Here is a 144,179-nt window from a genome sequence, read left to right as displayed (position 1 = left end):
GCATTGGGTACAATTTGCTCTTGAGACACCAGGTGTTGCCTCACCGAGGTCACGCTGGCTCCTGTATCTCTAAGAGCCTCAACCTTCTTTCCATTGATGGTCACCACTTGCCCATATTTCTTAGTGTTAGAGGGCAGGTAGGTTACAGGGACCATCTCACTGTCTCCTAGCGAGACTAGGGTCATCTGCCCGGGACCCCCACCCTCCTGGACTGCTACTTCCTCCCCAAAGTTAACACTAGCTACTTGCCGGGGTGGAGCACCAGTGGGTGCGGTCTTACCAAACAGGCGACACTTCGGATCAGAGGCAATGTGACCCGGGTCACCACACTTATAACAATTGAAGGGCCCCTTTGGAACAGGTCTACCTGTCGGGGCCCCGTTCTGCTGCGGGGGTGGGGGAGGCTGAGAACCCTTCTGCTGGTTCCCTTGGGAATTACTTTGGGGGCCTTTTTGGAACCCCTTCTGTTTACCCTTGTCCCCCCCACTCTTCTGCTGGGGACCCTGCCCACCTTTGGCGGAGTCTCCCACTTGACCCTTGTGGACCCTGGTGCTGAGCCAGCGGTCCGCCTCCTCAGCAAGCTTCCTCGGGTTGGACAGCTTGCTATCAATCAGGTGCTGGCGTAGCTCAGGAAAACATTGACTGGACAAGTGCTCCCATGCAATTAAATCAAGCAGCCCTTGATAATCATTCACTTTGCTACCCTTCACCCAACCATCCAGCGCTCTGCAGAAAAAGGTCACATATTCCACATACGTACTCTCAGGGATCTTCTTGGTCTCCCTGAACCTCTGTCTATATAGCTCCGGAGTTAACCCATACCTGGTCATTAAAGCTTCCTTCATATGGGGGTATGAGGTTTGGAGATCTAAGGGTAAATCTAACAGTGTGTCACGCCCTTCAGCAAGGAACCTTCCCCACAGCCCTGCTCCCCAGTCTTTCTCAGGGACCCGGTGTGAGGACATGGCCACCTCGTAGGCTCTAAACCACTGCCCTATGTCATCCTTTCTAAAATACTCCTTTACTACGTCTTTGGGGATGTACACCTTGGACTCTACCTGCGCTGGTGGAGTGCTGCCACCAGAAGGAGCGGTGTCCAAACTTTTCGCCTTCAGCTCCAACTCCTTCAATCTGATATCATGATCCATTTGGCGTTGTTGTGCCTCCAGGGCCAACTTCTGCTTTTCCATTTCCATTTGTCCTGCCAACTTTGCCATCTCCATTGCATGCGCCCTGTCGGCTGCCCTGTCTGCCAGCTCCTCTGGCGACCGGACTCTGCTGGGTTCCTCAAGGTTGTCGGGTGGAACGATGTCCCCCGCATTCCGTAGGTCTCGTGACTCCTTCCAGGCTCTCAACGCCTTGGTGTACTGGGGCTTCCTCTTGCATCCAGCATGGGGGACTCTGAATTGTACACTGTAGCCTTTCAATTGCTCCATCGTGTAGCCTTCCAGTCTCTCCCAATCCACCTCATCTATTCCAGAAATCACAGAGAGTGCTCTTCCAGCGGAGTGCGAGCCAGGCATGGTTGCAGTAATGGCAGATGTCTCAACAAAGTTCAACAATTACAAACCTGTGGCTGCGTTATTTGGTCTGCTCTCACTATCTGGCGATTAATAATTCACTGTATGCAAATTACAAGTGCAAATCCGAAATCCCAACCGCTGCCAACAATGTTAGAGTCGGGGATCTCTGGTTGGCGCAAGGTTGCCCTTGAGTCAAGCAGGAACCCTCTCCTCCACGTCAGGGCGCAGGATAACCCCTCGCGAATGACCCTTGCTCACCCTCTAGGTGCGTGGCGTGAGCAGCCAAGGCGATTCCTCAGGCGTTGTTGGTTAAGCACTTACAATCATACACACAGTAAATACATCAATCCCCCCAGAAACGGACACCAGACTTGGATATATATAAAAATACGTTTCTTTATGTAAAAATAAGGTATATATCTCTCAGCAGACTTATCACAAGACCAATAACGTTTTCGCTAGGCCACCAGGTTATACAGCAGGTAAATGTTCTTGGTTCGTAGTTTCAAATGGATAGTTCGTAGTCTCTTTACTTGTAGTTCCAGTACTCACAGAGATCGGTTCCTGCGAACGGGGAAATAAGGCGTTGCGGGCCCCGAGCCCGATACTGGAACTTCTTTCGTGATGTGGAGAGTCGGCACAGGTCGGGGCGACTCTCAGCTTGGGAAGTGTTCTTGGGTCCTCAATCAGCAGGTGTGGGCACGTAGGCAGGCGCGGCCAGCGACCCTTTAGCACGGCGGTGCAGGAGGGTCTCCACAGCGGGGGCGGCGCGGCCTGAGATGTCCGGGGATAGCGAAGCGGGGTCACAGGGCACGGTCAGTGCAGCTGGATGACCCGGCGTGGATCACAGTCGTCGGACGGCTTCCGGCAGGAGGGGTGATAGCGCGTTCAGCGCACTCCAATGGCAGGCGGTGACAGGGGTGCAGGCGGCCTGGCCCGGGGACAGAGAGCGGCTCCGGACGGAGCGGGGCTCTCACGGGATTGCGGCAGGCGAGCTCCTGAGTGTCACGGCCCTAGGAGGGGCGATGAGGGGCGCAGTCTCTTTTCCAGCGGGATGCCCACACGGCTCGAATTGGAGGATGAGCAAGAAGCACAGAGAACCCACTGTTCCTGGGGTTCAGTTCAGGGGGCAAGCTCAGATCAAGCCCTTGGAGAATGTTCAAGCACAAAGTAGCAAAGTCTTTTCAGTAAGTCTCTTCCTCTCCTTTCTCAGCAAGGCAGGCAGCAGGCCAGCTCCTCCAGCGTCTCCTTCTCCTTCTAGTCGGGCAGAGGTTCTTTGTGGTAAACAGGATTCTGATTTCTTAGGAGCCAGGCTCCTACTTTTATACCATGATTCTTTTGTTCTTTAGCGCCAGGGGGCCTAGGCCTGGCTCAGTCCAGTTCTGGAGCACTTTGTTATGGTGACTCTGCTCTTTCCTTTCAGCAGCAGGGCAGAGACATCAGCCGCCCCACAGGGGGTGGCGCCGGCTTTGTGGTGGCAGAGCACAGGTCTATTCAAGAGTCAAGGTGTACTCCTCCCACCCATCCAGGTGTCACCTCTCTACCCACCACCTGGCAGCCAACCTGTCTCTGGGGATTCCCCAACCCTGCTCCTTACTGTTGCCAGGCAGAACACATACACACAGCAGAGGCGGACTGAGATGGTCAGGTCAGTAAATACTAACTTTCTAAAAGTAGTATTTACAAACCCAGGATATTAAAATAAACTTGACTACAAGAAGTATTTTATTATTCTGAGTTCAGGCATACTAAACTTGACACTTCTACCATGCTCTCTGAGTCCACTGAGGTCACAGCGTTGGCGTGATCCCGGCAGCCCATTCTGGCCTATGGAGAGCAGGTAGCCTTCAATAGTGAAAAACGACAAGGGCTGTAATTCACTACTAAGACATGCCACACACACAGGGCATGTCCTACCTTATGCCTACAATGCACCCTGCCCTTGGGCCTACCAGAGGGGTGGCTAATATGTAGGTAAGGGAAGGTTTAGGGACTGGCAAGTGGGGGCACTTGCGCAGTCAGCGCGACGGTCCCGGACCGCGCACAGGGTCTGCGGTGGCAGGCCCTAGACACACTTTACAAGGCCGCTTCCGTGGGTGGCGCAACCAGCGCTGCAAGCCCACCAGCAGCATTGGCATTCACAAGCCCTGGCACCCTCGGTGCACTTTACTGGGGACTGACAGTGAATCCAATAAACCAATCATGGACATCAATTACAGGTACATTTTACTTTGGGAGCACTTGCACTGCGGCACGGATTAGCCGTGGCGCAGTGCCCTGAGCGGACAACACCAGCAAAACAGTCGAGGCACACCATCAAAAAGTGGAAGGGAAACTCACGCCAAGGTGCCAGGTCTAACACCAACTTATGGCGAACAAAGCGGCACAAAAGGGGGTGGTGATGGAGGGAGCATCAGAACCAATCAAACACTCACACCCAGTCAACAGATCCGAGTTTGATCCATCACCGTTCTTTAGCCCACTCTGCCACCCCAGTTCAGACATGGCCATATGCAATTCAGTCTGACCCTGTGCCTCATGGGGACAGTCCAGCCCAAACTGCCAAACCATGCCTTCCCTGGACCGGAAACAAGCTTCCTAGGACCGGTTTCTGGCATTTCAGCCGTCTTCAGCAAGGCTTGCTTGAATCCAGTGGCAAAGTGAGCAAGGGACTCACGTCTGAGCATACCCTGCCAACTTATGGCGAACAAAGCGGTACAAAAGGGGGTGGTGATGGAGGGAGCGTCAGAACCAATCAAACACTCACACCAAGTCAACAGATCCGAGTTTGATCCATCACCGTTCTTTAGCCCACTCTGCCACCCTAGTTCAGACATGGCCATATGCAAATCAGTCTGACCCTGTGCCTCATGGGAACAGTCGAGCCCGAACTGTCAAGCCATGCCTTCCCTGGACCGGAAACAAGTATCCTAGGACCGGTTTCTGGCATTTCAGACGTGTTCAGCCAGGCTTGGTTGAACCCAGTGGCAAAGTGAGCAAGGGACTCACGTCTGAGCATACCCTGCCAACTTATGGTGAACAAAGCGGTACAAAAGGGGTGGTGATGGACGGAGCATCAGAACCAATCAACCACTCACACCCAGTCAACAGATCCGAGTTTGATCCATCACCGTTCTTTAGCCCACTCTGCCACCCCAGTTAGGACATGGCCATATGCAATTCAGTCTGACCCTGTGCCTCATGGGGACAGTCCAGCCCGAACTGCCAAGCCATGCCTTCCCTGGACTGGAAACAAGCTTCCTAGGACCGGTTTCTGGCATTTCAGATTTCTTCAGCCAGGCTTGCTTGAATCCAGTGGCAAAGTCAGCAAGGGACTCACGTCTGAGCATACCCTGCCAACTTATGGCGAACAAAGCGGTACAAAAGGGGGTGGTGATGGACGGAGCATCAGAACCAATCAAACACTCATACCCAGTCAACAGATCCGAGTTTGATCCATCACCGTTCTTTAACCCACTCTGCCACCCCAGTTCAGACATGGCCATATGCAAATCAGTCTGACCCTGTGCCTCACGGGAACAGTCCAGCCCGAACTGCCAAGCCATGCCTTCCCTGGACCGGAAACAAGCTTCCTAGGACCGGTTTCTGGCATTTCAGCCGTCTTCAGCCAGGCTTGCTTGAATCCAGTGGCAAAGTGAGCAAGGGACTCACGTCTGAGCACACCCTGCCAACTTATGGCGAACAAAGCGGTACAAAAGGGGGTGGTGATGGACGGAACATCAGAACCAATCAACCACTCACACCCAGTCAACAGATCCGAGTTTGATCCATCACCGTTCTTTAGCCCACTCTGCCACCCCAGTTCAGACATGGCCATATGCAATTCAGTCTGACCCTGTCCCTCATGGGGACAGTCCAGCCCGAACTGCCAAGCCATGCCTTCCCTGGACCGGAAACAAGCTTCCTAGGACCGGTTTCTGGCATTTCAGATGTCTTCAGCCAGGCTTGGTTGAACCCAGTGGCAAAGTGAGCAAGGGACTCACGTCTGAGCATACCGTGCCAACTTATGGCGAACAAAGCGGTACAAAAGGGGGTGGTGATGGACGGAGCATCAGAAACAATCAAACACTCACACCTAGTCAACAGATCCGAGTTTGATCCATCACCGTTCTTTAGCCCACTCCGCCACCCCAGTTCAGACATGGCCATATGCAATTCAGTCTGACCCTGTGCCTCATGGGGACAGTCCAGCCCGAACTGACAAGCCATGCATTCCCTGGACCGGAAACAAGCTTCCTAGGACCGGTTTCTGGCATGTCAGCCATCTTCAGCCAGGCTTGCTTGAATCCAGTGGCAAAGTGAGCAAGGGACTCACGTCTGAGCATACCCTGCCAACTTATCGCGAACAAAGCGGTACAAAAGGGGGTGGTGATGGACGGAGCATCAGAACCAATCAAAAGCTCACACCCAGTCAACAGATCTGAGTTTGATCCATCACCGTTCTTTGGCCCACTCAGCCACCCCAGATCAGACATGGCCATATGCAAATCAGTCTGAGCGTGTGCCTCATGGGAACAGTCCAGCCCGAACTGCCAAGCCATGACTTCCCTGGACCGGAAACAAGCGTCCTAGGACCGGTTTCTGGCATTTCAGCTGTCTTCAGCCAGGCTTGCTTGAATCCAGTGGCAAAGTGAGCAAGGGACTCATGTCTGAGCATACGCTGCCAACTTATGGCGAACAAAGCGGTACAAAAGGGGGTGGTGATGGACGGAGCATCAGAACCAATCAACCACTCACACCCAGTCAACAGATCCGAGTTTGATCCATCACCGTTCTTTAGCCCACTCTGCCACCCCAGTTCAGACATGGCCATATGCAATTCAGTCTGACCCTGTGCCTCATGGGGACAGTCCAGCCCAAACTGCCAAACCATGCCTTCCCTGGACCGGAAACAAGCTTCCTAGGACAGGTTTCTGGCATTTAAGCCGTCTTCAGCCTGGCTTGCTTGAATCCAGTGGCAAAGTGAGCAAGGGACTCACGTCTGAGCATACCCTGCCAACTTATGGCGAACAAAGCGGCACAAAAGGGGGTGGTGATGGAGGGAGCATCAGAACCAATCAAACACTCACACCCAGTCAACAGATCCGAGTTTGATCCATCACCGTCTTTAGCCCACTCTGCCACCCTAGTTCAGACATGGCCATATGCAAATCAGTCTGACCCTGTGCCTCATGGGAACAGTCCAGCCCGAACTGTCAAGCCATGCCTTCCCTGGACCGGAAACAAGTATCCTAGGACCGGTTTCTGGCATTTCAGACGTGTTCAGCCAGGCTTGGTTGAACCCAGTGGCAAAGTGAGCAAGGGACTCACGTCTGAGCATACCCTGCCAACTTATGGTGAACAAAGCGGTACAAAAGGGGTGGTGATGGACGGAGCATCAGAACCAATCAACCACTCACACCCAGTCAACAGATCCGAGTTTGATCCATCACCGTTCTTTAGCCCACTCTGCCACCCCAGTTAGGACATGGCCATATGCAATTCAGTCTGACCCTGTGCCTCATGGGGACAGTCCAGCCCGAACTGCCAAGCCATGCCTTCCCTGGACTGGAAACAAGCTTCCTAGGACCGGTTTCTGGCATTTCAGATTTCTTCAGCCAGGCTTGCTTGAATCCAGTGGCAAAGTCAGCAAGGGACTCACGTCTGAGCATACCCTGCCAACTTATGGCGAACAAAGCGGTACAAAAGGGGGTGGTGATGGACGGAGCATCAGAACCAATCAAACACTCACACCCAGTCAACAGATCCGAGTTTGATCCATCACCATTCTTTAGCCCACTCTGCCACCCCAGTTCAGACATGGCCATATGAAAATCAGTCGGACCCTGTGCCTCATGGGAACAGTCCAGCCCGAATTGCCAAGCCATGCCTTCCCTGGACAGGAAACAAGTTTCCTAGGATGGATTTCTGGCATTTCAGCCGTCTTCAGCCAGGCTTGTTTGAATCCAGTGGCAAAGTGAGCAAGGGACTCACGTCTGAGCACACCCTGCCAACTTATGGCGAACAAAGCGGTACAAAAGGGGGTGGTGATGGATGGAGCATCAGAACCAATCAACCACTCACACCCAGTCAACAGATCCGAGTTTGATCCATCACCGTTCTTTAGCCCACTCTGCCACCCCAGTTCAGACATGGCCATATGCAATTCAGTCTGACCCTGTGCCTCATGGGGACAGTCCAGCCCGAACTGCCAAGCCATGCCTTCCCTGGACCGGAAACAAGCTTCCTAGGACCGGTTTCTGGCATTTCAGCCGTCTTCAGCCAGGCTTGCTTGAATCCAGTGGCAAAGTGAGCAAGGGACTCACGTCTGAGCATACCCTGCCAACTTATGGCGAACAAAGCGGTACAAAAGGGGGTGGTGATGGACGGAGCATCAGAACCAATCAAACACTCACACCCAGTCAATAGATCCGAGTTTGATCCATCACCGTTCTTTGGCCCACTCTGCCACCCCAGTTCAGACATGGCCATATGCAAATCAGTCTGACCCTGTGCCTCATGGGAACAGTCCAGCCCGAACTGTCAAGCCATGCCTTCCCTGGACCGGAAACAAGCGTCCTAGGACCGGTTTCTGGCATTTCAGACGCCTTCAGCCAGGCTTGGTTGAACCCAGTGGCAAAGTGAGCAAGGGACTCACCTCTGAGCATACCCTGCCAACTTATGGTGAACAAAGCGGTACAAAAGGGGGTGGTGATGGACGGAGCATCAGAACCAATCAAACACTCACACCCAGTCAACAGATCCGAGTTTGATCCATCACCATTCTTTAGCCCACTCTGCCACCCCAGTTCAGACATGGCCATATGAAAATCAGTCTGACCCTGTGCCTCATGGGAACAGTCCAGCCCGAATTGCCAAGCCATGCCTTCCCTGGACAGGAAACAAGTTTCGTAAGACGGGTTTATGGCATTTCAGCCGTCTTCAGCCAGGTTTGCTTGAATCCAGTGGCAAAGTGAGCAAGGGACTCACGTCTGAGCATACCCTGCCAACTTATGGCGAACAAAGCGGTACAAAAGGGGGTGGCGATGGACGGAGCATCAGAACCAATCAACCACTCACACCCAGTCAACAGATCCGAGTTTGATCCATCACCGTTCTTTAGCCCACTCTGCCACCCCAGTTCAGACATGGCCATATGCAATTCAGTCTGACCCTGTGCCTCATGGGAACAGTCCAGCCCGAACTGTGAAGCCATGCCTTCCCTGGACCGGAAACAAGTGTCCTAGGACAGGTTTCTGGCATTTCAGACGTCTTCAGCCAGGCTTGGTTGAACCCAGTGGCAAAGTGAGCAAGGGACTCACGTCTGAGAATACCCTGCCAACTTATGGTGAACAAAGCGGTACAAAAGGGGGTGGTGATGGACGGAGCATCAGAACCAATCAAACACTCATACCCAGTCAACAGATCCGAGTTTGATCCATCACCGTTCTTTAACCCACTCTGCCACCCCAGTTCAGACATGGCCATATGCAAATCAGTCTGACCCTGTGCCTCACGGGAACAGTCCAGCCTGAACTGCCAAGCCATGCCTTCCCTGGACCGGAAACAAGCTTCCTAGGACCGGTTTCTGGCATTTCAGCCGTCTTCAGCCAGGCTTGCTTGAATCCAGTGGCAAAGTGAGCAAGGGACTCACGTCTGAGCATATCCTGCCAACTTATGGCGAACAAAGCGGTACAAAAGGGGGTGGTGAGGGACGGAGCATCAGAACCAATCAAACACTCACACCCAGTCAACAGATCCGACTTTGATCCATCACCGTTCTTTAGCCCACTCTGCCACCCCAATTCAGACATGGCCGTATGCAAATCAGTCTGAACCTGTGCCTCATGGGAACAGTCCAACCCGAACTGCCAAGCCATGCCTTCCCTGGACCGGAAACAAGCTTCCTAGGAACGGTTTCTGGCATTTCAGCCATCTTCAGCCAGGCTTGCTTGAATCCAGTGGCAAAGTGAGCAAGGGACTCACGTCTGAGAGTACCCTGCCAACATATGGTGAACAAAGCGGTACAAAAGGGGGTGGTGATGGACGGAGCATCAGAACCAATCAAACACTCATACCCAGTCAACAGATCCGAGTTTGATCCATCACCGTTCTTTAACCCACTCTGCCACCCCAGTTCAGACATGGCCATATGAAAATCAGTCTGACCCTATGCCTCATGGGAACAGTCCAGCCCGAATTGCCAAGCCATGCCTTCCCTGGACAGGAAACAAGTTTCCTAAGACGGGTTTATGGCATTTCAGCCGTCTTCAGCCAGGTTTGCTTGAATCCAGTGGCAAAGTGAGCAAGGGACTCACGTCTGAGCATACCCTGCCAACTTATGGCGAACAAAGCGGTACAAAAGGGGGTGGTGATGGACGGAGCATCAGAACCAATCAACCACTCACACCCAGTCAACAGATCCGAGTTTGATCCATAACCGTTCTTTAGCCCACTCTGCCACCCCAGTTCAGACATGGCCATATGCAATTCAGTCTGACCCTGTGCCTCATGGGGACAGTCCTGCCCGAACTGCCAAGCCATGCCTTCCCTGGACCGGAAACAAGCTTCCTAGGACCGTTTTCTGGCATTTCAGCCGTCTTCAGCCAGGCTTGCTTGAATCCAGTGGCAAAGTGAGCAAGGGACTCACGTCTGAGCATACCCTGCCAACTTATGGCGAACAAAGCGGTACAAAAGGGGGTGGTGATGGACGGAGCATCAGAACCAATCAAACACTCAGACCCAGTCAACAGATCCGAGTTTGATCCATCACCATTCTTTGGCCCACTCTGCCACCCCAGTTCAGACATGGCCATGTGCAAATCAGTCTGACCCTGTGCCTCATGGGAACAGTCCAGCCCGAACTGTCAAGCCATGCCTTCCCTGGACCGGAAACAAGCGTCCTAGGACCGGTTTCTGGCATTTCAGACGTCTTCAGCCAGGCTTGGTTGAACCCAGTGGCAAAGTGAGCAAGGGACTCACGTCTGAGCATACCCTGCCAACTTATGGTGAACAAAGCGGTACAAAAGGGGGTGGTGATGGACGGAGCATCAGAACCAATCAAACACTCATACCCAGTCAACAGATCCGAGTTTGATCTATCACCGTTCTTTAACCCACTCTGCCACCCCAGTTCAGACATGGCCATATGCAAATCAGTCTGACCCTGTGCCTCATGGGAACATTCCAGCCCGAATTGCCAAGCCATGCCTTCCCTGGACAGGAAACAAGTTTCCTAAGACGGGTTTATGGCATTTCAGCCGTCTTCAGCCAGGTTTGCTTGAATCCAGTGGCAAAGTGAGCAAGGGACTCACGTCTGAGCATACCCTGCTAACTTATGGCAAACAAAGCGGTACAAAAGGGGGTGGTGATGGACGGAGCATCAGAACCAATCAACCACTCACACCCAGTCAACAGATCCGAGTTTGATCCATCACCGTTCTTTAGCCCATTCTGCCACCCCAGTTCAGACATGGCCATATGCAATTCAGTCTGACCCTGTGCCTCATGGGGACAGTCCAGCCCGAACTGCCAAGCCATGCCTTCCCTGGACTGGAAACAAGCTTCCTAGGACCGGTTTCTGGCATTTCAGCCGTCTTCAGCCAGGCTTGCTTGAATCCAGTGGCAAAGTGAGCAAGGGACTCACGTCTGAGCATACCCTGCCAACTTATGGCGAACAAAGCGGTACAAAAGGGGGTGGTGATGGAGGGAGCATCAGAACCAATCAAACACTCACACCCAGTCAACAGATCCGAGTTTGATCCATCACCGTTCTTTAGCCCACTCTGCCACCCTAGTTCAGACATGGCCATATGCAAATCAGTCTGACCCTGTGCCTCACGGGAACAGTCCAGCCCGAACTGCCAAGCCATGCCTTCCCTGGACCGGAAACAAGCTTCCTAGGACCGGATTCTGGCATTTCAGCCGTCTTCAGCCAGGCTTGCTTGAATCCAGTGGCAAAGTGAGTAAGGGACTCACGTCTGAGCATATCCTGCCAACTTATGGCGAACAAAGCGGTACAAAAGGGGGTGGTGATGGACGGAGCATCAGAACCAATCAAACACTCACACACAGTCAACAGATCTGACTTTGATCCATCAGCGTTCTTTAGCCCACTCTGCAACCCCAATTCAGACATGGCCATATGCAAATCAGTCTGAAGCTGTGCCTCATGGGAACAGTCCAACCCGAACTGCCAAGCCATGCCTTCCCTGGACCGGAAACAAGCTTCCTAGGAACGGTTTCTGGCATTTCAGCCATCTTCAGCCAGGCTTGCTTGAATCCAGTGGCAAAGTGAGCAAGGGACTCACGTCTGAGAGTACCCTGCCAACTTATGGTGAACAAAGCGGTACAAAAGGGGGTGGTGATGGACGGAGCATCAGAACCAATCAAACACTCATACCCAGTCAACAGATCCGAGTTTGATCCATCACCGTTCTTTAACCCACTCTGCCACCCCAGTTCTGACATGGCCATATGCAAATCAGTCTGACCCTGTGCCTCACGGGAACAGTCCAGCCCGAACTGCCAAGCCATGCCTTCCCTGGACCGGAAACAAGCTTCCTATGACCGGTTTCTGGCATTTCAGCCGTCTTCAGCCAGGCTTGCTTAAATCCAGTGAAAAAGTGAGCAAGGGACTCACGTCTGAGCATACCCTGCCAACTTATGGTGAACAAAGCGGTACAAAAGGGGGTGGTGATGGACGGAGCATCAGAACCAATCAAACACTCACACCCAGTCAACAGATCCGAGTTTGATCCATCACCGTTCTTTAACCCACTCTGCCACCCCAGTTCAGACATGGCCATATGCAAATCAGTCTGACCCTGTGCCTCACGGGAACAGTCCAGCCTGAACTGCCAAGCCATGCCTTCCCTGGACCGGAAACAAGCTTCCTAGGACCGGTTTCTGGCATTTCAGCCGTCTTCAGCCAGGCTTGCTTGAATCCAGTGGCAAAGTGAGCAAGGGACTCACGTCTGAGCATATCCTGCCAACTTATGGCGAACAAAGCGGTACAAAAGGGGGTGGTGAGGGACGGAGCATCAGAACCAATCAAACACTCACACCCAGTCAACAGATCCGACTTTGATCCATCACCGTTCTTTAGCCCACTCTGCCACCCCAATTCAGACATGGCCGTATGCAAATCAGTCTGAACCTGTGCCTCATGGGAACAGTCCAACCCGAACTGCCAAGCCATGCCTTCCCTGGACCGGAAACAAGCTTCCTAGGAACGGTTTCTGGCATTTCAGCCATCTTCAGCCAGGCTTGCTTGAATCCAGTGGCAAAGTGAGCAAGGGACTCACGTCTGAGAGTACCCTGCCAACATATGGTGAACAAAGCGGTACAAAAGGGGGTGGTGATGGACGGAGCATCAGAACCAATCAAACACTCATACCCAGTCAACAGATCCGAGTTTGATCCATCACCGTTCTTTAACCCACTCTGCCACCCCAGTTCAAACATGGCCATATGCAAATCAGTCTGACCCTGTGCCTCACGGGAACAGTTCAGCCCGAACTGCCAAGCCATGCCTTCCCTGGACCGGAAACAAGCTTCCTAGGACCGGTTTCTGGCATTTCAGCCGTCTTCAGCCAGGCTTGCTTGAATCCAGTGAAAAAGTGAGCAAGGGACTCACGTCTGAGCATACCCTGCCAACTTATGGTGAACAAAGCGGTACAAAAGGGGGTGGTGATGGACGGAGCATCAGAACCAATCAAACACTCACACCCATTCAACAGATCCGAGTTTGATCCATCACCATTCTTTAGCCCACTCTGCCACCCCAGTTCAGACATGGCCATATGAAAATCAGTCTGACCCTATGCCTCATGGGAACAGTCCAGCCCGAATTGCCAAGCCATGCCTTCCCTGGACAGGAAACAAGTTTCCTAAGACGGGTTTATGGCATTTCAGCCGTCTTCAGCCAGGTTTGCTTGAATCCAGTGGCAAAGTGAGCAAGGGACTCACGTCTGAGCATACCCTGCCAACTTATGGCGAACAAAGCGGTACAAAAGGGGGTGGTGATGGACGGAGCATCAGAACCAATCAACCACTCACACCCAGTCAACAGATCCGAGTTTGATCCATCACGGTTCTTTAGCCCACTCTGCCACCCCAGTTCAGACATGGCCATATACAATTCAGTCTGACCCTGTGCCTCATGGGGACAGTCCTGCCCGAACTGCCAAGCCATGCCTTCCCTGGACCGGAAACAAGCTTCCTAGGACCGTTTTCTGGCATTTCAGCCGTCTTCAGCCAGGCTTGCTTGAATCCAGTGGCAAAGTGAGCAAGGGACTCACGTCTGAGCATACCCTGCCAACTTATGGCGAACAAAGCGGTACAAAAGGGGGTGGTGATGGACGGAGCATCAGAACCAATCAAACACTCAGACCCAGTCAACAGATCCGAGTTTGATCCATCACCATTCTTTGGCCCACTCTGCCACCCCAGTTCAGACATGGCCATGTGCAAATCAGTCTGACCCTGTGCCTCATGGGAACAGTCCAGCCCGAACTGTCAAGCCATGCCTTCCCTGGACCGGAAACAAGCGTCCTAGGACCGGTTTCTGGCATTTCAGACGTCTTCAGCCAGGCTTGGTTGAACCCAGTGGCAAAGTGAGCAAGGGACTCACGTCTGAGCATACCCTGCCAACTTATGGTGAACAAAGCGGTACAAAAGGGGGTGGTGATGGACGGAGCATCAGAACCAATCAACCACTCACACCCAGTCAACAGATCCGAGTTTGATCCATCACCGTTCTTTAGCCCATTCTGCCACCCCAGTTCAGACATGGCCATATGCAATTCAGTCTGACCCTGTGCCTCATGGGGACAGTCCAGCCCGAACTGCCAAGCCATGCCTTCCCTGGACCGGAAACAAGCTTCCTAGGACCGGTTTCTGGCATTTCAGCCGTCTTCAGCCAGGCTTGCTTGAATCCAGTGGCAAAGTGAGCAAGGGACTCACGTCTGAGCATACCCTGCCAACTTATGGCGAACAAAGCGGTACAAAAGGGGGTGGTGATGGAGGGAGCATCAGAACCAATCAAACACTCACACCCAGTCAACAGATCCGAGTTTGATCCATCACCGTTCTTTAGCCCACTCTGCCACCCTAGTTCAGACATGGCCATATGCAAATCAGTCTGACCCTGTGCCTCACGGGAACAGTCCAGCCCGAACTGCCAAGCCATGCCTTCCCTGGACCGGAAACAAGCTTCCTAGGACCGGATTCTGGCATTTCAGCCGTCTTCAGCCAGGCTTGCTTGAATCCAGTGGCAAAGTGAGCAAGGGACTCACGTCTGAGCATATCCTGCCAACTTATGGCGAACAAAGCGGTACAAAAGGGGGTGGTGATGGACGGAGCATCAGAACCAATCAAACACTCACACCCAGTCAACAGATCCGACTTTGATCCATCAGCGTTCTTTAGCCCACTCTGCCACCCCAATTCAGACATGGCCATATGCAAATCAGTCTGAAGCTGTGCCTCATGGGAACAGTCCAACCCGAACTGCCAAGCCATGCCTTCCCTGGACCGGAAACAAGCTTCCTAGGAACGGTTTCTGGCATTTCAGCCATCTTCAGCCAGGCTTGCTTGAATCCAGTGGCAAAGTGAGCAAGGGACTCACGTCTGAGAGTACCCTGCCAACTTATGGTGAACAAAGCGGTACAAAAGGGGGTGGTGATGGACGGAGCATCAGAACCAATCAAACACTCACACCCAGTCAACAGATCCGAGTTTGATCCATCACCATTCTTTAGCCCACTCTGCCACCCCAGTTCAGACATGGCCATATGAAAATCAGTCTGACCCTGTGCCTCCTGGGAACAGTCCAGCCCGAATTGCCGAACCATGCCTTCCCTGGACAGGAAACAAGTTTCCTAAGACAGTTTCTGGCATTTCAGCCGTCTTCAGCCAGGCTTGCTTGAATCCAGTGGCAAAGTGAGCAAGGGACTCACGTCTGAGCATACCCTGCCAACTTATGGCGAACAAAGCTGTACAAAAGGGGGTGGTGATGGACGGAGCATCAGAAACAATCAAACACTCACACCCAGTCAACAGATCCGAGTTTGATCCATCACCGTTCTTTAGCCCACTCTGCCACCCCAGTTCAGACATGGCCATATGCAAATCAGTCTGAACCTGTGCCTCATGGGAACAGTCCAACCCGAACTGCCAAGCCATGCCTTCCCTGGACCGGAAACAAGCTTCCTAGGAACGGTTTCTGGCATTTCAGGTGTCTTCAGCCAGGCTTGCTTGAATCCAGTGGCAAAGTGAGCAAGGGACTCAAGTCTGAGAGTACCCTGCCAACTTATGGCGAACAAAGCTGTACAAAAGGGGGTGGTGATGGACGGAGCATCAGAAACAATCAAACACTCACACCCAGTCAACAGATCCGAGTTTGATCCATCACCGTTCTTTAGCCCACTCTGCCACCCCAGTTCAGACATGGCCATATGCAAATCAGTCTGACCCTGTGCCTCATGGGAACAGTCCAGCCTGAACTGCCAAGCCATGCCTTCCCTGGACCGGAAACAAGCTTCCTAGGACCGGTTTCTGGCATTTCAGCCGTCTTCAGCCAGGCTTGATTGAATCCAGTGGCAAAGTGAGCAAGGGACTCACGTCTGAGCATACCCTGCCAACTTATGGCGAACAAAGCGGTACAAAAGGGGGTGGTGATGGACGGAGCATCAGAAACAATCAAACACTCACACCCAGTCAACAGATCCGAGTTTTATCCATCACCGTGCTTTGGCCCACTCTGCCACCCCAGTTCAGACATGGCCATATGCAAATCAGTCTGACCCTGTGCCTCATGGGAACAGTCCAGCCCGAACTGCCAAGCCATGCCTTCCCTGGACCGGAAACAAGCTTCCTAGGACCGGTTTCTGGCATTTCAGCCGTCTTCAGCCAGACTTGCTTGAGTCCAGTGGCAAAGTGAGCAAGGGACTCACATTTGAGCATACCCTGTCAACTTATGGCGAACAAAGCGGTACAAAAGGGGGTGGTGATGGACGGAGCATCAGAACCAATCAAACACTCACACCCAGTCAACAGATCTGAGTTTGATCCATCTCCGTTCTTTAGCCCACTGTGCCACCTCAGTTCTAACATGGCCATGTGCAAATCAGTCTGACCCTGTGCCTCATGGGAACAGTCCAGCTCGAACTGCCAAGCCATGCCTTCCCTGGACTGGAAACAAGCTTCCTAGGTCCGGTTTCTGGCATTTCAGCCGTCTTCAGCCAGGCTTGCTTGAATCCAGTGGCAAAGTGAGCAAGGGTCTCACGTCTGAGCATACCCTGCCAACTTATGGCGAACAAAGCGGTACAAAAGGGGGTGGTGATGGACGGAGCATCAGAAACAATCAAACACTCACACCCAGTCAACAGATCCGAGTTTGATCCATCACCGTTCTTTAGCCCACTCTGCCACCCCAGTTCAGACATGGCCATATGCAATTCAGTCTGAACTTGTGCCTCATGGGGACAGTCTAGCCCGAACTGACAAGCCATGCCTTCCCTGGACCGGAAACAAGCTTCCTAGGACCGGTTTCTGGCATTTCAGCCGTCTTCAGCCAGGCTTGCTTGAATCCAGTGGCAAAGTGAGCAAGGGACTCATGTCTGAGCATACCCTGCCAGCTTATGGCGAACAAAGCGGTAGAAAAGGGGGTGGTGATGGACAGAGCATCCAAACCAATAAAACACTCATACCCAGTCAACAGATCCGAGTTTGATCCTTCACCGTTCTTTAACCCACTCTGCCACCCCAGTTCAGACATGGCCATATGCTAATCAGTCTGACCCTGTGCCTCATGGGAACAGTCCATCCCGAACTGCCAAGCCATGCCTTCTCTGGACCGGAAACAAGCTTCCTAGGACCGGTTTCTGGAAGTTCAGCCGTCTTCAGCCAGGCTTGCTTGAATCCAGTGGCAAAGTGAGTGAGCGACTCACGTCTGAGCATGCCCTGCCAACTTATGGCGAACAAAGCGGTTCAAAAGGGGGTGGTGATGGACGGAGCATCAGAACCAATCAAACACTCACACCCAGTCAACAGATCCGAGTTTGATCCATCACTGTTCTTTAGCCCACTCTGCCACCCCAGTTCAGACATGGCCATATGCAAATCCGTCTGACCCTGTGCCTCATGGGAACCGTCCAGCCCGAACTGCCAAGCCATGCCTTCCCTGGACCGGAAACAAGCTTCCTAGGACCGGTTTCTGGCATTTCAGCCGTCTTCATCCAGGCTTGCTTGAATCCAGTGGCAAAGTGAGCAAGGGACTCACATTTGAGCATACCCTGCCAACTTATGGCGAACAAAACGGTACAAAAGGGGGTGGTGATGGACGGAGCATCAGAACCAATCAAACACTCACACCCAGTCAACAGATCTGAGTTTGATCCATCACCGTTCTTTAGCCCACTCTGCCACCTCAGTTCAGACATGGCCATATGCAAATGAGTCTGACCCTGTGCCTCTTGGGAACAGTCCAGCTCGAACTGCCAAGCCATGCCTTCCCTGGACCGGAAACAAGCTTCCTAGGACCGGTTTCTGGCATTTCAGCCGTCTCCAGCCAGGCTTGCTTGAGTCCAGTGGCAAAGTGAGCAAGGGACTCACATTTGAGCATACCCTGCCAACTTATGGCGAACAAAGCGGTACAAAAGGGGGTGGTGATGGACGGAGCATCAGAACCAATCAAACACTCACACCCAGTCAACAGATCTGAGTTTGATCCATCACCGTTCTTTAGCCCACTCTGCCACCTCAGTTCAGACATGGCCATGTGCAAATCAGTCTGACCCTGTGCCTCATGGGAACAGTCCAGTTCGAACTGCCAAGCCATGCCTTCCCTGGACTGGAAACAAGCTTCCTAGGACCGGTTTCTGGCATTTCAGCATTCCTTCAGCCAGGCTTGCTTGAATCCAGTGGCAAAGTGAGCAAGGGTCTCACGTCTGAGCATACCCTGCCAACTTATGGCGAACAAAGCAGTACAAAAGGGGGTGGTGATGGACGGAGCATCAGAAACAATCAAACACTCACACCTAGTCAACAGATCCGAGTTTGATCCATCACGGTTCTTTAGCCCACTCCGCCACCCCAGTTCAGACATGGCCATATGCAATTCAGTCTGACCCTGTGCCTCATGGGGACAGTCCAGCCCGAACTGACAAGCCATGCATTCCCTGGACCGGAAACAAGCTTCCTAGGACCGGTTTCTGGCATGTCAGCCATCTTCAGCCAGGCTTGCTTGAATCCAGTGGCAAAGTGAGCAAGGGACTCACGTCTGAGCATACCCTGCCAACTTATCGCGAACAAAGCAGTACAAAAGGGGGTGGTGATGGACATAGCATCAGAACCAATCAAACACTCACACCCAGTCAACAGATCTGAGTTTGATCCATCACCGTTCTTTGGCCCACTCAGCCACCCCAGATCAGACATGGCCATATGCAAATCAGTCTGAGCGTGTGCCTCATGGGAACAGTCCAGCCCGAACTGCCAAGCCATGACTTCCCTGGACAGGAAACAAGCGTCCTAGGACCGGTTTCTGGCATTTCAGCTGTCTTCAGCCAGGCTTGCTTGAATCCAGTGGCAAAGTGAGCAAGGGACTCATGTCTGAGCATACCCTGCCAACTTATGGCGAACAAAGCGGTACAAAAGGGGGTGGTGATGGACGGAGCATCCGAACCAATAAAACACTCATACCAGTCAACAGATCCGAGTTTGATCCATCACCGTTCTTTAACCCACTCTGCCACCCCAGTTCAGACATGGCCATATGCAAATCAGTCTGACCCTGTGCCTCATGGGAACAGTCCATCCCGAACTGCCAAGCCATGCCTTCTCTGGACCGGAAACAAGATTCCTAGGACCGGTTTCTGGAAGGTCAGCCTTCTTCAGCCAGGCTTGCTTGAATCCAGTGGCAAAGTGAGTGAGGGACTCACGTCTTAGCATGCCCTGCCAACTTATGGCGAACAAAGCGGTTCAAAAGGGGGTGGTGATGTACGGAGCATCAGAACAAATCAAACACTCACACCCAGTCAACAGATCCGAGTTTGATCCATCACTGTTCTTTAGCCCACTCTGCCACCCCAGTTCAGACATGGCCATATGCAAATCAGTCTGACCCTGTGCCTCAAGGGAACAGTCCAGCCCGAACTGCCAAGCCATGCCTTCCCTGGACCGGAAACAAGCTTCCTAGGACCGGTTTCTGGCATTTCAGCCGTCCTCATCCAGGCTTGCTTGAATCCAGTGGCAAAGTGAGCAAGGGACTCACATTTGAGCATACCCTGCCAAGTTATGGCGAACAAAGCGGTACAAAAGGGGGTGGTGATGGACGGAGCATCAGAACCAATCAAACACTCACACCCAGTCAACAGATCCGAGTTTGATCCATCACCGTTCTTTAGCCCACTCTGCCACCTCAGTTCAGACATGGCCATGTGCAAATCAGTCTGACCCTGTGCCTCATGGGAACAGTCCAGTTCGAACTGCCAAGCCATGCCTTCCCTGGACTGGAAACAAGCTTCCTAGGACCGGTTTCTGGCATTTCAGCATTCCTTCAGCCAGGCTTGCTTGAAGCCAGTGGCAAAGTGAGCAAGGGTCTCACGTCTGAGCATACCCTGCCAACTTATGGCGAACAAAGCGGTACAAAAGGGGGTGGTGATGGACGGAGCATCAGAAACAATCAAACACTCACACCTAGTCAACAGATCCGAGTTTGATCCATCACCGTTCTTTAGCCCACTCTGCCACCCCAGTTCAGACATGGCCATATGCAATTCAGTCTGACCCTGTGCCTCATGGGGACAGTCCAGCCCGAACTGACAAGCCATGCCTTCCCTGGACCGGAAACAAGTTAACTAGGACCGGTTTCTGGCATGTCAGCCATCTTCAGCCAGGCTTGCTTGAATCCAGTGGCAAAGTGAGCAAGGGACTCACGTCTGAGCATACCCTGCCAACTTATCGCGGACAAAGCGGTACAAAAGGGGGTGGTGATGGACGGAGCATCAGAACCAATCAAACACCCACACGCAGTCAACAGATCTGAGTTTGATCCATCACCGTTCTTTGGCCCACTCAGCCACCCCAGATCAGACATGGCCATATGCAAATCAGTCTGAGCGTGTGCCTCATGGGAACAGTCGAGCCCGAACTGCCAAGCCATGACTTCCCTGGACCGGAAACAAGCGTCCTAGGACCGGTTTCTGGCATTTCAGCTGTCTTCAGCCAGGCTTGCTTGAATCCATTGGCAAAGTGAGCAAGGGACTCATGTCTGAGCATACCCTGCCAACTTATGGCGAACAAAGCGGTACAAAAGGGGGTGGTGATGGACGGAGCATCCGAACCAATAAAACACTCATACCCAGTCAACAGATCCGAGTTTGATCCATCACCGTTCTTTAACCCACTCTGCCACCCCAGTTCAGACATGGCCATATGCAAATCAGTCTGACCCTGTGCCTCATGGGAACAGTCCATCCCGAACTGCCAATCCATGCCTACTCTGGACCGGAAACAAGATTCCTAGGACCGGTTTCTGGAAGGCCAGCCTTCTTCAGCCAGGCTTGCTTGAATCCAGTGGCAAAGTGAGTGAGGGACTCACGTCTGAGTATGCCCTGCCAACTTATGGCGAACAAAGCGGTTCAAAAGGGGGTGGTGATGGACGGAGCATCAGAACCAATCAAACATTCACACCCAGTCAACAGATCCGAGTTTGATCCATCACCGTTCTTTGGCCCACTCTGCCACGCCAGTTCAGACATGGCCATATGCAAATCAGTCTGACCGTGTGCCTCATGGGAACAGTCCAGCCCGAACTGCCAAGCCATGACTTCCCTGGACTGGAAACAAGCGTCCTAGGACCGGTTTCTGGCATTTCAGCCGTCTTCAGCCAGGCTTGCTTGAATCCAGTGGCAAAGTGAGCAAGGGTCTCACGTCTGAGCATACCCTGCCAACTTATGGCGAACAAAGCGGTACAAAACGGGTTGGTGATGGACGGAGCATCAGAAACAATCAAACACTCACACCCAGTCAACAGATCCGAGTTTGATCCATCACCGTTCTTTAGCCCACTCTGCCACCCCAGTTCAGACATGGCCATATGCAAATCAGTCTGACCCTGTGCCTCATGGGAACAGTCCAGCCCGAACTGCCAAGCCATGCCTTCCCTGGACCGGAAACAAGCTTCCTAGGACCGGTTTCTGGCATTTCAGCCATCTTAAGCCAGGCTTGGTTGAATCCAGTGGCAAAGTGAGCAAGGGACTCACGTGTGAGCATACCCTGCCAACTTATGGCGAACAAAGCGGTCCAAAAGGGGGTGGTGATGGACGGAGCATCAGAAACAATCAAACACTCACACCCAGTCAACAGATCCGAGTTTGATCCATCACCGTTCTTTAGCCCACTCTGCCACCCCAGTTCACACATGGCCATATGCAATTCAGTCTGACCCTGTGCCTCATGGGGACAGTCCAGCCCGAACTGATAAGCCATGCCTTCCCTGGACCGGAAACAAGCTTCCTAGGACCGGTTTCTGGATTTCAGCCGTCTTCAGCCAGGCTTGCTTGAATCCAGTGGCAAAGTGAGCAAGGGACTCACGTCTGAGCATACCCTGCCAACTTATGGCGAACAAAGCGGTACAAAAGGGTGTGGTGATGGACGGAGCATCAGAACCAATCAAACACTCACACCCAGTCAACAGATCCGAGTTTGATCCATCACCGTGCTTTGGCCCACTCTGCCACCCCAGTTCAGACATGGCCATATGCAAATCAGTCTGACCCTGTGCCTCATGGGAACAGTCCAGCCCGAACTGCCAAGCCATGCCTTCCCTGGACCGGAAACAAGCTTCCTAGGACCGGTTTCTGGCATTTCAGCCGTCTTCAGCCAGACTTGCTTGAGTCCAGTGGCAAAGTGAGCAAGGGACTCACATTTGAGCATACCCTGTCAACTTATGGCGAACAAAGCGGTACAAAAGGGGGTGGTGATGGACGGAGCATCAGAACCAATCAAACACTCACACCCAGTCAACAGATCTGAGTTTGATCCATCTCCGTTCTTTAGCCCACTGTGCCACCTCAGTTCTAACATGGCCATGTGCAAATCAGTCTGACCCTGTGCCTCATGGGAACAGTCCAGCTCGAACTGCCAAGCCATGCCTTCCCTGGACTGGAAACAAGCTTCCTAGGTCCGGTTTCTGGCATTTCAGCCGTCTTCAGCCAGGCTTGCTTGAATCCAGTGGCAAAGTGAGCAAGGGTCTCACGTCTGAGCATACCCTGCCAACTTATGGCGAACAAAGCGGTACAAAAGGGGGTGGTGATGGACGGAGCATCAGAAACAATCAAACACTCACACCCAGTCAACAGATCCGAGTTTGATCCATCACCGTTCTTTAGCCCACTCTGCCACCCCAGTTCAGACATGGCCATATGCAATTCAGTCTGAACTTGTGCCTCATGGGGACAGTCTAGCCCGAACTGACAAGCCATGCCTTCCCTGGACCGGAAACAAGCTTCCTAGGACCGGTTTCTGGCATTTCAGCCGTCTTCAGCCAGGCTTGCTTGAATCCAGTGGCAAAGTGAGCAAGGGACTCATGTCTGAGCATACCCTGCCAGCTTATGGCGAACAAAGCGGTAGAAAAGGGGGTGGTGATGGACAGAGCATCCAAACCAATAAAACACTCATACCCAGTCAACAGATCCGAGTTTGATCCTTCACCGTTCTTTAACCCACTCTGCCACCCCAGTTCAGACATGGCCATATGCTAATCAGTCTGACCCTGTGCCTCATGGGAACAGTCCATCCCGAACTGCCAAGCCATGCCTTCTCTGGACCGGAAACAAGCTTCCTAGGACCGGTTTCTGGAAGTTCAGCCGTCTTCAGCCAGGCTTGCTTGAATCCAGTGGCAAAGTGAGTGAGCGACTCACGTCTGAGCATGCCCTGCCAACTTATGGCGAACAAAGCGGTTCAAAAGGGGGTGGTGATGGACGGAGCATCAGAACCAATCAAACACTCACACCCAGTCAACAGATCCGAGTTTGATCCATCACTGTTCTTTAGCCCACTCTGCCACCCCAGTTCAGACATGGCCATATGCAAATCCGTCTGACCCTGTGCCTCATGGGAACCGTCCAGCCCGAACTGCCAAGCCATGCCTTCCCTGGACCGGAAACAAGCTTCCTAGGACCGGTTTCTGGCATTTCAGCCGTCTTCATCCAGGCTTGCTTGAATCCAGTGGCAAAGTGAGCAAGGGACTCACATTTGAGCATACCCTGCCAACTTATGGCGAACAAAACGGTACAAAAGGGGGTGGTGATGGACGGAGCATCAGAACCAATCAAACACTCACACCCAGTCAACAGATCTGAGTTTGATCCATCACCGTTCTTTAGCCCACTCTGCCACCTCAGTTCAGACATGGCCATATGCAAATGAGTCTGACCCTGTGCCTCTTGGGAACAGTCCAGCTCGAACTGCCAAGCCATGCCTTCCCTGGACCGGAAACAAGCTTCCTAGGACCGGTTTCTGGCATTTCAGCCGTCTCCAGCCAGGCTTGCTTGAGTCCAGTGGCAAAGTGAGCAAGGGACTCACATTTGAGCATACCCTGCCAACTTATGGCGAACAAAGCGGTACAAAAGGGGGTGGTGATGGACGGAGCATCAGAACCAATCAAACACTCACACCCAGTCAACAGATCTGAGTTTGATCCATCACCGTTCTTTAGCCCACTCTGCCACCTCAGTTCAGACATGGCCATGTGCAAATCAGTCTGACCCTGTGCCTCATGGGAACAGTCCAGTTCGAACTGCCAAGCCATGCCTTCCCTGGACTGGAAACAAGCTTCCTAGGACCGGTTTCTGGCATTTCAGCATTCCTTCAGCCAGGCTTGCTTGAATCCAGTGGCAAAGTGAGCAAGGGTCTCACGTCTGAGCATACCCTGCCAACTTATGGCGAACAAAGCAGTACAAAAGGGGGTGGTGATGGACGGAGCATCAGAAACAATCAAACACTCACACCTAGTCAACAGATCCGAGTTTGATCCATCACGGTTCTTTAGCCCACTCCGCCACCCCAGTTCAGACATGGCCATATGCAATTCAGTCTGACCCTGTGCCTCATGGGGACAGTCCAGCCCGAACTGACAAGCCATGCATTCCCTGGACCGGAAACAAGCTTCCTAGGACCGGTTTCTGGCATGTCAGCCATCTTCAGCCAGGCTTGCTTGAATCCAGTGGCAAAGTGAGCAAGGGACTCACGTCTGAGCATACCCTGCCAACTTATCGCGAACAAAGCAGTACAAAAGGGGGTGGTGATGGACATAGCATCAGAACCAATCAAACACTCACACCCAGTCAACAGATCTGAGTTTGATCCATCACCGTTCTTTGGCCCACTCAGCCACCCCAGATCAGACATGGCCATATGCAAATCAGTCTGAGCGTGTGCCTCATGGGAACAGTCCAGCCCGAACTGCCAAGCCATGACTTCCCTGGACCGGAAACAAGCGTCCTAGGACCGGTTTCTGGCATTTCAGCTGTCTTCAGCCAGGCTTGCTTGAATCCAGTGGCAAAGTGAGCAAGGGACTCATGTCTGAGCATACCCTGCCAACTTATGGCGAACAAAGCGGTACAAAAGGGGGTGGTGATGGACGGAGCATCCGAACCAATAAAACACTCATACCAGTCAACAGATCCGAGTTTGATCCATCACCGTTCTTTAACCCACTCTGCCACCCCAGTTCAGACATGGCCATATGCAAATCAGTCTGACCCTGTGCCTCATGGGAACAGTCCATCCCGAACTGCCAAGCCATGCCTTCTCTGGACCGGAAACAAGATTCCTAGGACCGGTTTCTGGAAGGTCAGCCTTCTTCAGCCAGGCTTGCTTGAATCCAGTGGCAAAGTGAGTGAGGGACTCACGTCTTAGCATGCCCTGCCAACTTATGGCGAACAAAGCGGTTCAAAAGGGGGTGGTGATGTACGGAGCATCAGAACAAATCAAACACTCACACCCAGTCAACAGATCCGAGTTTGATCCATCACTGTTCTTTAGCCCACTCTGCCACCCCAGTTCAGACATGGCCATATGCAAATCAGTCTGACCCTGTGCCTCAAGGGAACAGTCCAGCCCGAACTGCCAAGCCATGCCTTCCCTGGACCGGAAACAAGCTTCCTAGGACCGGTTTCTGGCATTTCAGCCGTCCTCATCCAGGCTTGCTTGAATCCAGTGGCAAAGTGAGCAAGGGACTCACGTCTTAGCATACCCTGCCAAGTTATGGCGAACAAAGCGGTACAAAAGGGGGTGGTGATGGACGGAGCATCAGAACCAATCAAACACTCACACCCAGTCAACAGATCCGAGTTTGATCCATCACCGTTCTTTAGCCCACTCTGCCACCTCAGTTCAGACATGGCCATGTGCAAATCAGTCTGACCCTGTGCCTCATGGGAACAGTCCAGTTCGAACTGCCAAGCCATGCCTTCCCTGGACTGGAAACAAGCTTCCTAGGACCGGTTGCTGGCATTTCAGCATTCCTTCAGCCAGGCTTGCTTGAAGCCAGTGGCAAAGTGAGCAAGGGTCTCACGTCTGAGCATACCCTGCCAACTTATGGCGAACAAAGCGGTACAAAAGGGGGTGGTGATGGACGGAGCATCAGAAACAATCAAACACTCACACCTAGTCAACCGATCCGAGTTTGATCCATCACCGTTCTTTAGCCCACTCTGCCACCCCAGTTCAGACATGGCCATATGCAATTCAGTCTGACCCTGTGCCTCATGGGGACAGTCCAGCCCGAACTGACAAGCCATGCCTTCCCTGGACCGGAAACAAGTTAACTAGGACCGGTTTCTGGCATGTCAGCCATCTTCAGCCAGGCTTGCTTGAATCCAGTGGCAAAGTGAGCAAGGGACTCACGTCTGAGCATACCCTGCCAACTTATCGCGAACAAAGCGGTACAAAAGGGGGTGGTGATGGACGGAGCATCAGAACCAATCAAACACCCACACGCAGTCAACAGATCTGAGTTTGATCCATCACCGTTCTTTGGCCCACTCAGCCACCCCAGATCAGACATGGCCATATGCAAATCAGTCTGAGCGTGTGCCTCATGGGAACAGTCGAGCCCGAACTGCCAAGCCATGACTTCCCTGGACCGGAAACAAGCGTCCTAGGACCGGTTTCTGGCATTTCAGCTGTCTTCAGCCAGGCTTGCTTGAATCCATTGGCAAAGTGAGCAAGGGACTCATGTCTGAGCATACCCTGCCAACTTATGGCGAACAAAGCGGTACAAAAGGGGGTGGTGATGGACGGAGCATCCGAACCAATAAAACACTCATACCCAGTCAACAGATCCGAGTTTGATCCATCACCGTTCTTTAACCCACTCTGCCACCCCAGTTCAGACATGGCCATATGCAAATCAGTCTGACCCTGTGCCTCATGGGAACAGTCCATCCCGAACTGCCAATCCATGCCTACTCTGGACCGGAAACAAGATTCCTAGGACCGGTTTCTGGAAGGCCAGCCTTCTTCAGCCAGGCTTGCTTGAATCCAGTGGCAAAGTGAGTGAGGGACTCACGTCTGAGTATGCCCTGCCAACTTATGGCGAACAAAGCGGTTCAAAAGGGGGTGGTGATGGACGGAGCATCAGAACCAATCAAACATTCACACCCAGTCAACAGATCCGAGTTTGATCCATCACCGTTCTTTGGCCCACTCTGCCACGCCAGTTCAGACATGGCCATATGCAAATCAGTCTGACCGTGTGCCTCATGGGAACAGTCCAGCCCGAACTGCCAAGCCATGACTTCCCTGGACTGGAAACAAGCGTCCTAGGACCGGTTTCTGGCATTTCAGCCGTCTTCAGCCTGGCTTGCTTGAATCCAGTGGCAAAGTGAGTAAGGGACTCACGTCTGAGCATACCCTGCCAACTTATGGCGAACAAAGCAGTAGAAAAGGGGGTGGTGATGGACGGAGCATCGGAACCAATAAAACACTCATACCCAGTCAACAGATCAGAGTTTGATCCATCGCCGTTCTTTAACCCACTCTGCCACCCCAGTTCAGACATGGCCATATGCAAATCAGTCTGACCCTGTACCTCATGGGAACAGTCCAGCCCGAACTGCCAAGCCATGCCTTCCCTGGACCGTAAACAAGCTTCCTAGGACCGGTTTCTGGCATTTCAGCCGTCTTCAGCCAGGCTTGCTTGAATCCAGTGGCAAAGTGAGCAAGGGACTCACGTCTGAGCATACCCTGCAACCTTATGGCGAACAAAGCGGTACAAAAGGGGGTGGTGATGGAAGGAGCATCAGAACCAATCAAACACTCACACCCAGTCAACAGATCAGAGTTTGATCCATCACTGTTCTTTAGCCCACTCTGCCACCCCAGTTCAGACATGGCCATATGCAAATCCGTCTGACCCTGTTTCTCATGGGAACAGTCCAGCCCGAACTGCCAAGCCATGCCTTCCCTGGACCGTAAACAAGCTTCCTAGGACCGGTTTCTGGCATTTCAGCCGTCTTCAGCCAGGCTTGCTTGAATCCAGTGGCAAAGTGAGCAAGGGATTCACGTCTGAGCATACCCTGCAAACTTATGGCGAACAAAGCGGTACAAAAGGGGGTGGTGATGGAAGGAGCATCAGAACCAATCAAAAACTCACACCCAGTCAACAGATCCGAGTTTGATCCATCACTGTTCTTTAGCCCACTCTGCCACCCCAGTTCAGACATGGCCATATGCAAATCAGTCTGACCCTGTGCCTCATGGGAACAGTCCATCCCGAACTGCCAATCCATGCCTTCTCTGGACCGGAAACAAGATTCCTAGGACCGGTTTCTGGAAGGTCAGCCTTCTTCAGCCAGGCTTGCTTGAATCCAGTGGCAAAGTGAGTGAGGGACTCACGTCTGAGCATGCCCTGCCAACTTATGGCGAACAAAGCGGTTCAAAAGGGGGTGGTGATAGACGGAGCATCAGAACCAATCAAACACTCACACCCAGTCAACAGATCTGAGTTTGATCCATCACCGTTCTTTAGCCCACTCTGCCACCTCAGTTCAGACATGGCCATTTGCAAATCGGGCTGACCCTGTGCCTCATGGGAACAGTCCAGCCCGAACTGCCAAACCATGCCTTCCCTGGACCGGAAACAAGCTTCCTAGGACCAGTTTCTGGCATTTCAGCCGTCTTCGGCCAGGCTTGTTTGAATCCGGTGGCAAAGTGAGCAAGGGACTCACGTCTGAGCATATCCTGCCAACTTATGGCGAACAAAGCGGTACAAAAGGGGGTGGTGATGGACGGAGCATCAGAACCAATAAAACACTCATACCCAGTCAACAGATCAGAGTTTGATCCATTGCCGTTCTTTAACCCACTCTGCCACCCCAGTTCAGACATGGCCATATGCAAATCAGTCTAACCCTGTACCTCCTGGGAACAGTCCAGCCCGAACTGCCAAGCCATGCCTTCCCTGGACCGTAAACAAGCTTCCTAGGACCGGTTTCTGGCATTTCAGCCGTCTTCAGCCAGGCTTGCTTGAATCCAGTGGCAAAGTGAGCAAGGGACTCACGTCTGAGCATACCCTGCAAACTTATGGCGAACAAAGCGGTACAAAAGGGGGTGGTGATGGAAGGAGCATCAGAACCAATCAAACACTCACACCCAGTCAACAGATCCGAGTTTGATCCATCACCATTCTTTAGCCCACTCTGCCACCCCAGTTCAGACATGGCCATATGAAAATCAGTCTGACCCTGTCCCTCATGGGAACAGTCCAGCCCGAATTGCCAAGCCATGCCTTCCCTGGACAGGAAACAAGTTTCCTAGGATGGATTTCTGGCATTTCAGCTGTCTTCAGCCAGGCTTGCTTGAATCCAGTGGCAAAGTGAGCAAGGGACTCACGTCTGAACATACCCTGCCAACTTATGGCGAACAAAGCGGTACAAAAGGGGGTGGTGATGGACGGAGCATCAGAACCAATCAAACACTCACACCCAGTCAACAGATCTGAGTTTGATCCATCACCGTTCTTTGGCCCACTCTGCCACGCCAGTTCAGACATGGCCATATGCAAATCAGTCTGACCGTGTGCCTCATGGGAACAGTCCAGCCCGAACTGCCAAGCCATGACTTCCCTGGACCGGAAACAAGCGTCCTAGGACCGGTTTCTGGTATTTCAGCCGTCTTCAGCCAGGCTTGCTTGAATCCAGTGGCAAAGTGAGCAAGGGACTCACGTCTGAGCATACCCTGCCAACTTATGGCGAACAAAGCAGTACAAAAGGGGGTGGTGATGGATGGAGCATCGGAACCAATAAAACACTCATACCCAGTCAACAGATCAGAGTTTGATCCATCGCCGTTCTTTAACCCACTCTGCCACCCCAGTTCAGACATGGCCATATGCAAATCAGTCTGACCCTGTACCTCATGGGAACAGTCCAGCCCGAACTGCCAAGCCATGCCTTCCCTGGACCGTAAACAAGCTTCCTAGGACCGGTTTCTGGCATTTCAGCCGTCTTCAGCCAGGCTTGCTTGAATCCAGTGGCAAAGTGAACAAGGGACTCACGTCTGAGCATACCTTGCAAACTTATGGCGAACAAAGCGGTACAAAAGGGGGTGGTGATGGAAGGAGCATCAGAAACAATCAAACACTCACACCCAGTCAACAGATCCGAGTTTGATCCATCACCGTTCTTTAGCCCACTCTGCCACCCCAGTTCAGACATGGCCATATGCAAATCAGTCTGACCTTGTGCCTCATGGGAACAGTCCAGCCCAACTGCCAAGCCATGCCTTCCCTGGACCGGAAACAAGCTTTCTAGGAACGGTTATTGGCATTTCAGCCGTCTTTAGCCAGGTTTGCTTGAATCCAGTGGAAAGTGAGCAAGGTACTCACGTCTGAGCATACCCTGCCAACTTAAGTCGAACAAAGCGGTACAAAAGGGGGTGGTGATGGACGGAGCATCAGAACCAATCAAACACTCACACCCAGTCAACAGATCCGAGTTTGATCCATCCTCGTTCTTTAGCCCACTCTGCCACCCCAGTTCAGACATGGCCATATGCAAATCAGTCTGACCCTGTGCCTCATGGGAACAGTCCAGCCCGAACTGCCAAGCCATGCCTTCCCTGGACCGGAAACAAGCTTCCTAGGACCGGTTTCTGGCATTTCAGCCATCTTCAGCCAGGCTTGGTTGAATCCAGTGGCAAAGTGAGCAAGGGACTCACGTGTGAGCATACCCTGCCAACTTATGGCGAACAAAGCGGTCCAAAAGGGGGTGGTGATGGAAGGAGCATCAGAAACAATCAAACACTCACACCCAGTCAACAGATCCGAGTTTGATCCATCACCGTTCTTTAGCCCACTCTGCCACCCCAGTTCACACATGGCCATATGCAATTCAGTCTGACCCTGTGCCTCATGGGAACAGTCCAGCCCGAACTGACAAGCCATGCCTTCCCTGGACCGGAAACAAGCTTCCTAGGACCGGTTTCTGGATTTCAGCCGTCTTCAGCCAGGCTTGCTTGAATCCAGTGGCAAAGTGAGCAAAGGACTCACGTCTGAGCATACCCTGCCAACTTATGGCGAACAAAGCGGTACAAAAGGGGGTGGTGATGGACGGAGCATCAGAACCAATAAAACACTCATACCCAGTCAACAGATCAGAGTTTGATCCATCGCCGTTCTTTAACCCACTCTGCCACCCCAGTTCAGACATGGCCATATGCAAATCAGTCTGACCCTGTACCTCATGGGAACAGTACAGCCCGAACTGCCAAGCCGTGGCTTCCCTGGACCGTAAACAAGCTTCCTATGACCGGTTTCTGGCATTTCAGTCGTCTTCAGCCAGGCTTGCTTGAATCCAGTGGCAAAGTGAGCAAGGGACTCACGTCTGAGCATACCCTGCAAACTTATGATGAACAAAGCGGTACAAAAGGGGGTGGTGATGGAAGGAGCATCAGAACCAATCAAACACTCACACCCAGTCAACAGATCCGAGTTTGATCCATCACCATTCTTTAGCCCACTCTGCCACCCCAGTTCAGACATGGCCATATGAAAATCAGTCTGACCCTGTGCCTCATGGGAACAGTCCAGCCCGAATTGCCAAGCCATGCCTTCCCTGGACAGGAAACAAGTTTCCTAGGATGGATTTCTGGCATTTCAGCTGTCTTCAGCCAGGCTTGCTTGAATCCAGTGGCAAAGTGAGCAAGGGACTAACGTCTGAACATACCCTGCAAACTTATGGCGAACAAAGCGGTACAAAAGGGGGTGGTGATGGAAGGAGCATCAGAACCAATCAAACACTCACACCCAGTCAACAGATCCGAGTTTGATCCATCACTGTTCTTTAGCCCACTCTGCCACCCCAGTTCAGACATGGCCATATGCAAATCAGTCTGACCCTGTGCCTCATGGGAACAGTCCATCCCGAACTGCCAATCCATGCCTTCTCTGGACCGGAAACAAGATTCCTAGGACCGGTTTCTGGAAGGTCAGCCTTCTTCAGCCAGGCTTGCTTGAATCCAGTGGCAAAGTGAGTGAGGGACTCACGTCTGAGCATGCCCTGCCAACTTATGGCGAACAAAGCGGTTCAAAAGGGGGTGGTGATAGACGGAGCATCAGAACCAATCAAACACTCACACCCAGTCAACAGATCTGAGTTTGATCCATCACCGTTCTTTAGCCCACTCTGCCACCTCAGTTCAGACATGGCCATTTGCAAATCGGGCTGACCCTGTGCCTCATGGGAACAGTCCAGCCCGAACTGCCAAACCATGCCTTCCCTGGACCGGAAACAAGCTTCCTAGGACCAGTTTCTGGCATTTCAGCCGTCTTCGGCCAGGCTTGTTTGAATCCGGTGGCAAAGTGAGCAAGGGACTCACGTCTGAGCATATCCTGCCAACTTATGGCGAACAAAGCGGTACAAAAGGGGGTGGTGATGGACGGAGCATCAGAACCAATAAAACACTCACACCCAGTCAACAGATCAGAGTTTGATCCATTGCCGTTCTTTAACCCACTCTGCCACCCCAGTTCAGACATGGCCATATGCAAATCAGTCTAACCCTGTACCTCCTGGGAACAGTCCAGCCCGAACTGCCAAGCCATGCCTTCCCTGGACCGTAAACAAGCTTCCTAGGACCGGTTTCTGGCATTTCAGCCGTCTTCAGCCAGGCTTGCTTGAATCCAGTGGCAAAGTGAGCAAGGGACTCACGTCTGAGCATACCCTGCAAACTTATGGCGAACAAAGCGGTACAAAAGGGGGTGGTGATGGAAGGAGCATCAGAACCAATCAAACACTCACACCCAGTCAACAGATCCGAGTTTGATCCATCACCATTCTTTAGCCCACTCTGCCACCCCAGTTCAGACATGGCCATATGAAAATCAGTCTGACCCTGTCCCTCATGGGAACAGTCCAGCCCGAATTGCCAAGCCATGCCTTCCCTGGACAGGAAACAAGTTTCCTAGGATGGATTTCTGGCATTTCAGCTGTCTTCAGCCAGGCTTGCTTGAATCCAGTGGCAAAGTGAGCAAGGGACTCACGTCTGAACATACCCTGCCAACTTATGGTGAACAAAGCGGTACAAAAGGGGGTGGTGATGGACGGAGCATCAGAACCAATCAAACACTCACACCCAGTCAACAGATCTGAGTTTGATCCATCACCGTTCTTTGGCCCACTCTGCCACGCCAGTTCAGACATGGCCATATGCAAATCAGTCTGACCGTGTGCCTCATGGGAACAGTCCATCCCGAACTGCCAAGCCATGACTTCCCTGGACCGGAAACAAGCGTCCTAGGACCGGTTTCTGGTATTTCAGCCGTCTTCAGCCAGGCTTGCTTGAATCCAGTGGCAAAGTGAGCAAGGGACTCACGTCTGAGCATACCCTGCCAACTTATGGCGAACAAAGCAGTACAAAAGGGGGTGGTGATGGATGGAGCATCGGAACCAATAAAACACTCATACCCAGTCAACAGATCAGAGTTTGATCCATCGCCGTTCTTTAACCCACTCTGCCACCCCAGTTCAGACATGGCCATATGCAAATCAGTCTGACCCTGTACCTCATGGGAACAGTCCAGCCCGAACTGCCAAGCCATGCCTTCCCTGGACCGTAAACAAGCTTCCTAGGACCGGTTTCTGGCATTTCAGCCGTCTTCAGCCAGGCTTGCTTGAATCCAGTGGCAAAGTGAACAAGGGACTCACGTCTGAGCATACCTTGCAAACTTATGGCGAACAAAGCGGTACAAAAGGGGGTGGTGATGGAGGGAGCATCAGAAACAATCAAACACTCACACCCAGTCAACAGATCCGAGTTTGATCCATCACCGTTCTTTAGCCCACTCTGCCACCCCAGTTCAGACATGGCCATATGCAAATCAGTCTGACCTTGTGCCTCATGGGAACAGTCCAGCCCGAACTGCCAAGCCATGCCTTCCCTGGACCGGAAACAAGCTTTCTAGGACCGGTTATTGGCATTTCAGCCGTCTTTAGCCAGGTTTGCTTGAATCCAGTGGAAAGTGAGCAAGGTACTCACGTCTGAGCATACCCTGCCAACTTAAGTCGAACAAAGCGGTACAAAAGGGGGTGGTGATGGACGGAGCATCAGAACCAATCAAACACTCACACCCAGTCAACAGATCCGAGTTTGATCCATCCTCGTTCTTTAGCCCACTCTGCCACCCCAGTTCAGACATGGCCATATGCAAATGAGTCTGACCCTGTGCCTCATGGGAACAGTCCAGCTCGAACTGCCAAGCCATGCCTTCCCTGGACCGGAAACAAGCTTCCTAGGACCGGTTTCTGGCATTTCAGCCGTCTTCAGCCAGGCTTGCTTGAATCCAGTGGCAAAGTGAGCAAGGGTCTCACGTCTGAGCATACCCTGCCAACTTATGGCGAACAAAGCGGTACAAAACGGGTTGGTGATGGACGGAGCATCAGAAACAATCAAACACTCACACCCAGTCAACAGATCCGAGTTTGATCCATCACCGTTCTTTAGCCCACTCTGCCACCCCAGTTCAGACATGGCCATATGCAAATCAGTCTGACCCTGTGCCTCATGGGAACAGTCCAGCCCGAACTGCCAAGCCATGCCTTCCCTGGACCGGAAACAAGCTTCCTAGGACCGGTTTCTGGCATTTCAGCCATCTTCAGCCAGGCTTGGTTGAATCCAGTGGCAAAGTGAGCAAGGGACTCACGTGTGAGCATACCCTGCCAACTTATGGCAAACAAAGCGGTCCAAAAGGGGGTGGTGATGGAAGGAGCATCAGAAACAATCAAACACTCACACCCAGTCAACAGATCCGAGTTTGATCCATCACCGTTCTTTAGCCCACTCTGCCACCCCAGTTCACACATGGCCATATGCAATTCAGTCTGACCCTGTGCCTCATGGGAACAGTCCAGCCCGAACTGACAAGCCATGCCTTCCCTGGACCGGAAACAAGCTTCCTAGGACCGGTTTCTGGATTTCAGCCGTCTTCAGCCAGGCTTGCTTGAATCCAGTGGCAAAGTGAGCAAAGGACTCACGTCTGAGCATACCCTGCCAACTTATGGCGAACAAAGCGGTACAAAAGGGGGTGGTGATGGACGGAGCATCAGAACCAATAAAACACTCATACCCAGTCAACAGATCAGAGTTTGATCCATCGCCGTTCTTTAACCCACTCTGCCACCCCAGTTCAGACATGGCCATATGCAAATCAGTCTGACCCTGTACCTCATGGGAACAGTCCAGCCCGAACTGCCAAGCCGTGGCTTCCCTGGACCGTAAACAAGCTTCCTATGACCGGTTTCTGGCATTTCAGTCGTCTTCAGCCAGGCTTGCTTGAATCCAGTGGCAAAGTGAGCAAGGGACTCACGTCTGAGCATACCCTGCAAACTTATGACGAACAAAGCGGTACAAAAGGGGGTGGTGATGGAAGGAGCATCAGAACCAATCAAACACTCACACCCAGTCAACAGATCCGAGTTTGATCCATCACCATTCTTTAGCCCACTCTGCCACCCCAGTTCAGACATGGCCATATGAAAATCAGTCTGACCCTGTGCCTCATGGGGACAGTCCAGCCCGAACTGCCAAGCCATGCCTTCCCTGGACAGGAAACAAGTTTCCTAGGATGGATTTCTGGCATTTCAGCTGTCTTCAGCCAGGCTTGCTTGAATCCAGTGGCAAAGTGAGCAAGGGACTAACGTCTGAACATACCCTGCCAACTTCTGGCGAACAAAGTGGTACAAAAGGGGGTGGTGATGCGCGGAGCATCAGAACCAATCAACCACTCACACCCAGTCAACAGATCCGAGTTTGATCCATCACCGGTCTTTAGCCCACTCTGCCACCCCAGTTCAGACATGGCCATATGCAATTCAGTCTGACCCTGTGCCTCATGGGGACAGTCCAGCCCGAACTGCCAAGCCATGCCTTCCCTGGACCGGAAACAAGCTTCCTAGGACCGGTTTCTGACATTTCAGCCGTCTTCAGCCAGGCTTGCTTGAATCCAGTGGCAAAGGGAGCAAGGGACTCACATCTGAGCATACCCTGCCAACTTATGGCGAACAAAGCGGTACAAAAGGGGGTGGTGATGGACGGAGCATCAGAACCAATCAAACACTCACACCCAGTCAACAGATCCGAGTATGATCCATCACCGTTCTTTGGCCCACTCTGCCACCCCAGTTCAGACATGGCCATATGCAAATCAGTCTGACCCTGTGCCTCATGGGAACAGTCCAGCCCGAACTGTCAAGCCATGCCTTCCCTGGACCGGAAACAAGCGTCCTAGGACCGGTTTCTGGCATTTCAGATGTCTTCAGCCAGGCTTGGTGGAACCCAGTGGCAAAGTGAGCAAGGGACTCACGTCTGAGCATACCCTGCCAACTTATGGTGAAGAAAGCGGTACAAAAGGGGGTGGGGTCGGACGGAGCATCAGAACCAATCAAACACTCATACCCAGTCAACAGATCCGAGTTTGATCCATCACCGTTCTTTAACCCACTCTGCCACCCCAGTTCAGACATGGCCATATGCAAATCAGTCTGACCCTGTGCCTCAAGGGAACAGTCCAGCCCGAACTGCCAAGCCATGCCTTCCCTGGACAGGAAACAAGCTTCCTAGGACCGGTTTCCGGCATTTCAGCCGTCTTCAGCCAGGCTTGCTTGAATCCAGTGGCAAAGTGAGCAAGGGACTCACGTCTGAACATACCCTGCCAACTTATGGCGAACAAAGCGGTACAAAAGGGGGTGGTGATGGGCGGAGCATCAGAACCACTCAACCACTCACACCCAGTCAACAGATCCGAGTTTGATCCATCACCGGTCTTTAGCCCACTCTGCCACCCCAGTTCAGACATGGCCATATGCAATTCAGTCTGACCCTGTGCCTCATGGGGACAGTCCAGCCCGAACTGCCAAGCCATGCCTTCCCTGGACCGGAAACAAGCTTCCTAGGACCGGTTTCTGGCATTTCAGCCGTCTTCAGCCTTGCTTGCTTGAATCCAGTGGCAAAGTGAGCAAGGGACTCACGTCTGAGCATACCCTGCCAACTTATGGCGAACAAAGCGGTACAAAAAGGGGTGGTGATGGACGGAGCATCAGAACCAATCAAACACTCACACCCAGTCAACAGATCCGAGTTTGATCCATCACCGGTCTTTAGCCCACTCTGCCACCCCAGTTCAGACATGACCATATGCAATTCAGTCTGACCCTGTGCCTCATGGGGACAGTCCAGCCCGAACTGCCAAGCCATGCCTTCCCTGGACCGGAAACAAGCTTCCTAGGACCGTTTTCTGGCATTTCAGCCGTCTTCAGCCTTGCTTGCTTGAATCCAGTGGCAAAGTGAGCAAGGGACTCACATCTGAGCATACCCTGCCAACTTATGGCGAACAAAGCGGTACAAAAGGGGGTGGTGATGGACGGAGCATCAGAACCAATCAAACACTCACACCCAGTCAACAGATCCGAGTTTGATCCATCACCGTTCTTTGGCCCACTCTGCCACCCCAGTTCAGACATGGCCATATGCAAATCAGTCTGACCCTGTGCCTCATGGGAACAGTCCAGCCCGAACTGTCAAGCCATGCCTTCCCTGGACCGGAAACAAGCGTCCTAGGACCGGTTTCTGGCATTTCAGATGTCTTCAGCCAGGCTTGGTTGAACCCAGTGGCAAAGTGAGCAAGGGACTCACGTCTGAGCATACCCTGCCAACTTATGGTGAAGAAAGCGGTACAAAAGGGGGTGGTGATGGACGGAGCATCAGAACCAATCAAACACTCATACCCAGTCAACAGATCCGAGTTTGATCCATCACCGTTCTTTAACCCACTCTGCCACCCCAGTTCAGACATGGCCATATGCAAATCAGTCTGACCCTGTGCCTCATGGGAACAGTCCAGCCCGAACTGCCAAGCCATGCCTTCCCTGGACAGGAAACAAGCTTCCTAGGACCGGTTTCTGGCATTTCAGCCGTCTTCAGCCAGGCTTGCTTGAATCCAGTGGCAAAGTGAGCAAGGGACTCACGTCTGAACATACCCTGCCAACTTATGGCGAACAAAGCGGTACAAAAGGGGGTGGTGATGGGCGGAGCATCCGAACCAATCAACCACTCACACCCAGTCAACAGATCCGAGTTTGATCCATCACCGGTCTTTAGCCCACTCTGCCACCCCAGTTCAGACATGGCCATATGCAATTCAGTCTGACCCTGTGCCTCATGGGGACAGTCCAGCCCGAACTGCCAAGCCATGCCTTCCCTGGACCGGAAACAACATTCCTAGGACCGGTTTCTGGCATTTCAGCCGTCTTCAGCCTTGCTTGCTTTAATCCAGTGGCAAAGTGAGCAAGGGACTCACGTCTGAGCATACCCTGCCAACTTATGGCGAACAAAGCGGTACAAAAGGGGGTGGTGATGGACGGAGCATCAGAACCAATCAAACACTCACACCCAGTCAACAGATCCGAGTTTGATCCATCACCGTTCTTTGGCCCACTCTGCCACCCCAGTTCAGACATGGCCATATGCAAATCAGTCTGACCCTGTGCCTCATGGGAACAGTCCAGCCCGAACGGTCAAGCCATGCCTTCCCTGGACCGGAAACAAGCATCCTAGGACCGGTTTCTGGCATTTCAGATGTCTTCAGCCAGGCTTGGTTGAATCCAGTGGCAAAGTGAGCAAGGGACTCACGTCTGAGCATACCCTGCAAACTTATGGTGAACAAAGCGGTACAAAAGGGGGTGGTGATGGACGGAGCATCAGAACCAATCAAACACTCATACCCAGTCAACAGATCCGAGTTTGATCCATCACCGTTCTTTAACCCACTCTGCCACCCCAGTTCAGACATGGCCATATGCAAATCAGTCTGACCCTGTGCCTCACGGGAACAGTCCAGCCCGAACTGCCAAGCCATGCCTTCCCTGGACAGGAAACAAGTTTCCTAAGACGGGTTTCTGGCATTTCAGCCGTCTTCAGCCAGGCTTGCTTGAATCCAGTGGCAAAGTGAGCAAGGGACTCACGTCTGAGAGTACCCTGCCAACTTATGGCGAACAAAGCAGTACAAAAGGGGGTGGTGATGGACGGAGCATCAGAAACAATCAAACACTCACACCCAGTCAACAGATCCGAGTTTGATCCATCACCGTTCTTTAGCCCACTCTGCCACCCCAGTTCAGACATGGCCATATGCAAATCAGTCTGACCCTGTGCTTCATGGGAACAGTCCAGCCCGAACTGTCAAGGCATGCCTTCCCAGGACCGGAAACAAGCGTCCTAGGACCGGTTTCTGGCATTTCAGACGTCTTCAGCCAGGCTTGCTTGAACCCAGTGGCAAAGTGAGCAAGGGACTCACGTCTGAGCATACCCTGCCAACTTATGGTGAACAAAGCGGTACAAAAGGGGGTGGTGATGGACGGAGCATCAGAACCAATCAAACACTCATACCCAGTCAACAGATCCGAGTTTGATCCATCACCGTTCTTTAACCCACTCTGCCACCCCAGTTCAGACATGGCCATATGCAAATCAGTCTGACCCTGTGCCTCACGGGAACAGTCCAGCCCGAACTGCCAAGCCATGCCTTATCTGGACCGGAAACAAGCTTCCTAGGACCGGTTTCTGGCATTTCAGCCGTCTTCAGCCAGGCTTGCTTGAATCCAGTGACAAAGTGAGCAAGGGACTCACGTCTGAGCATACCCTGAAAACTTATGGCGAACAAAGCGGTACAAAAGGGGGTGGTGATGGACGGAGCATCAGAACCAATCAAACACTCACACCCAGTCAACAGATCCGAGTTTGAACCATCACCGTTCTTTAGCCCACTCTGCCACCCCAGTTCAGACATGGCCATATGGAAATCAGTCTGACCCTGTGCCTCATGGGAACAGTCCAGCCCGAACTGCCAAGCCATGCCTTCCCTGGATCGGAAACAAGCTTCCTAGGACCGGTTTCTGGCATTTCAGCCGTCTTCAGCCACGCTTGCTTGAATACAGTGGCAAAGTGAGCAAGGGACTCACGTCTGAGCATACCCTGCCAACTTATGTCGAACAAAGCGGTACAAAAGGGGGTGGTGAAGGACGGAGCATCAGAAACAATCAAACACTCACACCCAGTCAACAGATCCGAGTTTGATCCATCACCGTTCTTTAGCCCACTCTGCCACCCCAGTTCAGACATGGCCATATGCAAATCAGTCTGACCCTGTGCCTCATGGGAACAGTCCAGCCCGAACTGCCAAGCCATGCCTTCGCTGGACCGGAAACAAGCTCCCCAGGACCGGTTTCTGGCATTTCAGCCGTCTTCAGCCAGGCTTGGTTGAATCCAGTGGCAAAGTGAGCAAGGGACTCACGTGTGAGCATACCCTGCCAACTTATGGCGAACAAAGCAGTCCAAAAGGGGGTGGTGATGGACGGAGCATCAGAAACAATCAAACACTCACACCCAGTCAACAGATCTGAGTTTGATCCATCACCGTTCTTTAGCCCACTCTGCCACCCCAGTTCACACATGGCCATATGCAATTCAGTCTGACCCTGTGCCTCATGGGGACAGTCCAGCCCGAACTGACAAGCCATGCCTTCCCTGGACCGGAAACAAGCTTCCTAGGACCGGTTTCTGGCATTTCAGCCGTCTTCACCCAGGCTTGCTTGAAACCAGTGGCAAAGTGAGCAAGGGACTCATGTCTGAGCATACCCTGCCAACTTATGGCGAACAAAGCGGTACAAAAGGGGGTGGTGATGGACGGAGCATCAGAACCAATCAAACACTCACACCCAGTCAACAGATCCGACTTTGATCCATCACCGTTCTTTAGCCCACTCTGCCACCCCAATTCAGACATGGCCATATGCAAATCAGTCTGACCCTGTGCCTCATGGGAACAGTCCAGCCCGAACTGCCAAGCCATGCCTTCCCTGGACCGGAAACAAGCTTTCTAGGACCGGTTATTGGCATTTCAGCCGTCTTCAGCCAGGTTTGCTTGAATCCAGTGGAAAGTGAGCAAGGTACTCACGTCTGAGCATACCCTGCCGACTTATGTCGAACAAAGCGGTACAAAAGGGGGTGGTGATGGACGGAGCATGAGAACCAATCAAACACTCACACCCAGTCAACAGATCCGAGTTTGATCCATCACCGTTCTTTAGCCCACTCTGCCACCCCAGTTCAGACATGGCCATATGCAAATGAGTCTGACCCTGTGCCTCATGGGAACAGTCCAGCTCGAACTGCCAAGCCATGCCTTCCCTGGACCGGAAACAAGCTTCCTAGGACCGGTTTCTGGCATTTCAGCCATCTTCAGCCAGGCTTGCTTGAATCCAGTGGCAAAGTGAGCAAGGGTCTCACGTCTGAGCATACCCTGCCAACTTATGGCGAACAAAGCGGTACAAAACGGGTTGGTGATGGACGGAGCATCAGAAACAATCAAACACTCACACCCAGTCAACAGATCCGAGTTTGATCCATCACCGTTCTTTAGCCCACTCTGCCACCCCAGTTCAGACATGGCCATATGCAAATCAGTCTGACCCTGTGCCTCATGGGAACAGTCCAGCCCGAACTGCCAAGCCATGGCTTCCCTGGACCGGAAACAAGCTTACTAGGACAGTGTTTCTGGCATTTCAGCCGTCTTCAGCCAGGCTTGGTTAAATCCAGTGGCAAAGTGAGCAAGGGACTCACATGTGAGCATACCCTGCCAACTTATGGCGAACAAAGCGGTCCAAAAGGGGGTGGTGATGGACGGAGCATCAGAAACAATCAAACACTCACACCCAGTCAACAGATCCGAGTTTGATCCATCACCGTTCTTTAGCCCACTCTGCCACCCCAGTTCACACATGGCCATATGCAATTCAGTCTGACCCTGTGCCTCATGGGGACAGTCCAGCCCGAACTGACAAGCCATGCCTTCCCTGGACCGGAAACAAGCTTCCTAGGACCGGTTTCTGGATTTCAGCCGTCTTCAGCCAGGCTTGCTTGAATCCAGTGGCAAAGTGAGCAAGGGACTCACGTCTGAGCATATCCTGCCAACTTATGGCGAACAAAGCGGTACAAAAGGGGGTGGTGATGGACGGAGCATCAGAACCAATAAAACACTCATACCCAGTCAACAGATCAGAGTTTGATCCATTGCCGTTCTTTAACCCACTCTGCCACCCCAGTTCAGACATGGCCATATGCAAATCAGTCTGACCCTGTGCCTCATGGGAACAGTCCAGCCCGAACTGCCAAGCCATGCCTTCCCTGGACCGTAAACAAGCTTCCTAGGACCGGTTTCTGGCATTTCACCCGTCTTCAGCCAGGCTTGCTTGAATCCAGTGGCAAAGTGAGCAAGGGACTCACGTCTGAGCATACCCTGCAAACTTATGGCGAACAAAGCGGTACAAAAGGGGGTGGTGATGGAAGGAGCATCAGAACCAATCAAACACTCACACCCAGTCAACAGATCCGAGTTTGATCCATCACCATTCTTTAGCCCACTCTGCCACCCCAGTTCAGACATGGCCATATGAAAATCAGTCTGACCCTGTGCCTCATGGGAACAGTCCAGCCCGAATTGCCAAGCCATGCCTTCCCTGGACAGGAAACAAGTTTCCTAGGATGGATTTGTGGCATTTCAGCTGTCTTCAGCCAGGCTTGCTTGAATCCAGTGGCAAAGTGAGCAAGGGACTCACGTCTGAACATACCCTGCCAACTTATGGCGAACAAAGCGGTACAAAAGGGGGTGGTGATGGACGGAGCATCAGAACCAATCAAACACTCACACCCAGTCAACAGATCTGAGTTTGATCCATCACCATTCTTTGGCCCACTCTGCACGCCAGTTCAGACATGGCCATATGCAAATCAGTCTGAACCTGTGCCTCATGGGAACAGTCCAGCCCGAATTGCCAAGCCATGCCTTCCCTGGACAGGAAACAAGTTTCCTAGGATGGATTTCTGGCATTTCAGCTGTCTTCAGCCAGGCTTGCTTGAATCCAGTGGCAAAGTGAGCAAGGGACTCACGTCTGAGCATACCCTGCCAACTTATGGCGAAAAAAGCAGTACAAAAGGGGGTGGTAATGGACGGAGCATCGGAACCAATAAAACACTCATACTCAGTCAACAGATCAGAGTTTGATCCATCGCCGTTCTTTTACCCACTCTGCCACCCCAGTTCAGACATGGCCATATGCAAATCAGTCTGACCCTGTACCTCATGGGAACAGTCCAGCCCGAACTGCCAAGCCATGCCTTCCCTGGACCGTAAACAAGCTTCCTAGGACCGGTTTCTGGCATTTCAGCCGTCTTCAGCCAGGCTTGGTTGAATCCAGTGGCAAAGTGAGCAAGGGACTCACGTGTGAGCATACCCTGCCAACTTATGGCGAACAAAGCGGTCCAAAAGGGGGTGGTGATGGACGGAGCATCAGAAACAATCAAACACTCACACCCAGTCAACAGATCTGAGTTTGATCCATCACCGTTCTTTAGCCCACTCTGCCACCCCAGTTCACACATGGCCATATGCAATTCAGTCTGACCCTGTGCCTCATGGGGACAGTCCAGCCCGAACTGACAAGCCATGCCTTCCCTGGACCGGAAACAAGCTTCCTAGGACCGGTTTCTGGCATTTCAGCCGTCTTCACCCAGGCTTGCTTGAATCCAGTGGCAAAGTGAGCAAGGGACTCATGTCTGAGCATACCCTACCAACTTATGGCGAACAAAGCGGTACAAAAGGGGGTGGTGATGGACGGAGCATCAGAACCAATCAAACACTCACACCCAGTCAACAGATCCGACTTTGATCCATCACCGTTCTTTAGCCCACTCTGCCACCCCAATTCAGACATGGCCATATGCAAATCAGTCTGAACCTGTGCCTCATGGGAACAGTCCAACCCGAACTGCCAAGCCATGCCTTCCCTGGACCGGAAACAAGCTTCCTAGGAACGGTTTCTGGCATTTCAGCCGCCTTCAGCCAGGCTTGCTTGAATCCAGTGGCAAAGTGAGCAAGGGACTCACGTCTGAGAGTACCCTGCCAACTTATGGCGAACAAAGCAGTACAAAAGGGAGTGGTGATGGACGTAGCATCAGAAACAATCAAACACTCACACCCAGTCAACAGATCCGAGTTTGATCCATCACCGTTCTTTAGCCCACTCTGCCACCCCAGTTCAGACATGGCCATATGCAAATGAGTCTGACCCTGTGCCTCATGGGAACAGTCCAGCTCGAACTGCCAAGCCATGCCTTCCCTGGACCGGAAACAAGCTTCCTAGGACTGGTTCATGGCATTTCAGCCATCTTCAGCCAGGCTTGCTTGAATCCAGTGGCAAAGTAAGCAAGGGTCTCACGTCTGAGCATACCCTGCCAACTTATGGCGAACAAAGCGGTACAAAACGGGTTGGTGATGGACGGAGCATCACAAACAATCAAACACTCACACCCAGTCAACAGATACGAGTTTGATCCATCACCGTTCTTTAGCCCACTCTGCCACCCCAGTTCAGACATGGCCATATGCAAATCAGTCTGACCCTGTGCCTCATGGGAACAGTCCAGCCCGAACTGCCAAGCCATGCCTTCCCTGGACCGGAAACAAGCTTACTAGGACAGTGTTTCTGGCATTTCAGCCGTCTTCAGCCAGGCTTGGTTAAATCCAGTGGCAAAGTGAGCAAGGGACTCACGTGTGAGCATACCCTGCCAACTTATGGCGAACAAAGCGGTCCAAAAGGGGGTGGTGATGGACGGAGCATCAGAAACAATCAAACACTCACACCCAGTCAACAGATCCGAGTTTGATCCATCACCGTTCTTTAGCCCACTCTGCCACCCCAGTTCACACATGGCCATATGCAATTCAGTCTGACCCTGTGCCTCATGGGGACAGTCCAGCCCGAACTGACAAGCCATGCCTTCCCTGGATCGGAAACAAGATTCCTAGGACCGGTTTCTGGATTTCAGCCGTCTTCAGCCAGGCTTGCTTGAATCCAGTGGCAAAGTGAGCAAGGGACTCACGTCTGAGCATACCCTGCCAACTTATGGCGAACAAAGCGGTACAAAAGGGGGTGGTGATGGACGGAGCATCAGAACCAATCAAACACTCACACCCAGTCAACAAATCTGAGTTTGATCCATCACCGTTCTTTGGCCCAATCTGCCACGCCAGTTCAGACATGGCCATATGCAAATCAGTCTGACCGTGTGCCTCATGGGAACAGTCCAGCCCGAACTGCCAAGCCATGACTTCCCTGGACCGGAAACAAGCGTCCTAGGACCAGTTTCTGGCATTTCAGCCGTCTTCAGCCAGGCTTGCTTGAATCCAGTGGCAAAGTGAGCAAGGGACTCACGTCTGAGCATATCCTGCCAACTTATGGCGAACAAAGCGGTACAAAAGGGGGTGGTGATGAACGGAGCATCAGAACCAATAAAACACTCATACCCAGTCAACAGATCAGAGTTTGATCCATTGCCGTTCTTTAACCCACTCTGCCACCCCAGTTCAGACATGGCCATATGCAAATCAGTCTGACCCTGTACCTCATGGGAACAGTCCAGCCCGAACTGCCAAGCCATGCCTTCCCTGGACCGTAAACAAGCTTCCTAGGACCGGTTTCTGGCATTTCAGCCGTCTTCAGCCAGGCTTGCTTGAATCCAGTGGCAAAGTGAGCAAGGGACTCACGTCTGAGCATACCCTGCAAACTTATGGCGAACAAAGCGGTACAAAAGGGGGTGGTGATGGAAGGAGCATCAGAACCAATCAAACACTCACACCCAGTCAACAGATCCGAGTTTGATCCATCACCATGCTTTAGCCCACTCTGCCACCCCAGTTCAGACATGGCCATATGAAAATCAGTCTGACCCTGTGCCTCATGGGAACAGTCCAGCCCGAATTGCCAAGCCATGCCTTTCCTGGACAGGAAACAAGTTTCCTAGGATGGATTTCTGGCATTTCAGCTGTCTTCACCCAGGCTTGCTTGAATCCAGTGGCAAAGTGAGCAAGGGACTCACGTCTGAACATACCCTGCCAACTTATGGCGAACAAAGCGGTACAAAAGGGGGTGGTGATGGACTGAGCATCAGAACCAATCAAACACTCACACCCAGTCAACAGATCTGAGTTTGATCCATCACCGTTCTTTGGCCCACTCTGCCACGCCAGTTCAGACATGGCCATATGCAAATCAGTCTGACCGTGTGCCTCATGGGAACAGTCCAGCCCGAACTGCCAAGCCATGACTTCCCTGGACCGGAAACAAGCGTCCTGGGACCGGTTTCTGGTATTTCAGCCGTCTTCAGCCAGGCTTGCTTGAATCCAGTGGCAAAGTGAGCAAGGGACTCACGTCTGAGCATACCCTGCCAACTTATGGCGAACAAAGCAGTACAAAAGGGGGTGGTGATGGACGGAGCATCGGAACCAATAAAACATTCATACCCAGTCAACAGATCAGAGTTTGATCCATCGCCGTTCTTTAACCCACTCTGCCACCCCAGTTCAGACATGGCCATATGCAAATCAGTCTGACCCTGTACCTCATGGGAACAGTCCAGCCCGAACTGCCAAGCCATGCCTTCCCTGGACCGTAAACAAGCTTCCTAGGACCTGTTTCTGGCATTTCAGCCGTCTTCAGCCTTGCTTGCTTGAATCCAGTGGCAAAGTGAGCAAGGGACTCACGTCTGAGCATACCCTGCAAACTTATGGCGAACAAAGCGGTACAAAAGGGGGTGGTGATGGAAGGAGCATCAGAAACAATCAAACACTCACACCCAGTCAACAGATCCGAGTTTGATCCATCACCGTTCTTTAGCCCACTCTGCCATCCCAGTTCAGACATGGCCATATGCAAATCAGTCTGACCTTGTGCCTCATGGGAACAGTCCAGCCCGAACTGCCAAGCCATGCCTTCCCTGGACCGGAAACAAGCTTTCTAGGACCGGTTATTGTCATTTCAGCCGTCTTTAGCCAGGTTTGCTTGAATCCAGTGGAAAGTGAGCAAGGTACTCACGTCTGAGCATACCCTGCCAACTTATGTCGAACAAAGCGGTACAAAAGGGGGTGGTGATGGACGGAGTATCAGAACCAATCAAACACTCACACCCAGTCAACAGATCCGAGTTTGATCCATCCTCGTTCTTTAGCCCACTCTGCCACCCCAGTTCAGACATGGCCATATGCAAATGAGTCTGAACCTGTGCCTCATGGGAACAGTCCAGCTCGAACTGCCAAGCCATGCCTTCCCTGGACCGGAAACAAGCTTCCTAGGACCGGTTTCTGGCATTTCAGCCGTCTTCAGCCAGGCTTGCTTGAATCCAGTGGCAAAGTGAGCAAGGGTCTCACGTCTGAGCATACCCTGCCAACTTATGGCGAACAAAGCGGTACAAAACGGGTTGGTGATGGACGGAGCATCAGAAACAATCAAACACTCACACCCAGTCAACAGATCCGAGTTTGATCCATCACCGTTCTTTAGCCCACTCTGCCACCCCAGTTCAGACATGGCCATATGCAAATCAGTCTGACCCTGTGCCTCATGGGAACAGTCCAGCCCGAACTGCCAAGCCATGCCTTCCCTGGACCGGAAACAAGCTTCCTAGGACCGGTTTCTGGCATTTCAGCCATCTTAAGCCAGGCTTGGTTGAATCCAGTGGCAAAGTGAGCAAGGGACTCACGTGTGAGCATACCCTGCCAACTTATGGCGAACAAAGCGGTCCAAAAGGGGGTGGTGATGGACGGAGCATCAGAAACAATCAAACACTCACACCCAGTCAACAGATCCGAGTTTGATCCATCACCGTTCTTTAGCCCACTCTGCCACCCCAGTTCACACATGGCCATATGCAATTCAGTCTGACCCTGTGCCTCATGGGGACAGTCCAGCCCGAACTGACAAGCCATGCCTTCCCTGGACCGGAAACAAGCTTCCTAGGACCGGTTTCTGGATTTCAGCCGTCTTCAGCCAGGCTTGCTTGAATCCAGTGGCAAAGTGAGCAAGGGACTCACGTCTGAGCATACCCTGCCAACTTATGGCGAACAAAGCGGTACAAAAGGGTGTGGTGATGGACGGAGCATCAGAACCAATCAAACACTCACACCCAGTCAACAGATCTGAGTTTGATCCATCACCGTTCTTTGGCCCACTCTGCCGCGCCAGTTCAGACATATGCAAATCAGTCTGACCGTGTGCCTCATGGGAACAGTCCAGCCCGAACTGCCAAGCCATGACTTCCCTGGACCGGAAACAAGCGTCCTAGGACCAGTTTCTGGCATTTCAGCCGTCTTCAGCCAGGCTTGCTTGAATCCAGTGGCAAAGTGAGCAAGGGACTCACGTCTGAGCATACCCTGCCAACTTATGGCGAACAAAGCGGTACAAAAGGGGGTGGTGATGGACGGAGCATCAGAACCAATAAAACACTCATACCCAGTCAACAGATCAGAGTTTGATACATCGCCGTTCTTTAACCCACTCTGCCACCCCAGTTCAGACATGGCCATATGCAAATCAGTCTGACCCTGTACCTCATGGGAACAGTCCAGCCCGAACTGCCAAGCCGTGGCTTCCCTGGACCGTAAACAAGCTTCCTAGGACTGGTTTCTGGCATTTCAGCCGTCTTCAGCCAGGCTTGCTTGAATCCAGTGGCAAAGTGAGCAAGGGACTCACGTCTGAGCATACCCTGCAAACTTATGACGAACAAAGCGGTACAAAAGGGGGTGGTGATGGAAGGAACATCAGAACCAATCAAACACTCACACCCAGTCAACAGATCCGAGTTTGATCCATCACCATTCTTTAGCCCACTCTGCCACCCCAGTTCAGACATGGCCATATGAAAATCAGTCTGACCCTGTGCCTCATGGGAACAGTCCAGCCCGAATTGCCAAGCCATGCCTTCCCTGGACAGGAAACAAGTTTCCTAGGATGGATTTCTGGCATTTCAGCTGTCTTCAGCCAGGCTTGCTTGAATCCAGTGGCAAAGTGAGCAAGGGACTCACGTCTGAACATACCCTGCCAACTTATGGCGAACAAAGCGGTACAAAAGGGGGTGGTGATGGGCGGAGCATCAGAACCAATCAACCACTCACACCCAGTCAACAGATCCGAGTTTGATCCATCACCGGTCTTTAGCCCACTCTGCCATCCCAGTTCAGACATGGCCATATGCAATTCAGTCTGACCCTGTGCCTCATGGGGACAGTCCAGCCCGAACTGCCAAGCCATGCCTTCCCTGGACCGGAAACAAGCTTCCTAGGACCGGTTTCTGGCATTTCAGCCGTCTTCAGCCAGGCTTGCTTGAATCCAGTGACAAAGTGAGCAAGGGACTCACGTCTGAGCATACCCTGCCAACTTATGGCGAACAAAGCGGTACAAAAGGGGGTGGTGATGGACGGAGCATCAGAACCAATCAAACACTCACACCCAGTCAACAGATCCGAGTTTGATCCATCACCGTTCTTTAGCCCACTCTGCCACCCCAGTTCAGACATGGCCATATGCAAATCAGTCTGACCCTGTGCCTCATGGGAACAGTCCAGCCCGAACTGCCAAGCCATGCCTTCGCTGGACCGGAAACATGCTCCCTAGGACCGGTTTCTGGCATTTCAGCCGTCTTCAGCCAGGCTTGCTTGAATCCAGTGGCAAAGTGAGCAAGGGACTCACGTCTGAACATACCCTGCCAACTTATGGCGAACAAAGCGGTACAAAAGGGGGTGGTGATGGGCGGAGCATCAGAACCAATCAACCACTCACACCCAGTCAACAGATCCGAGTTTGATCCATCACCAGTCTTTAGCCCACTCTGCCACCCCAGTTCAGACATGGCCATATGCAATTCAGTCTGACCCTGTGCCTCATGGGGACAGTCCAGCCCGAACTGCCAAGCCATGCCTTCCCTGGACCGGAAACAAGCTTCCTAGGACCGGTTTCTGGCATTTCAGCCGTCTTCAGCCTTGCTTGTTGAATCCAGTGGCAAAGTGAGCAAGCGACTCACGTCTGAGCATACCCTGCCAACTTATGGCGAACAAAGCGGTACAAAAGGGGGTGGTGATGGACGGAGCATCAGAACCAATCAAACACTCACACCCAGTCAACAGATCCGAGTTTGATCCATCACCAATCTTTGGCCCACTCTGCCACCCCAGTTCAGACATGGCCATATGCAAATCAGTCTGACCCTGTGCCTCATGGGAACAGTCCAGCCCGAACTGCCAAGCCATGCCTTCGCTGGACCGGAAACAAGCTCCCTAGGACCGGTTTCTGGCATTTCAGCCGTCTTCAGCCAGGCTTGCTTGAATCCAGTGGCAAAGTGAGCAAGGGACTCACGTCTGAACATACCCTGCCAACTTATGGCGAACAAAGCGGTACAAAAGGGGGTGGTGATGGGCGGAGCATCAGAACCAATCAACCACTCACACCCAGTCAACAGATCCGAGTTTGATCCATCACCGGTCTTTAGCCCACTCTGCCACCCCAGTTCAGACATGGCCATATGCAATTCAGTCTGACCCTGTGCCTCATGGGGATAGTCCAGCCCGAACTGCCAAGCCATGCCTTCCCTGGACCGGAAACAAGCTTCCTAGGACCTGTTTCTGGCATTTCAGCCGTCTTCAGCCTTGCTTGCTTGAATCCAGTGGCAAAGTGAGCAAGGGACTCACGTCTGAGCATACCCTGCCAACTTATGGCGAACAAAGCGGTACAAAAGGGGGTGGTGATGGACGGAGCATCAGAACCAATCAAACACTCACACCCAGTCAACAGATCCGAGTTTGATCCATCACCGTTCTTTAGCCCATTCTGCCACCCCAGTTCAGACATGGCCATATGGAAATCAGTCTGACCCTGTGCCTCATGGGAACAGTCCAGCCCGAACTGCCAAGCCATGCCTTCCCTGGACCGGAAACAAGCTTCCTAGGACCGGTTTCTGGCATTTCAGCCATCTTCAGCCACGCTTGCTTGAATCCAGTGGCAAAGTGAGCAAGGGACTCACGTGTGAGCATACCCTGCCAACTTATGGCGAACAAAGCGGTCCAAAAGGGGGTGGTGATGGACGGAGCATCAGAAACAATCAACCACTCACACCCAGTCAACAGATCCGAGTTTGATCCATCACCGTTCTTTAGCCCACTCTGCCACCCCAGTTCACACATGGCCATATGCAATTCAGTCTGACCCTGTGCCTCATGGGGACAGTCCAGCCCGAACTGACAAGCCATGCCTTCCCTGGACCGGAAACAAGCTTCCTAGGACCGGTTTCTGGCATTTTAGCCGTCTTCAGCCAGGCTTGCTTGAATCCAGTGGCAAAGTGAGCAAGGGACTCACGTCTGAGCATACCCTGCCAACTTATGGCGAACAAAGCGGTACAAAAGGGGGTGGTGATGGACGGAGCATCAGAACCAATCAAACACTCACACACAGTCAACAGATCTGAGTTTGATCCATCACCGTTCTTTGGCCCACTCTGCCACGCCAGTTCAGACATGGCCATATGCAAATCAGTCTGACCATGTGCCTCATGGGAACAGTCCAGCCCGAACTGCCAAGCCATGACTTCCCTGGACCGGAAACAAGCGTCCTAGGACCGGTTTCTGGCATTTCAGCCGTCTTCAGCCAGGTTTGCTTGAATCCAGTGGCAAAGTGAGCAAGGGACTCACGTCTGAGCATACCCTGCCAACTTATGGCGAACAAAGCAGTACAAAAGGAGGTGGTGATGGACGGAGCATCGGAACCAATAAAACACTCATACCCAGTCAACAGATCAGAGTTTGATCCATCGCCGTTCTTTAACCAACTCTGCCACCCCAGTTCAGACATGGCCATATGCAAATCAGTCTGACCCTGTACCTCATGGGAACAGTCCAGCCCGAACTTCCAAGCCATGCCTTCCCTGGACCGTAAACAAGGTTCCTAGGACTGGTTTCTGGCATTTCAGCTGTCTTCAGCCAGGCTTGCTTGAATCCAGTGGCAAAGTGAGCAAGGGACTCACGTCTGAGCATACCCTGCAAACTTATGGCGAACAAAGCGGTACAAAAGGGGGTGGTGATGGAAGGAGCATCAGAACCAATCAAACACTCACACCCAGTCAACAGATCCGAGTTTGATCCATCACCGATCTTTGGCCCACTCTGCCACCCCAGTTCAGACATGGCCATATGCAAATCAGTCTGACCCTGTGCCTCATGGGAACAGTCCAGCCTGAACTGTCAAGCCATGCCTTCCCTGGACCGGAAACAAGCGTCCTAGGACCGGTTTCTGGCATTTCAGATGTCTTCAGCCAGGCTTGGTTGAACCCAGTGGCAAAGTGAGCAAGGGACTCACATCTGAGCATACCCTGCAAACTTATGGTGAACAAAGCGGTACACAAGGGGGTGGTGATGGACGGAGCATCAGAACCAATCAAACACTCATACCCAGTCAACAGATCCGAGTTTGATCCATCACCGTTCTTTAGCCCACTCTGCCACCCCAGTTCAGACATGGCCATATGCAAATCAGTCTGACCCTGTGCCTCATGGGAACAGTCCAGCCCGAACTGCCAAGCCATGCCTTCGCTGGACCGGAAACAAGCTCCCTAGGACCGGTTTCTGGCATTTCAGCCGTCTTCAGCCAGGCTTGCTTGAATCCAGTGGCAAAGTGAGCAAGGGACTCACGTCTGAACATACCCTGCCAACTTATGGCGAACAAAGCGGTACAAAAGGGGGTGGTGATGGACGGAGTATCAGAACCAATCAAACACTCACACCCAGTCAACAGATCCGAGTTTGATCCATCCTCGTTCTTTAGCCCACTCTGCCACCCCAGTTCAGACATGGCCATATGCAAATGAGTCTGAACCTGTGCCTCATGGGAACAGTCCAGCTCGAACTGCCAAGCCATGCCTTCCCTGGACCGGAAACAAGCTTCCTAGGACCGGTTTCTGGCATTTCAGCCGTCTTCAGCCAGGCTTGCTTGAATCCAGTGGCAAAGTGAGCAAGGGTCTCACGTCTGAGCATACCCTGCCAACTTATGGCGAACAAAGCGGTACAAAACGGGTTGGTGATGGACGGAGCATCAGAAACAATCAAACACTCACACCCAGTCAACAGATCCGAGTTTGATCCATCACCGTTCTTTAGCCCACTCTGCCACCCCAGTTCAGACATGGCCATATGCAAATCAGTCTGACCCTGTGCCTCATGGGAACAGTCCAGCCCGAACTGCCAAGCCATGCCTTCCCTGGACCGGAAACAAGCTTCCTAGGACCGGTTTCTGGCATTTCAGCCATCTTAAGCCAGGCTTGGTTGAATCCAGTGGCAAAGTGAGCAAGGGACTCACGTGTGAGCATACCCTGCCAACTTATGGCGAACAAAGCGGTCCAAAAGGGGGTGGTGATGGACGGAGCATCAGAAACAATCAAACACTCACACCCAGTCAACAGATCCGAGTTTGATCCATCACCGTTCTTTAGCCCACTCTGCCACCCCAGTTCACACATGGCCATATGCAATTCAGTCTGACCCTGTGCCTCATTGGGACAGTCCAGCCCGAACTGACAAGCCATGCCTTCCCTGGACCGGAAACAAGCTTCCTAGGACCGGTTTCTGGATTTCAGCCGTCTTCAGCCAGGCTTGCTTGAATCCAGTGGCAAAGTGAGCAAGGGACTCACGTCTGAGCATACCCTGCCAACTTATGGCGAACAAAGCGGTACAAAAGGGTGTGGTGATGGACGGAGCATCAGAACCAATCAAACACTCACACCCAGTCAACAGATCTGAGTTTGATCCATCACCGTTCTTTGGCCCACTCTGCCGCGCCAGTTCAGACATGGCCATATGCAAATCAGTCTGACCGTGTGCCTCATAGGAACAGTCCAGCCCGAACTGCCAAGCCATGACTTCCCTGGACCGGAAACAAGCGTCCTAGGACCAGTTTCTGGCATTTCAGCCGTCTTCAGCCAGGCTTGCTTGAATCCAGTGGCAAAGTGAGCAAGGGACTCACGTCTGAGCATACCCTGCCAACTTATGGCGAACAAAGCGGTACAAAAGGGGGTGGTGATGGACGGAGCATCAGAACCAATAAAACACTCATACCCAGTCAACAGATCAGAGTTTGATACATCGCCGTTCTTTAACCCACTCTGCCACCCCAGTTCAGACATGGCCATATGCAAATCAGTCTGACCCTGTACCTCATGGGAACAGTCCAGCCCGAACTGCCAAGCCGTGGCTTCCCTGGACCGTAAACAAGCTTCCTAGGACTGGTTTCTGGCATTTCAGCCGTCTTCAGCCAGGCTTGCTTGAATCCAGTGGCAAAGTGAGCAAGGGACTCACGTCTGAGCATACCCTGCAAACTTATGACGAACAAAGCGGTACAAAAGGGGGTGGTGATGGAAGGAGCATCAGAACCAATCAAACACTCACACCCAGTCAACAGATCCGAGTTTGATCCATCACCATTCTTTAGCCCACTCTGCCACCCCAGTTCAGACATGGCCATATGAAAATCAGTCTGACCCTGTGCCTCATGGGAACAGTCCAGCCCGAATTGCCAAGCCATGCCTTCCCTGGACAGGAAACAAGTTTCCTAGGATGGATTTCTGGCATTTCAGCTGTCTTCAGCCAGGCTTGCTTGAATCCAGTGGCAAAGTGAGCAAGGGACTCACGTCTGAACATACCCTGCCAACTTATGGCGAACAAAGCGGTACAAAAGGGGGTGGTGATGGGCGGAGCATCAGAACCAATCAACCACTCACACCCAGTCAACAGATCCGAGTTTGATCCATCACCGGTCTTTAGCCCACTCTGCCACCCCAGTTCAGACATGGCCATATGCAATTCAGTCTGACCCTGTGCCTCATGGGGACAGTCCAGCCCGAACTGCCAAGCCATGCCTTCCCTGGACCGGAAACAAGCTTCCTAGGACCGGTTTCTGGCATTTCAGCCGTCTTCAGCCTTGCTTGCTTGAATCCAGTGGCAAAGTGAGCAAGGGACTCACATCTGAGCGTACCCTGCCAACTTATGGCGAACAAAGCGGTACAAAAGGGGGTGGTGATGGACGGAGCATCAGAACCAATCAAACACTCACACCCAGTCAACAGATCCGAGTTTGATCCATCACCGTTCTTTGGCCCACTCTGCCACCCCAGTTCAGACATGGCCATATGCAAATCAGTCTGACCCTGTGCCTCATGGGAACAGTCCAGCCCGAACTGTCAAGCGATGCCTTCCCTGGACCGGAAACAAGCGTCCTAGGACAGGTTTCTGGCATTTCAGATGTCTTCAGCCAGGCCTGGTTGAACCCAGTGGCAAAGTGAGCAAGGGACTCACGTCTGAGCATACCCTGCCAACTTATGGTGAAGAAAGCGGTACAAAAGGGGGTGGTGATGGACGGAGCATCAGAACCAATCAAACACTCATACCCAGTCAACAGATCCGAGTTTGATCCATCACCGTTCTTTAACCCACTCTGCCACCCCAGTTCAGACATGGCCATATGCAAATCAGTCTGAGCCTGTGCCTCACGGGAACAGTCCAGCCCGAACTGCCAAGCCATGCCTTCCCTGGACAGGAAACAAGCTTCCTAGGACGGGTTTCTGGCATTTCAGCCGTCTTCAGCCAGGCTTGCTTGAATCCAGTGACAAAGTGAGCAAGGGACTCACGTCTGAGCATACCCTGCCAACTTATGGCGAACAAAGCGGTACAAAAGGGGGTGGTGATGGACGGAGCATCAGAACCAATCAAACACTCACACCCAGTCAACAGATCCGAGTTTGATCCATCACCGTTCTTTAGCCCACTCTGCCACCCCAGTTCAGACATGGCCATATGCAAATCAGTCTGACCCTGTGCCTCATGGGAACAGTCCAGCCCGAACTGCCAAGCCATGCCTTCGCTGGACCGGAAACAAGCTCCCTAGGACCGGTTTCTGGCATTTCAGCCGTCTTCAGCCAGGCTTGCTTGAATCCAGTGGCAAAGTGAGCAAGGGACTCACGTCTGAACATACCCTGCCAACTTATGGCGAACAAAGCGGTACAAAAGGGGGTGGTGATGGGCGGAGCATCAGAACCAATCAACCACTCACACCCAGTCAACAGATCCGAGTTTGATCCATCACCGGTCTTTAGCCCACTCTGCCACCCCAGTTCAGACATGGCCATATGCAATTCAGTCTGACCCTGTGCCTCATGGGGACAGTCCAGCCCGAACTGCCAAACCATGCCTTCCCTGGACCGGAAACAAGCTTCCTAGGACCGGTTTCTGGCATTTCAGCCGTCTTCAGCCTTGCTTGTTGAATCCAGTGGCAAAGTGAGCAAGCGACTCACGTCTGAGCATACCCTGCCAACTTATGGCGAACAAAGCGGTACAAAAGGGGGTGGTGATGGACGGAGCATCAGAACCAATCAAACACTCACACCCAGTCAACAGATCCGAGTTTGATCCATCACCGATCTTTGGCCCACTCTGCCACCCCAGTTCAGACATGGCCATATGCAAATCAGTCTGACCCTGTGCCTCATGGGAACAGTCCAGCCCGAACTGTCAAGCCATGCCTTCCCTGGACCGGAAACAAGCGTCCTAGGACCGGTTTCTGGCATTTCAGATGTCTTCAGCCAGGCTTGGTTGAACCCAGTGGCAAAGTGAGCAAGGGACTCACGTCTGAGCATACCCTGCAAACTTATGGTGAACAAAGCGGTACACAAGGGGGTGGTGATGGACGGAGCATCAGAACCAATCAAACACTCATACCCAGTCAACAGATCCGAGTTTGATCCATCACCGTTCTTTAGCCCACTCTGCCACCCCAGTTCAGACATGGCCATATGCAAATCAGTCTGACCCTGTGCCTCATGGGAACAGTCCAGCCCGAACTGCCAAGCCATGCCTTCGCTGGACCGGAAACAAGCTCCCTAGGACCGGTTTCTGGCATTTCAGCCGTCTTCAGCCAGGCTTGCTTGAATCCAGTGGCAAAGTGAGCAAGGGACTCACGTCTGAACATACCCTGCCAACTTATGGCGAACAAAGCGGTACAAAAGGGGGTGGTGATGGGCGGAGCATCAGAACCAATCAACCACTCACACCCAGTCAACAGATCCGAGTTTGATCCATCACCGGTCTTTAGCCCACTCTGCCACCCCAGTTCAGACATGGCCATATGCAATTCAGTCTGACCCTGTGCCTCATGGGGATAGTCCAGCCCGAACTGCCAAGCCATGCCTTCCCTGGACCGGAAACAAGCTTCCTAGGACCTGTTTCTGGCATTTCAGCCGTCTTCAGCCTTGCTTGCTTGAATCCAGTGGCAAAGTGAGCAAGGGACTCACGTCTGAGCATACCCTGCCAACTTATGGCGAACAAAGCGGTACAAAAGGGGGTGGTGATGGACGGAGCATCAGAACCAATCAAACACTCATACCCAGTCAACAGATCCGAGTTTGATCCATCACCGTTCTTTAACCCACTCTGCCACCCCAGTTCAGACATGGCCATATGCAAATCAGTCTGAGCCTGTGCCTCACGGGAACAGTCCAGCCCGAACTGCCAAGCCATGCCTTCCCTGGACAGGAAACAAGCTTCCTAGGACGGGTTTCTGGCATTTCAGCCGTCTTCAGCCAGGCTTGCTTGAATCCAGTGACAAAGTGAGCAAGGGACTCACGTCTGAGCATACCCTGCCAACTTATGGCGAACAAAGCGGTACAAAAGGGGGTGGTGATGGACGGAGCATCAGAACCAATCAAACACTCACACCCAGTCAACAGATCCGAGTTTGATCCATCACCGTTCTTTAGCCCACTCTGCCACCCCAGTTCAGACATGGCCATATGCAAATCAGTCTGACCCTGTGCCTCATGGGAACAGTCCAGCCCGAACTGCCAAGCCATGCCTTCGCTGGACCGGAAACAAGCTCCCTAGGACCGGTTTCTGGCATTTCAGCCGTCTTCAGCCAGGCTTGCTTGAATCCAGTGGCAAAGTGAGCAAGGGACTCACGTCTGAACATACCCTGCCAACTTATGGCGAACAAAGCGGTACAAAAGGGGGTGGTGATGGGCGGAGCATCAGAACCAATCAACCACTCACACCCAGTCAACAGATCCGAGTTTGATCCATCACCGGTCTTTAGCCCACTCTGCCACCCCAGTTCAGACATGGCCATATGCAATTCAGTCTGACCCTGTGCCTCATGGGGACAGTCCAGCCCGAACTGCCAAGCCATGCCTTCCCTGGACCGGAAACAAGCTTCCTAGGACCGGTTTCTGGCATTTCAGCCGTCTTCAGCCTTGCTTGTTGAATCCAGTGGCAAAGTGAGCAAGCGACTCACGTCTGAGCATACCCTGCCAACTTATGGCGAACAAAGCGGTACAAAAGGGGGTGGTGATGGACGGAGCATCAGAACCAATCAAACACTCACACCCAGTCAACAGATCCGAGTTTGATCCATCACCGATCTTTGGCCCACTCTGCCACCCCAGTTCAGACATGGCCATATGCAAATCAGTCTGACCCTGTGCCTCATGGGAACAGTCCAGCCTGAACTGTCAAGCCATGCCTTCCCTGGACCGGAAACAAGCGTCCTAGGACCGGTTTCTGGCATTTCAGATGTCTTCAGCCAGGCTTGGTTGAACCCAGTGGCAAAGTGAGCAAGGGACTCACGTCTGAGCATACCCTGCAAACTTATGGTGAACAAAGCGGTACACAAGGGGGTGGTGATGGACGGAGCATCAGAACCAATCAAACACTCATACCCAGTCAACAGATCCGAGTTTGATCCATCACCGTTCTTTAGCCCACTCTGCCACCCCAGTTCAGACATGGCCATATGCAAATCAGTCTGACCCTGTGCCTCATGGGAACAGTCCAGCCCGAACTGCCAAGCCATGCCTTCGCTGGACCGGAAACAAGCTCCCTAGGACCGGTTTCTGGCATTTCAGCCGTCTTCAGCCAGGCTTGCTTGAATCCAGTGGCAAAGTGAGCAAGGGACTCACGTCTGAACATACCCTGCCAACTTATGGCGAACAAAGCGGTACAAAAGGGGGTGGTGATGGGCGGAGCATCAGAACCAATCAACCACTCACACCCAGTCAACAGATCCGAGTTTGATCCATCACCGGTCTTTAGCCCACTCTGCCACCCCAGTTCAGACATGGCCATATGCAATTCAGTCTGACCCTGTGCCTCATGGGGATAGTCCAGCCCGAACTGCCAAGCCATGCCTTCCCTGGACCGGAAACAAGCTTCCTAGGACCTGTTTCTGGCATTTCAGCCGTCTTCAGCCTTGCTTGCTTGAATCCAGTGGCAAAGTGAGCAAGGGACTCACGTCTGAGCATACCCTGCCAACTTATGGCGAACAAAGCGGTACAAAAGGGGGTGGTGATGGACGGAGCATCAGAACCAATCAAACACTCACACCCAGTCAACAGATCCGAGTTTGATCCATCACCGTTCTTTAGCCCATTCTGCCACCCCAGTTCAGACATGGCCATATGGAAATCAGTCTGACCCTGTGCCTCATGGGAACAGTCCAGCCCGAACTGCCAAGCCATGCCTTCCCTGGACCGGAAACAAGCTTCCTAGGACCGGTTTCTGGCATTTCAGCCATCTTCAGCCACGCTTGCTTGAATCCAGTGGCAAAGTGAGCAAGGGACTCACGTGTGAGCATACCCTGCCAACTTATGGCGAACAAAGCGGTCCAAAAGGGGGTGGTGATGGACGGAGCATCAGAAACAATCAAACACTCACACCCAGTCAACAGATCCGAGTTTGATCCATCACCGTTCTTTAGCCCACTCTGCCACCCCAGTTCACACATGGCCATATGCAATTCAGTCTGACCCTGTGCCTCATGGGGACAGTCCAGCCCGAACTGACAAGCCATGCCTTCCCTGGACCGGAAACAAGCTTCCTAGGACCGGTTTCTGGCATTTTAGCCGTCTTCAGCCAGGCTTGCTTGAATCCAGTGGCAAAGTGAGCAAGGGACTCACGTCTGAGCATACCCTGCCAACTTATGGCGAACAAAGCGGTACAAAAGGGGGTGGTGATGGACGGAGCATCAGAACCAATCAAACACTCACACACAGTCAACAGATCTGAGTTTGATCCATCACCGTTCTTTGGCCCACTCTGCCACGCCAGTTCAGACATGGCCATATGCAAATCAGTCTGACCATGTGCCTCATGGGAACAGTCCAGCCCAAACTGCCAAGCCATGACTTCCCTGGACCGGAAACAAGCGTCCTAGGACCGGTTTCTGGCATTTCAGCCGTCTTCAGCCAGGTTTGCTTGAATCCAGTGGCAAAGTGAGCAAGGGACTCACGTCTGAGCATACCCTGCCAACTTATGGCGAACAAAGCAGTACAAAAGGGGGTGGTGATGGACGGAGCATCGGAACCAATAAAACACTCATACCCAGTCAACAGATCAGAGTTTGATCCATCGCCGTTCTTTAACCAACTCTGCCACCCCAGTTCAGACATGGCCATATGCAAATCAGTCTGACCCTGTACCTCATGGGAACAGTCCAGCCCGAACTTCCAAGCCATGCCTTCCCTGGACCGTAAACAAGCTTCCTAGGACTGGTTTCTGGCATTTCAGCTGTCTTCAGCCAGGCTTGCTTGAATCCAGTGGCAAAGTGAGCAAGGGACTCACGTCTGAGCATACCCTGCAAACTTATGGCGAACAAAGCGGTACAAAAGGGGGTGGTGATGGAAGGAGCATCAGAACCAATCAAACACTCACACCCAGGCAACAGATCCGAGTTTGATCCATCACCGATCTTTGGCCCACTCTGCCACACCAGTTCAGACATGGCCATATGCAAATCAGTCTGACCCTGTGCCTCATGGGAACAGTCCAGCCCGAACTGTCAAGCCATGCCTTCCCTGGACCGGAAACAAGCGTCCTAGGACCGGTTTCTGGCATTTCAGATGTCTTCAGCCAGGCTTGGTTGAACCCAGTGGCAAAGTGAGCAAGGGACTCACGTCTGAGCATACCCTGCAAACTTATGGTGAACAAAGCGGTACACAAGGGGGTGGTGATGGACGGAGCATCAGAACCAATCAAACACTCATACCCAGTCAACAGATCCGAGTTTGATCCATCACCGTTCTTTAGCCCACTCTGCCACCCCAGTTCAGACATGGCCATATGCAAATCAGTCTGACCCTGTGCCTCATGGGAACAGTCCAGCCCGAACTGCCAAGCCATGCCTTCGCTGGACCGGAAACAAGCTCCCTAGGACCGGTTTCTGGCATTTCAGCCGTCTTCAGCCAGGCTTGCTTGAATCCAGTGGCAAAGTGAGCAAGGGACTCACGTCTGAACATACCCTGCCAACTTATGGCGAACAAAGCGGTACAAAAGGGGGTGGTGATGGGCGGAGCATCAGAACCAATCAACCACTCACACCCAGTCAACAGATCCGAGTTTGATCCATCACCGGTCTTTAGCCCACTCTGCCACCCCAGTTCAGACATGGCCATATGCAATTCAGTCTGACCCTGTGCCTCATGGGGACAGTCCAGCCCGAACTGCCAAGCCATGCCTTCCCTGGACCGGAAACAAGCTTCCTAGGACCTGTTTCTGGCATTTCAGCCGTCTTCAGCCTTGCTTGCTTGAATCCAGTGGCAAAGTGAGCAAGGGACTCACGTCTGAGCATACCCTGCCAACTTATGGCGAACAAAGCGGTCCAAAAGGGGGTGGTGATGGACGGAGCATCAGAAACAATCAAACACTCACACCCAGTCAACAGATCCGAGTTTGATCCATCACCGTTCTGTAGCCCATTCTGCCACCCCAGTTCAGACATGGCCATATGGAAATCAGTCTGACCCTGTGCCTCATGGGAACAGTCCAGCCCGAACTGCCAAGCCATGCCTTCCCTGGACCGGAAACAAGCTTCCTAGGACCGGTTTCTGGCATTTCAGCCATCTTCAGCCACGCTTGCTTGAATCCAGTGGCAAAGTGAGCAAGGGACTCACGTGTGAGCATACCCTGCCAACTTATGGCGAACAAAGCGGTCCAAAAGGGGGTGGTGATGGACGGAGCATCAGAAACAATCAAACACTCACACCCAGTCAACAGATCCGAGTTTGATCCATCACCGTTCTTTAGCCCACTCTGCCACCCCAGTTCACACATGGCCATATGCAATTCAGTCTGACCCTGTGCCTCATGGGGACAGTCCAGCCCGAACTGACAAGCCATGCCTTCCCTGGACCGGAAACAAGCTTCCTAGGACCGGTTTCTGGCATTTTAGCCGTCTTCAGCCAGGCTTGCTTGAATCCAGTGGCAAAGTGAGCAAGGGACTCACGTCTGAGCATACCCTGCCAACTTATGGCGAACAAAGCGGTACAAAAGGGGGTGGTGATGGACGGAGCATCAGAACCAATCAAACACTCACACACAGTCAACAGATCTGAGTTTGATCCATCACCGTTCTTTGGCCCACTCTGCCACGCCAGTTCAGACATGGCCATATGCAAATCAGTCTGACCATGTGCCTCATGGGAACAGTCCAGCCCGAACTGCCAAGCCATGACTTCCCTGGACCGGAAACAAGCGTCCTAGGACCAGTTTCTGGCATTTCAGCCGTCTTCAGCCAGGTTTGCTTGAATCCAGTGGCAAAGTGAGCAAGGGACTCACGTCTGAGCATACCCTGCCAACTTATGGCGAACAAAGCAGTACAAAAGGGGGTGGTGATGGACGGAGCATCGGAACCAATAAAACACTCATACCCAGTCAACAGATCAGAGTTTGATCCATCGCCGTTCTTTAACCAACTCTGCCACCCCAGTTCAGACATGGCCATATGCAAATCAGTCTGACCCTGTACCTCATGGGAACAGTCCAGCCCGAACTTCCAAGCCATGCCTTCCCTGGACCGTAAACAAGCTTCCTAGGACTGGTTTCTGGCATTTCAGCTGTCTTCAGCCAGGCTTGCTTGAATCCAGTGGCAAAGTGAGCAAGGGACTCACGTCTGAGCATACCCTGCAAACTTATGGCGAACAAAGCGGTACAAAAGGGGGTGGTGATGGAAGGAGCATCAGAACCAATCAAACACTCACACCCAGTAAACAGATCCGAGTTTGATCCATCACCATTCTTTAGCCCACTCTAACACCCCAGTTCAGACATGGCCATATGCAAATCAGTCTGACCCTGTACCTCATGGGAACAGTCCAGCCCGAACTGCCAAGCCATGCCTTCCCTGGACCGGAAACAAGCTTCCTAGGACCGGTTTCTGGCATTTCAGCCGTCTTCATCCAGGCTTGCTTGAATCCAGTGGCAAAGTGAGCAAGGGACTCACATTTGAGCATACCCTGCTAACTTATGGCGAACAAAGCGGGACAAAAGGGGGTGGTGATGGACGGAGCATCAGAACCAATCAAACACTCACACCCAGTCAACAGATCCGAGTTTGATCCATCACCATTCTTTAGCCCACTCTGCCACCCCAGTTCACACATGGCCATATGCAATTCAGTCTGACCCTGTGCCTCATGGGGACAGTCCAGCCCGAACTGACAAGCTATGCCTTCCCTGGACCGGAAACAAGCTTCCTAGGACCGGTTTCTGGCATTTCAGCCGTCTTCAGCCAGGTTTGCTTGAATCCAGTGGAAAGTGAGCAAGGTACTCACGTCTGAGCATACCCTGCCAACTTATGTCGAACAAAGCGGTACAAAAGGGGGTGGTGATGAACGGAGCATCAGAACCAATCAAACACTCACACCCAGTCAACAGATCCGAGTTTGATCCATCACCGTTTTTTAGCCCACTCTGCCACCCCAGTTCAGACATGGCCATATGCAAATGAGTCTGACCCTGTGCTTCATGGGAACAGTCCAGCTCGAACTGCCAAGCCATGCCTTCCCTGGACCGGAAACAAGCTTCCTAGGACCGGTTTCTGGCATTTCAGCCGTCTTCAGCCAGGCTTGCTTGAATCCAGTGGCAAAGTGAGCAAGGGTCTCACGTCTGAGCATACCCTGCCAACTTATGGCGAACAAAGCGGTACAAAACAGGTTGGTGATGGACGGAGCATCAGAAACAATCAAACACTCACACCCAGTCAACAGATCCGAGTTTGATCCATCACGGTTCTTTAGCCCACTCTGCCACCCCAGTTCACACATGGCCATATGCAATTCAGTCTGACCCTGTGCCTCATGGGGACAGTCCAGCCCGAACTGACAAGCCATGCCTTCCCTGGACCGGAAACAAGCTTCCTAGGACCGGTTTCTGGTTTTCAGCCGTCTTCAGCCAGGCTTGCTTGAATCCAGTGGCAAAGTGAGCAAGGGACTCACGTCTGAGCATACCCTGCCAACTTATGGCGAACAAAGCGGTCCAAAAGGGGGTGGTGATGGACGGAGCATCAGAAACAATCAAACACTCACACCCAGTCAACAGATCCGAGTTTGATCCATCACCGTTCTTTAGCCCACTCTGCCACCCCAGTTCACACATGGCCATATGCAATTCAGTCTGACCCTGTGCCTCATGGGGACAGTCCAGCCCGAACTGACAAGCCATGCCTTCCCTGGACCGGAAACCAGCTTCCTAGGACCGGTTTCTGGCATTTTAGCCGTCTTCAGCCAGGCTTGCTTGAATCCAGTGGCAAAGTGAGCAAGGGACTCACGTCTGAGCATACCCTGCCAACTTATGGCGAACAAAGCGGTACAAAAGGGGGTGGTGATGGACGGAGCATCAGAACCAATCAAACACTCACACACAGTCAACAGATCTGAGTTTGATCCATCACCGTTCTTTGGCCCACTCTGCCACGCCAGTTCAGACATGGCCATATGCAAATCAGTCTGACCATGTGCCTCATGGGAACAGTCCAGCCCGAACTGCCAAGCCATGACTTCCCTGGACCGGAAACAAGCGTCCTAGGACCGGTTTCTGGCATTTCAGCCGTCTTCAGCCAGGTTTGCTTCAATCCAGTGGCAAAGTGAGCAAGGGACTCACGTCTGAGCATACCCTGCCAACTTATGGCGAACAAAGCAGTACAAAAGGGGGTGGTGATGGACGGAGCATCGGAACCAATAAAACACTCATACCCAGTCAACAGATCAGAGTTTGATCCATCGCCGTTCTTTAACCAACTCTGCCACCCCAGTTCAGACATGGCCATATGCAAATCAGTCTGACCCTGTACCTCATGGGAACAGTCCAGCCCGAACTTCCAAGCCATGCCTTCCCTGGACCGTAAACAAGCTTCCTAGGACTGGTTTCTGGCATTTCAGCTGTCTTCAGCCAGGCTTGCTTGAATCCAGTGGCAAAGTGAGCAAGGGACTCACGTCTGAGCATACCCTGCAAACTTATGGCGAACAAAGCGGTACAAAAGGGGGTGGTGATGGAAGGAGCATCAGAACCAATCAAACACTCACACCCAGGCAACAGATCCGAGTTTGATCCATCACCGATCTTTGGCCCACTCTGCCACACCAGTTCAGACATGGCCATATGCAAATCAGTCTGACCCTGTGCCTCATGGGAACAGTCCAGCCCGAACTGTCAAGCCATGCCTTCCCTGGACCGGAAACAAGCGTCCTAGGACCGGTTTCTGGCATTTCAGATGTCTTCAGCCAGGCTTGGTTGAACCCAGTGGCAAAGTGAGCAAGGGACTCACGTCTGAGCATACCCTGCAAACTTATGGTGAACAAAGCGGTACACAAGGGGGTGGTGATGGACGGAGCATCAGAACCAATCAAACACTCATACCCAGTCAACAGATCCGAGTTTGATCCATCACCGTTCTTTAGCCCACTCTGCCACCCCAGTTCAGACATGGCCATATGCAAATCAGTCTGACCCTGTGCCTCATGGGAACAGTCCAGCCCGAACTGCCAAGCCATGCCTTCGCTGGACCGGAAACAAGCTCCCTAGGACCGGTTTCTGGCATTTCAGCCGTCTTCAGCCAGGCTTGCTTGAATCCAGTGGCAAAGTGAGCAAGGGACTCACGTCTGAACATACCCTGCCAACTTATGGCGAACAAAGCGGTACAAAAGGGGGTGGTGATGGGCGGAGCATCAGAACCAATCAACCACTCACACCCAGTCAACAGATCCGAGTTTGATCCATCACCGGTCTTTAGCCCACTCTGCCACCCCAGTTCAGACATGGCCATATGCAATTCAGTCTGACCCTGTGCCTCATGGGGACAGTCCAGCCCGAACTGCCAAGCCATGCCTTCCCTGGACCGGAAACAAGCTTCCTAGGACCTGTTTCTGGCATTTCAGCCGTCTTCAGCCTTGCTTGCTTGAATCCAGTGGCAAAGTGAGCAAGGGACTCACGTCTGAGCATACCCTGCCAACTTATGGCGAACAAAGCGGTCCAAAAGGGGGTGGTGATGGACGGAGCATCAGAAACAATCAAACACTCACACCCAGTCAACAGATCCGAGTTTGATCCATCACCGTTCTTTAGCCCATTCTGCCACCCCAGTTCAGACATGGCCATATGGAAATCAGTCTGACCCTGTGCCTCATGGGAACAGTCCAGCCCGAACTGCCAAGCCATGCCTTCCCTGGACCGGAAACAAGCTTCCTAGGACCGGTTTCTGGCATTTCAGCCATCTTCAGCCACGCTTGCTTGAATCCAGTGGCAAAGTGAGCAAGGGACTCACGTGTGAGCATACCCTGCCAACTTATGGCGAACAAAGCGGTCCAAAAGGGGGTGGTGATGGACGGAGCATCAGAAACAATCAAACACTCACACCCAGTCAACAGATCCGAGTTTGATCCATCACCGTTCTTTAGCCCACTCTGCCACCCCAGTTCACACATGGCCATATGCAATTCAGTCTGACCCTGTGCCTCATGGGGACAGTCCAGCCCGAACTGACAAGCCATGCCTTCCCTGGACCGGAAACAAGCTTCCTAGGACCGGTTTCTGGCATTTTAGCCGTCTTCAGCCAGGCTTGCTTGAATCCAGTGGCAAAGTGAGCAAGGGACTCACGTCTGAGCATACCCTGCCAACTTATGGCGAACAAAGCGGTACAAAAGGGGGTGGTGATGGACGGAGCATCAGAACCAATCAAACACTCACACACAGTCAACAGATCTGAGTTTGATCCATCACCGTTCTTTGGCCCACTCTGCCACGCCAGTTCAGACATGGCCATATGCAAATCAGTCTGACCATGTGCCTCATGGGAACAGTCCAGCCCGAACTGCCAAGCCATGACTTCCCTGGACCGGAAACAAGCGTCCTAGGACCGGTTTCTGGCATTTCAGCCGTCTTCAGCCAGGTTTGCTTGAATCCAGTGGCAAAGTGAGCAAGGGACTCACGTCTGAGCATACCCTGCCAACTTATGGCGAACAAAGCAGTACAAAAGGGGGTGGTGATGGACGGAGCATCGGAACCAATAAAACACTCATACCCAGTCAACAGATCAGAGTTTGATCCATCGCCGTTCTTTAACCAACTCTGCCACCCCAGTTCAGACATGGCCATATGCAAATCAGTCTGACCCTGTACCTCATGGGAACAGTCCAGCCCGAACTTCCAAGCCATGCCTTCCCTGGACCGTAAACAAGCTTCCTAGGACTGGTTTCTGGCATTTCAGCTGTCTTCAGCCAGGCTTGCTTGAATCCAGTGGCAAAGTGAGCAAGGGACTCACGTCTGAGCATACCCTGCAAACTTATGGCGAACAAAGCGGTACAAAAGGGGGTGGTGATGGAAGGAGCATCAGAACCAATCAAACACTCACACCCAGTAAACAGATCCGAGTTTGATCCATCACCATTCTTTAGCCCACTCTAACACCCCAGTTCAGACATGGCCATATGCAAATCAGTCTGACCCTGTACCTCATGGGAACAGTCCAGCCCGAACTGCCAAGCCATGCCTTCCCTGGACCGGAAACAAGCTTCCTAGGACCGGTTTCTGGCATTTCAGCCGTCTTCATCCAGGCTTGCTTGAATCCAGTGGCAAAGTGAGCAAGGGACTCACATTTGAGCATACCCTGCTAACTTATGGCGAACAAAGCGGGACAAAAGGGGGTGGTGATGGACGGAGCATCAGAACCAATCAAACACTCACACCCAGTCAACAGATCCGAGTTTGATCCATCACCATTCTTTAGCCCACTCTGCCACCCCAGTTCACACATGGCCATATGCAATTCAGTCTGACCCTGTGCCTCATGGGGACAGTCCAGCCCGAACTGACAAGCTATGCCTTCCCTGGACCGGAAACAAGCTTCCTAGGACCGGTTTCTGGCATTTCAGCCGTCTTCAGCCAGGTTTGCTTGAATCCAGTGGAAAGTGAGCAAGGTACTCACGTCTGAGCATACCCTGCCAACTTATGTCGAACAAAGCGGTACAAAAGGGGGTGGTGATGAACGGAGCATCAGAACCAATCAAACACTCACACCCAGTCAACAGATCCGAGTTTGATCCATCACCGTTTTTTAGCCCACTCTGCCACCCCAGTTCAGACATGGCCATATGCAAATGAGTCTGACCCTGTGCTTCATGGGAACAGTCCAGCTCGAACTGCCAAGCCATGCCTTCCCTGGACCGGAAACAAGCTTCCTAGGACCGGTTTCTGGCATTTCAGCCGTCTTCAGCCAGGCTTGCTTGAATCCAGTGGCAAAGTGAGCAAGGGTCTCACGTCTGAGCATACCCTGCCAACTTATGGCGAACAAAGCGGTACAAAACAGGTTGGTGATGGACGGAGCATCAGAAACAATCAAACACTCACACCCAGTCAACAGATCCGAGTTTGATCCATCACGGTTCTTTAGCCCACTCTGCCACCCCAGTTCACACATGGCCATATGCAATTCAGTCTGACCCTGTGCCTCATGGGGACAGTCCAGCCCGAACTGACAAGCCATGCCTTCCCTGGACCGGAAACAAGCTTCCTAGGACCGGTTTCTGGTTTTCAGCCGTCTTCAGCCAGGCTTGCTTGAATCCAGTGGCAAAGTGAGCAAGGGACTCACGTCTGAGCATACCCTGCCAACTTATGGCGAACAAAGCGGTCCAAAAGGGGGTGGTGATGGACGGAGCATCAGAAACAATCAAACACTCACACCCAGTCAACAGATCCGAGTTTGATCCATCACCGTTCTTTAGCCCACTCTGCCACCCCAGTTCACACATGGCCATATGCAATTCAGTCTGACCCTGTGCCTCATGGGGACAGTCCAGCCCGAACTGACAAGCCATGCCTTCCCTGGACCGGAAACCAGCTTCCTAGGACCGGTTTCTGGCATTTTAGCCGTCTTCAGCCAGGCTTGCTTGAATCCAGTGGCAAAGTGAGCAAGGGACTCACGTCTGAGCATACCCTGCCAACTTATGGCGAACAAAGCGGTACAAAAGGGGGTGGTGATGGACGGAGCATCAGAACCAATCAAACACTCACACACAGTCAACAGATCTGAGTTTGATCCATCACCGTTCTTTGGCCCACTCTGCCACGCCAGTTCAGACATGGCCATATGCAAATCAGTCTGACCATGTGCCTCATGGGAACAGTCCAGCCCGAACTGCCAAGCCATGACTTCCCTGGACCGGAAACAAGCGTCCTAGGACCGGTTTCTGGCATTTCAGCCGTCTTCAGCCAGGTTTGCTTGAATCCAGTGGCAAAGTGAGCAAGGGACTCACGTCTGAGCATACCCTGCCAACTTATGGCGAACAAAGCAGTACAAAAGGGGGTGGTGATGGACGGAGCATCGGAACCAATAAAACACTCATACCCAGTCAACAGATCAGAGTTTGATCCATCGCCGTTCTTTAACCAACTCTGCCACCCCAGTTCAGACATGGCCATATGCAAATCAGTCTGACCCTGTACCTCATGGGAACAGTCCAGCCCGAACTTCCAAGCCATGCCTTCCCTGGACCGTAAACAAGCTTCCTAGGACTGGTTTCTGGCATTTCAGCTGTCTTCAGCCAGGCTTGCTTGAATCCAGTGGCAAAGTGAGCAAGGGACTCACGTCTGAGCATACCCTGCAAACTTATGGCGAACAAAGCGGTACAAAAGGGGGTGGTGATGGAAGGAGCATCAGAACCAATCAAACACTCACACCCAGTAAACAGATCCGAGTTTGATCCATCACCATTCTTTAGCCCACTCTAACACCCCAGTTCAGACATGGCCATATGCAATTCAGTCTGACCCTGTGCCTCATGGGGACAGTCCAGCCCGAACTGACAAGCCATGCCTTCCCTGGACCGGAAACAAGCTTCCTAGGACCGGTTTCTGGCATTTTAGCCGTTTTCAGCCAGGCTTGCTTGAATCCAGTGGCAAAGTGAGCAAGGGACTCACGTCTGAGCATACCCTGCCAACTTATGGCGAACAAAGCGGTACAAAAGGGGGTGGTGATGGACGGAGCATCAGAACCAATCAAACACTCACACACAGTCAACAGATCTGAGTTTGATCCATCACCGTTCTTTGGCCCACTCTGCCACGCCAGTTCAGACATGGCCATATGCAAATCAGTCTGACCATGTGCCTCATGGGAACAGTCCAGCCCGAACTGCCAAGCCATGACTTCCCTGGACCGGAAACAAGCGTCCTAGGACCGGTTTCTGGCATTTCAGCCGTCTTCAGCCAGGTTTGCTTGAATCCAGTGGCAAAGTGAGCAAGGGACTCACGTCTGAGCATACCCTGCCAACTTATGGCGAACAAAGCAGTACAAAAGGGGGTGGTGATGGACGGAGCATCGGAACCAATAAAACACTCATACCCAGTCAACAGATCGGAGTTTGATCCATCGCCGTTCTTTAACCAACTCTGCCACCCCAGTTCAGACATGGCCATATGCAAATCAGTCTGACCCTGTACCTCATGGGAACAGTCCAGCCCGAACTTCCAAGCCATGCCTTCCCTGGACCGTAAACAAGCTTCCTAGGACTGGTTTCTGGCATTTCAGCTGTCTTCAGCCAGGCTTGCTTGAATCCAGTGGCAAAGTGAGCAAGGGACTCACGTCTGAGCATACCCTGCAAACTTATGGCGAACAAAGCGGTACAAAAGGGGGTGGTGATGGAAGGAGCATCAGAACCAATCAAACACTCACACCCAGTAAACAGATCCGAGTTTGATCCATCACCATTCTTTAGCCCACTCTAACACCCCAGTTCAGACATGGCCATATGCAAATCAGTCTGACCCTGTACCTCATGGGAACAGTCCAGCCCGAACTGCCAAGCCATGCCTTCCCTGGACCGGAAACAAGCTTCCTAGGACCGGTTTCTGGCATTTCAGCCGTCTTCATCCAGGCTTGCTTGAATCCAGTGGCAAAGTGAGCAAGGGACTCACATTTGAGCATACCCTGCTAACTTATGGCGAACAAAGCGGTACAAAAGGGGGTGGTGATGGACGGAGCATCAGAACCAATCAAACACTCACACCCAGTCAACAGATCCGAGTTTGATCCATCACCATTCTTTAGCCCACTCTGCCACCCCAGTTCACGCATGGCCATATGCAATTCAGTCTGACCCTGTGCCTCATGGGGACAGTCCAGCCCGAACTGACAAGCTATGCCTTCCCTGGACCGGAAACAAGCTTCCTAGGACCGGTTTCTGGCATTTCAGCCGTCTTCAGCCAGGTTTGCTTGAATCCAGTGGAAAGTGAGCAAGGTACTCACGTCTGAGCATACCCTGCCAACTTATGTCGAACAAAGCGGTACAAAAGGGGGTGGTGATGAACGGAGCATCAGAACCAATCAAACACTCACACCCAGTCAACAGATCCGAGTTTGATCCATCACCGTTTTTTAGCCCACTCTGCCACCCCAGTTCAGACATGGCCATATGCAAATGAGTCTGACCCTGTGCCTCATGGGAACAGTCCAGCTCGAACTGCCAAGCCATGCCTTCCCTGGACCGGAAACAAGCTTCCTAGGACCGGTTTCTGGCATTTCAGCCGTCTTCAGCCAGGCTTGCTTGAATCCAGTGGCAAAGTGAGCAAGGGTCTCACGTCTGAGCATACCCTGCCAACTTATGGCGAACAAAGCGGTACAAAACAGGTTGGTGATGGACGGAGCATCAGAAACAATCAAACACTCACACCCAGTCAACAGATCCGAGTTTGATCCATCACGGTTCTTTAGCCCACTCTGCCACCCCAGTTCACACATGGCCATATGCAATTCAGTCTGACCCTGTGCCTCATGGGGACAGTCCAGCCCGAACTGACAAGCCATGCCTTCCCTGGACCGGAAACAAGCTTCCTAGGACCGGTTTCTGGTTTTCAGCCGTCTTCAGCCAGGCTTGCTTGAATCCAGTGGCAAAGTGAGCAAGGGACTCACGTCTGAGCATACCCTGCCAACTTATGGCGAACAAAGCGGTACAAAAGGGGGTGGTGATGGACGAAGCATCAGAACCAATCAAACACTCACACCCAGTCAACAGATCTGAGTTTGATCCATCACCGTTCTTTGGCCCACTCTGCCACGCCAGTTCAGACATGGCCATATGCAAATCAGTCTGACCGTGTGCCTCATGGGAACAGTCCAGCCCGAACTGCCAAGCCATGACTTCCCTGGACCGGAAACAAGCATCCTAGGACCAGTTTCTGGCATTTCAGCCGTCTTCAGCCAGGCTTGCTTGAATCCAGTGGCAAAGTGAGCAAGGGACTCACGTCTGAGCATACCCTGCCAACTTATGGCGAACAAAGCAGTACAAAAGGGGGTGGTGATGGACGGAGCATCAGAACCAATAAAACACTCATACCCAGTCAACAGATCAGAGTTTGATCCATCGCCGTTCTTTAACCGACTCTGCCACCCCAGTTCAGACATGGCCATATGCAAATCAGTCTGACCCTGTACCTCATGGGAACAGTCCAGCCCGAACTGCCAAGCCATGCCTTCCCTGGACCATAAACAAGCTTCCTAGGACCGGTTTCTGGCATTTCAGCCGTCTTCAGCCAGGCTTGCTTGAATCCAGTGGCAAAGTGAGCAAGGGACTCACGTTTGAGCATACCCTGCAAACTTATGGCGAACAAAGCGGTACAAAAGGGGGTGGTGATGGAAGGAGCATCAGAACCAATCAAACACTCACACCCAGTCAACAGATCCGAGTTTGATCCATCACCATTTTTAGCCCACTCTGCCACCCCAGTTCAGACATGGCCATATGAAAATCAGTCTGACCCTGTGCCTCATGGGAACAGTCCAGCCCGAATTGCCAAGCCATGTCTTCCCTGGACAGGAAACAAGTTTCCTAGGATGGATTTCTGGCATTTCAGCTGTCTTCAGCCAGGCTTGCTTGAATCCAGTGGCAAAGTGAGCAAGGGACTCACGTCTGAGCATACCCTGCCAACTTATGGCCACATAGCGGTACAAAGGGGGTGGTGATGGACGGAGCATCAGAACCAATCAAACACTCACACCCAGTCAACAGATCCAAGTTTGATCCATCACCGTTCTTTGGCCCACTCTGCCACCCCAGTTCAGACATGGGGATATGCAAATCAGTCTGACCCTGTGCCTCATGGGAACAGTCTAGCCCGAACTGTCAAGCCATGCCTTCCCTGGACCGGAAACAAGCGTCCTAGGACCGGTTTCTGGCATTTCAGATGTCTTCAGCCAGGCTTGGTTGAACCCAGTGGCAAAGTGAGCAAGGGACTCACGTCGGAGCATACCCTGCCAACTTATGTTGAACAAAGCGGTACAAAAGGGGGTGGTGATGGACGGAGCATCAGAAACAATCAAACACTCACACCCAGTCAACAGATCCGAGTTTGATCCATCACCGTTCTTTAGCCCACTCTGCCACCCCAGTTCACACATGGCCATATGCAATTCAGTCTGACCCTGTGCCTCATGGGGACAGTCCAGCCCGAACTGACAAGCCATGCCTTCCCTGGACCGGAAACAAGCTTCCTAGGACCGGTTTCTGGCATTTTAGCCGTCTTCAGCCAGGCTTGCTTGAATCCAGTGGCAAAGTGAGCAAGGGACTCACGTCTGAGCATACCCTGCCAACTTATGGCGAAAAAAGCGGTACAAAAGGGGGTGGTGATGGACGGAGCATCAGAACCAATCAAACACTCACACACAGTCAACAGATCTGAGTTTGATCCATCACCATTCTTTAGCCCACTCTGACACCCCAGTTCAGACATGGCCATATGCAAATCAGTCTGACCCTGTACCTCATGGGAACAGTCCAGCCCGAACTGCCAAGCCATGCCTTCCCTGGACCGGAAACAAGCTTCCTAGGACCGGTTTCTGGCATTTCAGCCGTCTTCATCCAGGCTTGCTTGAATCCAGTGGCAAAGTGAGCAAGGGACTCACATTTGAGCATACCCTGCCAACTTATGGCGAACAAAGCGGTACAAAAGGGGGTGGTGATGGACGGAGCATCAGAACCAACCAAACACTCACACCCAGTCAACAGATCCGAGTTTGATCCATCACCATTCTTTAGCCCACTCTGCCACCCCAGTTCACACATGGCCATATGCAATTCAGTCTGACCCTGTGCCTCATGGGGACAGTCCAGCCCGAACTGACAAGCCATGCCTTCCCTGGACCGGAAACAAGCTTCCTAGGACCGGTTTCTGGCATTTCAGCCGTCTTCAGCCAGGTTTGCTTGAATCCGGTGGCAAAGTGAGCAAGGGACTCATGTCTGAGCATACCCTGCCAACTTATGGCGAACAAAGCGGTACAAAAGGGGGTGGTGATGGACGGAGCATCAGAACCAATCAAACACTCACACCCAGTCAACAGATCCGACTTTGATCCATCACCGTTCTTTAGCCCACTCTGCCACCCCAATTCAGACATGGCCATATGCAAATCATTCTGACCCTGTGCCTCATGGGAACAGTCCAGCCCGAACTGCCAAGCCATGCCTTCCCTGGACCGGAAACAAGCTTTCTAGGACCGGTTATTGGCATTTCAGCCGTCTTCAGCCAGGTTTGCTTGAATCCAGTGGAAAGTGAGCAAGGTACTCACGTCTGAGCATACCCTGCCAACTTATGTCGAACAAAGCGGTACAAAAGGGGGTGGTGATGAACGGAGCATCAGAACCAATCAAACACTCACACCCAGTCAACAGATCCGAGTTTGATCCATCACCGTTCTTTAGCCCACTCTGCCACCCCAGTTCAGACATGGCCATATGCAAATGAGTCTGACCCTGTGCCTCATGGGAACAGTCCAGCTCGAACTGCCAAGCCATGCCTTCCCTGGACCGGAAACAAGCTTCCTAGGACCGGTTTCTGGCATTTCAGCCGTCTTCAGCCAGGCTTGCTTGAATCCAGTGGCAAAGTGAGCAAGGGTCTCACGTCTGAGCATACCCTGCCAACTTATGGCGAACAAAGCGGTACAAAACAGGTTGGTGATGGACGGAGCATCAGAAACAATCAAACACTCACACCCAGTCAACAGATCCGAGTTTGATCCATCACCGTTCTTTAGCCCACTCTGCCACCCCAGTTCACACATGGCCATATGCAATTCAGTCTGACCCTGTGCCTCATGGGGACAGTCCAGCCCGAACTGACAAGCCATGCCTCACCTGGACCGGAAACAAGCTTCCTAGGACCGGTTTCTGGTTTTCAGCCGTCTTCAGCCAGGCTTGCTTGAATCCAGTGGCAAAGTAAGCAAGGGACTCACGTCTGAGCATACCCTGCCAACTTATGGCGAATAAAGCGGTACAAAAGGGGGTGGTGATGGACGAAGCATCAGAACCAATCAAACACTCACACCCAGTCAACAGATCTGAGTTTGATCCATCACCGTTCTTTGGCCCACTCTGCCACGCCAGTTCAGACATGGCCATATGCAAATCAGTCTGACCGTGTGCCTCATGGGAACAGTCCAGCCCGAACTGCCAAGCCATGACTTCCCTGGACCGGAAACAAGCATCCTAGGACCAGTTTCTGGCATTTCAGCCGTCTTCAGCCAGGCTTGCTTGAATCCAGTGGCAAAGTGAGCAAGGGACTCACGTCTGAGCATACCCTGCCAACTTATGGCGAACAAAGCGGTACAAAAGGGGGTGGTGATGGACGGAGCATCAGAACCAATAAAACACTCATACCCAGTCAACAGATCGGAGTTTGATCCATCGCCGTTCTTTAACCCACTCTGCCACCCCAGTTCAGACATGGCCATATGCAAATCAGTCTGACCCTGTACCTCATGGGAACAGTCCAGCCCGAACTGCCAAGCCATGCCTTCCCTGGACCATAAACAAGCTTCCTAGGACCGGTTTCTGGCATTTCAGCCGTCTTCAGCCAGGCTTGCTTGAATCCAGTGGCAAAGTGAGCAAGGGACTCACGTCTGAGCATACCCTGCAAACTTATGGCGAACAAAGCGGTACAAAAGGGGGTGGTGATGGAAGGAGCATCAGAACCAATCAAACACTCACACCCAGTCAACAGATCCGAGTTTGATCCATCACCATTTTTAGCCCACTCTGCCACCCCAGTTCAGACATGGCCATATGAAAATCAGTCTGACCCTGTGCCTCATGGGAACAGTCCAGCCCGAATTGCCAAGCCATGTCTTCCCTGGACAGGAAACAAGTTTCCTAGGATGGATATCTGGCATTTCAGCTGTCTTCAGCCAGGCTTGCTTGAATCCAGTGGCAAAGTGAGCAAGGGACTCACGTCTGAGCATACCCTGCCAACTTATGGCGAACAAAGAGGTACAAAAGGGGGTGGTGATGGACGGAGCTTCAGAACCAATCAACCACTCACACCCAGTCAACAGATCCGAGTTTGATCCATCACCGGTCTTTATCCCACTCTGCCACCCCAGTTCAGACATGGCCACATGCAATTCAGTCTGACCCTGTGCCTCGTGGGGACAGTCCAGCCCGAACTGCCAAGCCATGCCTTCCCTGGACCGGAAACAAGCTTCCTAGGACCGGTTTCTGGCATTTCAGCCGTCTTCAGCCAGGCTTGCTTGATTCCAGTGGCAAAGTGAGCAAGGGACTCACGTCTGAGCATACCCTGCCAACTTATGCCGAACATAGCGGTACAAAGGGGGTGGTGATGGACGGAGCATCAGAACCAATCAAACACTCACACCCAGTCAACAGATCCGAGTTTGATCCATCACCGTTCTTTGGCCCACTCTGCCACCCCAGTTCAGACATGGCCATATGCAAATCAGTCTGCCCTGTGCCTCATGGGAACAGTCTAGCCCGAACTGTCAAGCCATGCCTTCCCTGGACCGGAAACAAGCGTCCTAGGACCGGTTTCTGGCATTTCAGATGTCTTCAGCCAGGCTTGGTTGAACCCAGTGGCAAAGTGAGCAAGGGACTCACGTCTGAGCATACCCTGCCAACTTATGGTGAACAAAGCGGTACAAAAGGGGGTGGTGATGGACGGAGCATCAGAACCAATCAAACACTCATACCCAGTCTACAGATCCGAGTTTGATCCATCACCGTTCTTTAACCCACTCTGCCACCCCAGTTCAGACATGGCCATATGCAAATCAGTCTGACCCTGTGCCTCACGGGAACAGTCCAGCCAGCCCGAACTGCCAAGCCATGCCTTCCCTGGACAGGAAACAAGTTTCCTAAGACGGGTTTCTGGCATTTCAGCTGTCTTCAGCCAGGCTTGCTTGAATCCAGTGGCAAAGTGAGCAAGGGACTCACGTCTGAGAGTACCCTGCCAACTTATGGCGAACAAAGCAGTACAAAAGGGGGTGGTGATGGACGGAGCATCAGAAACAATCAAACACTCACACCCAGTCAACAGATCCGAGTTTGATCCATCACCGTTCTTTAGCCCACTCTGCCACCCTAGTTCAGACATGGCCATATGCAAATCAGACTGACCCTGTGCTTCATGGGAACAGTCCAGCCCGAACTGTCAAGCCATGCCTTCCCAGGACCGGAAACAAGCGTCCTAGGACCGGTGTCTGGCATTTCAGACGTCTTCAGCCAGGCTTGCTTGAACCCAGTGGCAAAGTGAGCAAGGGACTCACGTCTGAGCATACCCTGCCAACTTATGGTGAACAAAGCGGTACAAAAGGGGGTGGTGATAGACGGAGCATCAGAACCAATCAAACACTCATACCCAGTCAACAGATCCGAGTTTGATCCAACACCGTTCTTTAACCCACTCTGCCACCCCAGTTCAGACATGGCCATATGCAAATCAGTCTGACCCTGTGCCTCACGGGAACAGTCCAGCCCGAACTGCAAAGCCATGCCTTATCTGGACTGGAAACAAGCTTCCTAGGACCGGTTTCTGGCATTTCAGCCGTCTTCAGCCAGGCTTGCTTGAATCCAGTGACAAAGTGAGCAAGGGACTCACGTCTGAGCATACCCTGCCAACTTATGGCGAACAAAGCGGTACAAAAGGGGGTGGTGATGGGCGGAGCATCAGAACCAATCAAACACTCACACCCAGTCAACAGATCCGAGTTTGATCCATCACCGTTCTTTAGCCCACTCTGCCACCCCAGTTCAGACATGGCCATATGCAAATCAGTCTGACCCTGTGCCTCATGGGAACAGTCCAGCCCGAACTGCCAAGCCATGCCTTCCCTGGACCGGAAACAAGCTTCCTAGGACCGGTTTCTGGCATTTCAGCCGTCTTCAGCCACGCTTGCTTGAATCCAGTGGCAAAGTGAGCAAGGGACTCACGTCTGAGCATACCCTGCCAACTTATGGCAAACAAAGCGGTACAAAAGGGGGTGGTGATGGACGGAGCATCAGAAACAATCAAACACTCACACCCCGTCAACAGATCCGAGTTTGATCCATCACCGTGCTTTGGCCCACTCTGCCACCCCAGTTCAGACATGGCCATATGCAAATCAGTCTGACCCTGTGCCTCATGGGAACAGTCCAGCCTGAACTGCCAAGCCATGCCTTCCCTGGACCGGATACAAGCTTCCTAGGACCGGTTTCTGGCATTTCATCCGTCTTCAGCCACGCTTACTTGAATCCAGTGGCAAAGTGAGCAAGGGACTCACGTCTGAGCATACCCTGCCAACTTATGGCGAACAAAGCAGTACAAAAGGGGGTGGTGATGGACGGAGCATCGGAACCAATAAAACACTCATACCCAGTCAACAGATCAGAGTTTGATCCATCGCCATTCTTTAACCCACTCTGCCACCCCAGTTCAGACATGGCCATATGCAAATCAGTCTGACCCTGTACCTCATGGGAACAGTCCAGCCCGAACTTCCAAGCCATGCCTTCCCTGGACCGTAAACAAGCTTCCTAGGACTGGTTTCTGGCATTTCAGCCGTCTTCAGCCAGGCTTGCTTGAATCCAGTGGCAAAGTGAGCAAGGGACTCACGTCTGAGCATACCCTGCAAACTTATGGCGAACAAAGCGGTACAAAAGGGGGTGGTGATGGAAGGAGCATCAGAACCAATCAAACACTCACACCCAGTCAACAGATCCGAGTTTGATCCATCACCATTCTTTAGCCCACTCTGACACCCCAGTTCAGACATGGCCATATGCAAATCAGTCTGACCCTGTACCTCATGGGAACAGTCCAGCCCGAACTGCCAAGCCATGCCTTCCCTGGACCGGAAACAAGCTTCCTAGGACCGGTTTCTGGCATTTCAGCCGTCTTCATCCAGGCTTGCTTGAATCCAGTGGCAAAGTGAGCAAGGGACTCACATTTGAGCATACCCTGCCAACTTATGGCGAACAAAGCGGTACAAAAGGGGGTGGTGATGGACGGAGCATCAGAACCAATCAAACACTCACACCCAGTCAACAGATCCGAGTTTGATCCATCACCATTCTTTAGCCCACTCTGCCACCCCAGTTCACACATGGCCATATGCAATTCAGTCTGACCCTGTGCCTCATGGGGACAGTCCAGCCCGAACTGACAAGCCATGCCTTCCCTGGACCGGAAACAAGCTTCCTAGGACCGGTTTCTGGCATTTCAGCCGTCTTCAGCCAGGTTTGCTTGAATCCAGTGGCAAAGTGAGCAAGGGACTCATGTCTGAGCATACCCTGCCAACTTATGTCGAACAAAGCGGTACAAAAGGGGGTGGTGATGAACGGAGCATCAGAACCAATCAAACACTCACACCCAGTCAACAGATCCGAGTTTGATCCATCACCGTTCTTTAGCCCACTCTGCCACCCCAGTTCAGACATGGCCATATGCAAATGAGTCTGACCCTGTGCCTCATGGGAGCAGTCCAGCTCGAACTGCCAAGCCATGCCTTCCCTGGACCGGAAACAAGCTTCCTAGGACCGGTTTCTGGCATTTCAGCCGTCTTCAGCCAGGCTTGCTTGAATCCAGTGGCAAAGTGAGCAAGGGTCTCACGTCTGAGCATACCCTGCCAACTTATGGCGAACAAAGCGGTACAAAACAGGTTGGTGATGGACGGAGCATCAGAAACAATCAAACACTCACACCCAGTCAACAGATCCGAGTTTGATCCATCACCGTTCTTTAGCCCACTCTGCCACCCCAGTTCACACATGGCCATATGCAATTCAGTCTGACCCTGTGCCTCATGGGGACAGTCCAGCCCGAACTGACAAGCCATGCCTTCCCTGGACCGGAAACAAGCTTCCTAGGACCGGTTTCTGGTTTTCAGCCGTCTTCAGCCAGGCTTGCTTGAATCCAGTGGCAAAGTGAGCAAGGGACTCACGTCTGAGCATACCCTGCCAACTTATGGCGAACAAAGCGGTACAAAAGGGGGTGGTGATGAACGGAGCATCAGAACCAATAAAACACTCATACCCAGTCAACAGATCAGAGTTTGATCCATCGCCGTTCTTTAACCCACTCTGCCACCCCAGTTCAGACATGGCCATATGCAAATCAGTCTGACCCTGTACCTCATGGGAACAGTCCTGCCCGAACAGCCAAGCCATGCCTTCCCTGGACCATAAACAAGCTTCCTAGGACCGGTTTCTGGCATTTCAGGCGTCTTCAGCCAGGCTTGCTTGAATCCAGTGGCAAAGTGAGCAAGGGACTCACGTCTGAGCATACCCTGCAAACTTATGGCGAACAAAGCGGTACAAAAGGGGGTGGTGATGGAAGGAGCATCAGAACCAATCAAACACTCACACCCAGTCAACAGATCCGAGTTTGATCCATCACCATTTTTAGCCCACTCTGCCACCCCAGTTCAGACATGGCCATATGAAAATCAGTCTGACCCTGTGCCTCATGGGAACAGTCCAGCCCGAATTGCCAAGCCATGCCTTCCCTGGACAGGAAACAAGTTTCCTAGGATGGATTTCTGGCATTTCAGCTGTCTTCAGCCAGGCTTGCTTGAATCCAGTGGCAAAGTGAGCAAGGGACTCACGTCTGAGCATACCCTGCCAACTTATGGCGAACAAAGAGGTCCAAAAGGGGGTGGTGATGGACGGAGCATCAGAACCAATCAACCACTCACACCCAGTCAACAGATCCGAGTTTGATCCATCACCGGTCTTTAGCCCACTCTGCCACCCCAGTTCAGACATGGCCATATGCAATTCAGTCTGACCCTGTGCCTCGTGGGGACAGTCCAGCCCGAACTGCCAAGCCATGCCTTCCCTGGACCGGAAACAAGCTTCCTAGGACCGGTTTCTGGCATTTCAGCCGTCTTCAGCCAGGCTTGCTTGAATTCAGTGGCAAAGTGAGCAAGGGACTCACGTCTGAGCATACCCTGCCAACTTATGGCGAACATAGCGGTACAAAGGGGGTGGTGATGGACGGAGCATCAGAACCAATCAAACACTCACACCCAGTCAACAGATCCGAGTTTGATCCATCACCGTTCTTTGGCCCACTCTGCCACCCCAGTTCAGACATGGCCATATGCAAATCAGTCTGACCCTTTGCCTCATGGGAACAGTCTAGCCCGAACTGTCAAGCCATGCCTTCCCTGGACCGGAAACAAGCGTCCTAGGACCGGTTTCTGGCATTTCAGATGTCTTCAGCCAGGCTTGGTTGAACCCAGTGGCAAAGTGAGCAAGGGACTCACGTCTGAGCATACCCTGCCAACTTATGGTGAACAAAGCGGTACAAAAGGGGGTGGTGATGGACGGAGCATCAGAACCAATCAAACACTCATACCCAGTCTACAGATCCGAGTTTGATCCATCACCGTTCTTTAACCCACTCTGCCACCCCAGTTCAGACATGGCCATATGCAAATCAGTCTGACCCTGTGCCTCACGGGAACAGTCCAGCCAGCCCGAACTGCCAAGCCATGCATTCCCTGGACAGGAAACAAGTTTCCTAAGACGGGTTTCTGGCATTTCAGCTGTCTTCAGCCAGGCTTGCTTGAATCCAGTGGCAAAGTGAGCAAGGGACTCACTTCTGAGAGTACCCTGCCAACTTATGGCGAACAAAGCAGTACAAAAGGGGGTGGTGATGGACGGAGCATCAGAAACAATCAAACACTCACACCCAGTCAACAGATCCGAGTTTGATCCATCACCGTTCTTTAGCCCACTCTGCCACCCTAGTTCAGACATGGCCATATGCAAATCAGACTGACCCTGTGCTTCATGGGAACAGTCCAGCCCGAACTGTCAAGCCATGCCTTCCCAGGACCGGAAACAAGTGTCCTAGGACTGGTGTCTGGCATTTCAGACGTCTTCAGCCAGGCTTGCTTGAACCCAGTGGCAAAGTGAGCAAGGGACTCACGTCTGAGCATACCCTGCCAACTTATGGTGAACAAAGCGGTACAAAAGGGGGTGGTGATAGACGGAGCATCAGAACCAATCAAACACTCATACCCAGTCAACAGATCCGAGTTTGATCCAACACCGTTCTTTAACCCACTCTGCCACCCCAGTTCAGACATGGCCATATGCAAATCAGTCTGACCCTGTGCCTCATGGGAACAGTCCAGCCCGAACTGCCAAGCCATGCCTTCCCTGGACCGGAAACAAGCTTCCTAGGACCGGTTTCTGGCATTTCAGCCGTCTTCAGCCACGCTTGCTTGAATCCAGTGGCAAAGTGAGCAAGGGACTCACGTCTGAGCATACCCTGCCAACTTATGGCAAACAAAGCGGTACAAAAGGGGGTGGTGATGGACGGAGCATCAGAAACAATCAAACACTCACACCCTGTCAACAGATCCGAGTTTGATCCATCACCGTGCTTTGGCCCACTCTGCCACCCCAGTTCAGACATGGCCATATGCAAATCAGTCTGACCCTGTGCCTCATGGGAACAGTCCAGCCCGAACTGCCAAGCCATGCCTTCCCTGGACCGGATACAAGCTTCCTAGGACCGGTTTCTGGCATTTCATCCGTCTTCAGCCACGCTTGCTTGAATCCAGTGGCAAAGTGAGCAAGGGACTCACGTCTGAGCATACCCTGCCAACTTATGGCGAACAAAGCGGTACAAAAGGGGGTGGTGATGGACGGAGCATCAGAACCAATCAAACACTCACACCCAGCCAACAGATCCGAGTTTGATCAATCACCGTTCTTTGGCCCACTCTGCCACCCCAGTTCAGGCATGGCCATATGCAATTCAGTCTGACCCTGTGCCTCATGGGGACAGTTCAGCCCGAACTGACAAGCCATGCCTTCCCTGGACCGGAAACAAGCTTCCTAGGACCGGTTTCTGGCATTTCAGCCGTCTTTAGCCAGGCTTGCTTGAATCCAGTGGCAAAGTGAGCAAGGGACTCATGTCTGAGCATACCCTGCCAACTTATGGCGAACAAAGCGGTACAAAAGGGGGTGGTGATGGACGGAGCATCAGAACCAATCAAACACTCACACCCAGTCAACAGATCCGACTTTGATCCATCACCGTTCTTTAGCCCACTCTGCCACCCCAATTCAGACATGGCCATATGCAAATCAGTCTGAACCTTTGCCTCATGGGAACAGTCCAACCCGAACTGCCAAGCCATGCCTTCCCTGGACCGGAAACAAGCTTCCTAGGAACGGTTTCTGGCATTTCAGCCGTCTTCAGCCACGCTTGCTTGAATCCAGTGGCAAAGTGAGCAAGGGACTCACGTCTGAGAGTACCCTGCCAACTTATGGCGAACAAAGCAGTACAAAAGGGGGTGGTGATGGACGGAGCATCAGAAACAATCAAACACACACACCCAGTCAACAGATCCGAGTTTGATCCATCACTGTTCTTTAGCCCACTCTGCCACCCCAGTTCAGACATGGCCATATGCAAATCAGTCTGACCCTGTGCCTCATGGGAACAGTCCAGCCCGAACTGCCAAGCCATGCCTTCCCTGGACCGGAAACAAGCTTTCTAGGACCGGTAACTGGCATTTCAGCCGTCTTCAGCCAGGTTTGCTTGAATCCAGTGGAAAGTGAGCAAGGTACTCACGTCTGAGCATACCCTGCCAACTTATGTCGAACAAAGCGGTACAAAAGGGGGTGGTGATGGACGGAGCATCAGAACCAATCAAACACTCACACCCAGTGAACAGATCCGAGTTTGATCCATCACCGTTCTTTAGCCCACTCTGCCACCCCAGTTCAGACATGGCCATATGCAAATGTGTCTGACCCTGTGCCTCATAGGAACAGTCCAGCTCGAACTGCCAAGCCATGCCTTCCCTGGACCGGAAACAAGCTTCCTAGGACCGGTTTCTGACATTTCAGCCGTCTTCAGCCAGGCTTGCTTGAATCCAGTGGCAAAGTGAGCAAGGGTCTCACGTCTGAGCATACCCTGCCAACTTATGGCGAACAAAGCGGTACAAAACGGGTTGGTGATGGACGGAGCATCAGAAACAATCAAACACTCACACCCAGTCAACAGATCCGAGTTTGATCAATCACCGTTCTTTAGCCCACTCTGCCACCCCAGTTCAGACATGGCCATATGCAAATCAGTCTGACCCTGTGCCTCATGGGAACAGTCCAGCCCGAACTGCCAAGCCATGCCTTCCCTGGACCGGAAACAAGCTTCCTAGGACCGGTTTCTGGCATTTCAGCCGTCTTCAGCCAGGCTTGGTTGAATCCAGTGGCAAAGTGAGCAAGGGACTCACGTGTGAGCATACCCTGCCAACGTATGGCGAACAAAGCGGTCCAAAAGGGGGTGGTGATGGACAGAGCATCAGAAACAATCAAACACTCACACCCAGTCAACAGATCCGAGTTTGATCCATCACCGTTCTTTAGCCCACTCTGCCACCCCAGTTCACACATGGCCATATGCAATTCAGTCTGACCCTGTGCTTCATGGGAACAGTCCAGCCCGAACTGTCAAGCCATGCCTTCCCAGGACCGGAAACAAGCGTCCTAGGACCGGTTTCTGGCATTTCAGACGTCTTCAGCCAGGCTTGCTTGAACCCAGTGGCAAAGTGAGCAAGGGACTCACGTCTGAGCATACCCTGCCAACTTATGGTGAACAAAGCGGTACAAAAGGGGGTGGTGATGGACGGAGCATCAGAACCAATCAAACACTCATACCCAGTCAACAGATCCGAGTTTGATCCATCACCGTTCTTTAACCCACTCTGCCACCCCAGTTCAGACATGGCCATATGCAAATCAGTCTGACCCTGCGCCTCACGGGAACAGTCCAGCCCGAACTGCCAAGCCATGCCTTATCTGGACCGGAAACAAGCTTCCTAGGACCGGTTTCTGGCATTTCAGCCGTCTTCAGCCAGGCTTGCTTGAATCCAGTGACAAAGTGAGCAAGGGACTCACGTCTGAGCATACCCTGCCAACTTATGGCGAACAAAGCGGTACAAAAGGGGGTGGTGATGGACGGAGCATCAGAACCAATCAAACACTCACACCCAGTCAACAGATCCGAGTTTGATCCATCACCGTTCTTTAGCCCACTCTGCCACCCCAGTTCAGAGATGGCCATATGGAAATCAGTCTGACCCTGTGCCTCATGGGAACAGTCCAGCCCGAACTGCCAAGCCATGCCTTCCCTGGACCGGAAACAAGCTTCCTAGGACCGGTTTCTGGCATTTCAGCCATCTTCAGCCACGCTTGCTTGAATCCAGTGGCAAAGTGAGCAAGTGACTCACGTCTGAGCATACCCTGCCAACTTATGTCGAACAAAGCGGTACAAAAGGGGGTGGTGATGGACGGAGCATCAGAAACAATCAAACACTCACACCCAGTCAACAGATCCGAGTTTGATCCATCACCGTTCTTTAGCCCACTCTGCCACCCCAGTTCAGACATGGCCATATGCAAATCAGTCTGACCCTGTGCCTCATGGGAACAGTCCAGCCCGAACTGCCAAGCCATGCCTTCCCTGGACCGGAAACAAGCTTTCTAGGACCGGTTACTGGCATTTCAGCCGTCTTCAGCCAGGTTTGCTTGAATCCAGTGGAAAGTGAGCAAGGTACTCACGTCTGAGCATACCCTGCCAACTTATGTCGAACAAAGCGGTACAAAAGGGGGTGGTGATGGACGGAGCATCAGAACCAATCAAACACTCACACCCAGTCAACAGATCCGAGTTTGATCCATCACCGTTCTTTAGCCCACTCTGCCACCCCAGTTCACACATGGCCATATGCAATTCAGTCTGACCCTGTGCCTCATGGGAACAGTCCAACCCGAACTGCCAAGCCATGCCTTCCCTGGACCGGAAACAAGCTTTCTAGGAACGGTTTCTGGCATTTCAACCGTCTTCAGCCACGCTTGCTTGAATCCAGTGGCAAAGTGAGCAAGGGACTCACGTATGAGAGTACCCTGCCAACTTATGGCGAACAAAGCAGTACAAAAGGGGGTGGTGATGGACGGAGCATCAGAAACAATCATACACACACACCCAGTCAACAGATCCGAGTTTGATCCATCACCGTTCTTTAGCCCACTCTGCCACCCCAGTTCAGACATGGCCATATGCAAATCAGTCTGACCCAGTGCCTCATGGGAACAGTCCAGCCCGAACTGCCAAGCCATGCCTTCCCTGGACCGGAAACAAGCTTTCTAGGACCGGTTACTGGCATTTCAGCCGTCTTCAGCCAGGTTTGCTTGAATCCAGTGGAAAGTGAGCAAGGTACTCACGTCTGAGCATACCCTGCCAACTTATGTCGAACAAAGCGGTACAAAAGGGGGTGGTGATGGACGGAGCATCAGAAACAATCAAACACTCACACCCAGTCAACAGATCCGAGTTTGATCCATCACCGTTCTTTAGCCCACTCTGCCACCCCAGTTCAGACATGGCCATATGCAAATGAGTCTGACCCTGTGCCTCATGGGAACAGTCCAGCTCGAACTGCCAAGCCATGCCTTCCCTGGACCGGAAACAAGCTTCCTAGGACCGGTTTCTGACATTTCAGCCGTCTTCAGCCAGGCTTGCTTGAATCCAGTGGCAAAGTGAGCAAGGGTCTCACGTCTGAGCATACCCTGCCAACTTATGGTGAACAAAGCGGTACAAAACGGGTTGGTGATGGACGGAGCATCAGAAACAATCAAACACTCACACCCAGTCAACAGATCCGAGTTTGATCAATCACCGTTCTTTAGCCCACTCTGCCACCCCAGTTCAGACATGGCCATATGCAAATCAGTCTGACCCTGTGCCTCATGGGAACAGTCCAGCCCGAACTGCCAAGCCATGCCTTCCCTGGACCGGAAACAAGCTTCCTAGGACCGGTTTCTGGCATTTCAGCCGTCTTCAGCCAGGCTTGGTTGAATCCAGTGGCAAAGTGAGCAAGGGACTCACGTGTGAGCATACCCTGCCAACGTATGGCGAACAAAGCGGTCCAAAAGGGGGTGGTGATGGACGGAGCATCAGAAACAATCAAACACTCACACCCAGTCAACAGATCCGAGTTTGATCCATCACCGTTCTTTAGCCCACTCTGCCACCCCAGTTCACACATGGCCATATGCAATTCAGTCTGACCCTGTGCTTCATGGGAACAGTCCAGCCCGAACTGTCAAGCCATGCCTTCCCAGGACCGGAAACAAGCGTCCTAGGACCGGTTTCTGGCATTTCAGACGTCTTCAGCCAGGCTTGCTTGAACCCAGTGGCAAAGTGAGCAAGGGACTCACGTCTGAGCATACCCTGCCAACTTATGGTGAACAAAGCGGTACAAAAGGGGGTGGTGATGGACGGAGCATCAGAACCAATCAACCACTCACACCCAGTCAACAGATCCGAGTTTGATCCATCACCGGTCTTTAGCCCACTCTGCCACCCCAGTTCAGACATGGCCATATGCAATTCAGTCTGACCCTGTGCCTCGTGGGGACAGTCCAGCCCGAACTGCCAAGCCATGCCTTCCCTGGACCGGAAACAAGCTTCCTAGGACCGGTTTCTGGCATTTCAGCCGTCTTCAGCCAGGCTTGCTTGAATCCAGTGGCAAAGTGAGCAAGGAACTCACGTCTGAGCATACCCTGCCAACTTATGGCGAACATAGCGGTACAAAGGGGGTGGTGATGGACGGAGCATCAGAACCAATCAAACACTCACACCCAGTCAACAGATCCGAGTTTGATCCATCACCGTTCTTTGGCCCACTCTGCCACCCCAGTTCAGACATGGCCATATGCAAATCAGTCTGACCCTGTGCCTCATGGGAACAGTCTAGCCCGAACTGTCAAGCCATGCCTTCCCTGGACCGGAAACAAGCGTCGTAGGACCGGTTTCTGGCATTTCAGATGTCTTCAGCCAGGCTTGGTTGAACCCAGTGGCAAAGTGAGCAAGGGACTCACGTCTGAGCATACCCTGCCAACTTATGGTGAACAAAGCGGTACAAAAGGGGGTGGTGATGGACGGAGCATCAGAACCAATCAAACACTCATACCCAGTCTACAGATCCGAGTTTGATCCATCACCGTTCTTTAACCCACTCTGCCACCCCAGTTCAGACATGGCCATATGCAAATCAGTCTGACCCTGTGCCTCATGGGAACAGTCCAGCCAGCCCGAACTGCCAAGCCATGCCTTCCCTGGACAGGAAACAAGTTTCCTAAGACGGGTTTCTGGCATTTCAGCTGTCTTCAGCCAGGCTTGCTTGAATCCAGTGGCAAAGTGAGCAAGGGACTCACGTCTGAGAGTACCCTGCCAACTTATGGCGAACAAAGCAGTACAAAAGGGGGTGGTGATGGACGGAGCATCAGAAACAATCAAACACTCACACCCAGTCAACAGATCCGAGTTTGATCCATCACCGTTCTTTAGCCCACTCTGCCACCCTAGTTCAGACATGGCCATATGCAAATCAGACTGACCCTGTGCTTCATGGGAACAGTCCAGCCCGAACTGTCAACCCATGCCTTCCCAGGACCGGAAACAAGAGTCCTAGGACCGGTGTCTGGCATTTCAGACATCTTCAGCCAGGCTTGCTTGAACCCAGTGGCAAAGTGAGCAAGGGACTCACGTCTGAGCATACCCTGCCAACTTATGGTGAACAAAGCGGTACAAAAGGGGGTGGTGATAGACGGAGCATCAGAACCAATCAAACACTCATACCCAGTCAACAGATCCGAGTTTGATCCAACACCGTTCTTTAACCCACTCTGCCACCCCAGTTCAGACATGGCCATATGCAAATCAGTCTGACCCTGTGCCTCACGGGAACAGTCCAGCCCGAACTGCCAAGCCATGCCTTATCTGGACCGGAAACAAGCTTCCTAGGACCGGTTTCTGGCATTTCAGCCGTCTTCAGCCAGGCTTGCTTGAATCCAGTGACAAAGTGAGCAAGGGACTCACGTCTGAGCATACCCTGCCAACTTATGGCGAACAAAGCGGTACAAAAGGGGGTGGTGATGGACGGAGCATCAGAACCAATCAAACACTCACACCCAGTCAACAGATCCGAGTTTGATCCATCACCGTTCTTTAGCCCACTCTGCCACCCCAGTTCAGACATGGCCATATGCAAATCAGTCTGACCCTGTGCCTCATGGGAACAGTCCAGCCCGAACTGCCAAGCCATGCCTTCCCTGGACCGGAAACAAGCTTCCTAGGACCGGTTTCTGGCATTTCAGCCGTCTTCAGCCACGCTTGCTTGAATCCAGTGGCAAAGTGAGCAAGGGACTCACGTCTGAGCATACCCTGCCAACTTATGGCAAACAAAGCGGTACAAAAGGGGGTGGTGATGGACGGAGCATCAGAAACAATCAAACACTCACACCCAGTCAACAGATCCGAGTTTGATCCATCACCGTGCTTTGGCCCACTCTGCCACCCCAGTTCAGACATGGCCATATGCAAATCAGTCTGACCCTGTGCCTCATGGGAACAGTCCAGCCCGAACTGCCAAGCCATGCCTTCCCTGGACCGGATACAAGCTTCCTAGGACCGGTTTCTGGCATTTCATCCGTCTTCAGCCACGCTTGCTTGAATCCAGTGGCAAAGTGAGCAAGGGACTCACGTCTGAGCATACCCTGCCAACTTATGGCGAACAAAGCGGTACAAAAGGGGGTGGTGATGGACGGAGCATCAGAACCAATCAAACACTCACACCCAGTCAACAGATCCGAGTTTGATCAATCACCGTTCTTTGGCCCACTCTGCCACCCCAGTTCAGGCATGGCCATATGCAATTCAGTCTGACCCTGTGCCTCATGGGGACAGTCCAGCCCGAACTGACAAGCCATGCCTTCCCTGGACCGGAAACAAGCTTCCTTGGACCGGTTTCTGGCATTTCAGCCGTCTTTAGCCAGGCTTGCTTGAATCCAGTGGCAAAGTGAGCAAGGGACTCATGTCTGAGCATACCCTGCCAACTTATGGCGAACAAAGCGGTACAAAAGGGGGTGGTGATGGACGGAGCATCAGAACCAATCAAACACTCACACCCAGTCAACAGATCCGACTTTGATTCATCACCGTTCTTTAGCCCACTCTGCCACCCCAATTCAGACATGGCCATATGCAAATCAGTCTGAACCTGTGCCTCATGGGAACAGTCCAACCCGAACTGCCAAGCCATGCCTTCCCTGGACCGGAAACAAGCTTCCTAGGAACGGTTTCTGGCATTTCAGCCGTCTTCAGCCACGCTTGCTTGAATCCAGTGGCAAAGTGAGCAAGGGACTCACGTCTGATAGTACCCTGCCAACTTATGGCGAACAAAGCAGTACAAAAGGGGGTGGTGATGGACGGAGCATCAGAAACAATCAAACACACACACCCAGTCAACAGATCCGAGTTTGATCCATCACCGTTCTTTAGCCCACTCTGCCACCCCAGTTCAGACATGGCCATATGCAAATCAGTCTGACCCTGTGCCTCATGGGAACAGTCCAGCCCGAACTGCCAAGCCATGCCTTCCCTGGACCGGAAACAAGCTTTCTAGGACCGGTTACTGGCATTTCAGCCGTCTTCAGCCAAGTTTGCTTGAATCCAGTGGAAAGTGAGCAAGGTACTCACGTCTGAGCATACCCTGCCAACTTATGTCGAACAAAGCGGTACAAAAGGGGGTGGTGATGGACGGAGCATCAGAACCAATCAAACACTCACACCCAGTCAACAGATCCGAGTTTGATCCATCACCGTTCTTTAGCCCACTCTGCCACCCCAGTTCAGACATGGCCATATGCAAATGTGTCTGACCCTGTGCCTCATGGGAACAGTCCAGCTCGAACTGCCAAGCCATGCCTTCCCTGGACCGGAAACAAGCTTCCTAGGACCGGTTTCTGACATTTCAGCCGTCTTCAGCCAGGCTTGCTTGAATCCAGTGGCAAAGTGAGCAAGGGTCTCACGTCTGAGCATACCCTGCCAACTTATGGCGAACAAAGCGGTACAAAACGGGTTGGTGATGGACGGAGCATCAGAAACAATCAAACACTCATACCCAGTCAACAGATCCGAGTTTGATCAATCACCGTTCTTTAGCCCACTCTGCCACCCCAGTTCAGACATGGCCATATGCAAATCAGTCTGACCCTGTGCCTCATGGGAACAGTCCAGCCCGAACTGCCAAGCCATGCCTTCCCTGGACCGGAAACAAGCTTCCTAGGACCGGTTTCTGGCATTTCAGCCGTCTTCAGCCAGGCTTGCTTGAATCCAGTGACAAAGTGAGCAAGGGACTCACGTCTGAGCATACCCTGCCAACTTATGGCGAACAAAGCGGTACAAAAGGGGGTGGTGATGGACGGAGCATCAGAACCAATCAAACACTCACACCCAGTCAACAGATCCGAGTTTGATCCATCACCGTTCTTTAGCCCACTCTGCCACCCCAGTTCAGACATGGCCATATGGAAATCAGTCTGACCCTGTGCCTCATGGGAACAGTCCAGCCCGAACTGTCAAGCCATGCCTTCCCAGGACCGGAAACATGCGTCCTAGGACCGGTTTCTGCCATTTCAGACGTCTTCAGCCAGGCTTGCTTGAACCCAGTGGCAAAGTGAGCAAGGGACTCACGTCTGAGCATACCCTGCCAACTTATGGTGAACAAAGCGGTACAAAAGGGGGTGGTGATGGACTGAGCATCAGAACCAATCAAACACTCATACCCAGTCAACAGATCCGAGTTTGATCCATCACCGTTCTTTAACCCACTCTGCCACCCCAGTTCAGACATGGCCATATGCAAATCAGTCTGACCCTGTGCCTCACGGGAACAGTCCAGCCCGAACTGCCAAGCCATGCCTTATCTGGACCGGAAACAAGCTTCCTAGGACCGGTTTCTGGCATTTCAGCCGTCTTCAGCCAGGCTTGCTTGAATCCAGTGACAAAGTGAGCAAGGGACTCACGTCTGAGCATACCCTGCCAACTTATGGCGAACAAAGCGGTACAAAAAGGGGTGGTGATGGACGGAGCATCAGAACCAATCAAACACTCACACCCAGTCAACAGATCCGAGTTTGATCCATCACCGTTCTTTAGCCCACTCTGCCACCCCAGTTCAGACATGGCCATATGGAAATCAGTCTGACCCTGTGCCTCATGGGAACAGTCCAGCCCGAACTGCCAAGCCATGCCTTCCCTGGACCGGAAACAAGCTTCCTAGGACCGGTTTCTGGCATTTCAGCCGTCTTCAGCCACGCTTGCTTGAATCCAGTGGCAAAGTGAGCAAGGGACTCACGTCTGAGCATACCCTGCCAACTTATGTCGAACAAAGCGGTACAAAAGGGGGTGGTGATGGACGGAGCATCAGAAACAATCAAACACTCACACCCAGTCAACAGATCCGAGTTTGATCCATCACCGTTCTTTAGCCCACTCTGCCACCCCAGTTCAGACATGGCCATATGCAAATCAGTCTGACCCTGTGCCTCATGGGAACAGTCCAGCCCGAACTGCCAAGCCATGCCTTCGCTGGACCGGAAACAAGCTCCCTAGGAGCGGTTTCTGGCATTTCAGCCGTCTTCAGCCAGGCTTGGTTGAATCCAGTGGCAAAGTGAGCAAGGGACTCACGTGTGAGCATACCCTGCCAACTTATGGCGAACAAAGCGGTCCAAAAGGGGGTGGTGATGGACGGAGCATCAGAAACAATCAAACACTCACACCCAGTCAACAGATCCGAGTTTGATCCATCACCGTTCTTTAGCCCACTCTGCCACCCCAGTTCACACATGGCCATATGCAATTCAGTCTGACCCTGTGCCTCATGGGGACAGTCCAGCCCGAACTGACAAGCCATGCCTTCCCTGGACCGGAAACAAGCTTCCTAGGACCGGTTTCTGGCATTTCAGCCGTCTTCAGCCAGGCTTGGTTGAATCCAGTGGCAAAGTGAGCAAGGGACTCACGTGTGAGCATACCCTGCCAACGTATGGCGAACAAAGCGGTCCAAAAGGGGGTGGTGATGGACGGAGCATCAGAAACAATCAAACACTCACACCCAGTCAACAGATCCGAGTTTGATCCATCACCGTTCTTTAGCCCACTCTGCCACCCCAGTTCACACATGGCCATATGCAATTCAGTCTGACCCTGTGCTTCATGGGAACAGTCCAGCCCGAACTGTCAAGCCATGCCTTCCCAGGACCGGAAACAAGCGTCCTAGGACCGGTTTCTGGCATTTCAGACGTCTTCAGCCAGGCTTGCTTGAACCCAGTGGCAAAGTGAGCAAGGGACTCACGTCTGAGCATACCCTGCACACAGTCAACAGATCTGAGTTTGATCCATCACCGTTCTTTAGCCCACTCTGCCACGCCAGTTCAGACATGGCCATATGAATATCAGTCTGACCATGTGCCTCATGGGAACTGTCCAGCCCAAACTGCCAAGCCATGACTTCCCTGGACCGGAAACAAGCGTCCTAGGACCGGTTTCTGGCATTTCAGCCGTCTTCAGCCAGGCTTGCTTGAATCCAGTGGCAAAGTGAGCAAGGGACTCACGTCTGAGCATACCCTGCCAACTTATGGCGAACAAAGCAGTACAAAAGGGGGTGGTGATGGACGGAGCATCGGAACCAATCAAACACTCATACCCAGTCAACAGATCAGAGTTTGATCCATCGCCGTTCTTTAACCCACTCTGCCACCCCAGTTCAGACATGGCCATATGCAAATCAGTCTGACCCTGTGCCTCACGGGAACAGTCCAGCCCGAACTGCCAAGCCATGCCTTATCTGAACCGGAAACAAGCTTCCTAGGACCGGTTTCTGGCATTTCAGCCGTCTTCAGCCAGGCTTGCTTGAATCCAGTGACAAAGTGAGCAAGGGACTCACGTCTGAGCATACCCTGCCAACTTATGGTGAACAAAGCGGTACAAAAGGGGGTGGTGATGGACGGAGCATCAGAACCAGTCAAACACTCATACCCAGTCAACAGATCCGAGTTTGATCCATCACCGTTCTTTAACCCACTCTGCCACCCCAGTTCAGACATGGCCATATGCAAATCAGTCTGACCCTGTGCCTCACGGGAACAGTCCAGCCCGAACTGCCAAGCCATGCCTTCCCTGGACCGGAAACAAGCTTCCTAGGACCGGTTTCTGGCATTTCAGCCGTCTTCAGCCATGCTTGGTTGAATCCAGTGGCAAAGTGAGCAAGGGACTCACGTGTGAGCATACCCTGCCAACGTATGGCGAACAAAGCGGTCCAAAAGGGGGTGGTGATGGACGGAGCATCAGAAACAATCAAACATTCACACCCAGTCAACAGATCCGAGTTTGATCCATCACCGTTCTTTAGCCCACTCTGCCACCCCAGTTCACACATGGCCATATGCAATTCAGTCTGACCCTGTGCTTCATGGGAACAGTCCAGCCCGAACTGTCAAGCCATGCCTTCCCAGGACCAGAAACAAGCGTCCTAGGACCGGTTTCTGGCATTTCAGACGTCTTCAGCCAGGCTTGCTTGAACCCAGTGGCAAAGTGAGCAAGGGACTCACGTCTGAGCATACCCTGCCAACTTATGGTGAACAAAGCGGTACAAAAGGGGGTGGTGATGGACGGAGCATCAGAACCAATCAAACACTCATACCCAGTCAACAGATCCGAGTTTGATCCATCACCGTTCTTTAACCCACTCTGCCACCCCAGTTCAGACATGGCCATATGGAAATCAGTCTGACCCTGTGCCTCATGGGAACAGTCCAGCCCGAACTGCCAAGCCATGCCTTCCCTGGACCGGAAACAAGCTTCCTAGGACCGGTTTCTGGCATTTCAGCCGTCTTCAGCCACGCTTGCTTGAATCCAGTGGCAAAGTGAGCAAGGGACTCACGTCTGTGCATACCCTGCCAACTTATGTCGAACAAAGCGGTACAAAAGGGGGTGGTGATGGACGGAGCATCAGAAACAATCAAACACTCACACCCACTCAACAGATCCGAGTTTGATCCATCACCGTTCTTTAGCCCACTCTGCCACCCCAGTTCAGACATGGCCATATGCAAATCAGTCTGACCCTGTGCCTCATGGGAACAGTCCAGCCCGAACTGCCAAGCCATGCCTTCGCTGGACCGGAAACAAGCTCCCTAGGAGCGGTTTCTGGCATTTCAGCCGTCTTCAGCCAGGCTTGGTTGAATCCAGTGGCAAAGTGAGCAAGGGACTCACGTGCGAGCATACCCTGCCAACTTATGGCGAACAAAGCGGTCCAAAAGGGGGTGGTGATGGACGGAGCATCAGAAACAATCAAACACTCACACCCAGTCAACAGATCCGAGTTTGATCCATCACCGTTCTTTAGCCCACTCTGCCACCCCAGTTCACACATGGCCATATGCAATTCAGTCTGACCCTGTGCCTCATGGGAACAGTCCAACCCGAACTGCCAAGCCATGCCTTCCCTGGACCGGAAACAAGCTTTCTAGGAACGGTTTCTGGCATTTCAACCGTCTTCAGCCACGCTTGCTTGAATCCAGTGGCAAAGTGAGCAAGGGACTCACGTATGAGAGTACCCTGCCAACTTATGGCGAACAAAGCAGTACAAAAGGGGGTGGTGATGGACGGAGCATCAGAAACAATCATACACACACACCCAGTCAACAGATCCGAGTTTGATCCATCACCGTTCTTTAGCCCACTCTGCCACCCCAGTTCAGACATGGCCATATGCAAATCAGTCTGACCCAGTGCCTCATGGGAACAGTCCAGCCCGAACTGCCAAGCCATGCCTTCCCTGGACCGGAAACAAGCTTTCTAGGACCGGTTACTGGCATTTCAGCCGTCTTCAGCCAGGTTTGCTTGAATCCAGTGGAAAGTGAGCAAGGTACTCACGTCTGAGCATACCCTGCCAACTTATGTCGAACAAAGCGGTACAAAAGGGGGTGGTGATGGACGGAGCATCAGAAACAATCAAACACTCACACCCAGTCAACAGATCCGAGTTTGATCCATCACCGTTCTTTAGCCCACTCTGCCACCCCAGTTCAGACATGGCCATATGCAAATGAGTCTGACCCTGTGCCTCATGGGAACAGTCCAGCTCGAACTGCCAAGCCATGCCTTCCCTGGACCGGAAACAAGCTTCCTAGGACCGGTTTCTGACATTTCAGCCGTCTTCAGCCAGGCTTGCTTGAATCCAGTGGCAAAGTGAGCAAGGGTCTCACGTCTGAGCATACCCTGCCAACTTATGGTGAACAAAGCGGTACAAAACGGGTTGGTGATGGACGGAGCATCAGAAACAATCAAACACTCACACCCAGTCAACAGATCCGAGTTTGATCAATCACCGTTCTTTAGCCCACTCTGCCACCCCAGTTCAGACATGGCCATATGCAAATCAGTCTGACCCTGTGCCTCATGGGAACAGTCCAGCCCGAACTGCCAAGCCATGCCTTCCCTGGACCGGAAACAAGCTTCCTAGGACCGGTTTCTGGCATTTCAGCCGTCTTCAGCCAGGCTTGGTTGAATCCAGTGGCAAAGTGAGCAAGGGACTCACGTGTGAGCATACCCTGCCAACGTATGGCGAACAAAGCGGTCCAAAAGGGGGTGGTGATGGACGGAGCATCAGAAACAATCAAACACTCACACCCAGTCAACAGATCCGAGTTTGATCCTTCACCGTTCTTTAGCCCACTCTGCCACCCCAGTTCACACATGGCCATATGCAATTCAGTCTGACCCTGTGCTTCATGGGAACAGTCCAGCCCGAACTGTCAAGCCATGCCTTCCCAGGACCGGAAACAAGCGTCCTAGGACCGGTTTCTGGCATTTCAGACGTCTTCAGCCAGGCTTGCTTGAACCCAGTGGCAAAGTGAGCAAGGGACTCACGTCTGAGCATACCCTGCCAACTTATGGTGAACAAAGCGGTACAAAAGGGGGTGGTGATGGACGGAGCATCAGAACCAATCAACCACTCACACCCAGTCAACAGATCCGAGTTTGATCCATCACCGGTCTTTAGCCCACTCTGCCACCCCAGTTCAGACATGGCCATATGCAATTCAGTCTGACCCTGTGCCTCGTGGGGACAGTCCAGCCCGAACTGCCAAGCCATGCCTTCCCTGGACCGGAAACAAGCTTCCTAGGACCGGTTTCTGGCATTTCAGCCGTCTTCAGCCAGGCTTGCTTGAATCCAGTGGCAAAGTGAGCAAGGAACTCACGTCTGAGCATACCCTGCCAACTTATGGCGAACATAGCGGTACAAAGGGGGTGGTGATGGACGGAGCATCAGAACCAATCAAACACTCACACCCAGTCAACAGATCCGAGTTTGATCCATCACCGTTCTTTGGCCCACTCTGCCACCCCAGTTCAGACATGGCCATATGCAAATCAGTCTGACCCTGTGCCTCATGGGAACAGTCTAGCCCGAACTGTCAAGCCATGCCTTCCCTGGACCGGAAACAAGCGTCGTAGGACCGGTTTCTGGCATTTCAGATGTCTTCAGCCAGGCTTGGTTGAACCCAGTGGCAAAGTGAGCAAGGGACTCACGTCTGAGCATACCCTGCCAACTTATGGTGAACAAAGCGGTACAAAAGGGGGTGGTGATGGACGGAGCATCAGAACCAATCAAACACTCATACCCAGTCTACAGATCCGAGTTTGATCCATCACCGTTCTTTAACCCACTCTGCCACCCCAGTTCAGACATGGCCATATGCAAATCAGTCTGACCCTGTGCCTCATGGGAACAGTCCAGCCAGCCCGAACTGCCAAGCCATGCCTTCCCTGGACAGGAAACAAGTTTCCTAAGACGGGTTTCTGGCATTTCAGCTGTCTTCAGCCAGGCTTGCTTGAATCCAGTGGCAAAGTGAGCAAGGGACTCACGTCTGAGAGTACCCTGCCAACTTATGGCGAACAAAGCAGTACAAAAGGGGGTGGTGATGGACGGAGCATCAGAAACAATCAAACACTCACACCCAGTCAACAGATCCGAGTTTGATCCATCACCGTTCTTTAGCCCACTCTGCCACCCTAGTTCAGACATGGCCATATGCAAATCAGACTGACCCTGTGCTTCATGGGAACAGTCCAGCCCGAACTGTCAACCCATGCCTTCCCAGGACCGGAAACAAGAGTCCTAGGACCGGTGTCTGGCATTTCAGACATCTTCAGCCAGGCTTGCTTGAACCCAGTGGCAAAGTGAGCAAGGGACTCACGTCTGAGCATACCCTGCCAACTTATGGTGAACAAAGCGGTACAAAAGGGGGTGGTGATAGACGGAGCATCAGAACCAATCAAACACTCATACCCAGTCAACAGATCCGAGTTTGATCCAACACCGTTCTTTAACCCACTCTGCCACCCCAGTTCAGACATGGCCATATGCAAATCAGTCTGACCCTGTGCCTCACGGGAACAGTCCAGCCCGAACTGCCAAGCCATGCCTTATCTGGACCGGAAACAAGCTTCCTAGGACCGGTTTCTGGCATTTCAGCCGTCTTCAGCCAGGCTTGCTTGAATCCAGTGACAAAGTGAGCAAGGGACTCACGTCTAAGCATACCCTGCCAACTTATGGCGAACAAAGCGGTACAAAAGGGGGTGGTGATGGACGGAGCATCAGAACCAATCAAACACTCACACCCAGTCAACAGATCCGAGTTTGATCCATCACCGTTCTTTAGCCCACTCTGCCACCCCAGTTCAGACATGGCCATATGCAAATCAGTCTGACCCTGTGCCTCATGGGAACAGTCCAGCCCGAACTGCCAAGCCATGCCTTCCCTGGACCGGAAACAAGCTTCCTAGGACCGGTTTCTGGCATTTCAGCCGTCTTCAGCCACGCTTGCTTGAATCCAGTGGCAAAGTGAGCAAGGGACTCACGTCTGAGCATACCCTGCCAACTTATGGCAAACAAAGCGGTACAAAAGGGGGTGGTGATGGACGGAGCATCAGAAACAATCAAACACTCACACCCAGTCAACAGATCCGAGTTTGATCCATCACCGTGCTTTGGCCCACTCTGCCACCCCAGTTCAGACATGGCCATATGCAAATCAGTCTGACCCTGTGCCTCATGGGAACAGTCCAGCCCGAACTGCCAAGCCATGCCTTCCCTGGACCGGATACAAGCTTCCTAGGACCGGTTTCTGGCATTTCATCCGTCTTCAGCCACGCTTGCTTGAATCCAGTGGCAAAGTGAGCAAGGGACTCACGTCTGAGCATACCCTGCCAACTTATGGCGAACAAAGCGGTACAAAAGGGGGTGGTGATGGACGGAGCATCAGAACCAATCAAACACTCACACCCAGTCAACAGATCCGAGTTTGATCAATCACCGTTCTTTGGCCCACTCTGCCACCCCAGTTCAGGCATGGCCATATGCAATTCAGTCTGACCCTGTGCCTCATGGGGACAGTCCAGCCTGAACTGACAAGCCATGCCTTCCCTGGACCGGAAACAAGCTTCCTTGGACCAGTTTCTGGCATTTCAGCCGTCTTTAGCCAGGCTTGCTTGAATCCAGTGGCAAAGTGAGCAAGGGACTCATGTCTGAGCATACCCTGCCAACTTATGGCGAACAAAGCGGTACAAAAGGGGGTGGTGATGGACGGAGCATCAGAACCAATCAAACACTCACACCCAGTCAACAGATCCGACTTTGATTCATCACCGTTCTTTAGCCCACTCTGCCACCCCAATTCAGACATGGCCATATGCAAATCAGTCTGAACCTGTGCCTCATGGGAACAGTCCAACCCGAACTGCCAAGCCATGCCTTCCCTGGACCGGAAACAAGCTTCCTAGGAACGGTTTCTGGCATTTCAGCCGTCTTCAGCCACGCTTGCTTGAATCCAGTGGCAAAGTGAGCAAGGGACTCACGTCTGATAGTACCCTGCCAACTTATGGCGAACAAAGCAGTACAAAAGGGGGTGGTGATGGACGGAGCATCAGAAACAATCAAACACACACACCCAGTCAACAGATCCGAGTTTGATCCATCACCGTTCTTTAGCCCACTCTGCCACCCCAGTTCAGACATGGCCATATGCAAATCAGTCTGACCCTGTGCCTCATGGGAACAGTCCAGCCCGAACTGCCAAGCCATGCCTTCCCTGGACCGGAAACAAGCTTTCTAGGACCGGTTACTGGCATTTCAGCCGTCTTCAGCCAAGTTTGCTTGAATCCAGTGGAAAGTGAGCAAGGTACTCACGTCTGAGCATACCCTGCCAACTTATGTCGAACAAAGCGGTACAAAAGGGGGTGGTGATGGACGGAGCATCAGAACCAATCAAACACTCACACCCAGTCAACAGATCCGAGTTTGATCCATCACCGTTCTTTAGCCCACTCTGCCACCCCAGTTCAGACATGGCCATATGCAAATGTGTCTGACCCTGTGCCTCATGGGAACAGTCCAGCTCGAACTGCCAAGCCATGCCTTCCCTGGACCGGAAACAAGCTTCCTAGGACCGGTTTCTGACATTTCAGCCGTCTTCAGCCAGGCTTGCTTGAATCCAGTGGCAAAGTGAGCAAGGGTCTCACGTCTGAGCATACCCTGCCAACTTATGGCGAACAAAGCGGTACAAAACGGGTTGGTGATGGACGCAGCATCAGAAACAATCAAACACTCACACCCAGTCAACAGATCCGAGTTTGATCAATCACCGTTCTTTAGCCCACTCTGCCACCCCAGTTCAGACATGGCCATATGCAAATCAGTCTGACCCTGTGCCTCATGGGAACAGTCCAGCCCGAACTGCCAAGCCATGCCTTCCCTGGACCGGAAACAAGCTTCCTAGGACCGGTTTCTGGCATTTCAGCCGTCTTCAGCCAGGCTTGGTTGAATCCAGTGGCAAAGTGAGCAAGGGACTCACGTGTGAGCATACCCTGCCAACGTATGGCGAACAAAGCGGTCCAAAAGGGGGTGGTGATGGACGGAGCATCAGAAACAATCAAACACTCACACCCAGTCAACAGATCCGAGTTTGATCCATCACCGTTCTTTAGCCCACTCTGCCACCCCAGTTCACACATGGCCATATGCAATTCAGTCTGACCCTGTGCTTCATGGGAACAGTCCAGCCCGAACTGTCAAGCCATGCCTTCCCAGGACCGGAAACAAGCGTCCTAGGACCGGTTTCTGGCATTTCAGACGTCTTCAGCCAGGCTTGCTTGAACCCAGTGGCAAAGTGAGCAAGGGACTCACGTCTGAGCATACCCTGCCAACTTATGGTGAACAAAGCGGTACAAAAGGGGGTGGTGATGGACGGAGCATCAGAACCAATCAAACACTCATACCCAGTCAACAGATCCGAGTTTGATCCATCACCGTTCTTTAACCCACTCTGCCACCCCAGTTCAGACATGGCCATATGCAAATCAGTCTGACCCTGTGCCTCACGGGAACAGTCCAGCCCGAACTGCCAAGCCATGCCTTATCTGGACCGGAAACAAGCTTCCTAGGACCGGTTTCTGGCATTTCAGCCGTCTTCAGCCAGGCTTGCTTGAATCCAGTGACAAAGTGAGCAAGGGACTCACGTCTGAGCATACCCTGCCAACTTATGGCGAACAAAGCGGTACAAAAGGGGGTGGTGATGGACGGAGCATCAGAACCAATCAAACACTCACACCCAGTCAACAGATCCGAGTTTGATCCATCACCGTTCTTTAGCCCACTCTGCCACCCCAGTTCAGACATGGCCATATGGAAATCAGTCTGACCCTGTGCCTCATGGGAACAGTCCAGCCCGAACTGCCAAGCCATGCCTTCCCTGGACCGGAAACAAGCTTCCTAGGACCGGTTTCTGGCATTTCAGCCGTCTTCAGCCACGCTTGCTTGAATCCAGTGGCAAAGTGAGCAAGGGACTCACGTCTGAGCATACCCTGCCAACTTATGTCGAACAAAGCGGTACAAAAGGGGGTGGTGATGGACGGAGCATCAGAAACAATCAAACACTCACACCCAGTCAACAGATCCGAGTTTGATCCATCACCGTTCTTTAGCCCACTCTGCCACCCCAGTTCAGACATGGCCATATGCAAATCAGTCTGACCCTGTGCCTCATGGGAACAGTCCAGCCCGAACTGCCAAGCCATGCCTTCGCTGGACCGGAAACAAGCTCCCTAGGAGCGGTTTCTGGCATTTCAGCCGTCTTCAGCCAGGCTTGGTTGAATCCAGTGGCAAAGTGAGCAAGGGACTCACGTGTGAGCATACCCTGCCAACTTATGGCGAACAAAGCGGTCCAAAAGGGGGTGGTGATGGACGGAGCATCAGAAACAATCAAACACTCACACCCAGTCAACAGATCCGAGTTTGATCCATCACCGTTCTTTAGCCCACTCTGCCACCCCAGTTCACACATGGCCATATGCAATTCAGTCTGACCCTGTGCTTCATGGGAACAGTCCAGCCCGAACTGTCAAGCCATGCCTTCCCAGGACCGGAAACAAGCGTCCTAGGACCGGTTTCTGGCATTTCAGACGTCTTCAGCCAGGCTTGCTTGAACCCAGTGGCAAAGTGAGCAAGGGACTCACGTCTGAGCATACCCTGCACACAGTCAACAGATCTGAGTTTGATCCATCACCGTTCTTTAGCCCACTCTGCCACGCCAGTTCAGACATGGCCATATGAATATCAGTCTGACCATGTGCCTCATGGGAACAGTCCAGCCCAAACTGCCAAGCCATGACTTCCCTGGACCGGAAACAAGCGTCCTAGGACCGGTTTCTGGCATTTCAGCCGTCTTCAGCCAGGCTTGCTTGAATCCAGTGGCAAAGTGAGCAAGGGACTCACGTCTGAGCATACCCTGCCAACTTATGGCGAACAAAGCAGTACAAAAGGGGGTGGTGATGGACGGAGCATCGGAACCAATCAAACACTCATACCCAGTCAACAGATCAGAGTTTGATCCATCGCCGTTCTTTAACCCACTCTGCCACCCCAGTTCAGACATGGCCATATGCAAATCAGTCTGACCCTGTGCCTCACGGGAACAGTCCAGCCCGAACTGCCAAGCCATGCCTTATCTGGACCGGAAACAAGCTTCCTAGGACCGGTTTCTGGCATTTCAGCCGTCTTCAGCCAGGCTTGCTTGAATCCAGTGACAAAGTGAGCAAGGGACTCACGTCTGAGCATACCCTGCCAACTTATGGTGAACAAAGCGGTACAAAAGGGGGTGGTGATGGACGGAGCATCAGAACCAATCAAACACTCATACCCAGTCAACAGATCCGAGTTTGATCCATCACCGTTCTTTAACCCACTCTGCCACCCCAGTTCAGACATGGCCATATGCAAATCAGTCTGACCCTGTGCCTCACGGGAACAGTCCAGCCCGAACTGCCAAGCCATGCCTTATCTGGACCGGAAACAAGCTTCCTAGGACCGGTTTCTGGCATTTCAGCCGTCTTCAGCCAGGCTTGCTTGAATCCAGTGACAAAGTGAGCAAGGGACTCACGTCTGAGCATACCCTGCCAACTTATGGCGAACAAAGCGGTACAAAAGGGGGTGGTGATGGACGGAGCATCAGAACCAATCAAACACTCACACGCAGTCAACAGATCCGAGTTTGATCCATCACCGTTCTTTAGCCCACTCTGCCACCCCAGTTCAGACATGGCCATATGGAAATCAGTCTGACCCTGTGCCTCATGGGAACAGTCCAGCCCGAACTGCCAAGCCATGCCTTCCCTGGACCGGAAACAAGCTTCCTAGGACCGGTTTCTGGCATTTCAGCCGTCTTCAGCCACGCTTGCTTGAATCCAGTGGCAAAGTGAGCAAGGGACTCACGTCTGAGCATACCCTGCCAACTTATGTCGAACAAAGCGGTACAAAAGGGGGTGGTGATGGACGGAGCATCAGAAACAATCAAACACTCACACCCAGTCAACAGATCCGAGTTTGATCCATCACCGTTCTTTAGCCCACTCTGCCACCCCAGTTCAGACATGGCCATATGCAAATCAGTCTGACCCTGTGCCTCATGGGAACAGTCCAGCCCGAACTGCCAAGCCATGCCTTCGCTGGACCGGAAACAAGCTCCCTAGGACCGGTTTCTGGCATTTCAGCCGTCTTCAGCCAGGCTTGGTTGAATCCAGTGGCAAAGTGAGCAAGGGACTCACGTGTGAGCATACCCTGCCAACTTATGGCGAACAAAGCGGTCCAAAAGGGGGTGGTGATGGACGGAGCATCAGAAACAATCAAACACTCACACCAAGTCAACAGATCCGAGTTTGATCCATCACCGTTCTTTAGCCCACTCTGCCACCCCAGTTCACACATGGCCATATGCAATTCAGTCTGACCCTGTGCCTCATGGGGACAGTCCAGCCCGAACTGACAAGCCATGCCTTCCCTGGACCGGAAACAAGCTTCCTAGGACCGGTTTCTGGCATTTCAGCCGTCTTCAGCCAGGCTTGCTTGAATCCAGTGGCAAAGTGAGCAAGGGACTCACGTCTGAGCATACCCTGCCAACTTATGGCGAACAAAGCGGTACAAAAGCGGGTGGTGATGGACGGAGCATCAGAACCAATCAAACACTCACACACAGTCAACAGATCTGAGTTTGATCCATCACCGTTCTTTAGCCCACTCTGCCACGCCAGTTCAGACATGGCCATATGCAAATCAGTCTGACCATGTGCCTCATGGGAACAGTCCAGCCCGAACTGTAAAGCCATGACTTCCCTGGACCGGAAACAAGCGTCCTAGGACCGGTTTCTGGCATTTCAGCCGTCTTCAGCCAGGCTTGCTTGAATCCAGTGGCAAAGTGAGCAAGGGACTCACGTCTGAGCATACCCTGCCAACTTATGGCGAACAAAGCAGTACAAAAGGGGGTGGTGATGGACGGAGCATCGGAACCAATCAAACACTCATACCCAGTCAACAGATCAGAGTTTGATCCATCGCCGTTCTTTAACCCACTCTGCCACCCCAGTTCAGACATGGCCATATGCAAATCAGTCTGACCCTGTGCCTCACGGGAACAGTCCAGCCCGAACTGCCAAGCCATGCCTTATCTGGACCGGAAACAAGCTTCCTAGGACCGGTTTCTGGCATTTCAGCCGTCTTCAGCCAGGCTTGCTTGAATCCAGTGACAAAGTGAGCAAGGGACTCACGTCTGAGCATACCCTGCCAACTTATGGCGAACAAAGCGGTACAAAAGGGGGTGGTGATGGACGGAGCATCAGAACCAATCAAACACTCACACCCAGTCAACAGATCCGAGTAAATCCATCACAGTTCTTTAGCCCACTCTCCCACCCCAGTTCAGACATGGCCATATGGAAATCAGTCTGACCCTGTGCCTCATGGGAACAGTCCAGCCCGAACTGCCAAGCCATGCCTTCCCTGGACCGGAAACAAGCTTCCTAGGACCGGTTTCTGGCATTTCAGCCGTCTTCAGCCACGCTTGCTTGAATCCAGTGGCAAAGTGAGCAAGGGACTCACGTCTGAGCATACCCTGCCAACTTATGTCGAACAAAGCGGTACAAAAGGGGGTGGTGATGGACGGAGCATCAGAAACAATCACACACTCACACCCAGTCAACAGATCCGAGTTTGATCCATCACCGTTCTTTAGCCCACTCTGCCACCCCAGTTCAGACATGGCCATATGCAAATCAGTCTGACCCTGTGCCTCATGGGAACAGTCCAGCCCGAACTGCCAAGCCATGCCTTCGCTGGACCGGAAACAAGCTCCCTAGGACCGGTTTCTGGCATTTCAGCCGTCTTCAGCCAGGCTTGGTTGAATCCAGTGGCAAAGTGAGCAAGGGACTCACGTGTGAGCATACCCTGCCAACTTATGGCGAACAAAGCGGTCCAAAAGGGGGTGGTGATGGACGGAGCATCAGAAACAATCAAAAGCTCACACCCAGTCAACAGATCCGAGTTTGATCCATCACCGTTCTTTAGCCCACTCTGCCACCCCAGTTCACACATGGCCATATGCAATTCAGTCTGACCCTGTGCCTCATGGGGACAGTCCAGCCCGAACTGACAAGCCATGCCTTCCCTGGACCGGAAACAAGCTTCCTAGGACCGGTTTCTGACATTTCAGCCGTCTTCAGCCAGGCTTGCTTGAATCCAGTGGCAAAGTGAGCAAGGGACTCACGTCTGAGCATACCCTGCCAACTTATGGCGAACAAAGCGGTACAAAAGGGGGTGGTGATGGACGGAGCATCAGAACCAATCAAACACTCACACACAGTCAACAGATCTGAGTTTGATCCATCACCGTTCTTTGGCCCACTCTGCCACGCCAGTTCAGACATGGCCATATGCAATTCAGTCTGACCATGTGTCTCATGGGAACAGTCCAGCCCGAACTGTCAAGCCATGCCTACCCAGGACCGGAAACAAGCGTCCTAGGACCGGTTTCTGGCATTTCAGACGTCTTCAGCCAGGCTTGCTTGAACCCAGTGGCAAAGTGAGCAAGGGACTCACGTCTGAGCATACCCTGCACACAGTCAACAGATCTGAGTTTGATCCATCACCGTTCTTTAGCCCACTCTGCCACGCCAGTTCAGACATGGCCATATGCAAATCAATCTGACCATGTGCCTCATGGGAACAGTCCAGCCCGAACTGCCAAGCCATGACTTCCCTGGACCGGAAACAAGCGTCCTAGGACCGGTTTCTGGCATTTCAGCCGTCTTCAGCCAGGCTTGCTTGAATCCAGTGGCAAAGTGAGCAAGGGACTCACGTCTGAGCATACCCTGCCAACTTATGGCGAACAAAGCAGTACAAAAGGGGGTGGTGATGGACGGAGCATCGGAACCAATCAAACACTCATACCCAGTCAACAGATCAGAGTTTGATCCATCGCCGTTCTTTAACCCACTCTGCCACCCCAGTTCAGACATGGCCATATGCAAATCAGTCTGACCCTGTGCCTCACGGGAACAGTCCAGCCCGAACTGCCAAGCCATGCCTTATCTGGACCGGAAACAAGCTTCCTAGGACCGGTTTCTGGCATTTCAGCCGTCTTCAGCCAGGCTTGCTTGAATCCAGTGACAAAGTGAGCAAGGGACTCACGTCTGAGCATACCCTGCCAACTTATGGCGAACAAAGCGGTACAAAAGGGGGTGGTGTTGGACGGAGCATCAGAACCAATCAAACACTCACACCCAGTCAACAGATCCGAGTTTGATCCATCACCGTTCTTTAGCCCACTCTGCCACCCCAGTTCAGACATGGCCATATGGAAATCAGTCTGACCCTGTGCCTCATGGGAACAGTCCAGCCTGAACTGCCAAGCCATGCCTTCCCTGGACCGGAAACAAGCTTCCTAGGACCGGTTTCTGGCATTTCAGCCGTCTTCAGCCACGCTTGCTTGAATCCAGTGGCAAAGTGAGCAAGGGACTCACGTCTGAGCATACCCTGCCAACTTATGTCGAACAAAGCGGTACAAAAGGGGGTGGTGATGGACGGAGCATCAGAAACAATCAAACACTCACACCCAGTCAACAGATCCGAGTTTGATCCATCACCGTTCTTTAGCCCACTCTGCCACCCCAGTTCAGACATGGCCATATGCAAATCAGTCTGACCCTGTGCCTCATGGGAACAGTCCAGCCCGAACTGCCAAGCCATGCCTTCGCTGGACCGGAAACAAGCTCCCTAGGACCGGTTTCTGGCATTTCAGCCGTCTTCAGCCAGGCTTGGTTGAATCCAGTGGCAAAGTGAGCAAGGGACTCACGTGTGAGCATACCCTGCCAACTTATGGCGAACAAAGCGGTCCAAAAGGGGGTGGTGATGGACGGAGCATCAGAAACAATCAAACACTCACACCCAGTCAACAGATCCGAGTTTGATCCATCACCGTTCTTTAGCCCACTCTGCCACCCCAGTTCACACATGGCCATATGCAATTCAGTCTGACCCTGTGCCTCATGGGGACAGTCCAGCCTGAACTGACAAGCCATGCCTTCCCTGGACCGGAAACAAGCTTCCTAGGACCGGTTTCTGGCATTTCAGCCGTCTTCAGCCAGGCTTGCTTGAATCCAGTGGCAAAGTGAGCAAGGGACTCACGTCTGAGCATACCCTGCCAACTTATGGCGAACAAAGCGGTACAAAAGGGGGTGGTGATGGACGGAGCATCAGAACCAATCAAACACTCACACACAGTCAACAGATCTGAGTTTGATCCATCACCGTTCTTTGGCCCACTCTGCCACGCCAGTTCAGACATGGCCATATGCAATTCAGTCTGACCATGTGTCTCATGGGAACAGTCCAGCCCGAACTGTCAAGCCATGCCTACCCAGGACCGGAAACAAGCGTCCTAGGACCGGTTTCTGGCATTTCAGACGTCTTCAGCCAGGCTTGCTTGAACCCAGTGGCAAAGTGAGCAAGGGACTCACGTCTGAGCATACCCTGCACACAGTCAACAGATCTGAGTTTGATCCATCACCGTTCTTTAGCCCACTCTGCCACGCCAGTTCAGACATGGCCATATGCAAATCAATCTGACCATGTGCCTCATGGGAACAGTCCAGCCCGAACTGCCAAGCCATGACTTCCCTGGACCGGAAACAAGCGTCCTAGGACCGGTTTCTGGCATTTCAGCCGTCTTCAGCCAGGCTTGCTTGAATCCAGTGGCAAAGTGAGCAAGGGACTCACGTCTGAGCATACCCTGCCAACTTATGGCGAACAAAGCAGTACAAAAGGGGGTGGTGATGGACGGAGCATCAGAAACAATCAAACACTCACACCCAGTCAACAGATCCGAGTTTGATCCATCACCGTTCTTTAGCCCACTCTGCCACCCCAGTTCAGACATGGCCATATGCAAATCAGTCTGACCCTGTGCCTCATGGGAACAGTCCAGCCCGAACTGCCAAGCCATGCCTTCGCTGGACCGGAAACAAGCTCCCTAGGACCGGTTTCTGGCATTTCAGCCGTCTTCAGCCAGGCTTGGTTGAATCCAGTGGCAAAGTGAGCAAGGGACTCACGTGTGAGCATACCCTGCCAACTTATGGCGAACAAAGCGGTCCAAAAGGGGGTGGTGATGGACGGAGCATCAGAAACAATCAAACACTCACACCCAGTCAACAGATCCGAGTTTGATCCATCACCGTTCTTTAGCCCACTCTGCCACCCCAGTTCACACATGGCCATATGCAATTCAGTCTGACCCTGTGCCTCATGGGGACAGTCCAGCCTGAACTGACAAGCCATGCCTTCCCTGGACCGGAAACAAGCTTCCTAGGACCGGTTTCTGGCATTTCAGCCGTCTTCAGCCAGGCTTGCTTGAATCCAGTGGCAAAGTGAGCAAGGGACTCACGTCTGAGCATACCCTGCCAACTTATGGCGAACAAAGCGGTACAAAAGGGGGTGGTGATGGACGGAGCATCAGAACCAATCAAACACTCACACACAGTCAACAGATCTGAGTTTGATCCATCACCGTTCTTTAGCCCACTCTGCCACGCCAGTTCAGACATGGCCATATGCAAATCAGTCTGACCATGTGCCTCATGGGAACAGTCCAGCCCGAACTGCCAAGCCATGACTTCCCTGGACCGGAAACAAGCGTCCTAGGACCGGTTTCTGGCATTTCAGCCGTCTTCAGCCAGGCTTGCTTGAATCCAGTGGCAAAGTGAGCAAGGGACTCACGTCTGAGCATACCCTGCCAACTTATGGCGAACAAAGCAGTACAAAAGGGGGTGGTGATGGACGGAGCATCGGAACCAATCAAACACTCATACCCAGTCAACAGATCAGAGTTTGATCCATCGCCGTTCTTTAACCCACTCTGCCACCCCAGTTCAGACATGGCCATATACAAATCAGTCTGACCCTGTGCCTCACGGGAACAGTCCAGCCCGAACTGCCAAGCCATGCCTTATCTGGACCGGAAACAAGCTTCCTAGGACCGGTTTCTGGCATTTCAGCCGTCTTCAGCCAGGCTTGCTTGAATCCAGTGACAAAGTGAGCAAGGGACTCACGTCTGAGCATACCCTGCCAACTTATGGCGAACAAAGCGGTACAAAAGGGGGTGGTGATGGACGGAGCATCAGAACCAATCAAACACTCACACCCAGTCAACAGATCCGAGTAAATCCATCACCGTTCTTTAGCCCACTCTGCCACCCCAGTTCAGACATGGCCATATGGAAATCAGTCTGACCCTGTGCCTCATGGGAACAGTCCAGCCCGAACTGCCAAGCCATGCCTTCCCTGGACCGGAAACAAGCTTCCTAGGACCGGTTTCTGGCATTTCAGCCGTCTTCAGCCACGCTTGCTTGAATCCAGTGGCAAAGTGAGCAAGGGACTCACGTCTGAGCATACCCTGCCAACTTATGTCGAACAAAGCGGTACAAAAGGGGGTGGTGATGGACGGAGCATCAGAAACAATCACACACTCACACCCAGTCAACAGATCCGAGTTTGATCCATCACCGTTCTTTAGCCCACTCTGCCACCCCAGTTCAGACATGGCCATATGCCAATCAGTCTGACCCTGTGCCTCATGGGAACAGTCCAGCCCGAACTGCCAAGCCATGCCTTCGCTGGACCGGAAACAAGCTCCCTAGGACCGGTTTCTGGCATTTCAGCCGTCTTCAGCCAGGCTTGGTTGAATCCAGTGGTAAAGTGAGCAAGGGACTCACGTGTGAGCATACCCTGCCAACTTATGGCGAACAAAGCGGTCCAAAAGGGGGTGGTGATGGACGGAGCATCAGAAACAATCAAAAGCTCACACCCAGTCAACAGATCCGAGTTTGATCCATCACCGTTCTTTAGCCCACTCTGCAACCCCAGTTCACACATGGCCATATGCAATTCAGTCTGACCCTGTGCCTCATGGGGACAGTCCAGCCCGAACTGACAAGCCATGCCTTCCCTGGACCGGAAACAAGCTTCCTAGGACCGGTTTCTGACATTTCAGCCGTCTTCAGCCAGGCTTGCTTGAATCCAGTGGCAAAGTGAGCAAGGGACTCACGTCTGAGCATACCCTGCCAACTTATGGCGAACAAAGCGGTACAAAAGGGGGTGGTGATGGACGGAGCATCAGAACCAATCAAACACTCACACACAGTCAACAGATCTGAGTTTGATCCATCACCGTTCTTTGGCCCACTCTGCCACGCCAGTTCAGACATGGCCATATGCAAATCAGTCTGACCATGTGTCTCATGGGAACAGTCCAGCCCGAACTGCCAAGCCATGACTTCCCTGGACCGGAAACAAGCGTCCTAGGACCGGTTTCTGGCATTTCAGCCGTCTTCAGCCAGGCTTGCTTGAATCCAGTGGCAAAGTGAGCAAGGGACTCATGTCTGAGCATACCCTGCCAACTTATGGCGAACAAAGCGGTACAAAAGGGGGTGGTGATGGACGGAGCATCAGAACCAATCAAACACTCACACCCAATCAACAGATCCGACTTTGATCCATCACCGTTCTTTAGCCCACTCTGCCACCCCAATTCAGACATGGCCATATGCAAATCAGTCTGACCCTGTGCCTCATGGGAACAGTTCAGCCCGAACTGCCAAGCCATGCCTTCCCTGGACCGGAAACAAGCTTTCTAGGACCGGTTATTGGTATTTCAGCCGTCTTCAGCCAGGTTTGCTTGAATCCAGTGGAAAGTGAGCAAGGTACTCACGTCTGAGCATACCCTGCCAACTTATGTCGAACAAAGCGGTACAAAACGCGTTGGTGATGGACGGAGCATCAGAACCAATCAAACACTCACACCCAGTCAACAGATCCGAGCTTGATCCATCACTGTTCTTTAGCCCACTCTGCCACCCCAGTTCAGACATGGCCATATGCAAATCAGTCTGACCCTGTGCCTCATGGGAACAGTCCAGCCCGAACTGCCAAGCCATGCCTTCCCTGGACCGGAAACAAGCTTCCTAGGACCGGTTTCTGGCATTTCAGCCGTCTTCAGCCAGGCTTGGTTGAATCCAGTGGCAAAGTGAGCAAGGGACTCACGTGTGAGCATACCCTGTCAACTTATGGCGAACAAAGCGGTCCAAAAGGGGGTGGTGATGGACGGAGCATCAGAAACAATCAAACACTCACACCCAGTCAACAGATCCGAGTTTGATCCATCACCGTTCTTTAGCCCACTCTGCCACCCCAGTTCACACATGGCCATATGCAATTCAGTCTGACCCTGTGCCTCATGGGGACAGTCCAGCCCGAACTGACAAGACATGCCTTCCCTGGACCGGAAACAAGCGTCCTAGGACCGTTTTCTGGCATTTCAGATGTCTTCAGCCAGGCTTGGTTGAACCCAGTTGCAAAGTGAGCAAGGGACTCACGTCTGAGCATACCCTGCCAACTTATGGTGAACAAAGCGGTACAAAAGAGGGTGGTGATGGACGGAGCATCAGAACCAATCAAACACTCATACCCAGTCTACAGATCCGAGTTTGATCCATCACCGTTCTTTAACCCACTCTGCCACCCCAGTTCAGACATGGCCATATGCAAATCAGTCTGACCCTGTGCCTCATGGGAACAGTCCAGCCAGCCCGAACTGCCAAGCCATGCCTTCCCTGGACAGGAAACAAGTTTCCTAAGACGGGTTTCTGGCATTTCAGCTGTCTTCAGCCAGGCTTGCTTGAATCCAGTGGCAAAGTGAGCAAGGGCCTCACGTCTGAGAGTACCCTGCCATCTTATGGCGAACAAAGCAGTACAAAAGGGGGTGGTGATGGACGGAGCATCAGAAACAATCAAACACTCACACCCAGTCAACAGATCCGAGTTTGATCCATCACCGTTCTTTAGCCCACTCTGCCACCCTAGTTCAGACATGGCCATATGCAAATCAGACTGACCCTGTGCTTCATGGGAACAGTCCAGCCCGAACTGTCAAGCCATGCCTTCCCAGGACCGGAAACAAGCGTCCTAGGACCGGTGTCTGGCATTTCAGACGCCTTCAGCCAGGCTTGCTTGAACCCAGTGGCAAAGTGAGCAAGGGACTCACGTCTGAGCATACCCTGCCAACTTATGGTGAACAAAGCGGTACAAAAGGGGGTGGTGATAGACGGAGCATCAGAACCAATCAAACACTCATACCCAGTCAACAGATCCGAGTTTGATCCATCACCGTTCTTTAACCCACTCTGCCACCCCAGTTCAGACATGGCCATATGCAAATCAGTCTGACCCTGTGCCTCACGGGAACAGTCCAGCCCGAACTGCCAAGCCATGCCTTATCTGGACCGGAAACAAGCTTCCTAGGACCGGTTTCTGGCATTTCAGCCGTCTTCAGCCAGGCTTGCTTGAATCCAGTGACAAAGTGAGCAAGGGACTCACGTCTGAGCATACCCTGCCAACTTATGGCGAACAAAGCGGTACAAAAGGGGGTGGTGATGGACGGAGCATCAGAACCAATCAAACACTCACACCCAGTCAACAGATCCGAGTTTGATCCATCACCGTTCTTTAGCCCACTCTGCCACCCCAGTTCAGACATGGCCATATGCAAATCAGTATGACCCTGTGCCTCATGGGAACAGTCCAGCCCGAACTGCCAAGCCATGCCTTCCCTGGACCGGAAACAAGCTTCCTAGGACCGGTTTCTGGCATTTCAGCCGTCTTCAGCCACGCTTGCTTGAATCCAGTGGCAAAGTGAGCAAGGGACTCACGTCTGAGCCTACCCTGCCAACGTATGGCGAACAAAGCGGTCCAAAATGGGGTGGTGATGGACGGAGCATCAGAAACAATCAAACACTCACACCCAGTCAACAGATCCGAGTTTGATCCATCACCGTTCTTTAGCCCACTCTGCCACCCCAGTTCACACATGGCCATATGCAATTCAGTCTGACCCTGTGCCTCATGGGGACAGTCCAGCCCAAACTGACAAGCCATGCCTTCCCTGGACCGGAAACAAGCTTCCTAGGACCGGTTTCTGGCATTTCAGCAGTCTTCAGCCAGGCTTGCTTGAATCCAGTGGCAAAGTGAGCAAGGGACTCACGTCTGAGCATACCCTGCCAACTTATGGCGAACAAAGCGGTACAAAAGGGGGTGGTGATGGACGGAGCATCAGAACCAATCAAACACTCACACCCAATCAACAGATCTGAGTTTGATCCATCACCGTTCTTTGGCCCACTCTGCCACGCCAGTTCAGACATGGCCATATGCAAATCAGTCTGACCCTGTGCCTCATGGGAACAGTCCAGCCCGAACTGCCAAGCCATGACTTCCCTGGACCGGAAAGAAGCGTCTTAGGACCGGTTTCTGGCATTTCAGCCGTCTTCAGCCAGGCTTGCTTGAATCCAGTGGCAAAGTGAGCAAGGGACTCACGTCTGAGCATACCCTGCCAACTTATGGCGAACAAAGCAGTACAAAAGGGGGTGGTGATGGACGGAGCATCGGAACCAATAAAACACTCATACCCAGTCAACAGATCAGAGTTTGATCCATCGCCGTTCTTTAACCCACTCTGCCACCCCAGTTCAGACATGGCCGTATGCAAATCAGTCTGACCCTGTGCCTCACGGGAACAGTCCAGCCCGAACTGCCAAGCCATGCCTCATCTGGACCGGAAACAAGCTTCCTAGGACCGGTTTCTGGCATTTCAGCCGTCTTCAGCCAGGCTTGCTTGAATCCAGTGACAAAGTGAGCAAGGGACTCACGTCTGAGCATACCCTGCCAACTTATGGCGAACAAAGCGGTACAAAAGGGGGTGGTGATCGACGGAGCATCAGAACCAATCAAACACTCACACCCAGTCAACAGATCCGAGTTTGATCCATCACCGTTCTTTAGCCCACTCTGCCACCCCAGTTCAGACATGGCCATATGCAAATCAGTCTGACCCTGTGCCTCATGGGAACAGTCCAGCCCGAACTGCCAAGCCATGCCTTCCCTGGACCGGAAACAAGCTTCCTAGGACCGGTTTCTGGCATTTCAGCCGTCTTCAGCCACGCTTGCTTGAATCCAGTGGCAAAGTGAGCAAGGGACTCACGTCTGAGCATACCCTGCCAACTTATGTCGAACAAAGCAGTACAAAAGGGGGTGGTGATGGACGGAGCATCAGAAACAATCAAACACTCACACCCAGTCAACAGATCCGAGTTTGATCCATCACCGTTGTTTAGCCCACTCTGCCACCCCAGTTCAGACATGGCCATATGCAAATCAGTCTGACCCTGTGCCTCATGGGAACAGTCCAGCCCAAACTGCCAAGCCATGCCCTCGCTGGACCAGAAACAAGCTCCCTAGGACCGGTTTCTGGCATTTCAGCCGTCTTCAGCCAGGCTTGGTTGAATCCAGTGGCAGAGTGAGCAAGGGACTCACGTGTGAGCATACCCTGCCAACTTATGGCGAACAAAGCGGTACAAAAGGGGGTGGTGATGGACGGAGCATCAGAACCAATCAAACACTCACACCCAGTCAACAGATCTGAGTTTGATCCATCACCGTTCTTTGGCCCACTCTGCCACGCCAATTCAGACATGGCCATATGCAAATCAGTCTGACCATGTGCCTCATGGGAACAGTCCAGCCCGAACTGCCAAGCCATGACTTCCCTGGACCGGAAACAAGCGTCCTAGGACCGGTTTCTGGCATTTTAGCCGTCTTCAGCCAGGCTTGCTTGAATCCAGTGACAAAGTGAGCAAGGGACTCACGTCTGAGCATACCCTGCCAACTTATGGCGAACAAAGCGGTACAAAAGGGGGTGGTGATGGACGGAGCATCAGAACCAATCAAACACTCACACCCAGTCAACAGATCCGAGTTTGATCCATCACCGTTCTTTAGCCCACTCTGCCACCCCAGTTCACACATGGCCATATGCAATTCAGTCTGACCCTGTGCCTCATGGGGACAGTCCAGCCCGAACTGACAAGCCATGCCTTCCCTGGACCGGAAACAAGCTTCCTAGGACCGGTTTCTGGTATTTCGGACGTCTTCAGCCAGGCTTGCTTGAACCCAGTGGCAAAGTGAGCAAGGGACTCACGTCTGAGCATACCCTGCCAACTTATGGTGAACAATGCGGTACAAAAGGGGGTGGTGATGGACGGAGCATCAGAACCAATCAAACACTCATACCCAGTCAACAGATCCGAGTTTGATCCATCACCGTTCTTTAACCCACTCTGCCACCCCAGTTCAGACATGGCCATATGCAAATCAGTCTGACCCTGTGCCTCGTGGGAACAGTCCAGCCCGAACTGCCAAGCCATGCCTTCCCTGGACCGGAAACAAGCTTCCTAGGACCGGTTTCTGGCATTTCAGCCATCTTCAGCCACGCTTGCTTGAATCCAGTGGTAAAGTGAGCAAGGGACTCACGTCTGAGCATACCCTGCCAACTTATATCGAACAAAGCGGTACAAAATGGGGTGGTGATGGACGGAGCATTAGAAACAATCAAACACTCACACCCAGTCAACAGATCCGAGTTTGATCCATCACCGTTCTTTAGCCCACTCTGCCACCCCAGTTCACACATGGCCATATGCAATTCAGTCTGACCCTGTGCCTCATGGGGACAGTCCAGCCCGAACTGACAAGCCATGCCTTCCCTGGACCGGAAACAAGCTTCCTAGGACCGGTTTCTGGCATTTCAGCCGTCTTCAGCCAGGCTTGCTTGAATCCAGTGGCAAAGTGAGCAAGGGACTCACGTCTGAGCATACCCTGCCAACTTATGGCGAACAAAGCGGTACAAAAGGGGGTGGTGATGGACGGAGCATCGGAACCAATAAAACACTCATACCCAGTCAACAGATCAGAGTTTGATCCATCGCCGTTCTTTAACCCACTCTGCCACCCCAGTTCAGACATGGCCATATGCAAATCAGTCTGACCCTGTACCTCATGGGAACAGTCCAGCCGAACTGCCAAGCCTCGCCTTCCCTGGACCGTAAACAAGCTTCCTAGGACCGGTTTCTGGCATTTCAGCCGTCTTCAGCCAGGCTTGCTTGAATACAGTGGCAAAGTGAGCAAGGGACTCACGTCTGAGCATACCCTGCAAACTTATGGCGAACAAAGCGGTACAAAAGGGGGTGGTGATGGAAGGAGCATCAGAACCAATCAAACACTCACACCCAGTCAACAGATCCGAGTTTGATCCATCACCATTCTTTAGTCCACTCTGCCACCCCAGTTCAGACATGGCCATATGCAAATCAGTCTGACCCTGTACCTCATGGGAACAGTCCAGCCCGAACTGCCAAGCCATGCCTTCCCTGGACCGGAAACAAGCTTCCTAGGACCGGTTTCTGGCATTTCAGCCGTATTCATCCAGGCTTGCTTGAATCCAGTGGCAAAGTGAGCAAGGGACTCACATTTGAGCATACCCTGCCAACTTATGGCGAACAAAGCGGTACAAAAGGGGGTGGTGATGGACGGAGCATCAGAACCAATCAAACACTCACACCCAGTCAACAGATCCGAGTTTGATCCATCACCGTTCTTTAGCCCACTCTGCCACCCCAGTTCACACATGGCCATATGCAATTCAGTCTGACCCTGTGCCTCGTGGGGACAGTCCAGCCCGAACTGACAAGCCATGCCTTCCCTGGACCGGAAACAAGCTTCCTAGGACCGGTTTCTGGTATTTCAGCCGTCTTCAGCCAGGCTTGCTTGAATCCAGTGGCAAAGTGAGCAAGGGACTCATGTCTGAGCATACCCTCCCAACTTATGGCAAACAAAACGGTACAAAAGGGGGTGGTGATGGACGGAGTATCAGAACCAATCAAACACTCACACCCAGTCAACAGATCCGACTTTGATCCATCACCGTTCTTTAGCCCACTCTGCCACCCCAATTCAGACATGGCCATATGTAAATCAGTCTGACCCTGTGCCTCATGGGAACAGTCCAGCCCGAACTGCCAAGCCATGCCTTCCCTAGACCGGAAACAAGCTTTCTAGGACCGGTTATTGGCATTTCAGCCGTCTTCAGCCAGGTTTGCTTGAATCCAGTGGAAAGTGAGCAAGGTACTCACGTCTGAGCATACCCTGCCAACTTATGTCGAACAAAGCGGTACAAAAGGGGGTGGTGATGGACGGAGCATCAGAACCAATCAAACACTCACACCCAGTCAACAGATCCGAGTTTGATCCATCACCGTTCTTTAGCCCACTCTGCCACCCCAGTTCAGACATGGCCATATGCAAATCAGTCTGACCCTGTGCCTCATGGGAACAGTCCAGCCCGAACTGCCAAGCCATGCCTTTCCTGGACCGGAAACAAGCTTCCTAGGACCGGTTTCTGGCATTTCAGCCGTCTTCAGCCATGCTTGGTTGAATCCAGTGGCAAAGTGAGCAAGGGACACACGTGTGAGCATACCCTGCCAACTTATGGCGAACAAAGCGGTCCAAAAGGGGGTGGTGATGGACTGAGCATCAGAAACAATCAAACACTCACACCCAGTCAACAGATCCGAGTTTGATCCATCACCGTTCTTTAGCCCACTCTGCCACCCCAGTTCACACATGGCCATATGCAATTCAGTCTGACCCTGTGCCTCATGGGGACAGTCCAGCCCGAACTGACAAGCCATGCCTTCCCTGGACCGGAAACAAGCTTCCTAGGACCGGTTTCTGGATTTCAGCCGTCTTCAGCCAGGCTTGCTTGAATCCAGTGGCAAAGTGAGCAAGGGACTCACGTCTGAGCATACCCTGCCAACTTATGGCGAACAAAGCGGTACAAAAGGGGGTGGTGATGTACGGAGCATCAGAACCAATCAAGCACTCACACCCAGTCAACAGATCTGAGTTTGATCCATCACCGTTCTTTGGCCCACTCTGCCACGCCAGTTCAGACATGGCCATATGCAAATCAGTCTGACCGTGTGCCTCATGGGAACAGTCCAGCCCGAACTGCCAAGCCATGACTTCCCTGGACCGGAAACAAGCATCCTAGGACCAGTTTCTGGCATTTCAGCCGTATTCAGCCAGGCTTGCTTGAATCCAGTGGCAAAGTGAGCAAGGGACTCACGTCTGAGCATACCCTGCCAACTTATGGCGAACAAAGCGGTACAAAAGGGGGTGGTGATGGACGGAGCATCAGAACCAATAAAACACTCATACCCAGTCAACAGATCAGAGTTTGATCCATCGCCGTTCTTTAACCCACTCTGCCACCCCAGTTCAGACATAGCCATATGCAAATCAGTCTGACCCTGTACCTCATGGGAACAGTCCAGCCCGAACTGCCAAGCCATGCCTTCCCTGGACCGTAAACAAGCTTCCTAGGACCGATTTCTGGCATTTCAGCCGTCTTCAGCCAGGCTTGCTTGAATCCAGTGGCAAAGTGAGCAAGGGACTCACGTCTGAGCATACCCTGCAAACTTATGGCGAACAAAGCGGTACAAAAGGGGGTGGTGATGGAAGGAGCATCAGAACCAATCAAACACTCACACCCAGTCAACAGATCCGAGTTTGATCCATCACCATTCTTTAGCCCACTCTGCCACCCCAGTTCAGACATAGCCATATGAAAATCAGTCTGACCCTGTGCCTCATGGAAACAGTCCAGCCCGAATTGTCAAGCCATGCCTTCCCTGGAAAGGAAACAAGTTTCCTAGGATGGATTTCTGGCATTTCAGCTGTCTTCAGCCAGGCTTGCTTGAATCCAGTGGCAAAGTGAGCAAGGGACTCACGTCTGAACATACCCTGCCAACTTATGGCGAACAAAGCGGTACAAAAGGGGGTGGTGATGGACGGAGCATCAGAACCAATCAACCACTCACACCCAGTCAACAGATCCGAGTTTGATCCATCACCGGTCTTTAGCCCACTCTGCCACCCCAGTTCAGACATGGCCATATGCAATTCAGTCTGACCCTGTGCCTCATGGGGACAGTCCAGTCCGAACTGCCAAGCCATGCCTTCCCTGGACCGGAAACAAGCTTCCTAGGACCGGTTTCTGGCATTTCAGCCGTCTTCAGCCAGGCTTGCTTGAATCCAGTGGCAAAGTGAGCAAGGGACTCACGTCTGAGCATACCCTGCCAACTTATGGCGAACAAAGCGGTACAAAGGGGGTGGTGATGGACGGAGCATCAGAACCAATCAAACACTCACACCCAGTCAACAGATCCGAGTTTGATCCATCACCGTTCTTTGGCCCACTCTGCCACCCCAGTTCAGACATGGCCATATGCAAATCAGTCTGACCCTGTGCCTCATGGGAACAGTCCAGCCCAAACTGGCAAGCCATGCCTTCGCTGGACCGGAAACAAGCTCCCTAGGACCGGTTTCTGGCATTTCAGCCGTCTTCAGCCAGGCTTGGTTGAATCCAGTGGCAAAGTGAGCAAGGGACTCACATGTGAGCATACCCTGCCAACTTATGGCGAACAAAGCGGTCCAAAAGGGGGTGGTGATGGACGGAGCATCAGAAACAATCAAACACTCACACCCAGTCAACAGATCCGAGTTTGATCCATCACCGTTCTTTAGCCCACTCTGCCACCCCAGTTCACACATGGCCATATGCAATTCAGTCTGACCCTGTGCCTCATGGGGACAGTCCAGCCCGAACTGACAAGCCATGCCTTCCCTGGACCGGAAACAAGCTTCCTAGGACCGGTTTCTGGCATTTCAGCCGTCTTCATCCAGGCTTGCTTGAATCCAGTGGCAAAGGGAGCAAGGGACTCACATTTGAGCATACCCTGCCAACTTATGGTGAACAAAGCGGTACAAAAGGGGGTGGTGATGGACGGAGCATCAGAACCAATAAAACACTCACACCAAGTCAACAGATCCGAGTTTGATCCATCACCATTCTTTAGCCCACTCTGCCACCCCAGTTCAGACATGGCCATATGCAAATCAGTCTGACCCTGTACCTCATGGGAACAGTCCAGCCTAAACTGCCAAGCCATGCCTTCCCTGGACCGGAAACAAGCTTTCTAGGACCGGTTATTGGCATTTCAGCCGTCTTCAGCCAGGTTTGCTTGAATCCAGTGGAAAGTGAGCAAGGTACTCACGTCTGAGCATACCCTGCCAACTTATGTCGAACAAAGCGGTACAAAAGGGGGTGGTGATGGACGGAGCATCAGAACCAATCAAACACTCACACCCAGTCAACAGATCCGAGTTTGATCCAACACCGTTCTTTAGCCCACTCTGCCACCCTAGTTCAGACATGGCCATATGCAAATGAGTCTGACCCTGTGCCTCATGGGAACAGTCCAGCTCGAACTGCCAAGCCATGCCTTCCCTGGACCGGAAACAAGCTTCCTAGGACCGGTTTCTGGCATTTCAGCCGTCTTCAGCCAGGCTTGCTTGAATCCAGTGGCAAAGTGAGCAAGGGTCTCACGTCTGAGCATACCCTGCCAACTTATGGCGAACAAAGCGGTACAAAATGGGTTGGTGATGGACGGAGCATCAGAAATAATCAAACACTCACACCCAGTCAACAGATCCGAGTTTGATCCATCACTGTTCTTTAGCCCACTCTGCCACCCCAGTTCAGACATGGCCATATGCAAATCAGTCTGACCCTGTGCCTCATGGGAACAGTCCAGCCCGAACTGCCAAGCCATGCCTTCCCTGGACCGGAAACAAGCTTCCTAGGACCGGTTTCTGGCATTTCAGCCGTCTTCAGCCAGGCTTGGTTGAATCCAGTGGAAAAGTGAGCAAGGGACTCACGTGTGAGCATACCCTGCCAACTTATGGCGAACAAAGCGGTCCAAAAGGGGGTGGTGATGGACGGAGCATCAGAAACAATCAAACACTCACACCCAGTCAACAGATCCGAGTTTGATCCATCACCGTTCTTTAGCCCACTCTGCCACACCAGTTCACACATGGCCATATGCAATTCAGTTTGACCCTGTGCCTCATGGGGACAGTCCAGCCCGAACTGACAAGCCATGCCTTCCCTGGACCGGAAACAAGCTTCCTAGGATCGGTTTCTGGATTTCAGCCGTCTTCAGCCAGGCTTGCTTGAATCCAGTGGCAAAGTGAGCAAGGGACTCACGTCTGAGCATACCCTGCCAACTTATGGCGAACAAAGCTGTACAAAAGGGGGTGGTGATGGACGGAGCATCAGAACCAATCAAACACTCACACCCAGTCAACAGATCTGAGTTTGATCCATCACCGTTCTTTGGCCCACTCTGCCACGCCAGTTCAGACATGGCCATATGCAAATCAGTCTGACCGTGTGCCTCATGGGAACAGTCCAGCCCGAACTGCCAAGCCATGACTTCCCAGGACCGGAAACAAGCATCCTAGGACCAGTTTCTGGCATTTCAGCCGTCTTCAGCCAGGCTTGCTTGAATCCAGTGGCAAAGTGAGCAAGGGACTCACGTCTGAGCATACCCTGCCAACTTATGGCGAACAAAGCGGTACAAAAGGGGGTGGTGATGGACGGAGCATCAGAACCAATAAAACACTCATACCCAGTCAACAGATCAGAGTTTGATCCATCGCCGTTCTTTAACCCACTCTGCCACCCCAGTTCAGACATGGCCATATGCAAATCAGTCTGACCCTGTACCTCATGGGAACAGTCCAGCCCGAACTGCCAAGCCATGCCTTCCCTGGACCGTAAACAAGCTTCCTAGGACCGGTTTCTGGCATTTCAGCCGTCTTCAGCCAGGCTTGCTTGAATCCAGTGGCAAAGTGAGCAAGGGACTCACGTCTGAGCATACCCTGCAAACTTATGGCGAACAAAGCGGTACAAAAGGGGGTGGTGATGGAAGGAGCATCAGAACCAATCAAACACTCACACCCAGTCAACAGATCCGAGTTTGATCCATCACCATTCTTTAGCCCACTCTGCCACCCCAGTTCAGACATGGCCATATGAAAATCAGTCTGACCCTGTGCCTCATGGGAACAGTCCAGCCCGAATTGCCAAGCCATGCCTTCCCTGGAAAGGAAACAAGTTTCCTAGGATGGATTTCTGGCATTTCAGCTGTCTTCAGCCAGGCTTGCTTGAATCCAGTGGCAAAGTGAGCAAGGGACTCACGTCTGAACATACCCTGCCAACTTATGGCGAACAAAGCGGTACAAAAGGGGGTGGTGATGGACGGAGCATCAGAACCAATCAACCACTCACACCCAGTCAACAGATCCGAGTTTGATCCATCACCGGTCTTTAGCCCACTCTGCCACCCCAGTTCAGACATGGCCATATGCAATTCAGTCTGACCCTGTGCCTCATGGGGACAGTCCAGCCCGAACTGCCAAGCCATGCCTTCCCTGGACCGGAAACAAGCTTCCTAGGACCGGTTTCTGGCATTTCAGCCATCTTCAGCCAGGCTTGCTTGAATCCAGTGGCAAAGTGAGCAAGGGACTCACGTCTGAGCATACCCTGCCAACTTATGGCGAACAAAGCGGTACAAAGGGGGTGGTGATGGACGGAGCATCATAACCAATAAAACACTCATACCCAGTCAACAGATCAGAGTTTGATCCATCGCCGTTCTTTAACCCACTCTGCCACCCCAGTTCAGACATGGCCATATGCAAATCAGTCTGACCCTGTACCTCATGGGAACAGTCCAGCCCGAACTGCCAAGCCATGCCTTCCCTGGACCGTAAACAAGCTTCCTAGGACCGGTTTCTGGCATTTCAGCCGTCTTCAGCCAGGCTTGCTTGAATACAGTGGCAAAGTGAGCAAGGGACTCACGTCTGAGCATACCCTGCAAACTTATGGCGAACAAAGCGGTACAAAAGGGGGTGGTGATGGAAGGAGCATCAGAACCAATCAAACACTCACACCGAGTCAACAGATCCGAGTTTGATCCATCACCATTCTTTAGCCCACTCTGCCAACCCAGTTCAGACATGGCAATATGTAAATCAGTCTGACCCTGTACCTCATGGGAACAGTCCAGCCCGAACTGCCAAGCCATGCCTTCCCTGGACCGGAAACAAGCTTCCTAGGACCGGTTTCTGGCATTTCAGCCGTATTCATCCAGGCTTGCTTGAATCCAGTGGCAAAGTGAGCAAGGGACTCACATTTGAGCATACCCTGCCAACTTATGGCGAACAAAGCGGTACAAAAGGGGGTGGTGATGGATGGAGCATCAGAACCAATCAAACACTCACACCCAGTCAACAGATTTGAGTTTGATCCATCACCGTTCTTTAGCCCACTCTGCCACCCCAGTTCACACATGGCCATATGCAATTCAGTCTGACCCTGTGCCTCATGGGGACAGTCCAGCCCGAACTGACAAGCCATGCCTTCCCTGGACCGGAAACAAGCTTCCTAGGACCGGTTTCTGGTATTTCGGACGTCTTCAGCCAGGCTTGCTTGAACCCAGTGGCAAAGTGAGCAAGGGACTCACGTCTGAGCATACCCTGCCAACTTATGGTGAACAATGCGGTACAAAAGGGGGTGGTGATGGACGGAGCATCAGAACCAATCAAACACTCATACCCAGTCAACAGATCCGAGTTTGATCCATCACCGTTCTTTAACCCACTCTGCCACCCCAGTTCAGACATGGCCATATGCAAATCAGTCTGACCCTGTGCCTCGTGGGAACAGTCCAGCCCGAACTGCCAAGCCATGCCTTCCCTGGACCGGAAACAAGCTTCCTAGGACCGGTTTCTGGCATTTCAGCCATCTTCAGCCACGCTTGCTTGAATCCAGTGGCAAAGTGAGCAAGGGACTCACGTCTGAGCATACCCTGCCAACTTATGTCGAACAAAGCGGTACAAAAGGGGGTGGTGATGGAAGGAGCATCAGAAACAATCAAACACTCACACCCAGTCAACAGATCCGAGTTTGATCCATCACCGTTCTTTAGCCCACTCTGCCACCCCAGTTCAGACATGGCCATATGCAAATCAGTCTGACCCTGTGCCTCATGGGAACAGTCCAGCCCAAACTGCCAAGCCATGCCTTCGCTGGACCGGAAACAAGCTCCCTAGGACCGGTTTCTGGCATTTCAGCCGTCTTCAGCCAGGCTTGGTTGAATCCAGTGGCAAAGTGAGCAAGGGACTCACGTGTGAGCATACCCTGCCAACTTATGGCGAACAAAGCGGTCCAAAAGGGGGTGGTGATGGACGGAGCATCAGAAACAATCAAACACTCACACCCAGTCAACAGATCCGAGATTGATCCATCACCGTTCTTTAGCCCACTCTGCCACCCCAGTTCACACATGGCCATATGCAATTCAGTCTGACCCTGTGCCTCATGGGGACAGTCCAGCCCGAACTGACAAGCCATGCCTTCCCTGGACCGGAAACAAGCTTCCTAGGACCGGTTTCTGGCATTTCAGCCGTCTTCAGCCAGGCTTGCTTGAATCCAGTGGCAAAGTGAGCAAGGGACTCACGTCTGAGCATACCCTGCCAACTTATGGCGAACAAAGCGGTACAAAAGGGGGTGGTGATGGACGGAGCATCGGAACCAATAAAACACTCATACCAAGTCAACAGATCAGAGTTTGATCCATCGCCGTTCTTTAACCCACTCTGCCACCCCAGTTCAGACATGGCCATATGCAAATCAGTCTGACCCTGTACCTCATGGGAACAGTCCAGCCCGAACTGCCAAGCCATGCCTTCCCTGGACCGTAAACAAGCTTCCTAGGACCGGTTTCTGGCATTTCAGTCGTCTTCAGCCAGGCTTGCTTGAATACAGTGGCAAAGTGAGCAAGGGACTCACGTCTGAGCATACCCTGCAAACTTATGGCGAACAAAGCGGTACAAAACGGGGTGGTGATGGACGGAGCATCAGAACCAATCAAACACTCACACCCAGTCAACAGATCCGAGTTTGATCCATCACCGTTCTTTAGCCCACTCTGCCACCCCAGTTCAGACATGGCCATATGCAAATGAGTCTGACCCTGTGCCTCATGGGAACAGTCCAGCTCGAACTGCCAAGCCATGCCTTCCCTGGACCGGAAACAAGCTTCCTAGGACCGGTTTCTGGCATTTCAGCCGTCTTCAGCCAGGCTTGCTTGAATCCAGTGGCAAAGTGAGCAAGGGTCTCACGTCTGAGCATACCCTGCCAACTTATGGCGAACAAAGCGGTACAAAACGGGTTGGTGATGGACGGAGCATCAGAAACAATCAAACACTCACACCCAGTCAACAGATCCGAGTTTGATCCATCACTGTTCTTTAGCCCACTCTGCCACCCCAGTTCAGACATGGCCATATCCAAATCAGTCTGACCCTGTGCCTCATGGGAACAGTCCAGCCCGAACTGCCAAGCCATGCCTTTCCTGGACCGGAAACAAGCTTCCTAGGACCGGTTTCTGGCATTTCAGCCGTCTTCAGCCAGGCTTGGTTGAATCCAGTGGCAAAGTGAGCAAGGGACTCACGTGTGAGCATACCCTGCCAACTTATGGCGAACAAAGCGGTCCAAAAGGGGGTGGTGATGGACTGAGCATCAGAAACAATCAAACACTCACACCCAGTCAACAGATCTGAGTTTGATCCATCACCGTTCTTTAGCCCACTCTGCCACCCCAGTTCACTCATGGCCATATGCAATTCAGTCTGACCCTGTGCCTCATGGGGACAGTCCAGCCCGAACTGACAAGCCATGCCTTCCCTGGACCGGAAACAAGCTTCCTAGGACTGGTTTCTGGATTTCAGCCGTCTTCAGCCAGGCTTGCTTGAATCCAGTGGCAAAGTGAGCAAGGGACTCACGTCTGAGCATACCCTGCCAACTTATGTCGAACAAAGCGGTACAAAAGGGGGTGGTGATGGACGGAGCATCAGAAACAATCAAACACTCACACCCAGTCAACAGATCCGAGTTTGATCCATCACCGTTCTTTAGCCCACTCTGCCACCCCAGTTCAGACATGGCCATATGCAAATCAGTCTGACCCTGTGCCTCATGGGAACAGTCCAGCCCAAACTGCCAAGCCATGCCTTCGCTGGACCGGAAACAAGCTCCCTAGGACCGGTTTCTGGCATTTCAGCCGTCTTCAGCCAGGCTTGGTTGAATCCAGTGGCAAAGTGAGCAAGGGACTCACGTGTGAGCATACCCTGCCAACTTATGGCAAACAAAGCGGTCCAAAAGGGGGTGGTGATGGACGGAGCATCAGAAACAATCAAACACTCACACCCAGTCAACAGATCCGAGGTTGATCCATCACCGTTCTTTAGCCCACTCTGCCACCCCAGTTCACACATGGCCATATGCATTTCAGTCTGACCCTGTGCCTCATGGGGACAGTCCAGCCCGAACTGACAAGCCATGCCTTCCCTGGACCGGAAACAAGCTTCCTAGGACCGGTTTCTGGCATTTCAGCCGTCTTCAGCCAGGCTTGCTTGAATCCAGTGGCAAAGTGAGCAAGGGACTCACGTCTGAGCATACCCTGCCAACTTATGGCGAACAAAGCGGGACAAAAGGGGGTGGTGATGGACGGAGCATCGGAACCAATAAAACACTCATACCAAGTCAACAGATCAGAGTTTGATCCATCGCCGTTCTTTAACCCACTCTGCCACCCCAGTTCAGACATGGCCATATGCAAATCAGTCTGACCCTGTACCTCATGGGAACAGTCCAGCCCGAACTGCCAAGCCATGCCTTCCCTGGACCGTAAACAAGCTTCCTAGGACCGGTTTCTGGCATTTCAGTCGTCTTCAGCCAGGCTTGCTTGAATACAGTGGCAAAGTGAGCAAGGGACTCACGTCTGAGCATACCCTGCAAACTTATGGCGAACAAAGCGGTACAAAAGGGGGTGGTGATGGAAGGAGCATCAGAACCAATCAAACACTCACACCCAGTCAACAGATCCGAGTTTGATCCATCACCATTCTTTAGTCCACTCTGCCACCCCAGTTCAGACATGGCCATATGCAAATCAGTCTGACCCTGTACCTCATGGGAACAGTCCAGCCCGAACTGCCAAGCCATGCCTTCCCTGGACCGGAAACAAGCTTCCTAGGACCGATTTCTGGCATTTCAGCCGTATTCATCCAGGCTTGCTTGAATCCAGTGGCAAAGTGAGCAAGGGACTCACATTTGAGCATACCCTGCCAACTTATGGCGAACAAAGCGGTACAAAACGGGGTGGTGATGGACGGAGCATCAGAACCAATCAAACACTCACACCCAGTCAACAGATCCGAGTTTGATCCATCACCGTTCTTTAGCCCACTCTGCCACCCCAGTTCAGACATGGCCATATGCAAATGAGTCTGACCCTGTGCCTCATGGGAACAGTCCAGCTCGAACTGCCAAGCCATGCCTTCCCTGGACCGGAAACAAGCTTCCTAGGACCGGTTTCTGGCATTTCAGCCGTCTTCAGCCAGGCTTGCTTGAATCCAGTGGCAAAGTGAGCAAGGGTCTCACGTCTGAGCATACCCTGCCAACTTATGGCGAACAAAGCGGTACAAAACGGGTTGGTGATGGACGGAGCATCAGAAACAATCAAACACTCACACCCAGTCAACAGATCCGAGTTTGATCCATCACTGTTCTTTAGCCCACTCTGCCACCCCAGTTCAGACATGGCCATATCCAAATCAGTCTGACCCTGTGCCTCATGGGAACAGTCCAGCCCGAACTGCCAAGCCATGCCTTTCCTGGACCGGAAACAAGCTGCCTAGGACCGGTTTCTGGCATTTCAGCCGTCTTCAGCCAGGCTTGGTTGAATCCAGTGGCAAAGTGAGCAAGGGACTCACGTGTGAGCATACCCTGCCAACTTATGGCGAACAAAGCGGTCCAAAAGGGGGTGGTGATGGACTGAGCATCAGAAACAATCAAACACTCACACCCAGTCAACAGATCCGAGTTTGATCCATCACCGTTCTTTAGCCCACTCTGCCACCCCAGTTCACACATGGCCATATGCAATTCAGTCTGACCCTGTGCCTCATGGGGACAGTCCAGCCCGAACTGACAAGCCATGCCTTCCCTGGACCGGAAACAAGCTTCCTAGGACTGGTTTCTGGATTTCAGCCGTCTTCAGCCAGGCTTGCTTGAATCCAGTGGCAAACTGAGCAAGGAACTCACGTCTGAGCATACCCTGCCAACTTATGGCGAACAAAGCGGTACAAAAGGGGGTGGTGATAGACGGAGCATCAGAACCAATCAAACACTCACACCCAGTCAACAGATCTGAGTTTGATCCATCACCGTTCTTTGGCCCACTCTGCCACGCCAGTTCAAACATGGCCATATGCAAATCAGTCTGACCGTGTGCCTCATGGGAACAGTCCAGCCCGAACTGCCAAGCCATGACTTCCCTGGACCGGAAACAAGCATCCTAGGACCAGTTTCTGGCATTTCAGCCGTCTTCAGCCAGGCTTGCTTGAATCCAGTGGCAAAGTGAGCAAGGGACTCACGTCTGAGCATACCCTGCCAACTTATGGCGAACAAAGCGGTACAAAAGGGGGTGGTGATGGACGGAGCATCAGAACCAATAAAACACTCATACCCAGTCAACAGATCAGAGTTTGATCCATCGCCGTTCTTTAACCCACTCTGCCACCCCAGTTCAGACATGGCCATATGCAAATCAGTCTGACCCTGTACCTCATGGGAACAGTCCAGCCCGAACTGCCAAGCCATGCCTTCCCTGGACCGTAAACAAGCTTCCTAGGACCGGTTTCTGGCATTTCAGCCGTCTTCAGCCAGGCTTGCTTGAATCCAGTGGCAAAGTGAGCAAGGGTCTCACGTCTGAGCATACCCTGCCAACTTATGGCGAACAAAGCGGTACAAAACGGGTTGGTGATGGACGGAGCATCAGAAACAATCAAACACTCACACCCAGTCAACAGATCCGAGTTTGATCCATCACTGTTCTTTAGCCCACTCTGCCACCCCAGTTCAGACATGGCCATATGCAAATCAGTCTGACCCTGTGCCTCATGGGAACAGTCCAGCCCGAACTGCCAAGCCATGCCTTCCCTGGACCGGAAACAAGCTTCCTAGGACCAGTTTCTGGCATTTCAGCCGTCTTCAGCCAGGCTTGCTTGAATCCAGTGGCAAAGTGAGCAAGGGACTCACGTCTGAGCATACCCTGCCAACTTATGGCGAACAAAGCGGTACAAAAGGGGGTGGTGATGGACGGAGCATCAGAACCAATAAAACACTCATACCCAGTCAACAGATCAGAGTTTGATCCATCGCCGTTCTTTAACCCACTCTGCCACCCCAGTTCAGACATGGCCATATGCAAATCAGTCTGACCCTGTACCTCATGGGAACAGTCCAGCCCGAACTGCCAAGCCATGCCTTCCCTGGACCGTAAACAAGCTTCCTAGGACCGGTTTCTGGCATTTCAGCCGTCTTCAGCCAGGCTTGCTTGAATCCAGTGGCAAAGTGAGCAAGGGACTCACGTCTGAGCATACCCTGCAAACATATGGCGAACAAAGCGGTACAAAAGGGGGTGGTGATGGAAGGAGCATCAGAACCAATCAAACACTCACACCCAGTCAACAGATCCGAGTTTGATCCATCACCATTCTTTAGCCCACTCTGCCACCCCAGTTCAGGCATGGCCATATGAAAATCAGTCTGACCCTGTGCCTCATGGGAACAGTCCAGCCCGAATTGCCAAGCCATGCCTTCCCTGGAAAGGAAACAAGTTTCCTAGGATGGATTTCTGGCATTTCAGCTGTCTTCAGCCAGGCTTGCTTGAATCCAGTGGCAAAGTGAGCAAGGGACTCACGTCTGAACATACCCTGCCAACTTATGGCGAACAAAGCGGTACAAAAGGGGGTGGTGATGGACGGAGCATCAGAACCAATCAACCACTCACACCCAGTCAACAGATCCGAGTTTGATCCATCACCGGTCTTTAGCCCACTCTGCCACCCAAAGTTCAGACATGGCCATATGCAATTCAGTCTGACCCTGTGCCTCATGGGGACAGTCCAGCCCGAACTTCCAAGCCATGCCTTCCCTGGACCGGAAACAAGCTTCCTAGGACCGGTTTCTGGCATTTCAGCCATCTTCAGCAAGGCTTGCTTGAATCCAGTGGCAAAGTGAGCAAGGGACTCACGTCTGAGCATACCCTGCCAACTTATGGCGAACAAAGCGGTACAAAGGGGGTGGTGATGGACGGAGCATCAGAACCAATCAAACACTCACACCCAGTCAACAGATCCGAGTTTGATCCATCACCATTCTTTAGCCCACTCTGCCACCCCAGTTCAGACATGGCCATATGCAAATCAGTCTGACCCTGTACCTCATGGGAACAATCCAGCCCGAACTGCCAAGCCATGCCTTCCCTGGACCGGAAACAAGCTTCCTAGGACCGGTTTCTGGCATTTCAGCCGTCTTCATCCAGGCTTGCTTGAATCCAGTGGCAAAGTGAGCAAGGGACTCACATTTGAGCATACCCTGCCAACTTATGGCGAACAAAGCGGTACAAAAGGGGGTGGTGATGGACGGAGCATCAGAACCAATCAAACACTCACACCAAGTCAACAGATCCGAGTTTGATCCATCACCGTTCTTTGGCCCACTCTGCCACCCCAGTTGAGACATGGCCATATGCAAATCAGTCTGACCCTGTACCTCATGGGAACAGTCCAGCCCGAACTGCCAAGCCATGCCTTCCCTGGACCGGAAACAAGCTTCCTAGGACTGGTTTCTGGCATTTCAGCCGTCTTCAGCCAGGCTTGCTTGAATCCAGTGGCAAAGTGAGCAAGGGTCTCAAGTATGAGCATACCCTGCCAACTTATGGGGAACAAAGCGGTACAAAACGGGTTGGTGATGGACGGAGCATCAGAAACAATCAAACACTCACACCCAGTCAACAGATCCGAGTTTGATCCATCACTGTTCTTTAGCCCACTCTGCCACCCCAGTTCAGACATGGCCATAAGCAAATCAGTGTGACCCTGTGCCTCATGGGAACAGTCCAGCCCGAACTGCCAAGCCATGCCTTCCCTGGACCGGAAACAAGCTTCCTAGGACCGGTTTCTGGCATTTCAGCCGTCTTCAGCCAGGCTTGCTTGAATCCAGTGGCAAAGTGAGCAAGGGACTCACGTCTGAGCATACCCTGCCAACTTATGGAGAACAAAGCGGTCCAAAAGGGGGTGGTGATGGACGGAGCATCAGAAACAATCAAACACTCACACCCAGTCAACAGATCCGAGTTTGATCCATCACCGTTCTTTAGCCCACTCTGCCACCCCAGTTCACACATGGCCATATGCAATTCAGTCTGACGCTGTGCCTCATGGGGACAGTCCAGCCCGAACTGACAAGCCATGCCTTCCCTGGACCGGAAACAAGCTTCCTAGGACCGGTTTCTGGATTTCAGCCGTCTTCAGCCAGGCTTGCTTGAATCCAGTGGCAAAGTGAGCAAGGGACTCACGTCTGAGCATACCCTGCCAACTTATGGCGAACAAAGCGGTACAAAAGGGGGTGGTGATGGACGGAGCATCAGAACCAATAAAACACTCATACCCAGTCAACAGATCAGAGTTTGATCCATCGCCGTTCTTTAACACACTCTGCCACCCCAGTTCAGACATGGCCATATTTAAATCAGTCTGACCCTGTACCTCATGGGAACAGTCCAGCCCGAACTGCCAAGCCATGCCTTAAGCTTCCTAGGACCGGTTTCTGGCATTTCAGCCGTCTTCAGCCAGGCTTGCTTGAATCCAGTGGCAAAGTGAGCAAGGGACTCACGTCTGAGCATACCCTGCAAACTTATGGCGAACAAAGCGGTACAAAAGGGGGTGTTGATGGAAGGAGCATCAGAACCAATCAAACACTCACACCCAGTCAACAGATCCGAGTTTGATCCATCACCATTCTTTAGTCCACTCTGCCACCCCAGTTCAGACATGGCCATATGCAAATCAGTCTGACCCTGTACCTCATGGGAACAGTCCAGCCCGAACTGCCAAGCCATGCCTTCCCTGGACCGGAAACAAGCTTCCTAGGACCGGTTTCTGGCATTTCAGCCGTATTCATCCAGGCTTGCTTGAATCCAGTGGCAAAGTGAGCAAGGGACTCACATTTGAGCAAACCCTGCCAACTTATGGCGAACAAAGCGGTACAAAAGGGGGTGGTGATGGACGGAGCATCAGAACCAATCAACCACTCACACCCAGTCAACAGATCCGAGTTTGATCCATCACCGGTCTTTAGCCCACTCTGCCACCCAAAGTTCAGACATGGCCATATGCAATTCAGTCTGACCCTGTGCCTCATGGGGACAGTCCAGCCCGAACTTCCAAGCCATGACTTCCCTGGACCGGAAACAAGCGTCTTAGGACCGGTTTCTGGCATTTCAGCCGTCTTCAGCCAGGCTTGCTTGAATCCAGTGGCAAAGTGAGCAAGGGACTCACGTCTGAGCATACCCTGCCAACTTATGGCGAACAAAGCAGTACAAAAGGGGGTGGTGATGGACGGAGCATCGGAACCAATAAAACACTCATACCCAGTCAACAGATCAGAGTTTGATCCATCGCCGTTCTTTAACCCACTCTGCCACCCCAGTTCAGACATGGCCATATGCAAATCAGTCTGACCCTGTGCCTCACGGGAACAGTCCAGCCCGAACTGCCAAGCCATGCCTCATCTGGACCGGAAACAAGCTTCCTAGGACCGGTTTCTGGCATTTCAGCCGTCTTCAGCCAGGCTTGCTTGAATCCAGTGACAAAGTGAGCAAGGGACTCACGTCTGAGCATACCCTGCCAACTTATGGCGAACAAAGCGGTACAAAAGGGGGTGGTGATGGACGGAGCATCAGAACCAATCAAACACTCACACCCAGTCAACAGATCCGAGTTTGATCCATCACCGTTCTTTAGCCCACTCTGCCACCCCAGTTCAGACATGGCCATATGCAAATCAGTCTGACCCTGTGCCTCATGGGAACAGTCCAGCCCGAACTGCCAAGCCATGCCTTCCCTGGACCGGAAACAAGCTTCCTAGGACCGGTTTCTGGCATTTCAGCCGTCTTCAGCCACGCTTGCTTGAATCCAGTGGCAAAGTGAGCAAGAGACTCACGTCTGAGCATACCCTGCCAACTTATGTCGAACAAAGCGGTACAAAAGGGGGTGGTGATGGACGGAGCATCAGAAACAATCAAACACTCACACCCAGTCAACAGATCCGAGTTTGATCCATCACCGTTGTTTAGCCCACTCTGCCACCCCAGTTCAGACATGGCCATATGCAAATCAGTCTGATCCTGTGCCTCATGGGAACAGTCCAGCCCAAACTGCCAAGCCATGCCTTCGCTGGACCGGAAACAAGCTCCCTAGGACCGGTTTCTGGCATTTCAGCCGTCTTCAGCCAGGCTTGGTTGAATGCAGTGGCAGAGTGAGCAAGGGACTCACGTGTGAGCATACCCTGCCAACTTATGGCGAACAAAGCGGTCCAAAAGGGGGTGGTGATGGACGGAGCATCAGAAACAATCAAACACTCACACCCAGTCAACAGATCCGAGTTTGATCCATCACCGTTCTTTAGCCCACTCTGCCACCCCAGTTCACACATGGCCATATGCAATTCAGTCTGACCCTGTGCCTCATGGGGACAGTCCAGCCCGAACTGACAAGCCATGCCTTCCCTGGACCGGAAACAAGCTTCCTAGGACCGGTTTCTGGCATTTCAGCCGTCTTCAGCCAGGCTTGCTTGAATCCAGTGGCAAAGTGAGCAAGGGACTCACGTCTGAGCATACCCTGCCAACTTATGGCGAACAAAGCAGTACAAAAGGGGGTGGTGATGGACGGAGCATCAGAACCAATCAAACACTCACACCCAGTCAACAGATCTGAGTTTGATCCATCACCGTTCTTTGGCCCACTCTGCCACGCCAGTTCAGACATGGCCATATGCAAATCAGTCTGACCATGTGCCTCATGGGAACAGTCCAGCCCGAACTGCCAAGCCATGACTTCCCTGGACCGGAAACAAGCGTCCTAGGACCGGTTTCTGGCATTTTAGCCGTCTTCAGCCAGGCTTGCTTGAATCCAGTGACAAAGTGAGCAAGGGACTCACGTCTGAGCATACCCTGCCAACTTATGGCGAACAAAGCAGTACAAAAGGGGGTGGTGATGGACGGAGCATCGGAACCAATAAAACACTCATACCCAGTCAACAGATCAGAGTTTGATCCATCGCCGTTCTTTAACCCACTCTGCCACCCCAGTTCAGACATGGCCATATGCAAATCAGTCTGACCCTGTACCTCATGGGAACAGTCCAGCCCGAAATGCCAAGCCATGCCTTCCCTGGACCGTAAACAAGCTTCCTAGGACCGGTTTCTGGCATTTCAGCCGTCTTCAGCCAGGCTTGCTTGAATACAGTGGCAAAGTGAGCAAGGGACTCACGTCTGAGCATACCCTGCAAACTTATGGCGAACAAAGTGGTACAAAAGGGGGTGGTGATGGAAGGAGCATCAGAACCAATCAAACACTCACACCCAGTCAACAGATCCGAGTTTGATCCATCACCATTCTTTAGCCCACTCTGCCACCCCAGTTCAGACATGGCCATATGCAAATCAGTCTGACCCTGTACCTCATGGGAAAAGTCCAGCCCGAACTGCCAAGCCATGCCTTCCCTGGACCGGAAGCAAGCTTCCTAGGACCGGTTTCTGGCATTTCAGCCGTATTCATCCAGGCTTGCTTGAATCCAGTGGCAAAGTGAGCAAGGGACTCACATTTGAGCATACCCTGCCAACTTATGGCGAACAAAGCGGTACAAAAGGGGGTGGTGATGGACGGAGCATCAGAACCAATCAAACACTCACACCCAGTCAACAGATCCGAGTTTGATCCATCACCGTTCTTTAGCCCACTCTGCCACCCCAGTTCACACATTGCCATATGCAATTCAGTCTGACCCTGTGCCTCATGGGGACAGTCCAGCCCGAACTGACAAGCCTTGCCTTCCCTGGACCGGAAACAAGCTTCCTAGGACCGGTTTCTGGTATTTCGGACGTCTTCAGCCAGGCTTGCTTGAACCCAGTGGCAAAGTGAGCAAGGGACTCACGTCTGAGCATACCCTGCCAACTTATGGTGAACAATGCGGTACAAAAGGGGGTGGTGATGGACGGAGCATCAGAACCAATCAAACACTCATACCCAGTCAACAGATCCGAGTTTGATCCATCACCGTTCTTTAACCCACTCTGCCACCCCAGTTCAGACATGGCCATATGCAAATCAGTCTGACCCTGTGCCTCGTGGGAACAGTCCAGCCCGAACTGCCAAGCCATGCCTTCCCTGGACCGGAAACAAGCTTCCTAGGACCGGTTTCTGGCATTTCAGCCATCTTCAGCCACGCTTGCTTGAATCCAGTGGCAAAGTGAGCAAGGGACTCACGTCTGAGCATACCCTGCCAACTTATATCGAACAAAGCGGTACAAAATGGGGTGGTGATGGACGGAGCATCAGAAACAATCAAACACTCACACCCAGTCAACAGATCCGAGTTTGATCCATCACCGTTCTTTAGCCCACTCTGCCACCCCAGTTCACACATGGCCATATGCAATTCAGTCTGACCCTGTGCCTCATGGGGACAGTCCAGCCCGAACTGACAAGCCATGCCTTCCCTGGACCGGAAACAAGCTTCCTAGGACCGGTTTCTGGCATTTCAGCCGTCTTCAGCCAGGCTTGCTTGAATCCAGTGGCAAAGTGAGCAAGGGACTCACGTCTGAGCATACCCTGCAAACTTATGGCGAACAAAGCGGTACAAAAGGGGGTGGTGATGGACGGAGCATCGGAACCAATAAAACACTCATACCCAGTCAACAGATCAGAGTTTGATCCATCGCCGTTCTTTAACCCACTCTGCCACCCCAGTTCAGACATGGCCATATGCAAATCAGTCTGACCCTGTACCTCATGGGAACAGTCCAGCCGAACTGCCAAGCCACGCCTTCCCTGGACCGTAAACAAGCTTCCTAGGACCGGTTTCTGGCATTTCAGCCGTCTTCAGCCAGGCTTGCTTGAATCCAGTGGCAAAGTGAGCAAGGGACTCACGTCTGAGCATACCCTGCAAACTTATGGCGAACAAAGCGGTACAAAAGGGGGTGGTGATGGAAGGAGCATCAGAACCAATCAAACACTCACACCCAGTCAACAGATCCGAGTTTGATCCATCACCATTCTTTAGTCCACTCTGCCACCCCAGTTCAGACATGGCCATATGCAAATCAGTCTGACCCTGTACCTCATGGGAACAGTCCAGCCCGAACTGCCAAGCCATGCCTTCCCTGGACCGGAAACAAGCTTCCTAGGACCGGTTTCTGGCATTTCAGCCGTATTCATCCAGGCTTGCTTGAATCCAGTGGCAAAGTGAGCAAGGGACTCACATTTGAGCATACCCTGCCAACTTATGGCGAACAAAGCGGTACAAAAGGGGGTGGTGATGGACGGAGCATCAGAACCAATCAAACACTCACACCCAGTCAACAGATCCGAGTTTGATCCATCACCGTTCTTTAGCCCACTCTGCCACCCCAGTTCACACATGGCCATATGCAATTCAGTCTGACCCTGTGCCTCGTGGGGACAGTCCAGCCCGAACTGACAAGCCATGCCTTCCCTGGACCGGAAACAAGCTTCCTAGGACCGGTTTCTGGTATTTCAGCCGTCTTCAGCCAGGCTTGCTTGAATCCAGTGGCAAAGTGAGCAAGGGACTCATGTCTGAGCATACCCTGCCAACTTATGGCGAACAAAACGGTACAAAAGGGGGTGGTGATGGACGGAGCATCAGAACCAATCAAACACTCACACCCAGTCAACAGATCCGACTTTGATCCATCACCGTTCTTTAGCCCACTCTGCCACCCCAATTCAGACATGGCCATATGTAAATCAGTCTGACCCTGTGCCTCATGGGAACAGTCCAGCCCGAACTGCCAAGCCATGCCTTCCCTAGACCGGAAACAAGCTTTCTAGGACCGGTTATTGGCATTTCAGCCGTCTTCAGCCAGGTTTGCTTGAATCCAGTGGAAAGTGAGCAAGGTACTCACGTCTGAGCATACCCTGCCAACTTATGTCGAACAAAGCGGTACAAAAGGGGGTGGTGATGGACGGAGCATCAGAACCAATCAAACACTCACACCCAGTCAACAGATCCGAGTTTGATCCATCACCGTTCTTTAGCCCACTCTGCCACCCCAGTTCAGACATGGCCATATGCAAATCAGTCTGACCCTGTGCCTCATGGGAACAGTCCAGCCCGAACTGCCAAGCAATGCCTTTCCTGGACCGGAAACAAGCTTCCTAGGACCGGTTTCTGGCATTTCAGCCGTCTTCAGCCATGCTTGGTTGAATCCAGTGGCAAAGTGAGCAAGGGACACACGTGTGAGCATACCCTGCCAACTTATGGCGAACAAAGCGGTCCAAAAGGGGGTGGTGATGGACTGAGCATCAGAAACAATCAAACACTCACACCCAGTCAACAGATCCGAGTTTGATCCATCACCGTTCTTTAGCCCACTCTGCCACCCCAGTTCACACATGGCCATATGCAATTCAGTCTGACCCTGTGCCTCATGGGGACAGTCCAGCCCGAACTGACAAGCCATGCCTTCCCTGGACCGGAAACAAGCTTCCTAGGACCGGTTTCAGGATTTCAGCCGTCTTCAGCCAGGCTTGCTTGAATCCAGTGGCAAAGTGAGCAAGGGACTCACGTCTGAGCATACCCTGCCAACTTATGGCGAACAAAGCGGTACAAAAGGGGGTGGTGATGTACGGAGCATCAGAACCAATCAAGCACTCACACCCAGTCAACAGATCTGAGTTTGATCCATCACCGTTCTTTGGCCCACTCTGCCACGCCAGTTCAGACATGGCCATATGCAAATCAGTCTGACCGTGTGCCTCATGGGAACAGTCCAGCCCGAACTGCCAAGCCATGACTTCCCTGGACCGGAAACAAGCATCCTAGGACCAGTTTCTGGCATTTCAGCCGTATTCAGCCAGGCTTGCTTGAATCCAGTGGCAAAGTGAGCAAGGGACTCATGTCTGAGCATACCCTGCCAACTTATGGTGAACAAAGCGGTACAAAAGGGGGTGGTGATGGACGGAGCATCAGAACCAATAAAACACTCATACCCAGTCAACAGATCAGAGTTTGATCCATCGCCGTTCTTTAACCCACTCTGCCACCCCAGTTCAGACATGGCCATATGCAAATCAGTCTGACCCTGTACCTCATGGGAACAGTCCAGCCCGAACTGCCAAGCCATGCCTTCCCTGGACCGTAAACAAGCTTCCTAGGACCAGTTTCTGGCATTTCAGCCGTCTTCAGCCAGGCTTGCTTGAATCCAGTGGCAAAGTGAGCAAGGGACTCACGTCTGAGCATACCCTGCAAACTTATGGCGAACAAAGCGGTACAAAAGGGGGTGGTGATGGAAGGAGCATCAGAACCAATCAAACACTCACACCCAGTCAACAGATCCGAGTTTGATCCATCACCATTCTTTAGCCCACTCTGCCACCCCAGTTCAGACATAGACATATGAAAATCAGTCTGACCCTGTGCCTCATGGAAACAGTCCAGCCCGAATTGTCAAGCCATGCCTTCCCTGGAAAGGAAACAAGTTTCCTAGGATGGATTTCTGGCATTTCAGCTGTCTTCAGCCAGGCTTGCTTGAATCCAGTGGCAAAGTGAGCAAGGGACTCACGTCTGAACATACCCTGCCAACTTATGGCGAACAAAGCGGTACAAAAGGGGGTGGTGATGGACGGAGCATCAGAACCAATCAACCACTCACACCCAGTCAACAGATCCGAGTTTGATCCATCACCGGTCTTTAGCCCACTCTGCCACCCCAGTTCAGACATGGCCATATGCAATTCAGTCTGACCCTGTGCCTCATGGGGACAGTCCAGTCCGAACTGCCAAGCCATGCCTTCCCTGGACCGGAAACAAGCTTCCTAGGACCGGTTTCTGGCATTTCAGCCGTCTTCAGCCAGGCTTGCTTGAATCCAGTGGCAAAGTGAGCAAGGGACTCACGTCTGAGCATACCCTGCCAACTTATGACGAACAAAGCGGTACAAAGGGGGTGGTGATGGACGGAGCATCAGAACCAATCAAACACTCACACCCAGTCAACAGATCCGAGTTTGATCCATCACCGTTCTTTGGCCCACTCTGCCACCCCAGTTCAGACATGGCCATATGCAAATCAGTCTGACCCTGTGCCTCATGGGAACAGTCCAGCCCAAACTGCCAAGCCATGCCTTCGCTGGACCGGAAACAAGCTCCCTAGGACCGGTTTCTGGCATTTCAGCCGTCTTCAGCCAGGCTTGGTTGAATCCAGTGGCAAAGTGAGCAAGGGACTCACATGTGAGCATACCCTGCCAACTTATGGCGAACAAAGCGGTCCAAAAGGGGGTGGTGATGGACGGAGCATCAGAAACAATCAAACACTCACACCCAGTCAACAGATCCGAGTTTGATCCATCACCGTTCTTTAGCCCACTCTGCCACCCCAGTTCACACATGGCCATATGCAATTCAGTCTGACCCTGTGCCTCATGGGGACAGTCCAGCCCGAACTGACAAGCCATGCCTTCCCTGGACCGGAAACAAGCTTCCTAGGACCGGTTTCTGGCATTTCAGCCGTCTTCATCCAGGCTTGCTTGAATCCAGTGGCAAAGTGAGCAAGGGACTCACATTTGAGCATACCCTGCCAACTTATGGTGAACAAAGCGGTACAAAAGGGGGTGGTGATGGACGGAGCATCAGAACCAATCAAACACTCACACCAAGTCAACAGATCCGAGTTTGATCCATCACCATTCTTTAGCCCACTCTGCCACCCCAGTTCAGACATGGCCATATGCAAATCAGTCTGACCCTGTACCTCATGGGAACAGTCCAGCCTGAACTGCCAAGCCATGCCTTCCCTGGACCGGAAACAAGCTTTCTAGAACCGGTTATTGGCATTTCAGCCGTCTTCAGCCAGGTTTGCTTGAATCCAGTGGAAAGTGAGCAAGGTACTCACGTCTGAGCATACCCTGCCAACTTATGTCGAACAAAGCGGTACAAAAGGGGGTGGTGATGGACGGAGCATCAGAACCAATCAAACACTCACACCCAGTCAACAGATCCGAGTTTGATCCAACACCGTTCTTTAGCCCACTCTGCCACCCTAGTTCAGACATGGCCATATGCAAATGAGTCTGACCCTGTGCCTCATGGGAACAGTCCAGCTCGAACTGCCAAGCCATGCCTTCCCTGGACCGGAAACAAGCTTCCTAGGACCGGTTTCTGGCATTTCAGCCGTCTTCAGCCAGGCTTGCTTGAATCCAGTGGCAAAGTGAGCAAGGGTCTCACGTCTGAGCATACCCTGCCAACTTATGGCGAACAAAGCGGTACAAAACGGGTTGGTGATGGACGGAGCATCAGAAATAATCAAACACTCACACCCAGTCAACAGATCCGAGTTTGATCCATCACTGTTCTTTAGCCCACTCTGCCACCCCAGTTCAGACATGGCCATATGCAAATCAGTCTGACCCTGTGCCTCATGGGAACAGTCCAGCTCGAACTGCCAAGCCATGCCTTCCCTGGACCGGAAACAAGCTTCCTAGGACCGGTTTCTGGCATTTCAGCCGTCTTCAGCCAGGCTTGGTTGAATCCAGTGGAAAAGTGAGCAAGGGACTCACGTGTGAGCATACCCTGCCAACTTATGGCGAACAAAGCGGTCCAAAAGGGGGTGGTGATGGACGGAGCATCAGAAACAATCAAACACTCACACCCAGTCAACAGATCCGAGTTTGATCCATCACCGTTCTTTAGCCCACTCTGCCACACCAGTTCACACATGGCCATATGCAATTCAGTTTGACCCTGTGCCTCATGGGGACAGTCCAGCCCGAACTGACAAGCCATGCCTTCCCTGGACCGGAAACAAGCTTCCTAGGATCGGTTTCTGGATTTCAGCCGTCTTCAGCCAGGCTTGCTTGAATCCAGTGGCAAAGTGAGCAAGGGACTCACGTCTGAGCATACCCTGCCAACTTATGGCGAACAAAGCTGTACAAAAGGGGGTGGTGATGGACGGAGCATCAGAACCAATCAAACACTCACACCCAGTCAACAGATCTGAGTTTGATCCATCACCGTTCTTTGGCCCACTCTGCCACGCCAGTTCAGACATGGCCATATGCAAATCAGTCTGACCGTGTGCCTCATGGGAACAGTCCAGCCCGAACTGCCAAGCAATGACTTCCCTGGACCGGAAACAAGCATCCTAGGACCAGTTTCTGGCATTTCAGCCGTCTTCAGCCAGGCTTGCTTGAATCCAGTGGCAAAGTGAGCAAGGGACTCACGTCTGAGCATACCCTGCCAACTTATGGCGAACAAAGCGGTACAAAAGGGGGTGGTGATGGACGGAGCATCAGAACCAATAAAACACTCATACCCAGTCAACAGATCAGAGTTTGATCCATCGCCGTTCTTTAACCCACTCTGCCACCCCAGTTCAGACATGGCCATATGCAAATCAGTCTGACCCTGTACCTCATGGGAACAGTCCAGCCCGAACTGCCAAGCCATGCCTTCCCTGGACCGTAAACAAGCTTCCTAGGACCGGTTTCTGGCATTTCAGCCGTCTTCAGCCAGGCTTGCTTGAATCCAGTGGCAAAGTGAGTAAGGGACTCACGTCTGAGCATACCCTGCAAACTTATGGCGAACAAAGCGGTACAAAAGGGGGTGGTGATGGAAGGAGCATCAGAACCAATCAAACACTCACACCCAGTCAACAGATCCGAGTTTGATCCATCACCATTCTTTAGCCCACTCTGCCACCCCAGTTCAGACATGGCCATATGAAAATCAGTCTGACCCTGTGCCTCATGGGAACAGTCCAGCCCGAATTGCCAAGCCATGCCTTCCCTGGAAAGGAAACAAGTTTCCTAGGATGGATTTCTGGCATTTCAGCTGTCTTCAGCCAGGCTTGCTTGAATCCAGTGGCAAAGTGAGCAAGGGACTCACGTCTGAACATACCCTGCCAACTTATGGCGAACAAAGCGGTACAAAAGGTGGTGGTGATGGACGGAGCATCAGAACCAATCAACCACTCACACCCAGTCAACAGATCCGAGTTTGATCCATCACCGGTCTTTAGCCCACTCTGCCACCCCAGTTCAGACATGGCCATATGCAATTCAGTCTGACCCTGTGCCTCATGGGGACAGTCCAGCCCGAACTGCCAAGCCATGCCTTCCCTGGACCGGAAACAAGCTTCCTAGGACCGGTTTCTGGCATTTCAGCCATCTTCAGCCAGGCTTGCTTGAATCCAGTGGCAAAGTGAGCAAGGGACTCACGTCTGAGCATACCCTGCCAACTTATGGCGAACAAAGCGGTACAAAGGGGGTGGTGATGGACGGAGCATCATAACCAATAAAACACTCATACCCAGTCAACAGATCAGAGTTTGATCCATCGCCGTTCTTTAACCCACTCTGCCACCCCAGTTCAGACATGGCCATATGCAAATCAGTCTGACCCTGTACCTCATGGGAACAGTCCAGCCCGAACTGCCAAGCCATGCCTTCCCTGGACCGTAAACAAGCTTCCTAGGACCGGTTTCTGGCATTTCAGCCGTCTTCAGCCAGGCTTGCTTGAATACAGTGGCAAAGTGAGCAAGGGACTCACGTCTGAGCATACCCTGCAAACTTATGGCGAACAAAGCGGTACAAAAGGGGGTGGTGATGGAAGGAGCATCAGAACCAATCAAACACTCACACCGAGTCAACAGATCCGAGTTTGATCCATCACCATTCTTTAGCCCACTCTGCCAACCCAGTTCAGACATGGCCATATGTAAATCAGTCTGACCCTGTACCTCATGGGAACAGTCCAGCCCGAACTGCCAAGCCATGC

Source organism: Triturus cristatus, chromosome 1_1 (genome assembly GCF_964204655.1).
Source record: "Triturus cristatus chromosome 1_1, aTriCri1.1, whole genome shotgun sequence".
In the NCBI taxonomy this organism is placed as follows: Eukaryota; Metazoa; Chordata; class Amphibia; order Caudata; family Salamandridae; genus Triturus; species Triturus cristatus.
Note: the sequence above shows the minus strand (reverse complement) of the source record.